Source organism: Schistocerca nitens, chromosome 5 (genome assembly GCF_023898315.1).
Source record: "Schistocerca nitens isolate TAMUIC-IGC-003100 chromosome 5, iqSchNite1.1, whole genome shotgun sequence".
Lineage (NCBI taxonomy): Eukaryota > Metazoa > Arthropoda > Insecta > Orthoptera > Acrididae > Schistocerca > Schistocerca nitens.
Genome location: NC_064618.1, coordinates 659,048,409 through 659,170,304, shown reverse-complemented (window position 1 = coordinate 659,170,304; position 121,896 = coordinate 659,048,409). Strand labels below are relative to the sequence as shown.

Genomic DNA, 121,896 nt, shown 5'->3' with positions numbered 1-121,896 from the left:
TCGTCATCACCAGTCTCTGCGCCAGTGTCATGGATTACATTCCGAACCTCTCCGTGGTGTCTGATGGAGTGAGGGCATCTAGCAGTGTCGATTATTCGTCCGTCGTATATCAACGTTAAGTTCGGCGGACACCTTGGTGCTCTTGGTGACAGGCAGGCTATGTGCCGGCACTGATTTCCCCCCCTCCCTCCCCTCATCCGCAACAACACAAACCCAACACTACACTGTACAAAAGGTCATCATAGCCACACACGTAACACTTCATAACAGATTGGAAGAACGTAATAGCAAACCATCTCCACTAGGACTTTGCCATGATCGGCGGTTCCGGATTCCTGCATCTGCTCCCCTATGCTTTGGCTTGAGTATGGGGCTATTTATTATTATTATTATTGTTGTTGCCGTTGTTGCAGTGTCGGCCACTGTGAGAGACAGCTCCAACACAAACAAGGAAGGAAAGGCATTGCGATGGCCGGTGGAAGGGATCCAAAATCAACTGTACATTAAACTTTCTAATTAATAGGACACTTTATTTCTAAAAAGAAAGAAAACCATAACTTAACTTCTTATCAGCTGGCTTGATGTTCTTATGTGCCTCCTACGTGCATTTACATTGACACAGTATTACCACTCTCAGAACGCAGGCTAAGTATGGTATTCCTTTCACTCAGTACTGATGCTCTCGAAGACTGTGACCGTACTGGGGCTGACCAGCGATGGGCTCCTGGTTAAGCCAGCATTGACAGGGGGCGCTGAACTCTTGTCTTCCTTGAGGCGTAGCGCTGCCCGCTCTTTCCATTGTTATTATTATACTCTTATACATAGCTGCAATGCATCGTGTACTTGTTATTATGAATGGGATTTAAATTCAACCGTTAAACGGCCGCTTTCGTTGGTACACATAACTCTGGCCCTATTAAGCAACCTCTTCCACTTCTTTGACATGCATATCTGTCGACGAATCACTTTAGAAGACATTTTATTGTATCAGTGTCCTGTATGACAAGCAAAGTGACCTCCTTGTTTTTGCAGTCCGGACCCTTGTAAATACTTATCAAACTGCGACCTTTCTCCCCTCTTCCCAAACTGGCGGGCGTGAACGCTTAAGTGACTTCTCTCGGCCCTCAGAAGGCTACACTATCATACGGTGTGGAGGCGTAATTTTGGAAGCGAAAGAGGTGCCTTTCTTGAAGATGAGAGCGGCTGACATATTGGTGTTAACAGACGTGGCCATCAGCGCAAAGTTATACGGTGCCTTAAGTGAATCTGCTGCGCTTTAGGTAGGTGTACGGTAATCCTTTCGCCAGGTTGTGCCTCGTGTTTCACGTAAGTCGGTGCCATTCATCGAACTGGTGATGGTACACTGGTAGGTGCTGACGATCCTGGCTATCAGCTTCCAGTACTAGTACGCTGCTTGCGAATTGCTGCATGTCTGTGGTAGTGGCTGGTCAGTCGATAGATAGTGAGGAGGCGTGTTGTTGTGTTGCAGGCAAGGCGGTGCCGTTCGTGGAGCTGACGGTGGCGCACGCGTCGGTGCTGACCATCCTGGCCATCAGCTTCGAGCGCTACTACGCCATCTGTGAGCCGCTGCGGGCCGGCTACGTGTGCACCAAGGCGCGCGCGCTGCTCATCTGCCTGCTCGCCTGGGCGCTCGCCGCCCTCCTCACCAGGTCAGCACACAAGCTTTCTACATCTATGTAGTAATCTCTGTGACATTCTTGCAGTGTATTTCGCGAGCGAGCTTCTAGTAGGAAATGCTAAACAACTCTCCTTGAGGTGTAGTGCATGTCTTCGTAGTTGATTCTTCTAGTAGTGTCTGCAAACATTTCGCTCCACTGAAAATATGTCATCTATTGCTTCTGGAACGTTACGGTGCTATATAACTGCTTATGTTGCTTCCTGAAACGTGTGTTACCCTTCAAACTCTTAGCCTTTTATTCGAGAGGACTCAAGACTTTGAGCTGCCGTCGTTTTAGCAAACGGTAGAATCGCAAAATGACTGAAGGCCAATGCTGCTATGGCTCTTCAATAAATACAAAGCCTGTACCTCATCCTATTTTTCTTCGCTTTTATCCGTCGTCAGCTTTTCAACTGATTTGAATCCTACTGTATGATAACTTGTTCGTCTCTTCCACTAGAGCGTGCGTTCTGTTTTACGTGCTCTTTCTCTTCACACATACTTTTCCACTACTCCTTATTCCATTGACAATTTAACTGTTGTCGGATCCAGAATAAATCGTTCTTAATTTTTAGCGGCCTCAAGGAATTAAACTGCCACGAATTTTCGACCAAGTACTCCCTGTTTATTGTCAAGGGGAACGACACCTGATAGTCCAGCTGTTGGCTGTGACATTACTGGGTTCCGTGGTATACCTATATATATCATCTCATCAAAAGTATACCAACACCTACTGGTGGACATTAATTTGGGGTGCATACAAGCTCCGCCTTTATTACAACTTGGACTCTGCTGGAACCACTTCCAGTGGGGTGTCTGAATGTCTGTGGAGGAATGCAGCCCATGCCACACCAAGACCCGAAACCATAGAATATAGTGATGATGGACGTAGGGGTCTTGATCTAAGTAGACGTTATAAATCAAAAATGCTTTGTATTGGGTTCAGGTTAGGACTATGGCCAGGACAGTCAATTTTAGGAATGTTATTGTCTACAAATCATTGCCTCACAGATGCTGCATTATAACAGGGTGAATTATGTTGATACAATCATCGTCTCCAGACTGTTCTACTGTACGCAGTACAATATGCTTTGAAACGTGTTCATATCCTTCCGAGTTTATCCATTTCTCAAGCGCAATAAGTAGACATCACCCTAAACACGGAGAACGATAACACGGTTTCCTCCGTACCTATCTGCTGATGGCAAGTAATGTTCTCCAGTCATTCGCCAAATCATTAACCTTCCACCGGATTGCTAGGTGGGATAGCGCGATGCATCACTACAAATCATTACTTTCCAGTCCTCTAATGGCCAGTGACGACGCTCTTTACACCACCTATAACATCGCATACGATTGACTACAAAAATACACTCCTGGAAATGGAAAAAAGAACACATTGACACCGGTGTGTCAGACCCACCATACTTGCTCCGGACACTGCGAGAGGGCTGTACAAGCAATGATCACACGCACGGCACAGCGGACACACCAGGAACCGCGGTGTTGGCCGTCGAATGGCGCTAGCTGCGCAGCATTTGTGCACCGCCGCCGTCAGTGTCAGCCAGTTTGCCGTGGCATACGGAGCTCCATCGCAGTCTTTAACACTGGTACCATGCCGCGACAGCGTGGACGTGAACCGTATGTGCAGTTGACGGACTTTGAGCGAGGGCGTATAGTGGGCATGCGGGAGGCCGGGTGGACGTACCGCCGAATTGCTCAACACGTGGGGCGTGAGGTCTCCACAGTACATCGATGTTGTCGCCAGTGGTCGGCGGAAGGTGCACGTGCCCGTCGACCTGGGACCGGACCGCAGCGACGCACGGATGCACGCCAAGACCGTAGGATCCTACGCAGTGCCGTAGGGGACCGCACTGCCACTTCCCAGCAAATTAGGGACACTGTTGCTCCTGGGGTATCGGCGAGGACCATTCGCAACCGTCTCCATGAAGCTGGGCTACGGTCCCGCACACCGTTAGGCCGTCTTCCGCTCACGCCCCAACATCGTGCAGCCCGCCTCCAGTGGTGTCGCGACAGGCGTGAATGGAGGGACGAATGGAGACGTGTCGTCTTCAGCGATGAGAGTCGCTTCTGCCTTGGTGCCAATGATGGTCGTATGCGTGTTTGGCGCCGTGCAGGTGAGCGCCACAATCAGGACTGCATACGACCGAGGCACACAGGGCCAACACCCGGCATCATGGTGTGGGGAGCGATCTCCTACACTGGCCGTACACCACTGGTGATCGTTGAGGGGACACTGAATAGTGCACGATACATCCAAACCGTCATCGAACCCATCGTTCTACCATTCCTAGACCGGCAAGGGAACTTGCTGTTCCATCAGGACAATGCACGTCCGCATGTATCCCGTGCCACCCAACGTGCTCTAGAAGGTGTAAGTCAACTACCCTGGCCAGCAAGATCTCCGGATCTGTCCCCCATTGAGCATGTTTGGGACTGGATGAAGCGTCGTCTCACGCGGTCTGCACGTCCAGCACGAACGCTGGTCCAACTGAGGCGCCAGGTGGAAATGGCATGGCAAGCCGTTCCACAGGACTACATCCAGCATCTCTACGATCGTCTCCATGGGAGAATAGCAGCCTGCATTGCTGCGAAAGGTGGATATACACTGTACTAGTGCCGACATTGTGCATGCTCTGTTGCCTGTGTCTATGTGCCTGTGGTTCTGTCAGTGTGATCATGTGATGTATCTGACCCCAGGAATGTGTCAATAAAGTTTCCCCTTCCTGGGACAATGAATTCACGGTGTTCTTATTTCAATTTCCAGGAGTGTATGTGGCCTATGGAGAGTTCTTTGACCGGCGTACCCAGTTCCTTTTAACTCTCTAAGCACAATCACCGTGCTAAGTGGATTGCTATTAGAACTTTGGGAACCACGAGTGATTCCTATTTCCGCAGATTTCATGCGATTTTTTACAGCTACCCTCCGCAATGTCCTACAGTTCCTATCAGGTCGTAGACGAGGTCTGCCTGTAGTTGCAGTTGCTCCATCGCAAAGCCGCTTTACAGTCACACCACCAACAGTCGATTCATGCAGCTTTAAAAGAGCTGAAATAACCCAAACGATTTGTTACTAAAGTGACAATAGCCCTAAACGATTTGTTACTCAAGTGCTTGTTTGAAGTCACTGAGCTCTCCTGAGGGCCCATTTCTGCTGTTGCTGCTTCTATACTGAATGGTTCAAATGGCTCTGAGCACTATGGGACTCAACTGCTGAGGTCATTAGTCCCCTAGAACTTAGAACTAGTTAAACCTAACTAACCTAAGGACATCACACACATCCATGCCCGAGGCAGGATTCGAACCTGCGACCGTAGCGGTCTCGCGGTTCCAGACTGCAGCGCCAGAACCGCGCGGCCACTTCGGCCGGCTTCTATACTGACAACACAATAGTCGCCGCTCCTTTTTAAACTCGTAAATTCACCTCTGCTGACATACAGTTGTCAATTCCACTTTACATAGGAGTGTCCGCATACTTTTGACCGTATAGTGTATGGATATACGTTGATTGGAAGTTCGATGCGCCTGCTTCAACCATGGGATAGCTGGATCCCAAGCCGAGCTGATAAGGGTGTTTTCAGTGATTTTTATTTCAGTGGCTTCCTTAATTGCATTGTCGCAAAACCCATTACTGTGAGCCACGAGAGAAGTTTCGTCAAATTTGATCAGGTGAGTATTTCATAGCCCATGCTCAATTAAAGCAGCGTAGGCGATAAACTTCTTATGCTCATTCCTGCTTTGAGGCAATATGATTAAAGAAGCTCTTGAAACAAAAATCACTGAATACAGTCTAATAGAGACGTCAGCTTACAGGTTCAAGCTTGTGTCGCTGAAGCGCACATCAAACACTGAGTCAACATATGTCCAGATAGGGCGATACGGTGGCCTCCAGTGACGAGGCTAGAGAAAATTAGGGCATACCAGCACCACACCAGCACTCATTCCATTTCACAATGTTCAGGCAGTGCTTGGTCGAAACTTCGTGGCACTTTAATCGCTTGACGCGGCTGGTAATGAGAAAACATTTTATTGAATGTAACCGCCGCAAGATTTTATATTACATATCTGCACGTGAAGGAAAGATGGTGCAGTATCATACGTCTGGGCATGCTGAACGTAAAGACGGCTAGTTTGTCGATTTCACTAGTCTTCTTCCTATATAAACGAACGAGAAGACGGTTCCACGATTTGCCTTGGTACCTCTTCTGACACCACCACTTCCAGAAGGCCAGCTTCGCCCTAAGGATAAGATACACAACACCACGAAGCACCTGGAGGTATGCGCACGTGCTCTTATGGTGCCCATCTGTAACTGCGAAGAACGCTCACGGCCTTGCCCTGGCAAAGGTTCAACGCGGCTACGGATTCCTAACAAAGAACATCACATCTTCCGAACGCACAGAGATGAACTTGACGGCGAGAGACATCGGCGCTTCTCATCTCCACCGTGGGACAAATTTCTTTGTGAAATAATGACTTCGAACAAACAGTCCGCAAGTTCCCCAGCGAAAGGGTGGACGCAGTACGTCGTCAGACAAGCTGTACACTCGCAAAGGCAAGGCCAACAGCGCCAAACAAGTCTACAGATGAGCGCAGTGGCCTACGTGCACTACACAATGATGAAGGCAATTTGGTTCTTCCTGCAGAGGTCAACGCAGCCGTAATTGTGGAACATTCGGGCTGTGATACGAATATCTGTAAAATACTGTCAAAATACTTGACAGTAGCTCCCACGCGACCCAAAATCGAGAATAAAAATAATAAAAAATCATTTGAGCTTCTTAAGCACTCGTCGCTGGAGGAAAGTGTGTCAAAGATGTTCTGCCTCAGACACCTAAAGATTACTTTAGACACAGCCTAGATGCTAGAGATTTCTATCGATAAATGATGATACGTCCGTTATTTTGTCCCTGGACGCGGAATATCTCAGCAAAATTCTCACTAACACACAGTTCACTATGAAAGTGTATCAAGACGACACCTTCCTCTTCATCGACGCCCTCGTCCACCACAGAAGAAATAGATGCTTTGGCCACAGAATATATATGAACGCCGATCTGTACGTGCACGTCATTAGCCATCATTATCCGGCACAGAAGCGCACTGCGGTAAAAATGTTGGCACGTGGTGCAAAAATGATATCAGATGTCGATAACATACCCATGAGCTCAGCCACCTACAAGAGGTCAACAGCAACGCCGGTTACGACAATCACCAAATAAATAAAGTTGCTTCTAGCAAGAAACAAAACAAGACCAACGACGAGGAGCAGGAAAATAGTTCGCTGTTTTCACATTCTGTGAGTCCGTGTTGTGTAAGATCAGCTGTTTTCTGAAGAGACACAAACTGAAATCGTTGTTAACGCCTCCATCAAAACTCCTCCAATTACTAAGACCAGTTAAAGATGCGGCACGTCTCAGAACAAATTCGATCTACAAAATACCTGGCGAGCGCGGTCTTCCTAAGATCTAACAAACAGTGCGCACTACAAGACAACACAGTAGAGAGCATTAAAGGTTTTATTGTCTGCGCTACCCAGAAAAATCCCCTTTAGCTGAGCATACGCTAGAAGATGGTCACCGGAACAAATCTGAAGAAACCTTTGTCGTGGCTCACACTAACGGCTCCTCGTACAGTGTAATTACGGACACCATTGGAATAAGAAGCACTGAAAACGCTCCTAGTAGAGACATCGACCTGCATCTCAGCACCGGCACGAATCCAGCTATCGCTGGTTTGAAGCGGGAGCATTTAACATCGAGTCAACGAATGCGATTTAGGGCGGTGCCGTTAGCACCAGTGACGTCACACCAGCAACGAGAGTAGGAGTATATAAGAGGTTATCAGCAGCCGACCGGCAGTAATACCACTTGACAATGGGCAGGAAGTGCTTGGTTGAAAACTGATGGCACTGTAACCGCTTGACGACGCTGGAAGCCGGAGAACATTTTAGACAGTGTTACTGCTAGATACTACATTATCCTCTGGTGCTGTATCATATTCTCGACTAACCACTTTTTCCATCCAACGTTCTCGCCACTACATACCTCCGTGCTTAATTTTTAAAGTGTTCCTGTTTCTTCTGCTCTATATTTTTCTGTTGCGTACTTTTCGCTTACTTGCTATTTCAATCTCCAGACATACAGTTTGAAACACTACTCACAGCTCCACGTTAGTGGCAAAGAGCCGTATTTAAACTCAATTAAACTCAATCTTTGTGTTACCACATACGATAGGGCTGGGTGATACGTAGGCGAAGGCACGGAAGCAAAATTAGGATTCAACATCGCGTTGATGAAGTACTTATGGATGTAGTAGAAGCTGTGATTGAACATAGTTTGCGAAAAACCTATATGTTTACTCACAACGAATGTTGTAAGGATGAGCACCGTTCTGAAGCATGGACAATTATATAACGGCAGCCAGATCACATTTCTTTACGCCGTAGTAGTGGCCACTATTGGACTAAACCAACCAGCCACCTCCCAAACGATTATCTTTCTCAACCTCACACCTCGTATTGCAAATTTACTGGGTACGGCAATGGATACTGCTACTGAGTGAATTGTGTGTTCCGACTGTCACTGGATGATACTTCAACACAGACACTCAACGTTTCTTCTACAATCATATTATTATCGGAACACTCTACCTTTATCTCTGTGAACATATGATAAGCACAAACTTTACCATATTCTCCAAAGTTGAAAAGTGAATAATACTACAAAAGAAATCAAAATTATAAAACAGGACCGCTATCTCAGACCTGCAAGCGTACTCGTGGTATTCGGCGACAGCTGTGGGTAGTCTACTTATTGTTTATGTAACTCATATATGTGACCAATAATTTCTGAAATTAACCTTAAATGCAAGTTTCGAAAAGGAATACATCTTTCGCTTCTACATCTAAATATGCTATTTATGCTTTCTGCCTCGCTTGAAAATTCTGAACGTCTTTTGTGACTAGTTCTCTGCACAAAACATTTTTAATAGAAGAGATAAAGCAAATATGCATAGCTAATATTGCTCCACTGCAATACAATACTTAAATACTTGACCGACAGATTTTCTTAGTGTGCTTTCTCCTGGAAGCTACAATTATGCCAACTCACAAGGCGCGATTACTTTGTTAGCTTATTCGCAGCATGTACTCTCAATACAGGCTCACTTTTGGTCATGATGAAAACATTTGTTAAAATATGTAGATCCAAAATGGAAATTTTTCTACTTAATTTGCAAAACTTCCACAAGATCAAGTACTGTAGAAATTTGCAATAGATTTTACACAAATTAGTTCTCATTTGTAGTTCTTGATTTACTACGGTAATACGTCATGAATTATGCAACATCCGAAACGAGCTTTTCCTTTGGTTGCAAGATATGGAGGACACAGCGAGTCATAATAATTAATAAATAGGTATGCTTGTCATCATGTTACTTCACTTGGTTAGAATTTATTAGTGAATAGTTGGTACTACAAAAACTTCCTTGGTCAACTGATAGCAACAAAGGAAACCAAACAGCTATTGAAGAGTGTGTTTGCAGTTTCTTTGAAATGCTTTTCTAGACACTAAACTTATTGGATTCATGTTTCTAAAGATGTTTATTGTTGAATTATGGAAAACATTTCTTGGCAGAAAATTAGGACCAAGTGTTGATATCACGAGCCTAATTTAAAAAGCGGTCATAGTTTAAAGGTTATCACAAATACTACAGTACTGCACCCAAACGAAATACAGATTGAAGTCGCAATTAAGCGATTGTCGAGAATAAAAGAGCATTCGTCCTGCAATAATAAAATGGGAAATCATTCCATATGTTTTTTTATTTCTTCATAAAGAAAGTGGTGTTTCTAGTCTAACTGCAGATGGAGCAATATTAGATATCCATATTTGATACTAGGACGATTAAATTTGTCAAGAAGACGAAATATTTTCACTATTTGTAGGCTGTGTTCGAATAAATTCACTAGTTCCATGGTATTTAGTTGAGTTCGGTAGTATACGTCTTCAGAACGATAGCCACTTGTGGATACCTCTCTCCATGTGTACACTTGGAACTGTGAAGATCGTTCAGGATGCTATTGCACTAGATGCCTGTTAATTGAGTTGTTTATTGACACTGACCTAGAAAGCCGTCTCACTTATTTAACTGAATGCTGAAGGAAGCCGAAAGGTTTAGCCGTAAGGTCGTATATAGAATATGCTATTGATTATTATAGAGATGGTAGAGGTTTCTAAACTCAGTAATCTGAGGTAGGGAACAAATGATAGTAAATGAGTGGTTAGTGTTTAACGTCCCGTCGACAACGAGGTCATTAGAGACGGAGCGCAAGCTCGGGTTAGGGAAGGATTGGGAAGGAAATCGGCCGTGCCCTTTCAAAGGAACCATCCCGGCATTTGCCTGAAACAATTTAGGGAAATCGCGGAAAACCTAAATCAGGATGGCCGGAGACGGGATTGAACCGTCGTCCTCCCGAATGCGAGTCCAGTGTGCTAACCACTGCGCCACCTCGCTCGGTAGTAAATGAGTGATTAGTTTCTCGTTGATTAGAAAAAAATTTACGCTTTATACCATAAGTTTAAACACATATGAAGTGTTAAAAGTGGCGACCGCGCATCTCACTGCTCGCAAAATAGTAACATTTTACATTCTCTCGGAGGTACCTGTTGTCTGATGTAGAATGAGCTAGGCAGCTAACACCCCACCAACCAGTTGCTCTTCGTTTCCAACCGGGTTTTCAGACATCAGGTATCTGATGTGACCCAACAGCAAGAAATTTACCGTTGCCACTTAATGTATCAAGGTGTTTTGAAATATAAATAACAACACAAAATAACCAGTCATCAAATTTTAAGTCTCTGATTTAAGACTCGTTTCTAAAGTCGTGCTCCACTGTCTGGCGGCAGTTGCTATGTTTAGCTGAGGTGCGCTGCTCTTTTCCAGTCTGCGTCAAAATATCTGTAGTCCTGCGTAAATTCGTTGCGTACTTTCTTCGAGGGTACTACATTTGAGCTTAACACGTTCTATGTTCACAAGACCAGTGCAGCTGATCCAAATTCTGGAACTGCCATATAATGCCATGACGTATGTAATTTAAACTAGAAATTTTTTGCCTGGTTACTTTATATTTTTATTTGTATTTTAAACAGTCACGGAAATACCATTCAAACACGTGTATATGTGAAGATTGTATTGTGTTTCCAAAATTTGCGCCATCAATGACGTGTCCCTCATTCATTAGTGATTTAAGACCTCGTTCCACCTGAAATAATAGATCCTGACATAGATTCATTACCTGAAATACTCATTTCAGTATCGTGTCGTCGGTATCATGTCGACTTTGTACAGAGTATTACAAACCCTTAGGATGCAAATTACACAGCTTATACAGGAGACTAATCTGAGTATTTTGAGTGATCTTAGGGACCAATGGAGTGTTTCTGTCAGGCGATACGATGTTTCAATGGCGTAACACATGTGAATAACTTGTTTGTAATTTGCTTATGTTGAGTAACAAACAGACGCCTACCATATCAGTACTGGTGACGTTGTCTCTAAAAACAATACATTGAAATAATCAGCAACCAGCTGCATGAAAGAAATTTAATATCTTAACCGGTTTCGGGTATTTGGTGTCTTTCTTCGGAATCTATAGTCTTCTGAAGAAGGACACTAAGTGCCCGAAACCGTTTAAGAAATTAAATTTGTTTTATGCAACGTGCTGCTGATAATTCCGGTATACACAACTACAGTTGCTGAGGATGGATAAAATGGCGGTGGTGCTTACAGTTCGCGACTACTTGTTGAAGATGAAAAATGTTTATTTAATGAGTGGTACAGCAGGCTTTAGTGCTCAGAAAACCGAACAAATGTACTGGGAAAGGTTACGCAGCAATCGTCATGCGAGTTGGCCGTGGTTCTGTAAAAAAGTATTTTCGCTCCGAAGAATCTGAGGCGGTGGTGCTGGTTTGTACAGGAAAAGATTAGCCGGTAGCCACTCATCAACTAGCTCGCACTACTCGAAGGGTATAGAGTGGAGAGTATTGGTGGATTACCAGCGGCGTCACAATGCACGCATTTCGACAGGTAATCACGTTTAACACTTTCTATGAGCTTAATTTGTTGCTGCTATCAGTAAAATGATCATGTCAGTGAAATACTACATAACCATTTCCAACCACCACTTCCTTGTTTCGAAGAAGTCAGTTTAGGATCCTCAACCGTGTATCTCATTTTGATCCTAGAGATTTCGAACTTCATGTTTGTTTCGGATCTACTCTGATCTGTTACACGTCCAGTTAGTCTAATAAAAACATACGGCAGGCTGTGAGACAGATGACGTTCCTATGTTAACAGTTTTATATGCGTCTGCAGAGGAGGAGGCGGTATAGTACCGGAACTTATGAAGTATCCGTAGCAGGCATCATAGTGGGATATCTTGTTCAAACACAGCCTTAATATCTCGTCTTCTTCACACTCGTTTATTAACGGTTGTGAAAGCTATCAATCTGTCACTGACGTAATATGTAAGTGAGCGGACCTTAAGTGTTCAGTCATATGCGATCGTGAAAATCATGAGTCGTACAATGTGTCGGCAGTGTACCATGCCGCAATTTTCAGGATTCGCTGCATATGAGTGAAAGTTTTTAGGCGAATTTCACTGACAAAATCCTCAAGTTATCAACCGCGTGACCGCGTCGTCTTGAACCAACGTTGTGTCGTCTTGAACCAACGTTTGAACGAGACTCATATTCATTATCATCTGACGAAAGACTGTTCGATGCGCAAGGTTACGGAATTCTTACATCAGTTTAGACCTAGTCAGGCAGACACTCTGGCTGAACGTGCACATTAACTTGTAGTAATCCACGTTTCCAAAGAAAACTACACTGTGAATCTATTTGTGCCGTAAGCTTCTAAAAGATATCGCATTATAAGGAATCTTGTTTTATTCGGGCGTAACATGAAATCTACCACTCAAAAAATAAAAATAAAAACTAATAAAACAGTTAGAGGAAAGACAGGAGAGCAGGTAATGAAACCTTACCTCTTTATTTTCACTTTCATACCTCAAATTCTACGCTTTCTGTTCAAACGATACATTAAAGTGGCTGTTGTGGCTTTGATTTCTCTACTCTAGCTTCCTCAGTCATTAACTGACCTCCTGTTAGAGAGTTCTGAAAGAAATGGAAGACAAAGGTCACGTAACTGCTATCTTTGGGTTACATTTCAAGTTCGCCACATATTTACGCAAACAGATTTTTCTTTTGAGCTCTTGGGGATGAGCGGACTCAGCTTCAAACTTTCCCATTACAGACGAAATGACAGTGGTCAGCAGGAAGAGGAACACAGTACCTCCATGTCAGCACATCCATGTCAGGAGCTACAGAAGGCCGGCCGCGGTGGTCTCGCGGTTCTAGGCGCGCAGTCCGGAACCGTGCGACTGCTACGGTCGCAGGTTCGAATCCTGCCTCGGGCATGGCTGTGTGTGATGTCCTTAGGTTAGTTAGGTTTAAGTAGTTCTAAGTTCTAGGGGACTGATGACCACAGCAGTTGAGTCCCATAGTGCTCAGAGCCATTTGAACCATTTTGAGCTACAGAAGCTTATCACTCAACCAAGGACGCAACAGCATTCTTTGCGGCAAATACTTCCAGATGCAACATGCAGCGTGTTTGCATTGCGCCAATTCGGCGAATCACCCCAGTATCAGGCTGAGACATCATATACGTTTCGGAAAACATACCGATAACTGTCTCAGGGTCATCGTTCCAGATCCTTCTCATTATTTTAAAACGAACGGAAAATTGGCTTTGCCGCCTTTACGTGGGTACCTTTGTTCTTCTCCTTACAAGGTGATGCATTGCTACTGGCTGCAATTGCACTGGCAATTGGCGATGGCATGCGAGAGTTGGATGGCCATGTATCATTACGTGTACATGCGACATATCTTCCGAAAGACGGGAGCCGAATTTCGGAAACCGGTTTTCACTGTCGTGTTTACAAGTTGAAGTCTGAAGCGGATTTGCTGGCCCATTTAAATATGGCGTATAGAAAACAGTTGCTCCAATTTCTGTTTGGTCAGCACAGTGGCTGTTTCTCTTCACTTAATTATTGGAGGTAGACAGGTTCACGCTCAATCTAATATTTCTGCTTCTCTTTCACTACAGAATACATCAATCCATCCATATTATCCTATTGTTTCGAGAATCACACGTAACGTGACAACTCAAGCATATTTTTAAAAAAAATGGTTATCCATATAACCGGTAGAGAAAATCGATTGTGGAAGTGGAAAACCAGCAGCTAGAAACGATTTCCAGACTCGATATGGGTGTGTTTACATGACCAACAAGAAACGGTGTTTATGAAATCCGGTTTTGGAGGGGGGGGGGGGGCTTATGGGCGCTGACCGTCGATCCGGTTTTGGAAGCCCCATGTAAACATAGTATGTGATAGACGGTAATGTTATGTGTGCGAAGACGTGGATTGCTGTGTGTGAAGTCGCAGCACACTGTGGACATGGGCTGGCGTGTAATGCCTCCTGGTCCGATTGTTAGGCTTTCAGCTAAGAACAAAAACACTGAATGACCTACGATCAGTAGCTGAAGTACGTCACAAAAGGCCGTGTTCCATACAAGCACGAAATCTGTCTTAGTCTCCAAAGAATTGTATGGGTGGGTCCAAAGATCAGATTTCCGAGCTTAAATTATTCGTCTCACCAAGTTAATTTTTCGCTAGCAACTATCGTTGCTACTACTTAACGCTCTGTTTTCTCACGAAAGACAACATACACAGGTACAAGAATGTCCTTTTATGAAAGAATTTCTACGTCAATTTGACTATCGTATAGTATGCCTGCACACGTGTTGCATTTTGTCAGGTCCCTTCGACAGTTTCTACTACTGTCTATTACAAAATATTTGAACAGGTGAACATCCGCAACTGAGGAACGTATTCATAGTATGAAATTCGTCTTCATTTGCCAGTAATTTCGTTAGTTTAACTCATGACTGATTTCGAAGCCTAAGGCTTCATATTCAGGTGACACCAAATAATTACAGGAACATAAATGTGTGGTGGTCGGGCCAATCAGTCATGGGGGATCACACCCACGTCGAACAAAGACGCAAGAGCGTAGGATTGGCAACTACAGCGCACGCCTGAACAGCAAGATGCGGAGGTGACTAGTGCGGAAGGGCCAGAAGCCAGCTGACCGCGGTCATGGGAGATCTCACCCACGTCAGATACACGCTTATGAGCGTAGGTGTTGGTCTTATGCTCCCATGAGTTTGCTTCACGTGGGTGTGATGCCCGAAGACTGACTGGCCAGACCGCCACACACTTACGTTTCCAGAATTATTTGCTGGCACCTGAATATGAAACGTTGAGCTTGGAAACCGGTCTTGGATAAGGGGATTTTGATTCTACGAAAATTGTCTATTATGTATAGAGCAACAAACAGCCGCGGTGGTGTCCTTTGCACCAGCTCCTACAAAGGCGCTTCAGACAACATATGCAGTGATATCTGCAATGTTATTGTCAGGTTGTTCGCCTCCGTCGACGTCCCCTTTCACGACTCCAGGTGGCACGTGGACCCATGAAAAATACACATTACAACCTATTCCATAAACGTATTAAATGCGAATATGTAAGGCAGTCAGATGCAGAAGGGACTGCCGACAAAGAAAATTTGTGCCAGACAGGGACTCGAAACCGGATTTCCCTCTTATCGCAAGCGGCCGCCCTATCTTTTTTTTCCTTTTTTTTTTCTTCGTTGGTCTCATTTATTACGTTATAGTTGGTTTTAATCGTTCGCGGCGGATATCCCATGAGGCTTGTTCAAGTTCATCGCTGATCCATTAACTCAGTTTTTTTATTACAGAGGGCAGTTAACCCTCTGACCAAACATGCTCAGCCACCGTGCCAGCGACCAATAGGCTATTCGAGCTCGACTCATAGCCAGATGTAAACTTCCATATGTCATCAGCCACGTGTCTACATGCTGTACTCGTACAGCCATTATGTATCTTCCCGTGCAGGCGAGAAATTTTACTTGAATGTCGCTTGCTCGATGTTGATGATTAAATTCGATATTGCAGTGTCTGTGTTGTTAAGAAGTACGATGACGTGTCCTTCTGGACATGTTTTGGTGGTAAGTTCATATAGGACTAAACTGCTGAGGTCATCAGTTCCTAGGCTTACACACTACTCAATCCAACTTAAACTAGCTTACGCTGAGGACAACACACACTCACTGACGCCCGAGGGAGGAGTCGAGCCTCCGACGGGGAGAGCCGCGCGAACCGGATAAGGCGCCCAAGACCGCTTGGCTACCCCGCGCGGCTTCTGTTCATGCATGCATGTCGAAGCAACAGGCACTGTGGCGACTACAGCCTTTATGAAATACATGAAACGTATTCACAACCATGAGCTGTATAATGCATGCATGCCCAAACGAACATTGCATCGTACTTCTTAACAACAAAGGCACTCCACTATCGTATTTACCCACTTATACCAGAGAGCGAGTATTAATTAAAATGTCCTGCCTTGTGAAAATTGCATAATGTGTACGTGTGCAGGTTTCGATGCATGAACGACGAAATACAGAAATTTGGGTCTGGCCGTGAGAAATTTACGGATAGCCCAAGCAGTTGCCGGCCGCTGTGGCCGAGCGGTTCTAGGCGCTTCATTCTGGAACCGCACTGCTGTTACGGTCGCAGGTTCGAATCCTGCCTCGGGCATGGATGTGTGTGATGTCCTTATGTTAGTTAGGTTCACGTAGCTCTAAGTCTAGGGGACTGATGACTTCTGATGTTAAGTCCCATAGTGCTTAGGGCCATTTGAACCCAAGCAGTTAAGGTGACCGCTCGCGTACCCGATTCGGCTAAAATTTTCGCTGCCGTCATTCCATTATACATCTGATGGTTGTCCGTGTTCACAACTGTATATACATTTCTTGTATTTCATCGTGGCTGCAGTCACCGCAGTGCCTTTTCGTTCGGAGGAAGGAAAATTGCGTCGTATTTTTTAACAGGAACTGTAGTATCGTCCCGTGCTATTGTCAGGCGGGATGCCTCTCTCTGCTTCCCCTTCTGCGACTCGAGGTGGCATGTGGTACCCTCAGAAAGACACATTACAAGCGTTTCCATAAACTGTTTCACTTTCTTCCTCTGCTTTTATAGAGGGTACGAACTGTACGGTCGCAAATGACTGAACACCGGAGGATCGTCGATATTATGTGCAAACGCGCTTGCGATCGAGGGCAGTCGAACTGTAGTTGTTGGTGGTTGTCTGTTCCCGGTGGGCAGCCCAATGCTGGTGATCGCGAAGGTCGAATACCACGAGTACGCGGACGGGTCAGAGTTCGCGGCGTGCCTGAGCGAGGCGGCGACTGCCTGGCCGCGGCTGTTCTTCGCTGCGAGCGCGGCGCTGTTCTTCGCGCTGCCCCTGCTGCTGCTGCTGGTGCTGTACGGCCGCATCGCGCGCCACCTCGTGGCCGCCACCGCCCCCGCCGGCAGCGCCGCCCCCGCCGAGCCTGGCCCGGCGCGCGCGCGCCGACAGGTGGCGCTCATGCTGGCCACCGTCGTGCTCTCCTTCTTCCTCTGCCTGCTGCCCTTCCGCGCCTTCGCCCTCTGGGTCATCTTCGCGAGCGACGAGGCCGTCGCCGGGCTCGGCCCCGAAGCTTACTTCAACCTGCTCTACTTCTGCCGCACCATGCATTACGTCAACTCGGCGATGAACCCCATCCTGTACAACCTGATGTCGTCCAAGTTCCGCGCGGGGTTCGCGCGGCTGTGCGGCCTGGGGCGGCGGCGGCGGCTGGCGCTGCTGAGTCGCGGGTCGGGAGGCGCGCGCAACGGCACGCTGCGCACCACCACCTCCAGCTGCACGTCGCGCTCCAGCGGGCGGCGGCCGCTGCGCTCCTCGCCGGACCTGCTGGGCTGGCGCTCCTCTTCCTCTTCGCGGACGTCGCTGCCGCCGTCGCTGTCCCGCGCCCTCGCGCCCAGGGGCAGCGACGCCAGCGAATCCTCCGCCGTGACGTCACTCTGCGAGTCGAGCCCTCCGCGCCGCCAGCGGCCGGCCAACGGCAGCAGTCCGCCGCGCAAGTCCAGCGCCGCCGAGTCGCGGGCCGACGCCTTCAGGAGGAACGCTATGATGAGGTCTACGCTGCTCACCCTCGATGTGGCCGACATAGACGCTATCGACGAGGCGCCCGAGAGTTGCGTTTGAGACTGATGAAGTGCTCCAGCTCTCAGAAGGCTTCTACGCATGAATACCAAAGAAAGTGTAGCAAGAACTTCTCCCGGCACTAGGGACACGCAAAATCCTTGAGCCAAGGGAAAATCTGTGCAAAAACATTCCGTTTCCGAACTTCTACTTAAGACACAATGAACATAATGACTTAAGCTGCTACTAAGTAATGATTTAAATCAATTGAAAAGTTGAAAATGTGTGCCGAACCAGTATTCGAACCCGGCTTCTTCTTACTAGGCAGATGCGCTGACCACAGTGCCATCCGGACATGTCTGAAAGAAAAGATACTATATACGTAATGTGTCCGCATGGCACAGTAGCCAGCAAATTTGCCTATTAGGCATGAGACCAGGGTTCGAATACGGTGGGGCACGAATTTTCAACTTTCCGCATTGATTTAAATGAATCCCCTCTAGCATCTAATGTTATTAATTCCTTTCCGTCGTGATTCATAGTAGCTGCAGGATCAAAATGGTGTTCTTTCGGACATGTCTGAAGGACAGACCCCACATATACTCTACACAAGGAGCTCACCTGAGAGTGCGAGACTCTAAGAGTATTTATGTGGCATTTTATCGTTGCACATATACTGTAAACACAAAAACATTATTTGTTTAAAAGGAAATATTGTCTTCAAATACCAAAGAGAGTAAATGAAAATGAGTGCCCTAAGCTTTAACCTTATGTAAGCCTAGATTTAGAACTTTCGTCGTTTCTCCAAATCGCACAAGACGAATGCCACAATTGCTTCTTTGGTCCACTCTTGTCCAATTTACGCTTCAGATTGGTCCCTGACGGTCTCTTCTTCAACATTATTTACTCTCCCAATCTTACACCAGAGATGTACGAGACAGTTTAAAGAAATGAAACAGTTGTCCGCAAATCAGGTACGCAAAGGGACAAGTATTTTTCTGTAACTTTTCTATCCTATGTATTTCTAAGCTGTTAAGTTTAGTACTACTTTTTTTTTCTTTTTTAACACAACTTCCTAATTTTTTACATGTCATGTAGAGAACTCAAAAGAAAAATTTATGATATACGCAGTGGTTTAATTTTAAGCAATACTTTTCGTGAAAAGAGCCCGATAATGTTTGAAACAGACAGGATAGGATTGTAAGCATAGAGCAGGTTTTGCTACGTTACGATACGGTTTGCAGCAGTTAGTGAAATGCTACTACGGTGTTTGTCTTTCTCCTTACCAGGTTTTTCTGTGAATTGTTTCATCATATATAATTAATTGTGTATTTCACTATGTTAAAGTTTCATTTAGTCTTTAAATTGATTGTTCAGTTAAAATTACTTTAATATCCCGATAGGTACTGTACTATAGTAGATAGTACACCACACCAATTGTCGCCTCGCCTACTACCAGTTGAAAACTGCTGAGCTTCTTCTAAAGGTTCCGTAAACATTTAAAGTTAAATACTAAGGGAGCTTTGTTTGAATAACCATAGGTTTATACTACCAGAAACTAGTACAATACTTTTTTCAGAGGTTTCGAGTGTGGTGGTATGACAACTTGACATAAGTATTTGATGTAACATTTTCTAGGATGTCACACGTTTCCGACAAAAATTAAGGTCACGGAAGTGTGTTGACAGCGGTCAACCGACCTTGACACGCCGATGATAATAAAAATCAATAAAGTACTTCTCTTTCTCCTCCTCAGTCATGTGTTTCAGTGAGACCATTATACACCAAGAAGACGGTTTCGTGTTACATAACTTGTGGCTTAGTGACTCTAAAAGTACTCGATATGATTACATTGAAAAAAAAAAAAACGGCAAGTAGGCACCTTCATAAAGTCTACCTGAAAGAGAAGTTTAGGAGTTGGTTTCCATTGTACGTCACGATGTGATCATTCACAAATGAAAAAGAACGTTAGACAAACGCTAACGGCATCAAGAAAAGACATCACGACGCACACCGTACCAGGAAAAGGACATTCGTATAAACTAAAGAAGTTTCTGATCAGCAGCGAACTCACAGCTGGACGTTCGACTCTCCATTTGAATGATGCTACAATTGCCATCGTCGACAGTACGTTAAACCCTAATCTTCCGCTTTGATATCTGTTCTATTTGCAATATTCCACAACATAAAAAATCCGGGAAACAGCGTGCACTTCCTCCAGTATGTCGTTGCGGATTATAATTCAGTATCGGCTGGGACAGACGAACATATTCTAATTTCTGAAACTCACCTCTCACATGGATAAACACAAAGTTCTTTACTCTTTCAAACTGCCTCTAATTATTTAAATATAGTTTTATTTAGTTTCTAATAATATTTTAAATAAAATAAAATATTCAACTTTCTATTACCTGTATGCTGTACTCCACCGTGTAATTCGATTTTCAGGAAATTTTTTAATGTTTAAAGTATGGATATTACAGCTTAAATGTTGATGTACACAGCTATCATTCTTTCAATAGCATTGCTTATAATAGATAGAAAAATGAACTTCAGTGCTGAAATGTGGAACTGTGTTAGTACTTAGACAACGCTGAATAACTCTTAGTAAAATCTCAGTCATACAATGTTTTACATGTGACATTTAAACCCGTTAAAATAAATTACATGAAAATCTTATGCGTATGACCAAATATTGCACACTATTCCATGAAATAATATTTTATTGATTAGAAACTGTCATTTACTTGAAGTATTACAACACTAATTCTTGCTGGAGGATGATAAAACAACTCATATTCACTGGAGCGTTTTTCATGCGGACACAAATTCTTGTATGCAGAATCATATGTCCCGTGTCAACGTCACATTTATATAGGAATCCGTGCACGAAACACACACAAAGTAAATGTGAAAACCACGTTTCTTTGTTTTATTTCAGTGGCGCATTAAGTTACTTACAATCGTAATTTACGAAAAGACTCGGTTTTGTATCAGGGCAAAACAGTGCCACTAGTCTACAGCAAGCCACAGGCAATAGTTCGCTTGACTGCTCTGCACAAGCAGCTTAACGAGACTCATCCAGGAAATTACTTCATAGGTCCCTACTGTTTCACTGAAAATGATTTACTGTGTTTCATTCTGGAATAAGTTCCCTATGTCTAAATACACATTTTCTTTTGGACAAGATACGATTATTTTTGTTGTTTGTCTTTAGAGAAATCAGGAAGTTCGTATGGCCCACTTCTATAAGAATTATCTTTCAGAAACATTTTACGTAGAGCTGTAGTGTATTGATTAAAACTTCTTAACACACAGATACGTGTACAGTAAATGGCAGTAATCAACATCGGTGGTCGCCAAGTTGGATATTTCTGCAAACCAAAGGACCCTTGTGTTAATGGAATTAAAATTTCCATTAAGTGACTAAATAATTCAAAAAATTATGTAAAACTTTCTGGTATTAAATAAGCTTTCAAATGTTGTTACATTCGTAGTACGTTACGCCTAGAGAGATGTTCTTGTTTTCAATTGTTGGAATAATGTCTTTTTCCATTCAAGTCTTGCCACAGAATTCAGTATATGTTTTTAAATTAGCTCACATTGTACGTAAATTCTTACAGTATGTTAGTCGATAAAGTGGCCCTGAACTACAATTGTTACGAAAAACAAATTGTTGCCTTAATGTGTTTATTTATAGCGGAAGTGGAGTGTAGGACTCCTATGTTTTAAATCGATTAAATGTTATTATTCGTCACTCTTGAGAAAGATACTAGTTTCGGAAACTAGAAAACATAAATATACGAGCTTTTACTAATTTTGAATGAACTCGCATCCCAAAATGCAGTTAAAACGTACAAATTCAGGTTTTTGTTTATCCCTTGATGCAGAACATACTAGTATGAAATTTTGTTCCATTCTTGAAACTTTTCGGAATAAAAAACATTATATACATCAATTTTTGTAGATGTGTACTCTCATCGCTGATTGGATGTTATCTTGTTATGTGTACAAATCTGTCTTTTGTTAGGTAGTTAATAATTCATTACTTATTTTACTATTACGTAGCATTACGATGTAAGGAAATTAACAAATCTGATTGTTACTGCCAAACTGAATGTATGCTTCCATGAGCAGCCAATGTAAAGACTGCAATGTACTCAGGCAAAGCCTTATAAATATATACGTATTTTTTATGTACTGATATACAGCTTTAAGGACTTAGACCGCTATTTTGGTACGCTTTGTATGTAGAATACAATCGATAGAATAAATTGTGATAAAAATACTGTGTCTGAATTATGATATCTTGGACCCAATGTCCTTGACCTCCAGCTGGAATCCTGTTCTAGGCACTATGCAGTACAATGTCGCTGCTTCATGTACTTTAGCTGTTAAACGTCAGACGGATAAGTAACTAGTTCTTTCGTAGGTCAGTTCATTATTTCTCGAAACGGCCATCTTAATATCCATCCCTATCTCCTCTCTTCTCCCAAAGTGTAATCGTGTGTATAGTTTGTAGTGGATGCTATTTAAATACTACAGAAGATGAAGAAAACAATGCTTGCAGCTCTTAGATTAAGTTTTGATGCAGGATTTTAACCCCGAAATCTCAACAGTCACCCTACTAACCCATTTGAAAGTACAGCTTAGAAACGAAGGGATAGTGAGAATAACGAGAAAATATTCGTTGTTCACATACTCATTCCAATATTTTTTTATGTTTATGAGGCTATATTTATTTAATTCATCAGTGAATTACATAAAATTGTTTCAGTCACAGCGTGTTGTTAAAATGCTTGCATCAACACCACGAGCCTTAAAACAGAGCAGAAAAGTTGTGGCGTGAGTCGTAGCGTTGTCAAAAACTGAACAATTCGGATGTACCTGACGATTTACAATCAGAGCAAATCCATACGCTGTGACGATCGGTTCTAGAGTTATTCTACCTTTTGACGACGAAGAGCAATATTCATGTAGCAATAATTCTGGATGGTGGAAACACAATATAGGGGCATATTTATTGTAGACAGAGGATGATTGCTGATTGCAACAAACTCTCACCACAACGAAAGCGAAATGTGACCGACTAACTGCCGTCAACAGTGAACAGCGGCTGCAGCGAAACGGACGATTTGGCAACCCTGAAATTAGCACGTTACGTTAGGAGTCAATAAACATGAGTGGTGCCATCTTGACGAAAGGAACTCTGCCATTGACCGTGATATCGATGTTTAGTCGAGATGCCGACGTGGACCAGTGAAGACTGCTGCCGTTCGTCTTTCACAAAAACAACGATAGCTACGTGGCCGCGCAACGTGTATTTCGTGCTCATTACAAACTCGCTCGTCATGCCCAGTCCCGCCGGTACGTGCTATCAAAGTGTTTGTACTGAACTTTGAGGAAACGAGTGATGCGGTGCGAAAGAGGGGTTGAAGTGCAAAACTCGTGTGCACATCAGAGACTTTTGTAAATGTGGAAGAAGCTTTCGGCCGAAGTCCCAGGACTTCTGGCGCTGCAACTTGACATACCAAGATCCCAGTGTACGGCGAATATTGCGTAAGGTGCTGAAAAATTCCCATACATAATTTAGATAGTGCTAAAACTGATTGCGGTCGACCGCTCAAAGAGAGTAAACATTTGCTGGTGATTGTTGGAACTCCTGAAGTACAACCCAGCCATATTCGACAATATGATCATGAGCGTTGAGTTCAATTTTCACGCTTCATGAAACGCCACTTCATAGTCAGAAAGTGACAGTGTGGTGCGATATATCATCGTTTGGAGCCATAGGACCCCTTTCCTTTTTCATTTTTAAGGCAATCGCAGCAACACTGTTATTGTGGATTCGAAACGTTATGTTCACATGTTGAAATATTTCCTAGTTTCGCAGGTGACAGCTTGCTTACTTCCCTGCAACTGCAGACACATTCTTCCAAGAAGACGGGGCAACATGCCTTGCCATGTGGCATTCCATTTACGCGCTGCAGAATATTTCTGGACATATCATCTCCAAGAAACGGGAAATTTCCTGACCTCCAAGAAACCCTGACCTTTCAGGGTGTGGGTCTTTTCCTTTGGGTTCATTTGATATCTCAGATATTCCGGTGGACCTGCCATACACCATCCAGAAACTGAAGTATCAAATTCCAGGGGAAGCTAATCGAATTACAATACCTTTCCCATACCTTGTGATGTCCAACTGCCGTGAAAGACTTAAGGTGTTTGTGTAGGAAAATGGTGGACACCTACTTGATGTCTGCAAGCGAAGCAAATTCATGTTGTGTTTCTTTTCCATCGCTGTGAATAAGTTTGTATCGCTGCTGGAGGTTTCAAAATCGCCCGTATCACCCACGCATCTGTTACTTTCAGTCCATTTAGTAAGGCTTAAAGCATTTGAAGACATAAGTTATCTACGTACCGACCGTATAACCCACTAGAGTGTACATGTACCACGGCAGTAATCCCTCTCCTGTCCACTCCCAGATAAAGCGAGAGAAAATGATTGCCTGTGTGCCCCTGTACGAGCCTTGTACTGCCTTAATCTGTCTTACACAAATTACGTCAAACCTTTATACGAGGGTTTCTATTACACTGTTGTACTGGTAAGTAGTAGTCTCCGGGAAGTTCAGGGTGTTTCACGTACGACGTGCTGGGTCCGTCGTCGATTGGAAACCAGTACCGGGGAGGCAAGCTTCGTTCGCCTCATAGGATGCGGCCTGTTTTGCGGACTTTGGCAGCTGACTATGGCTATTAGCCGAGATAAAATAGTTAGGACCGGTCTTGGAGAGCAATCCGAGAAATACGTTGCGTCATTTAATACCTCACAATAATCTGTCCTCAGCATATGGTCATAAAACTACACGATCTCATACTGCAATACCATGACATGGCTGCCAAAATTATCACCGAATCCCACCATGTTTCACTCTTTAGTAGTAAACGGTCAGAAGGCCGCGCTGGATTAGCCGAGTGGTCTGAGGCGCTGCGGGTATGGACTGTGCGGCTGGTTCCGGCGGAGGTTCGAGTCCTCCCTCGGGCATGGGTGTGTGTGTTTGTCCTTAGGATAATTTAGGTTAAGTAGTGTGTAAGCTTAGGGACTGATGACCTTAGCAGTTAAGTCCCATAAGATTTCACACGCATTTGAACATTTTTGCGGGCAGAAGTTGGAAACAGTATGCAACAAGACTCATCCAACCAGATGACATTCTTCCATTGTTCCATAGTCAAGGTACTATGGGTTATACATCACGTTTCCGTTATGGGCATTTGCGTGAATGATGTATGGTTTTGGAATTACAGATCGCCCTAAAATTCCTAATTTATGGAGCTCTCTTTGTGTTGGTTTGGTGCTGACAGGGTTTATGAGTCCTGCAGCTGCCGTCTTCTCATTTTCGTCAGTTGCTCTTCAATACAGAACCTATCTGGCACAAAATGTTTCAGGTGTGGACGAACGGAACATGTAGAGAGACAGTGTAGCGAGCCTCATGGTGATGTGAATGAAGTAAGAGGAAGTCATACTTTTAGAAGTAGAGGACCGGGGAAGAAAATGTTGTTTAATGCCAATGGGTACCCCAGGTCTACCTGCGGTCATTCCCAGATGATGGAACACTACGAAATCGTGTGCAGAGGTTGATTGTGCGACAAGAGGAATAGTAGGAAAAAACGGTTACAGGATATTATAGGACACAGGGGCGCATGTGTTGGTCGCCAATAGTGATCAGGTTAAATGTAAACAATGGAACCAACCACGGTGCAGATGCGTAGAGTGGGGATAAAAATGTCATACTATTAGGACTGGTGACCATAGACTTTTGCCTGGATTCAGTTCAATTTGAACAATGTGCAGAGATTGTGCCACACATAAGGGAAAGCTATGACATGATTCTAGGAATAGATTTCTCATATCGGCATTGTGCTTTAGTTGATCTTCGGCAACATAGAATGGAACTTGACGGGAAAATGTTTCAATTAGATGAAGCCACTGTCAGTGTAGTGATGTTACGAGGGGAGCCTGTCACGAAAGACGAACTGCGAACTGATTAAACTGCGCAAAATCACATTAAGATTTAATTCGCACAATTGTGTACCTAAGGGTATTGAGAAAATGCTCTGGGTAAGTGCTGAGTCTCGCTTGACGGAAGGATTTTTGTGTGTGTGTTGCAACCATTAGAAGAGATTGAAGTATTAAATCAGGAGGACTGCTTCTTTAAAACATGTATTGTAGACGAACAAGAAATAATGGGGGAAAAGAAGGTACCCGTTTTTATAGATAATTTAAGCCAGAGGACATACGATTTACAAAGGGAGTTGTTAATCGCTAATAATAATATCCTGGAGGAAGAAGAATGGGACACGATGTGTGCGAGCCACGGACATTCACCCGATGCCACTGAAACTGCATTACGAGAAACATTGAAGCTCCTATAGGGAAGCAGTAGGGAACGGATGGAAAAATATCTATTGGAATTTAAGTATTTATTTTTTCTAAAAGGACCATTACTAGTACATTACACACCACCGCATACCAACAGGAAATGAATCACCAGTCTACCTTCAAACCATACGGAATACGTAGGTATTTACAGCCAGTTTTGGAGGAATTCATCGATCAATAGCTGAAAGACGGAATAACTGAAGAAAGTAATAGTGCATGGTGAGCAGGAATTGTTGTTGTACCATACAAAATTAATGGATGGAACAAAAAATATAGGTTTTGTTGTGAATACAGACATCTACATGCGAAGACCATAATGGACGCCTACCCCTTGCCAAACATCACAGAAACCTTGGATCATTTAGGCAACGCAAATATTTCTAAACAATGGTCTGAAAGCTGGTTATTACCAGATAGAGGTTGCACCGCATGATCGACAAAAAACAGCGTTTTTGGCATCCTGGAGACAGCACTAATTCAGAAGAATGCCATTCGAATTAAAAAAAGTACGTGCAGCGTTTGAGAGATTAGTGAGCAGAGTACTCAGAGGTTTAAAATCACGACAATGTTTATGGTATCTCGAAGACATAATCGTCTATAGGAGTTATATGCGACAGCATATGCAGGATTAAGGGAAGTATTTCTAAGCTAAAAGTATCGAAGTTAACACTGAGCACAGACAAGTGTAATTTTGTGATGGAAGATGTAGCATACTTAAATCATGTCATAAAAAATGGTGTTAAGACGGACTCAAGATTAATAAGAGCCTCATGTGAATTTCCCGTGCTGGAATCTGCAAACGAGTTGCAATCGTTTGTACGAGTCACAAACTATTACCGAAGGTTCTTAGAAGGATTTGAGGATATAGTCAAACCGTTGACACAATTGTTAAAAAGTTTGAGTGGTCAGACGAGTGCAAGCATGCTTTTGAGGAGCTAAAAGAAGTCCGATATTGATATTTCCGGATTTTAATAGAGAAATTGTTTTATCCCGTGATCCATCAAACATGCACTTAGTTGTGTGTTGACACAAAAGGCAGAAGGCGCAAAATATCCAGTAGCTCATGCATCAAGACAATTAAATCCTGCAGAAAGGAATTATTCCACAATGGAGAAAGAGATGTTAAGCCTTACTAATGGAATTACATACTTCAAATGTTATCCGTACGGCAAAAAGTTTACAGTAATAAGAGATCACGCGGCATTAAAATTGTTGTTGGGGTTAAAGGATGCTTCTAGCCGTTTGACGCTATGGCAGTGAGACTAAATGAATTTGATTTCGAAGTCACGCATAAACTTAGGAAGGAGCGCGGTAATGCGGTTGGCTGAAGTATTGGTGGGTAAAGAGCCTGAGGAACGCGAAACTGCGCATAGAGTGGATGGTGAATGTAAGCAGTATTTTAAGCAGTCACCGTTTTGCAGGCAGGGTGGCTTCCTATTCAGAGAAACCAAGTTGGGATCGCGGGTAGTGGAACCAGTGAAGCTAAGGAATAGAGTGCTGCAAGAAGCTCATGATCGCATGTTAGTGGGTCATGGAGGGTGCAGACCTACCAACAGAAGACTAGCAGGTAGGTACTGGTGGAGTAATAGGCAGACGGACATAAACCAGTATGTGAGCGGAACTACATACAGTGTGCACAGAAGGCAGCTCTGTGTCGAACAAGAGTAGCATTGCAAATTTTACCTGAAGCATTAGCACCATTCGAATTTCTGAAGATCAATTACTTTTAAAGATACATAGAAATGGTCGTGATGACAAACCAGCAGGCCGCAACAGTGGCCCAATCACTTGTGAATTATTGGATACTGAAGTTTGGAGTGCCTGAAACAATAGAACAGGCCATGGAACGATATTTTTGTCAGATAAATTCAGGTAATTTTGTAAGTTACTGAATCTGTAGAAGTTAAGAACAAGTCCTCTCCATCCACAAGCCCACGGAGGAACCGAGAGAGTTCATAAGATAATGGGGATGATGCTTGGATACTACGTTGACTTACATCTATTTGAAGTATGTCGCCTCCGCCTACAGCTCAAAACAGCATACGAATACAGGAGAATCGTTACATGAAGTAATATATGGTCGTAAAATGCCATCAACGTTCGACGTATTGAAAACGAAGAAAGGGAAGACTGGAGAGTCTTAGGAATTTTTTAGAGTTATTAGGAAAATTTGGAACAGGGCAAATACACGAGCACTGAATAAACAGGTAGAGGCAGTGGGCTGTATGGGGAGAATGCGCAGAATAATGCTGATCAGTGGGCGATGCTGTCAACTTCGTATATGCCGAAGGGCAAGACAAAGAAGTTTTTTGCAATGTATGAGGGGCCGTGCCAAGTGGTAGAGACTACGTCGCCAATAAATATCAAGATTTTACTGCTGATGATAACGACAACTATGCATGTAGGGTGGGTGAAACCTTTACAAGGGAGTCCTGAAGTTATTCCAGCGAAAGGAGATGCGGATCAGAAGGGAGAGTGAGGAGAAAGATATTGGAGGATAAATAAGAGATTGTGAATGAAACGGTAACGAGGAACCCGTATGAAGTAAGGCCTAGGAGATATTCATTTAATACTTTTTTAGGTTAGGTATAGATTTAGTGTAATTAGTACAAGCAGCTGCGGAGCAGCAATGAATTTAAGGGAGAGGTAGCTATAGATATTCCTGCTCATAAGGGAGGTGCAGAGAAGACAATATGATGCGGTTCATAGCGGGACTACTGATCTTCGTCGGGGTGGAAGCGTTATGGAACCATCACCTGGACAGAGGGGGCGGGGGGGTTGCTTTTCGCCAAGCAGGAAGTGATGACCTGTTAACGCTGGGTGATACAGGTGGTATTCAATGCTTGGGATGTTCGTAATGAGGTGAGGAGATTGGAGGAAGCATCAGACAAATTCCGTCAGGGAATGGAAAGGCACGAATTCTCAAAGGAGGTGTCACATGTGTGAGAGAGTACATGGAGCGTACGACAGATTAAAGATCGAGATAACTAAGGTACTAGAGATTATTCCATATACGCAAAGGAAGAAGGGTTGGACCGACACGGGAGGTCGGCTTATGAAAACAATATTTGGCACTGCTGATGAGGAAGGCATTTGAAGGATGAACAACGGTGCAGAAGAGGTTAAGTAGTGTACAAAAGGGAACAAAGTCGTGAGAGATTGCCACACTACCAGACTACAAGTTTAGAGAAGGACGTATTGGCTTCAAATGGCTCTGAGCACTATGGGACTTAACATCTATGGTCATCAGTCCCCTAGAACTTAGAACTACTTAAACCTAACTAACCTAAGCACATCACACAACACCCAGACATCACGAGGCAGAGAAAATCCCTGACCCCGCCGGGAATCGAACCCGGGAACCCGGGCGTGGGAAGCGAGAACGCTACCGCACGACCATGAGATGCGGGCAAGGACGTATTGGTTCAAATGGCTCTGAGCACTATGGGACTTAACATCTGAGGTCATCAGTCCCCTAGAACTTAGACTTAAACCTAACTAACCTAAGGACATCACACACATCCATGACCGATGCAGGATTCGAACCTGCGGCCGTAGCAGTCACGCGGTTCCAGACTGAAGAGCCGGCCGGTGTGGCCGTGCGGGTCTAGGCGCTTCAGTCTGGAACCGCGTAACCGCTACGGTCGCAGGTTCGAATCCTGCCTCGGGCATGGATGTGTGTGATGTCCTTAGGTTAGGTAGGTTTAAGTAGTTCTAAGTTCTAGGGGACTGATGACCACAGATGTTAAATCCCATAGTGCTCAGAGCCATTAGCCGGACTGAAGCGCCTAGAACCGCTCAGCCACCGCGGCCGGCGAAGGACGTATTGAATAACACACGACTTTACAACTGACTGGATAAGTAATGCGGTATGTCCGTGTTGCAGTTAATCAGAATATTAGGCAACTACAAATCGAAGTGTTAGATAGGGAAGTTGTAATAACGAGATGTTGGCACTCGGTATAAGGTAGTGTCTGGTAGCCACAAGGGTAAGTAACAGAACTATAGGAGGCTATGCAGTAGGCCGTAAGAGGCCAGAGCTGTATACAGGAAAATGCAGAAGGAACCACAGCAGGAACTGACGGGAATCTAAAATTGGCGGTATCCTTTCTGGGACTCGAACCCTGGTTCTCATGGATAGAAAGCCCAATTACACCCCCCCCCCCCTCACACAATTAAACCACCAGAGGCGCTTCAAATAGATAGGAAAATAAAAATGGCTGTACCCTTTCCGGGACTCGAACCCTTATTCTACTGGATGGAAAGCCCAAGTGCCCCACAATACATGGAAACTGTCGAGATGCAGGTGAGGAAGGTTAGGTTAGTGTACATTATTTAGTTTGGTCGGGAAGCTGACGCCACATCGATACTAATTACGTTATTAATCACAAAGATTGGGAATAATTACACAACTATATGCATAGTGCTACACAAGGACAGCATAAAAACGCAATACAACTCCAAAACAGATGATACCATACAACTAGCGTTATCATGCTTGGAAAAAATTTCCTAATACCACTCGAAACTAGTGACAGACGCAGTCAAACTCTACTCTACACCTACAAGCTGGTGGGAAAAAGGCTGGGTTGTAAGGTACTACCTTTATTCTTTTTGGTGGGTAAAGTCCATTTCATTTTAGTTTTGTGAGCAAAATCGGTATTGTTTTTATGTTCGACGGCAGTCCCGTCTGATTATTTGGTGACGTCCAGCGAGGTGTACCGCCGCCGATCACAAATGTATAACTGAGACATGCCCACCCTGCGTAAAATCAGGAAAAAAAAACTTCAACTATTCCGATGCAAGAACTACCGATCACCGCACAATGTCCTCGTTATTTCTAAACCGTAATTGGAGTAAAGAAAAAGGGGGAATTCTAACTCCAAAGGAAAAAAATCTATATTAAGCAAATTCTCCCAGCTTCTTGAACAAATTACACGACCTGAGAGCGTCTCTCGCGTTCAGTGACCGTAAATAAACTGTCATGCGTGTGTTTATTACAAATATTTCAGACAATCTATCTCGCCATTGGCACACATGTTCGAAAAAGAAAACTCACTCATTTTACGTTTGGCAACAAGAAGCTATAATTCAAGAGAACGTAGCTGTTTTGTACACAACGACAGGGCCCCTTTTACCAGTGCGATGTTATATGGTTCAAATGGCTCTTCACTATGGGACTTAACATCTGAGGTCATCAGTCCCCTAGAACTTAGAACTACTTAAAGCTAACTAACGTAAGGACATCACACACATCCATGCCCGAGGCAAGATTCGAACCTGCGACCGTAGCGGTCGCGCGGTTCGAGACTGAAGCGCCTCCGGCCGGCGCGATGTTATATCAGACTAGCGTTTATGAAACAAATCGTGAGAGCCTGTCTCGTCCTGTGCAGGTGGGAGATTGAAATTTCGTCAAAAGATATCGCCAAAATAAAACAAAAATAAACAATAGAACCCTTGTCAAGAATCATTCTACGGTGCCCTAGCCATCTCTTCTACCTGCCAGGTAGCAAATAATTGATATCAGTCTGATAGGCTACTTAATTAAACTGATCCTGAGAGTCACTTTGCACAGTGAATAATTGTTTTTGTCAGCAGATGGATTACACTCACCAGCTAGGACAAATGGGAATCCATGGAGGGAACACGATGTTCCTTTCGTGGAAAACTATTGAGAAATAACATTTACAGCTGACCTCAGAGCGATTCTGCAGCACACAACACACATTTCGCATAAGAACTGCGCTGTCGAAACACGATCATACCGCCTGTGTTACCGTCACCATGCATAAAAAGCGGTCTCGAGTTTACAGGCACACACACGAGTCGCTGATCGTGCTACGCTTTCAGGTAGAAATGCTGTCTGCGATTTGGAATCAAATCTATCCGTTCTACCACGTATAAAAATTATATCTTGTAGAGACGTCTTTTAATAGTTACAGCCACTGGTGAATCATATTTGTGCCGCTCTCGTATCTCGACACTAGTCACTTTTTTTTTAACCTATCTGCTAAAGATCCCATACACCAAGAACTCCAGTGCTGTTTTTAGACACTCCCTCTGCAATTTGTAACTGCTCCTAAGACTCTGCCCCGCATTCCCTGCAGCTTAGTCCATGTGATCGTCTCAATTTAAGTCTGACCTGCTCAGTTAATGCAACAGGAGGGCGTTTTGATTCTTCGGTGGAAATGGGAACATGGTGTCACAGCCCTGCAAACCGCGTACAGTGTGTAAGGCCAGCGTCAAACGTACCTTTCCCCTGAAACACGAGGTGGTAGAAGAGAAAATACCAGCAGTAACGGTGGTGTTCCTTGTTGGGAAAATTAGGAAGACTACACATTATACATGGCATGGAGGAAGGACGAAGATTTTGAGACATCTGCAAATTACATACAGGTAGTCCGAAGAAGATCTGTGTCTCTCAGGGTGCATTCATTTCTGTCACCAAAACATATGTGGCGATCCTATTAAATGTACAGGTATTGGTTCACTGGAGCAGGTTTTTCGTGATCGAAGTCGCTTCCACAGGCCGTTGTAAAGTTTAATCACCTGTATTGTATGATAACCATATCCAACAGACTATCAATCACATGAGAGGGTTCCTGTATTGTTCCTTCGTAAGCAGTACAATACACGTTTTTTTCGTTTGTAACACACCCAATCAATGTACACCGCCATACACTTTGTTTTTCTATCATGACTTAGAGATATGTATCAGCTGCTGCTAAACCGACATTAACACATTTCGTTCCTCTGGCTCTCACAGAAAACTAAACATCGCATTTCATAAACTATACAGCTACCACAACAGAGGTTGATAGAAATAAAACACAGAGGCTATGTTTCGCATTGACAAAAATGTGGAAGACATCTCAACATATGGAAACTGGAAGAGTTTGTGGTATACTAGAGCGCTTCCAACAACTATTCGAAGATGATTATCTGTACAGTTAATCTCATCTTCCCATCGAAAGGGTAATGGATGTCTTGGTGCTCCGTTTCGAAAAGCATTGTTCCTTCATTTTGCAGTCATGTACATGATTACTGTTCCTTTGTTGACCATCACCAGAGGGTGCGGTTCACAGCATACATGAGGTAGCAAAAATAAAATTAATTTCTGTTGTCTTATTGGTGAAAAAAAATAAAAAAATAAAAGAAACACATGTGATGGGTATCACAGCATATGGAAATACGACGCATCTGGAACAATGAGGAACACTTCCAAACAGCTGTTAAGGTGATGACCACGGCACTTAATCTCGTGTTGCACACCAACAAGTAGCAAGTATTCAGTATTCCATCAAGGTTCCCTCCATATCAGCAGAGTGGTGTAAGTCAATCATTATGCGGTAATCAACAGCGAACCGAGTGGATGGTCGGGATTGGAAAGACGCTGTTTAAATGGAGCGATGTACTGTATTATACACTGCAGTTAACGGCGTGATCAGTTTTAGCAATTTTACCCAGACGTTGGAGAGTGCAATATCCACCACATTCTGCAACCTGTGTAGAAACAGAGTGAGCTGACTTAATGCTATAGGAGCATGTTTTGACCACTCGGTGGACATGTCCGAAAGAACAGACACCATATCCATGTAAGTACATAGTGCTGGCAATACCGGCCATGACCTTCTTCTTCTGTGCGGATGCACACATACTCCCCGAACTCTTACGGGACTTGGTAAGAATGTCTTCCACGAGTAATGAGTGTGTTGGGGTGGGACACTACGAATATAGTGTGTAGACATACAAGGGGAGAATGTGGGTCTCGTGGGGGGGGGGGGGGGGGGGCGTGCGCGGGATAGGCCCTGCAGCGGCGTTATTGTCTGTGCCCTCGTTGGCTCAGATGGCTGCCGGCACGGTAGGTAGCTCAGCGTGTTCGGCCAGAGAGCCGGTTGGCCTCTGTAATAAAAAACTGAGTGGAAGGATCAACCACCGAACTTGAACAGGATGTCTTGCGACGTCCACAACGACCGAACACAACGCACAACGATCAACACTGAACAAAATGCAAAAAAAAAAAAAAATGATGGCTGGAGCGTTTGCCAGGTAAGCAGGCGATTCCGGGTTCGAGTCCCGGTCGGGGCACACATTTTCGCCTGTCCCCGTTGATATATATCAACGCCCGTCAGCAGCTGGTGGTATTAATATAATTCTAATTTCAACAAATGTGAGTCGCAGTGTACATCGCCTGTATATGAATGATTCTAATTATACAGTGGTCATATTTTTAGAGACAGAAAAAGCATATGATTATGTGTTGACTGATAAGCGCTTAATCAAACTGCAAGACCTGACAACCTTACCTGACTATCGTTACGTATCATTGGCAGCTTTTTCCAACACCAGCAGACAATGGTCCTCATCAATGGGCAACGCTCGAGTGTTGGGAGCCTACAGGAAGGCCTTCCACAGGGCTAAGTTTTATCCCCAACTCTTTTCATCGCTTATGTTAACGACTTACATATCCTGCCCCAGGTCGTCTTAGCTCAGTTTGTGAGTGACACAGCCTTATTCACTAGTAGCCTGCAGATTACTGCAGCAGTGGGGAGACTAATGTGTCACCTCACACTGACAGAACACTAGGCATCAGCTAATCACATTTGTCTTAACGCCGACAAAACTAAAGATGTCCTCTTCATTCGCAAACGCCCTGTCCTTCACCATCGAGAACTTGCATGGATAAGCGAAGTAAAATACTTGGGAGTCACCCTGGATAGCAATATACTTTTCAAAGGTCATTCCACAACAAGAGGATTCAACTGTTATACCTTCTACAGCAATTATACCCATTCTTGAGCGGTTGCCAGATGAATGTTCGAACGAAGCTTCGGCTATATCGAGCGACGGTTTTACTTGCACTTCGTTATGGCTGCTCTACTTGGGGAACCACCAGCCCCTCCAACCTTTATCCCCTATAAATCATTCAAAACTGATGCTTCCGCCTCATCTTAGGAGCTCCAAGATGAGCCCGGACTGCCGACCTTCACGCGGAACTGAACATCCCAAGCATCTCCGATCACATCACATATGCATTGCAGAAACTCCTTCATAGGATCCCTGAACCAGGCCCACTAACGGCACGTGGAATATACTGGCTCCATCGCTCCACAATGGTAGCACCGTGTGCGGGTACCTTATGCAATCATCAAGGCCCCCCAGTAACTGGATTCAACGATACCCAAAACCGTTAGTGGACCACGGGCTACGAGCCCTCACCCCTGCTTACATCTGAATAAAACTTGAATAAATCCCTGTACCAAGCCATCCCAGAAGTACACCCTTAATGGAAGATAATACTTCGACTCAGCTTACACACACACACACACACACACACACACACACACACACACACACACACACACACTCGCGCGCGCCCGCACACAAGATAGGTTATCAAGACTTAAGGAGTTTTAATGTGGTACCGTAGTAGGAGCACGGGCGATGGGACACAGCATCTCCGAGGTAACGATTAAGTGGACATTTTCCCGTACGATCATTTCACAACAGTACCATGAATATCAGGAATCCGGTAAAACTTCAAATCTCCGACATCGCTGCGGCCAGAAAAAGATCCTGCAAGAACGGGATCAACGACGACTGAAGAGAATCGTTCAACATGACAGAAGTGCAACCCGTCATCAAATTGCTACAGATTACAATACTGCGCCATCAATAAGTGTCAACGTGCGAACCATTCGACGAAACATCTTCAATATGGGCCTTCGGAGCCGAAAGCCCACTCGTGTACCATTGATGGCTGCAAGACACAAAGCTTTACATCTCGTCTGGGTCCGCCAACGTCAATAGTGCACTGTTGATGACAAGAAACAAGTTGCGCAGTCGAACGAGTCTTATTTCAAATTGTGATGGACGTGCACGTGTATGAAAACAACCTCATAAATCGATCGACCCTACACGTCAACAGTGGACCGTTCAAGCGGGTGGAGGCTCAGTAATGGTGTAGGGCACGTGCAACTGGAACGAAATGGGACCCTACATAGGCATCCTCTCCGATCACCTGAGTCCATTCATTCCCATTGTGCATTCCGACGGCCTTGGGCAGTTCCAGCAGGACTGTGTCACACCCCACACGTCCATAATTACTTCACAGTGTCTCCGTAAACATTCTCCTTAGTTTAAACACTGCCGCTGGCCACCAGACTCCACAGACATGAACATGACTGAGCACATCTGGGATGACTTGCAACGGGCTGTTCAGAAGAGATCTGCACCCCCTCGTACTATTACGGATTTATAGAGAGCACCGCAGGATTCATGGTGGCAATTCCCTCCAGAACTACTTCAGACTTTAGTTGAGTCCATGTCACGTCGTGTTGTTGCATTTCAGCATGCTCGCGGGGGAAGGGGGCGGGGGCGAGTCCCCACACGATATTAGGCAGGTGTATCAGTTTCTTTGGCTCTTCAGTGTAAATTACGAGGGGATTTCAAAATGTATTATTATGACAATCCAAGTAACTTGTATTGACTGCTGCTCTACACTTCAAAGTGCAAAGATACTTGACACCATTTTCCAGCGCAGTCACCAAGTCCCTGTAAACAAGTGTCGGAACATACATCAAGGAAAGCATTTGTAGACTAAGAGAAAGCTTTTGACAGTTTTTACTGCAAAACTGTCTTTGAAAGTCTAAAGGTAATCGAAAGGCTGTTTGCAACTTCTGCAGACACCGGACGGCAGTTATGAGAGTCGAGGGCCATGAAAAGGAAGCAGTGACTGAGAAGGGAGTGATACATGGTTGTAGCCTATCCCCCACGTTATTCATTCTGTATATTGAGCAAGCAATAAAGGAAACAAAAGAAAAAAATTTCCATAAGGAATTAAAGTTCAGAGAGAAAAAAAACCAAACTTTGAGGTTTGCCAATGACATTGTAATTCTGTCATGGAAAGCAAACGACTGGGAAGAGCAGCTGAAGGGAAGGGACAGTGTCTTGAAAGGTGGATATAAGACGAACGTCAAAAAACGTAAAACGAGGATAATGGAATATAGTGGAACAAAATGAGATGATACTCAGGGAATTAAATTGGGACCTAAAAATGTAGCGTGGCAATGGCATGAAAAGGTTTTCTGAAGGAGAAAAATTTGTTGACACCGAATATAGCTTGATGGGTTAGGATGTCTTTTCTGCAAAGTATTTGTATAGAGTATAGCCATGTATGGAAGTGGGACTTGGACGATAAACAAGAAGAGAATAGAAGCTTTTGAAATGTGGAGGTACAGACACATGCTGAAGATCAGATGGGTAGATCACATAACTAATGAGAAGGTACTGAATAGAACTGGGGAGAAAATAAATTTGTGGCACAACCTGACTAAAAGAAGGAATCGATTGATATTCTGAGACATCAGGGGATCATCAACTTAGTATTGGAGGGAAGTGTTGGCGGTAAAAAGCGTACAGTGAGAGCAGGAAATCCATACAGTAAGCAGTTTCAGAAGTATGTAAGTTGCAGTAGTTATTCGGAGATGAAGAGGCTTGCACTGGATAGAGTGGTACAGAGAAGTGCATCAAACCAGTCTTCGGACTGAAAGCCAAAACAACAACGAGGTGTGTTACTTTTCTAGCTATATGGACAATTAATTTTGTACATTGTTGTACTTGTTTTGTAAACCTATTACCTTGTAAGCTTGGTTCTATCCAATGTAGATCCGAAGACAGTAACGCAATCATACCGAAACCAGTTATCGAATTAAAGACTTTACAGCCGATCTTGGATTTTTGCAGTTTTTCTTCTGAGATTATTACAGGCATTTGTAAATATTTCAGGTTCTACTCACTTAAGTGCTGTATAATACATTAAACTTATTTTGGAATATACTGTTGATTCGTCAGGTACAGAATTTTATGAGTAGTAAAGTGCTATATATTTTTAGAACTAGTCATATAATATGGGCGCGTATAAGCAATACTTCGCCGGTCGTCCACCATATTGTACGTTCATACAGAATAAGGTATCTTACCATGGAACATGTGATACTTCCAAATGAACTGAGTTTCTTTAATGTCTCAACAGTTTCATCTATCTTGATAATAGTCCAGTAAAATGATGATTCTTAGAAGTAAGTAATGGAGAAGTTTTTTTTACAAGCTTTCTGTGTGTTTCGGAGGAGTGCTGAAATCGAATTTTTAAAGTGCTACCAAAATTTCGGCCTGGAAGTGGGCCAAAAATGGAAAAAAACACGAGAATTGAGACTTGTTTCGGTCTTCCGTTTATAACACGGAAACGATGCGATTTCCGGCAAAGTTGACTAATTAGGATAATAAAGTGCATAAAATTTCCCACAAAATAGCTTCTCATCTCTGTTTTTGTCAAACCAATCGTATTGTGTGTAGCGTATATTGAAGTGAACTTAATTTCAGGCGACACCACGAAAACCCAACTCCTCGTCTCTTAGTATGCTATGATGTTCACTCAAACGGCAAAATGAAAGCTTTCACCACTCCTGCAATTAAAATGCGTTCAAATAACATACGTAAGTGACATAATGATTATGCATCAATTTGCATTTGGTAAGAATAAAAATAATCATTGTTTCACCCTCTTCCCGCTTCGTGTACCACTGCCCCCCCCCCTCCCACCCTCCGTGTTTACTTCCTGCATCAGCAAAAAATGGTTCAAATGGCTCTGAGCACTATGGGACTTAAATTCTGAGGTCATCAGTCCCCTGGAACTTAGAACTACTTAAACCTAACTAACCTAAGGACATCACACACATCCATGCCCGAGGCAGGATTCGAACCTGCGACCGTAGCTGTCGCGCGGTTCCAGACTGTAGCGCCTAGAACCGCTCGGACACTCCGGCCGACCTGCATCAGCAAAATGAGAATATATATAGGTATGTCACAGCTAAGTAAGATAATAGGTCACTGATATCAGTTCAAACCAGATAACGGGCAAATAATTGGAGATGAAACCAATGCACAGTGTTTTTTACTGTAATGAGGTAATGAGATTTCACAGTGGGATTTTATGATAACGTCAATGTGGAATATGGTTTACCTTCGTATGTTTTGTGGTACATTAGATCCTCTCCATTACATGGGAACTATTGTTTCCATCAAGAGTTCCAGTACTGTCGAAGACAAATTGCAATGACACGTTATGATTCAAATTCCTATCCCTTCGTGATCAATGTTGACATCTCAAAACGTACTACTTCTCTGTAGGAAGCACTGTATCCTAAAGCGGACAGTCCATCAACTGTCTTCTGATAGCCATACGTTTTATAGGTGAATTTGGCTGGGACAGCTTATAATGGTAATAAGAAAGATTTGGATCTGACAGCTTCTGTGTGCTACGGCCATACTTTTGGTCTTCTATTTATTCAACTTTTCGCGCTTCTTCTTCATCACCTTTCGATTAATGAAATTTTGGACAGTATCAGGGATGAAGACCTCGTTCAAATCTAATATAACCTAACCTAACCTAACACCTTCTGCAAGTACAGGGCTATTACAAATGATTGAAGCGATTTCATAAATTCACTGTAGCTCCATTCATTGACGTATGGTCACGACACACTACAGATACGTAGAAAAACTCATAAAGTTTTGTTCGGCTGAAGCCGCACTTCAGGTTTCTGCCGCCAGAGCGCTCGAGAGCGCAGTGAGACAAAATGGCGACAGGAGCCGAGAAAGCGTATGTCGTGCTTGAAATGCACTCACATCAGTCAGTCATAACAGTGCAACGACACTTCAGGACGAAGTTCAACAAAGATCCACCAACTGCTAACTCCATTCGGCGATGGTATGCGCAGTTTAAAGCTTCTGGATGCCTCTGTAAGGGGAAATCAACGGGTCGGCCTGCAGTGAGCGAAGAAACGGTTGAACGCGTGCAGGCAAGTTTCACGCGTAGCCTGCGGAATTCGACGAATAAAGCAAGCAGGGAGCTATTTTCATCTTTCAACAGGATGGTGCTCCACCGCACTTCCATCATGATGTTCAGCATTTCTTAAACAGGAGATTGGAAAACCGATGGATCGGTCGTGGTGGAGATCATGATCAGCAATTCATGTCATGGCCTCCACGCTCTCCCGACTTAACCCCATGCGATTTCTTTCTGTGGTGTTATGTGAAATATTCAGTGTTTAAACCTCCTCTACCAAGAAACGTGCCAGAACTGCGAGCTCGCATCAACGATGCTTTCGAACTCATTGATGGGGACATGCTGCGCCGAGTGTGGGAGGAACTTGATTATCGGCTTGATGTCTGCCGAATCACTGAAGGGGCACATATCGAACATTTGTGAATGCCTATAAAAACTTTTTGAGTTTTTGTATGTGTGTGTAAAGCATTGTGAAAATATATCAAAAAATATAGTTATTGTAGAGCTGTGAAATCGCTTCAATCATTTGTAATAACCCTGTATGTCTGCTGCTGTTTCAACCACCAATCGACACTCTTCCCCTGGAGATTACCTTTCTGACTGATACCAGCTATCCAAGAATATTGTACCCAGTGTACTGAAACAAAGAAACATTTGAATTTTTCACAGATGAGGCAGTCACTATGTCACTTCATAGTTCAACAGCTGAGCTTTCACAGTCTTGACATCAGGATGGTAGTCACCGTGGATCTGGTCTAATAACTGCTTAGGGAAAATTACAATCCTCGTCATTTTCACTGAGGTAATTGAAAATTTGCTGCATATCACCGTCAATTTCTGCTGTATGTAGACGTCGCTGAATTCTTTTTTACCTGCTTTGAACTCGGATGCAGAACCTTTATGTGTTTGATGAGCTATTGAGCGTCTGTTGCAACCAGTTCAGGAACTGGCCCAATCCGACGTATTTTTAAGCTTCCTTATTCACTGTTTTGTCTCTCAACAAGTTTTAGAACAGTCGCTCGCAGCCCCAACTTACGTAAACAATACGTTAGTTTCCGTCGATCGGCTCGGAGCTTGTTTCGTTGAGCCACAAGTACTGGTGTAATAGCCGACCCGCACAAAAACTGGATTTCAAATCAAAATCAGGTTGAGCACATAGAGTTCTTTTAGTCTGCAACCAGATGCCACCCTCTAAGCCTCCGCAGCCATTAATTTTTCGTTAGTGTACCTTCTTCGACATGGTTCATGAACCTGGACAATGTTTTTACCATTCCAAGGGTCACCTATCCCATCCGTACTCTCTTACTTGTTTCAAGAACATTCTTCAAGCCCGTTTTTGGCCTAATTCAAAAAACTTTTCTCCCATCACCCAGTACAGCATCACACAGAACACAATTCATTATGTACGACTATTTTATACATTTAAACTGATTTTACCGACCGCAGATATGCTCTGAGCAACCATCCGAGGGCGAACTCGTAAACAACTATCGGTGCAGGAGATCAACACGAAGGACCGGCCTTCCCACTGTCAGGTCGTTGGCATCTCACAAACAATCGTATCCCTCCACTCCAATAATATCGTTATACTGCTGGAGGGTGGAAGTCGGCAACGGACGTGCAACAAAGAACAGGAAAGGCACGATGGGGTAGCTCCTGAAATAGGCCCATTTCCTCAGCTTTGAAATCACGCTAACTTCAACGCGCGCTACACCCCATACAGCTGGTCTGAAAAAACCTTCGCAAAGTCCTATTTTATGAGAAAGTTTATAGCCTTTAGTTTCATAAACAGCCAACTTTGCAGAAAACTGCGTCGTTTCGGTGTTATAAACGAAAAAAAAAAAAAAAGGAAGTTCATTTCTGAGGTTTTTTTTCAATTTTTGATCGATTTTTGGGCCGAAATTTTGATGGGACTTTGTAAACTCGAAAAGCTTGTCAAAAAACTTCTACATAACTCTCCGCTGTTTGGTCTTTTTGTGCACCATTTGATTGGACTATAATGGACATTTGTATTAGTTTCACATAGCTTCTATTTCAAAATGTAACTGGTTTTTGATAAGACTTCTGCTAAGTCTGATATCACTTGTTGATTGCTGACATCTAATTGAGTAACGATGTAACACTTAGGCTATTAAATACAGTATTCACGTGATTTTCTCGATTGCAATACTTTTAAATTTCAATCGAATATTTGTTCCTAGGTAAAATAATCCTTAATTTTCTGGAGACATTTTGTAATTTAAGAGAAAGATAGGGGAACATAAAAAGCGAATGGCATCATTTAATAACGGCGTGAGAAAATAAATTAAACTCCTACTACAGAGCTGACCAGAGACGAAAGTCTGGAAAGTATACCGAGGTACTCCACTCTCCTCTGCTATTTTCCTGTTCTCGAAGCGTCAGTGACACTAATATTATCACAAGTAATCGTAATAAAATTATTCAAGCTAGTATTACTAGATTTTAGTAGTACTAGTTGCTGTAGATAAATCAAAGTAGTGATAGTAGTAACAGCGACTTCTTACACTTATAAAAGTTATTATTGGCTACTGCAGTAGTAGTAGCAGTAGTAGTAGTAGTAGTGGTGGTGGTAGCATATGCTATTAAACAGTGCTAATGGCAGTAGGTATAGATATAACTGTAAAACTAGTCAAGACAATTTGAAATAACAGTAGCTTACGGCTCATTGGCTCGTTTTCCGTCGCAGTGAAGGAACACCAGCCGGAGAGTGGAGAAGGTGTCACACGTAAACTACGTGTAGAGAAGCGCATAGGTAATTATCTAAATATTTAGTGCAATAGTGATGTAAGTAAATAAAGATAAGAAAAAGTAGAACTGTAAACACTGTAAACATAATTCAAGAGACTAGGAGAAAAGAAAGAAAATGATTATCATGAAGATTCACAGGAATGTAATTCTCTATATGGTGGTCCATTACTGTCATTAAGAAAGTGAGGTATGACAAAGAAGTAGATAAATAAATACCGCGCTGAATCAAACAGAATCAGTGTCGTTCTGCACATCAACCTTAGCTCATTGGCACCTACTGGCAGCAAGTTGTAGGGTAGCGGACAGGGCGAGACGATATTGCATCAAAGTGCCAGCCACTGAATACGTTAGCGGCCTCACTGTGGGAGGACACACGTCCAGTATGTAAAGTAGGCCGCCGTGCTTGTTTTAAAGCACTGTGCTCATAAATATGCATGTCCTTGCCAAGAGGCATCAAACCAGAGTCTCAGTAGGCGCATTCAGAGAAACGCCAGACAGCGTCTTACATTGCTTTTGACAGAACGAAAGCCTTGCATGAGGTGAGTAGGCGAGCTGTGTTTGTTTTCTCAGAGGAACGGAAACCAGTAGGTGTTGATCACACCCACTCCCTTGATGTGGACAATAGTATTGACGTGTGGTATATCGTTAACTGAAGTATTCTCATCGTCTGTCGTAATGAGGAAGCAAAATGTGAAGCAAAGGTAGCATCCGGGATTCCTGAAAATGGTTTGGTAGAGCCCTTGCTGTTCACCATATACAGGGTGTTTCACAGTTCATGTTACACTCTTGTAGAGGTTGTAGAGGGGACTTAGTAGGTCAAGTTTTACACAGGAATCCATGTTTGGAAACATCATCCAATGACGCTAGAGAGCGTAGAAGTTACAGGCGCCGGGGCCAGTAATTGTATGTATAGAGGGTGAGTCACGTAAGACGTAACACCCCTTTTATTTCGTGGACGGTTACACATAACGAAACGTGACTGTTCAATCTTCAGAAATAAAGTGGTCCTACACGCTGCAAAAAACAACTATTGTATCAGATATCTAACTGTTAGAAGGAATATTTGACCAATCTTTTCCTGTACGCGCCTGTGTGCTTCTTAGAGCTAAAATCCTTGCTATCGTAAAACTGTTCCTACCTACACTGCTCATATATCTTATGGGATACATTCGTTGAATTAAGCATTTTATTAAAAATACTTTGGCGATAACCTGTACCCCGAAAAATAAATATTCTTATTAATGAAACATGGTTTCATGCTCTAAGTAAGAGCGTAACGACAGTGTTACCACCTACGTGCAAAACACGCTGTCGGCATATTTGACATTGCAATGCACTTTCGTACTAACAATTTACTAACAACGATTTGGTTCTAGGCACTTCAGTCTGGAACCACGCGACCGCTACGGTCGCAGGTTCGAATCCTGCCTCGGGCATGGATGTGTGTGATGTCCTTAGGTTAGTTAGGTTTAAGTCGTTCTAAGTTCTAGGGGACTGATGACCTCACATGTTAAGTCCCATAGTGCTCAGAGCCATTTGAACCATTTTTTGAACGATTTGGTGATCACCCAAATCACATAACAAATTTTGTTCTCCAAAAAAATAAATTTATCTTTTACTTAAGCACGCGTTCAAACTGTTGACCATGTATTGAAACCCACATTTGTAATCGCCGTTCTAAAGAACGATGAACAGATGTAATTACAGTGGATGATATGGTAGAGCATGCACTCGCGTAGAGCATGCACTGGCGTAGTTCGGGCTTCGTCATAGACTGCATCTTTGAGTGCTCCCCGAAGAAATAAATCAAGAGGAGTCAAACTGAGCGTCCTCGCGGGCTATTTGACAATAGAATTTCTCCCTATTTAAAGTCCAGATAAGTTCTCATTCAGTATTTGCGTTTCAACATGGGACGAATGAGCTGGACTACCGTCGCGTTGTAGCCACATTCACTGTCGAATATCCAGTGATGTCTCTTCTAGAAGAACCGGCAGAATGTTCGTCAGAAAGTGTGCTTATGAATGTCCATTTAGAGCCCATGAGATGAAGTACGGTCCCACAATATAATTTCCTATGATGCCCCACCATATGTTTTCGCTCCAAGGCCGTTGATATTGCACCAGACGAAACCAGTGTAAATTTTTGGCTGCCCAGTAGTGCATGTTATGCAACTTTACGTTAGCATAGTTTGTAAACGTTGCTTCATCGGTAAAGAGCACACGTTGGAAACACGTAGGGGACGTTTCTTAGATGTTGAAGGGCAATCCGAGAAAACTAGTACATGTGTTTCCCAGTAAGAGGTATCAGAACAGCTTTCACTGGTAAACTTAGATTTGTTCGTTTCCAGTACAGGGACCCTTATCTCAGATTGATACATTTATCCTTCTCCAAAATACTAGAAAGTTTGTAACATCTTCACAGAGTCACCCTATAGCAAATGGCAACGGGCGGTGGGCACCCAGGATGTATCAGGAGACCTATCTCCGCCGACAACAACCATAGTATTCAATGTTTGCAGCAGTGTTTCGCCGTTTGTCTGAGACAGTGTCGTTTCAGGAATCAGGAGATATCGAAGGACGTACCCAAAATGTTCGGACACCAGACTCGGAGGAAACTGTGATCAACACTGCCCAAGGCGACCGCCGAATCACTACAAGGCAGTCGGTCCGCCAGTATAGGGTGAGCCAGACGACCGTGTGGAACATTCTCCATGACAATTTTTACTACCCTTATCACTTACAGCGTGTGCAGAGCTTACTAGCGACAGACTTTCCACATCTGGAGCAGTTTTATCATTGGTTTCTTCACCAGGCAACCACGATTCCGAGATTCGTATCATCCATCCTATTCAAATATGAGGCACTTTTACGCGGAGTGGAATCTTCAACTTTCATAACAGTCATCTGTGGGATAGTACGCAGAGCCCCCATGATATCGTGACCGCGAATCATCAGCATCGGTGCAGTGGGAATGTGTGGGCTGGAATAGTTGGCCTAACAGGCCGGATCTATTGGCGTTTCTTTCGGATAACTTTGCCTCCCTTGCTGGAAGAATTGCCACTGGCTTACCCTGTACTGGTGGACCAACTGCCTTATAGTGACTAGGCGGTCGCCTTGGGCAGTGTTGGTCACACATAGCCAGCAACATGATGGTCCTCCAGCCCACTTCACCGTTAACGTCCCGACGCATCTCAATCATGTCTTCCCTGATCGATGGATCGGACGAGAGGGTCCAGTTGCATGCCTGCTCGTTCACTGTATCTGGACCCGTGAGATTTCTCGTTATGAGGCCATCTCAAAAGTATCGTGTATGCAGAGCTCTTCCAGATGTGGAGACACTGGAGAAGCGTATTCATGTTTCCTTTGACAATGTTCGGATGCAGCCTGGCAGATGTGAACGAGTGAGCAGAACATATTACGGCGTGTAGACGCATGCTTTGAGACACATGGAAACCATTTTCAACACTTACTGTGATTGTGACTTCATTGTACAGTGCGTATTAGACCGCCGTCTCTCTAACAGTGTATGATTAAATAAATGGTCTCTAGCATTGAAACCAAGCATTCTCGGACATAGGTTCACTAGACCTTTTTTGTTCCGTATCCTCTCATCGATCAACCCGTAAAGTTTGTATACGGAGGAAACAAATCACCTTCTTTATATATAGTTGTTGTTGTTGTTGTGGTCTTCAGTCCTGAGACTGGTTTTATGCAGCTCCCCATGCTACTCTATCCTGTGCAAGCTTCTTCATCTCCCAGTACCTACTGCAACCTACATCTTTCTTAATCTGCTTAGTGTATTCATCTCTTGGTCTCCCTCTACGATTTTTACCCTCCACGCTGCCCTCCAATACTAAATTGGTGATCCCTTGATGCCTCAGAACATGTCCTACCAACCGATCCCGTCTTCTGGTCAAGTTGTGCCACAAACTTCTCTTCTCCCCAATCCTATTCAGTACTTCCTCATTAGTTATGTGATCTACCCATCTAATCTTCAGCATTCTTCTGTAGCACAACATTTCGAAAGCTTCTATTCTCTTCTTGTCCAAACTATTTATCGTCCATGTTTCACTTCCATACATGGCTACACTCCATTCAAATACTTTCAGAAATGACTTCCTGACACTTAAATCTATACTCGATTTTAACAAATTTCTCTTCTTCAGAAACGCTTTCCTTGCCATTGCCAGTCTACATTTTATATTCTCTCTACTTCGACCATCATCAGTTATTTTGCTCCCCAAATAGCAAAACTCCTTTACTACTTTGAGTGTCTCATTTCCTAATCTAATTCCCTCAGCATCACCCGACTTAATTCGACTACATTTCATTATCCTCGTTTTGCTTTTGTTGATGTTCATCTTATATCCTCCTTTCAAGACACTGTCCATTCCATTCAACTGCTTTTCCAAGGCCTTTGCTGTCTCTGACAGAATTACAATGTCATCGGCGAACCTCAAAGTTTTTATTTCTTCTCCATGGATTTTAATACCTACTCCGAATTTTTCTTTTGTTTCCTTTACTGCATGCTCAATATACAGATTGAATAACATCGGGGAGAGGCTACAACCCTGTGTTACTCTTTTCCCAACCACTGCTTCCCTTTCATGTCCCTCGACTCTTATAACTGCCATCTGGTTTCTGTACAAATTGTAAATAGCCTTTCGCTCCTTGTATTTTACCCCTGCCACCTTTAGAATTTGAAAGAGAGTATTCCAGTCAACATTGTCAAAAGCTTTCTCTAAGTCAACAAATGCTAGAAACGTAGGTTTGCCTTTCCTTAATCTTTCTTGTAAGATAAGTCGTAAGGTCAGTATTGCCTCACGTGTTCCATTGTTTCTACGGAATCCAAACTGATCTTCCCCGAGGTCGGCTTATACCAGTTTTTCCATTCGTCTGTAAAGAATTCGTGTTAGTATTTTGCAGCTGTGACTTATTAAACTGATAGTTCGATAATTTTCACATCTGTCAACACCTGCTTTCTTTGGGATTGGAATTATTATATACTTCTTGAAGTCTGAGGGTATTTCGCCTGTTTCATACATCTTGCTCACCAGATGGTAGAGTTTTGTCATGACTGGCTCTCCCAAGGCCGTCAGTAGTTCCAATGGAATGTTGTCTACTCCGGGGGCCTTGTTTCGACTCAGGTCTTTCAGTGCTCTGTCAAACTCTTCACGCAGTATCGTATCTCCCATTTCATCTTCATCTACATCCTCTTCCATTTCCATAATATTGTCCTCAAGTACATCGCCCTTGTATAGACCCTCTATATATAGTATGTTTTAAAAAGTACTCCCTAGTTTTAGCGTGTCCTAGAAACTGTACAAAGTGACATATACTATTCTAGTTTGTGGTGTTTGAGTCGTCAACTCTCCAAGTTCGGCTCCCCTGTAGTTGGCAGGTGTGCTTGACCTTGAGACTGCACCAGTGCTGTTTCTTTCCTCTGTTGCCTCAGTTCAGTCCAGGCGTGCGTGCAGTGCAGTGCAGAGCAACTCTCTTTTCTGATGAGGCTATATTGCATGTCAGTAGAACAGTTAGTTGTCATAACTGCAGACGTTGGAGGGCAGAGCATCCACTTGAAGCTATTCAGCATCAACGTGACTGTCCCAAAGCTAATGTTTGGTGCGGTTTGATGGAAGACCGTGCGATTGGTCCTTTCATTTTTGTAGAAAAAACAATAAATGGGGACGTTTCCTGTGAAATGTTTATAGAGTACCTCTTTCCCCAACTGGAAGATATTGAGCCGGAAAAGAGCTTGTTTTTTTTTTCCAACAAGATAGAGCCCCATTTCATTACAGTAACCACATGCGTGCGGCTCTTGACACTCGCTTCCCAGGAACGTGGACAGGCAGGACTGGCCCAATACCTTGGCCACCACGAAGCCCAGACTTAACCCAACTCGACTTTTTCTTTTGGTGCCATAGAAAAAATGTTGTGTACAGTGAAAAGATCAGAGGCATCAATGATTTAAGGGAAAGAATCGTCGCAGCTGTTGGGACAGTTGCACCTGAAATGTTGGTGGATAGAGTGGAATATCATCTCGACATATGCAGGGCAACAAATGGTGTAGCGTCGTTGGATGTCGTTTCCCGATATGGTTTCCTAAGTAAATCTTGATCTACCACGCCTCTTTGCAGCCTCTAGAAGTGTGTAACATGATTTGCAAACATCCTGTATGTAAACAGCATGGAGATAACTTATGCAACTCTCCAAACTCGTCATCAGATGATGAATATTTGTACTATGTGGTGACTTCATTATAAACGTATTACAAAATTTAGAAGGTTTGCCCATGATCAGTACACAATTATAAGATTAGCAGATAAATATAGACATAAATCAACGTAATATAATGGTGGAAAAGATGAAAAGTTACGTTAGCGGACGATGCAATCGACTATTAGTAAATAGGATCAGTCAAATCATACAAGTACCTAGGAGATACTATTCGGCGCGATTTGGACGAAACGACTCAGTAAATACAGCCGTGGGAAACCATACGAACTTACAAGAGTCCACTCTGCAAAACGAATCAAGAAATTTACTACTATCACGAAAATGCATTGCCTGACATTAAAAGGGCCGCTCCTAGTAGCAGATGAGGAAACAAAATGAAACTTTATGGATTGAGCGGGTACGTGTTGTTTCTTCAGTGATAACAAAACCGAGTCAAATTTACAAATTACTTGGCAGTATGACCTTACTTATATCAGTGTGAAGTTGCACCCCCCCGCCTTGCCTGAATGCATGGTCTGATTCGATTGAAGAGGGTGGTGTCATAAGGCCATGGTATCCTCTCCTGAGGCAAAAAACGGTTCAAATGGCTCTGAGCACTATGGGACTTATCTGAGGTCATCAGTGCCCTAGAACTTAGAAATACCTAAACCTAACTAACCTAAGGACATCACACACATCCGTGCCCAAGGCAGGATTCGAACCTGCGACCGTAGCGGTCGCGCGGTTCCAGAACCACTCGGCCACACCGGCCGACCTCCTGAGGCAAGCAGGCCCATAGCTGATTTAAAAGGTCCTTGATATTCTCGATACTAGCACTGGAACGGAGTTTAGTCCAAGCTGGTTTCACACGTGGACAGGTTTGGAGATTTCGACGGGGACGATATTACCTTAACATAGCGCAAACAGTCGAATAGACACGAACAATACGTGGACGAGCATTGTCCTGGAAAAAATGGTAACATGGTATTGTCGAGTGGAGCGTAACACATGAGAATGAAGGATGTCTGTGACGCACGATATCTTCAGTCAACACCAGCCGTGATTTGAAGTCATGCCCGATGGCTCCCCTCACTCTGACTCCAGGAGTAACACTGCTGTCCTTCTCCAAAACATTTGAAAACAGAACTTGTCCCCAGGTTTCTACCGATCTCGTGGACGATGGTCATCCGCGGTAATTTAGAAGCGTGATTAACGCTGAACTCAATGCGACGCCATTCATAAAGCAGTCCATGTTCCTCGGTCACTGTAGCATGCAGAGTGTCCGTTACATGTGGTCGGATGACAGGCGCAGATGTGAAGAGGTTACGAAGAGAATACCGCGATCCTCTCTTACTGCCCTTACGTTCCCACGCAGTCCAATATGGAAACAATGTCACATCCGAATGCCACACCAATCTGTATACTGTACGACTGAACCATCCGGTCAAATGTATACCCACAGCGAGGCCCCTTTCAAACTCTGTCAGTTGCCGGTAACGCTGTCTCGCATGACACTGTTCACCCCCGTTACACCTGGTAACAACACTAAACACGAACAACATTAATGCACTCTGGTGACCATTCTACCTGTAACAGAGAACTGCATCTTGGGTAACATACATATTCGCCGATGGAACGTACGTGCACCAAGTTACAAGAACAAGTAACACCAGACTTAACATACGGAGGCATGGAATTTTCATTGAGAAATAAAACTAAATATCTTTTACTCCGCCTGTAGCTAAACTGTAAAAATAATGAGGTACACGATTTTAGCAGCTTCTCACGCTTACATAAATCTTCTTCGTGAAATGCTTCTCCATAACACAATAAAAATTTGTAGTTTTTTGCTGGTCATGTCTACAAAATTTTCGAACTAGAGATACAGAAAGTACTGCAGATTTGTTAGTAACCTTTTAAATTAATTTCATTGGAAGGGAAAATCAAGATAAGATATGCCATACTCGTCACTACATCATGGTTCACAATAATCAAAAACATTATCTGGTACGGTTCTCCCTGCCATTACCTCTACTCAGTGATTCTGTGCAAGAAACACATCAACAGTAGTCTTTCAAACAATTCGCCGAATCTATTGTTTACGTTTATCTATAAATAGAAATTTCTTTGCTTGAATAGGCAATTTCATGCATGCCATATGAGAAAAGGGATAAATTTGTTTTTGACCAAACACAGTAATTCTTCCTTTCTGACCAACAATGCTTGAATGACGTTATAGCACCTTTGGTGTGATTTTTATTTGCTTTCTACCAAATTACAGGAAAAATACTTTTCACTGTTTGTGCTTATGTGTGTGTGTGTGTGTGTGTGTGTGTGTGTGCGTGTTATGTTCTCCATGGTTGCAGATGCCAAACTCTAAAATAATGCGAACTTCCAGTATGTTGAAGTAGCTGCAATTTTTTACTTTTTATTCATTCGATTCGAAAATTTGCGAATGTGTTACGATGATTTGAAAATGGGTCTCGGCCCGAAACTAGTCATCGAATGAACAAAAAGTAAAAATTTGCAACTTGGACTGGTTCTTCGTTCTACTGTCTGAAATAATAACTCCTATACTGCAAGGTACAGAATGATACAGAAGTCACAAGATGTGTTAAAAAGGTAAAAAAATATTCAGTTTATGAATACTTTACTTATTAGCTGAAACTCTCTATATACAGACATTAAAATCAGTTTTTCATGTTATTAGAAAGAAACAAAATTTAAAAAAATAACAGTGAAAATGCTGCAACTTCGGCGAAACATACCTGGGTAAAAACTGTATTTCTACAAGGCAGATGCTATCCAAAAACAAATTTCTTGGTTCAAAACACATACGTAAAAACAGAACTTAATCACTAATATTAGACTAGCAGGTTTTATTAGTAATTTTTTTTTAAGTTAAGGCATTACCAGCTGGAAGTATAGAACCTTTGTAACGTTTGTGTATTATTTTATTGCACCCACGATCGCTTACATTGATAAAAAAATTCGCACTACGGGTTTTGACAAATAATTACCATCTCCAAATGTACTGAATCCCCAAAAAGCTTCATACAGACAAACAAATACAATCAAGCTCTTCGAATATCATTAACTCATTTGATTTCGATGAATTTACGTATGGTCACATGATAAAAAACGGAAATTACAATCAAATCTTGCGTTGTCATATATGGAGATGAAGATAGAAGGGATGGAAGGGGGGGGGGGGGGGGAGCTACGAGATGGAAGATATTAGAAGCGGGAGGATAACAGCGTACCCTGTAACTTCTTCGACGAAATAAAACTGGTATTTTTAAGAAATGGTGTCAAGTGAGAAAATTAAAGTTAAAAGAAAATTATCTTTTTTTTTAGCGTGAAAGATTAAAAACGTATCTCATACGCTTCATATGGAATATAAAGCCAACTTTCTAACACTAACAGGTGTGTAACTAAATGACTAACAGAACCATGCTGAAACGCATTTAATAGAAACATGTAGTATTAATGTAGAAAATAAGCACGCGAAGACCATTACTAAAAGGAATTAAAAACTTTGTACCTATGATAAAACGAGTGCAATCCGATGTAAGTGACAACCGTTCAAATGAAATTATTATAAAATATAATGATATTAGGATAACAATGCAGTCTATTGAGCCGTTCGGTAGGGTTGTCGCCGTGGCGGTGTTTACTTTCGTGTTTCCAGTGGTGCGCAATAGGTGCGGTGAGCTCACCTCGTCCCACATCGTCGCTGCCTCCATCAGCTACCACTCCTCTTCAAGTGTCTTGTACGTTTCATGGGAGGATCAGACTACTGACCACAGAAAGCCAGAACTTACTTAGCTTGCTGTTATCCTCCCACTCCCTTCGAACCGCCATCTCTTCTCTTCCCTATCCATAAATAACAACACAAAACCTTACTGTAATTTCAGTCTTACATCATGTGACGAGACGCACATTCCCTGAAATTTTAAATGAGTTTATGATGTTCAAAGAGGGTAACTGTGTTTCTTTGTCTGTAAGAAGCTTTTTGTGGATTAAGTACGTCTGGAGATGGCAACAATTAATTACCGAAGCCGGTAGTATGAATATTTCTATATACATCTAAACTACCGGTGAAGTAATAAATTATTGTACAAAATCTCATTCACGCTAATGTGTTTAAAAATTACCATGTCTGGTATGCAACTGATCCAGAGCCGGGTAGAATGCTTATTAAAATGCGAAGCAGTGTCTGTGATATATCAAGTCAAATATGGAGATTTTAGATAGAATAAAGCAACAATTTATTATAAAGTAACGGTACAGGAGCACATACAATTTCGCTTTTACGTAGGTCTAATCTCTTATTAAACTGAAGGCTCAGAGACCATTATGTGCGATATTCATTCGAATGAGATCAGACAACGTACTGGGGGTTATGGTAGAAATATACCACAAATAAATCATTTCTGTATTTTAGATATGGTCATTAAAGTTTCAACTAAACTTTGAACGACCTAACTCAATTTCATGTCAAAATAATACCGCAACGGCAAAGCTGAGTGCTTCACTACGACTCTGTCATAAAGTAGCCAGGACAAAAAATACGAGGCTGAAATGAAAAACGACAAGTTTACTCTCTCACTTGTTTCAGCAAACACATTCTGCCTCAGTCTACAGCGTAGCGAATTATAGGCATAAAATATCATAGATTGTGGAAGTATTTTCAGTAAACATTAAACAGTTATCCACTTTTCTATCGAGTGACTCTTTTGAGTATAAAATTTGACAGTTTAAAGGCTGCAGAGTGGAATTAAAAATTGGAATTCCTGTGTCAATAACTCTGTACTGGAATGAGTTGGGCGAAAAAAACCGGTGGAAGTCATCGAAAACAATAATCATTTTTAAGATTACAGCAACAGTGGGTACAAGTTAATGAAGTGATCGTCGTAAGCACTCAAATAAAGTTCATAAGAAGCTTCATGTAGTTGCAAGTATCCCTTAGTAAATGAATTATGTTAATACACATTTCCAGAGGGTCTGCATGTACCGATAAAAGTAATGTTTGGTTATCAGCTGCGCAGCTACTAGCGCCGTCGTTTCTCGCCTCCGTTTTTATGTGAATCTAACGCTGATTCGATCATAGCAGGAGTGGTACGGGCCACTCATTCCAGGTTCGGAGACCAACGAGTTCGGAGCCCTGGCTATCTCAGATACCTTCGAATAATTATGGGAGTGACAGTGATCAATGTGTTACAACTATTTACTATTAAAAACAGTCTTGATCACGATTTATTATTAAGGTGACCGGTTTCGACCACTACTGTGGTCATCTTCAGACCATTGAGTGGAACCTCTTTCTGCTGGAGAATCACTATTATGATTCTCCAGCAGAAAGAGGTTCCTACTCAATGGTCTGAAGATGACCACAGTAGTGGTCGAAACCGGTCACCTTAATAAAAAAATCGTGATCAAGACTGTTTTTAATAGTAAATATCAGATACCTTCCTTCAACTCAACATTTCCGTTTCGTTCATCGGAAGTGGTGTCACCCGCTTCTGGCGCACGGCATCCACACGTCGTGGAACTCGCTTGCGACTATTGTGGATTGGAGGATATTTTTAATTTTTGTAATGATTTTTCTGTTACTGAGCTTTCTGTAGACTTTGGTCAAAATAGGGTGTCTCCACAAAAAATCACTCACCAGCTATGTCACACTTCAATACTCTGCTCTCACGTTTGCCAGAAACTTAATTAATGTAGCCTATGTGCGTTCTATACGAGTAAGCCGCTTTCAGCGGTGACCCAAGTTATCACGCAGCTGCAGAAATACTACACAACCTGTTGACGAACTGATTTGCTGCTTACACTTTAATCCTGTGATTAGCCCCTGTCAACGTCGTAAACAAGCCGATTTTGTGCTATCACAATACACCAAAAATACAACGCTATATTTAGCAAATTCGTACTCTAATTCATTTAGATGCCTACACAAAACCAAAATGTCTGGACTGTTTCATTAGTCACACGCACAGACAATTACGTAATCATTATTAAGTTGTTGCAGCATATTATCTATTAATAATAAATCGTAAATGGGAGACATCCATTACTTTTTCTACGTGAAGTAACTCACAGCACAGTGCGTAACTATATACAGGTTCAGGTTTCAAATCTACACTTCCTTCAAAGCAACAGCAATAAGACCAAAGTGTAACACACAATACGGATCATTACTAAACACAGGTTCAGGTTCTAAATGTACACTTCTTTCAAGATTATATTAATAAGGCCAAAGTTAGGTTCTCGAGTTTCAAACAGTACATGCTCAGCAAACTGATATCTAAGTCGATTTTTCTACTGTCAACTGCGCGAGAAAAGAAAACAGCGATCAATGCTCTGTGACTTTACACGTGGACACGACACACGTCACAATGGTTCAAAAATGGTTCAAATGGCTCTGAGCACTATGGGACTTAACATCTGAGATCACCAGTCCCCTAGAACGTAGAACTACTTAGACCTAACTAACCTAAGGACATCACACACATCCATGCCCGAGGCAGGATTCGAACCTGCGAACGTAGCGGTCGCGCGGTTCCAGACTGAATCGCCTAGTACCGCTCGGCCACACCGGCCGGCTCACGTGAGAATGTTCACAAGAGAAATACACATATAGCTTAACTTTGATTGTTAGTGTCGAGAAAACGATAACGTTATTGCTTATCTGTGTTCCTAAGAATTCATGCTGTTCTCTACCTTCGTTTATGTCTTAGTTAAAATAAAGACGTCACAACGACGCTATTCAGTGAGCGCTATAACTTTAATTTGTTTACCTCCTGTATTGAGGATCCGGTGATGATTTGCAGTCCCCTGTTTTACTCTTTGATAGCAGACGTGACACACATCTTGTATTCAACCAAGCAGCATACCCACTGCTTAACTAATTATTTTACAAAATATTTAAATTTCAGCTTGAAGAAGTTCATCTTATTTAAATACTTTCCTGTAAGTTCATAATAAACTGTGCAAGATTCCTGGTTGTGTGGATAAATTATTGGGCGTGAACTAAGTCACAGAATTAACAGCCATTCCGTAGCCCATTGTCATATTTTGGGCAAGGCTACGAACTTTACGAAATCAAAAATCTGCACACAAACTGTAACTTACCTTGACAAAACTTGCTGGTTTGTAAGATATGATACTTTTATCTTGGTACGATTTTTTCTGCCGTACGTATGCTTTCATTGCACTTGAGACTGTAATTATGATCTGATGTTGTAAGTAATTTCTTTCCTAATTACAACATAGCTGCCACAGTATGTCACAAGAACACAAACAGAAATTGCTTTTCTATTCTGTTCCCGCATCAGCCTATTAATCGCAAATGATATACAGTTCGAAACCGGAAATAACTAAGGAATACCTTACCTCGTACGGACTGGTGGAAGCTTTTTTGCCAAATTACAGCATGGCAGACTATGCACATGACAAGAATCACGTTGATGTTCCATGCTCTGACATCAGAGATGTAGTGACACAGTCTAACACAGAAATCGCGACACTTCGTCCAGTTTTTGTTACAGCGATAGCAGCGCCCCAAGCGGCCAGCAAGCAACACTTCTAAATACGATATCGGATGAGTGCGAATAATAACGTTTATATTGATTTGTAACATAGTTTTTACAATATGGAGTCTATGTACCTTCCAAGGAAGGTACATCAAAGTTTGTCTTTCAGCAGTTGCCCAGTCAACGAAGACCAAAGAAGGTGGAATAGTGGAAAAATTCGTGTTCGCGCATATTTTTGTACATTGGCAGGAGGGAGTCCCATTAAAAACTTAATAAAATTCCTGATCAGTGAGGTGCGAGCGTGGGAATCGACAGGCATTTAAAGGTCATTTTTAATGTTATTCTTGAATAACTCTAAAACCACTGCTTCTAGAGAAAACGCTTCCCAGTACAAAATTATATTACATTGGATTTTCTACAAAAAAAAAGACCTTATTCAATTTTCTCTATAACTAATAGTTTTCGTTTTTTAGGGGGCGGAAAAACCATAGAGTTTAAAAATATTGCTTCAATGATACAAAATTAAAGTTTATTGTTAAATGAATTGGGTCAAGATCAAATACTAAATGTTTCTACCACATCTAAGTGCAGTAGAGCCGAGTTAAGGAACAAACTTTGTTTTGAGGATGTAACAGAGAGAAGGGGATGGAGGGTAGGAGCGTGAAGGTAGGTACGTCGAGAATAGAATTTCACTTCAGACAAAGCATTCGCTGTCTCAAGGATCGAACAAATGAATTTACACAACGTCTCCCACAAAATACCAAACAGACACGACGAAACAGGCCTAATTAACGCTTTAAACCAACACAGATTAAAAAACTCATAAAATCCATGCCACCTAAGCGCACCAAGAATGAATGGTCCATTCTCATCAGTCTGCCTGTAAAATAATAGGTTCTTAAGATTATTTTAAAAAAGTAATGAAGAAATCATCGTCAACCTTTCTCCACTTTATTCACTAATTCTTGGACAATATCGTCTGATTTCTGCGCTGTCAGTCATCAGTAAGCCCCCATTCGAGGAGTTAAAATTCCTCGGTCCAAAATTAGACGTCCTGCAGTCTACAAATCTTACCTGATACCAAAAACTAACTTTTGTTCAATCTTTTTTTTTTATCTGAAAAGATAATAAAGCAGCGTGATTTTGAAACAAAGATGTTCTTTTATAGTGTGTTTTTGGTCACATTCTTTGCAGTAACTAATGAACAAATTAATATAAAATATACCCGGACATACCCAAGGAGTAATTCGACCAAGTTTAAGAAAGGTATCTTTATTAGTGTGCCCGCAATCCATTTCGTCAGCTTTAAATAAAGTGCCAAAAATTATGACGTGGCTGTTCACGACAAGATTGTACCATTTTCCATGCGAACAAATTTGTTTTGTCGACTGTACCTACTCCCTACCAACTTTTCGCCAGTTTGCGAAAATTTAATTTGACGCGTTAGCGATTGGCACCTGCGTTTACTCAGTAAATCTGTGCTGGTAATTTATATCACCTACATATTTGAACAGAAAGCCAGTTCCGAGCAAAATATTCGTTCAGAGATGTTACACCGCAAGAATTCAGTGTACTTAAGTGAATCTATCAACGATTACCTTGAAAATAGCTTCAGTTTTAATTAGTCTACTGTAACATTCAGTAACCACCACAATCTCTACGTTGGTATCTAAGAACACAACCATATCATTCATACTCACACGACCGAAAAATGACTGAGAGACACTAATCATGTCACTTCCTGAGTCGACCAGTGTACTGTCACATCAGCGACAACTACGTTAGTACAAGGCTGTGCCTTCACAACGCACTCTTTCTTTAACTCTGCCTCATCCAATAAATAATTCGATATTTCCTTGAAACTGTGTATTTACAATGTATTAATGCATACGTCGCTTCGAGACTCAACTTCGTTACCTTTACCAAAAATGTTGTAAGCTGCACGAAATTCTGGCTGGTGTGTGGTTACACAGTGGCGGATACTGATAAACCTCAAGAATGGGGCGCTAAAGATGCCTTGAGCTACCTTTACTTTTACCGTAATAAAAAAAATAATCAAGTCACATGGAACGTTTAAGAAAGTTTTATTTAAACTGATTATACATATATACAAGACAATGCCATCTTATGATATAAAAAGTTACTGCTTTGGTTCTCTTCCTTAAATGATGAATTCTTTGCGCCTATTCTTCCTGGCAAATTGGTTAATTTCATCGTCAGTAGGATAATCAATGTCAGGGTGAAAGTTCAACAGAGGTAAGCCATTAAGTCGATCCTCCTTCATTGTCGATGTCAGCCATGTCTTTGTACGCCGAAATGTTGAAAAACCTCTTTCTGCTTTAGCAATAGATCCATGTAGACAAGCAAATATTTTACACAGCGTGTGCAAAGTAGGATAGTCAGATCTAGGACAACCATATAACACTTGCATAACAGAATCACGATCATTAAGGGCGTTTATGCTCGTTTGCTTGTATTGAAGAATATCTCCCATTAGCCTCTTTTTAATCACAAAGAGGGATTCTTCTTAGAAGAACAGTAGTTCAGTTAAGCACTGATTCAATTTATGTGCCTAACCATTACCGTCATGTTTCAGTAGTTGTGAGGGCAAAAGTACTTTGAATTTTAAATGATAAATATTTTCTTCAGCAAAACGTTCTCTCATACCTGTCGTAACATGGTCAAGTGTTGGAATAAAATACATCAGTCTTAATATCTCTGTTTCTGAATATAAACTAGCTTCCTATTCGGCTAATAGTCGGTATTTATAACGCTACGTATCGAAGGTTATCTCTACAAGAAAACAGTGGAATATTCGCGACTTTTCTCGAACAATTGTCAGACAGAATAACGTATCGAGATCACTAGAATGGGCGCGAATTTTCTCGTGGGTATGTGTTAACTATCAATGTGCCAGACAGAAACGTATAAAATACGATGACGAGGACGCTCGTGCTACATAGGAAAGTACTACTCGATTCTGTCGAGTCGACTGGCGAAAGACACGAACGAATAGCATGCGCACTAACTGTTGGGGGCGGTGCAGGTGGCAATGCGGGCGGCCTAGCAAGGGGCGGGTGCGTTCCCCCCATATGTATCCGGCACTGACTTTAAATTTATCAGTTGCTGAATCTTGTGGTAACAACCTGATGTCCAACCCGGTCTGCCCAAAGTAATCTATCGGTTGAATTTCCCACTCCTCTCTACGGAGAAAATTAGAATACAAATAATGGACAACAAATTACTCTTCATCATCACCAATGACTTACTGTTAATCCAATGCCGGCTGTCAGCAGTGTATAAACTATTATTAAAATCACTTTCATCAGACCCCAGTGTGCCACTCACTGTGTCCTTAACGGCATTCACTGCAGCACACTGCTGTTCAGCAAATAATTTTTAAGCGCATACAAGACGCGCCGCGTGCCAACCTCTGTTTCCGCCTGGACGAGTTCCTCTCCCTGTCCGCTATTGACAAAAGCGAGTAACATCGAAACTACTTCAGCCCGGCCCACACATAAATTGACACTGCCCACGCTGTATGTTGCCGACACTTATTATCGACCCTGAGTGTTCAGCTGTAGTGATGCCAAGCCGATATGACCACCCTTCTTACAAGCTTCCAGGTCAAACAAAAAAATTTAAATTAACATCTGAAGATGCAACTCTATGCATCTCCCTGTTTCTAATATTATACTCGTGCTGCCTCCAGCCTTTCCACAACTCTTTTCTCCCAACCGATGCCTCTATATTGTAGACTCCAATTTCTACACTGAAGCGCCAAAGAACTGGTATCGGTATGCGTATACAAATACAAAGAAATGTAAGCAGGCAGAATAAGGCGCTGCGGTTGGTAACGCCTACATGAGACAAGTGTCTGCCGCACTTGTTAGATCGCTTACTGCTGCTACAATGGCAGATTATCAAGCTTTAAGCTCATTCTGGAAACATCCCCCAGGCTGTGGCTAAGCCATGTCTCCGCTATATCCTTTCTTTCAGGAGTGCTTGTTCTGCAAGGTTCGCAGGAGAACTTCTGTAAAGTTTGGAAGGTAGGAGGCGAGATACTGGCAGAAGTAAAGCTGTGAGTACCGGGCGTGAGTCGTGCTTCGGTAGCTCAGATGGTAGAGCACTTGCCCGCGAAAGGCAAAGGTCCCGAGTTCGAGTCTCGGTCGGGCACACAGTTTTAATCTGCCAGGAAGTTTCAAGCTTTAAGTGACTTTGGAAGTGGTGTTATACTCGGCGCACTAGCGCTATGACACAGTATCTCCGAGGTAGCGATGAGGTGGGGATTTTCCCGTACGACCATTTCACGAGTGTACCGTGAATATCAGGAATCCGGTAAAACATCAAATCTCCAACATCGAAGCGGCCGGAAAAAGGCCCTGTAAGAACAGGAGCAACGACGACTAGAGAGAATCGTTCAACGTGAGGGAAGTACAACCTAATTTGCTGCAGATTTCAGTACTGGGCCATCAACAAGTGTCGGCGTGCGGACCATTCAACGAAACATCACCGATATGGGCTTTCGGAGCCCAAGGCCCACACGTGTACCATTGATGACTGCACGACACAAAGCTTTACGCCTCGCCTGCATCCATTCATGTTCATTGTGCATTACAACGAATTTGGGCAATTCCAGCAGAACAATGCGACACCACACACGTCCAAAATTGCTGGAAAAGTGGCTCCAGGAACTGAGATTAAACACTTCCGCTGACCACCAAACTCCCCAGAAATGAACATTAATGAGCATATCTAGGATGCCTTGCAACGTGCTGTTAGGAAGAGTTCTCCACCTCCTCGTACTCTTACGGATTTATGGACAGCCCTGTTGGATTCGTAGTGTCAATTCCCTTTAGCACTGCTTCGGACATTATTCGAGTCCACGTCCCGTCGTGTTGCGGCATTTCTGAGTGCTCGCGGGTGCCCTGTACGATATCTACATCTACATCTACATTTATACTCCGCAAGCCACACAACGGTGTGTGGCGGAGGGCACTTTACGTGCCACTGTCATTATCTCCCTTTCCTGTTCCAGTCGCGTATGGTACGCGGGAAGACCGACTGTCTGAAATCCTCCGTGCGCACTCGAATCTCTCTAATTTTACATTCGTGATCTCCTCGGGAGGTATAAGTAGGGGGTAGCAATATATTCGATACCTCATCCAAAACGCAACCTCTCGAAACCTGGACAGCAAGCTACACCGCTATGCGGAGCGCCTCTCTTGCAAGGCCTGCCACTTGAGTTTGCTAAACATCTCCGTAACGCTATCACGGTTACCAAATAACCCTGTGATGAAACGCGCCGCTCTTCTTTGGATCTTCTCTATCTCCTCCGTCAACCCGATCTGGTACGGATCCCACACTGTTGAGCAATACTCAAGTATAGGTCGAACGAGTGTTTTGTAAGCCACCTCCTTTGTTGATGGACTACATTTTCTAAGGACTCTCCCAATGAATCTCAACCTGGTACCCGCCTTACCAACAATTAATTTTATATGATCATTCCACTTCAAATCGTTCCGCACGCATACTCCCAGATATTTTACAGAAGTAACTGCTACCAGTGTTTCTTCCGCTATCATATAATCATACAATAAAGGATCCTTCTTTCTATGTATTCGCAATACATTACATTTGTCTATGTTAAGGGTCAGTTGCCACTCCCGGCACCAAGTGCCTATCCGCTGCAGATCTTCCTGCATTTCGCTACAATTTTCTAATGCTGCAAATTCTCTGTATACTACAGCATTGTCCGCGAAAAGCCGCATGGAACTTCCGACACTATCTACTAGGTCATTTATATATATTGTGAAAAGCAATGGTCCCATAACACTCCCCTGTGGCACGCCAGAGGTTATTTTAACTTCTGTAGATGTCTCTCCATTGATAACAACATGCTGTGTTCTGTTTGCTAAAAACTCTTCAGTCCAGCCACACAACTGGGTAGGTGTACCAGTGTACCAGTTCTTTGGCTCTTCAGTGTATATTACGACTTTCATTACACCTTCTCGTAATTCCATTTCCGGTCTTACTCTCATCATACCGAGTCCTCTCTTCATTGACGACAGTGGGTATAAAATCTAGTTTCCCTGATGCTGCCTCTGCTGATTGTCATTCTACTACCCACTGCCCCTTGCCTATTGTTATCTTCTCTATCCCCGTTCAGCCGATTTGCGTAACTATGGGAATTATGCTGAAAATTATTTACATACTTCTAGAAAGGCTCCCAATTTGCGTTCAGCACTTCCTGCCAGCTCATTCTGTCGGATTGTTCCTGTAATTTCTTAGATTACCATTTCCCTATTGTGTTAAAACGTAGTATCGTCCGTTCTTCCCACATACTCCAGGAAACTATCCATTATTTCCGTGCATCTATGGACCAAATCCCACTACTAATAGTCTGAGAGGCCGCTATTTATAGTGGAAATCTTCGTAAGCGTACCCAACAGTTTGTCTAAATGCACTAGTTTTTGCAGTTCAGAGTTGCAAAACTGGCGCAGAGTAATTATATATTTACTATAACACAGACAGTTCCGAAGGCTTATTGCAGTTGCATTTACTTCCTTCCACCCCCAACTCAGTGATTATTGAGCAAGAGCGCCTTAAATGTAGAGTAATCACAAAACGCTACTGTGACGTAATTCACCCACATCAGTGCGTCGCCACCGAGCTGCCGCTAAACAAATTTAATTTTTGCCTCGTCAGAGATGCCCTCGATAAAAAAAACTCTTTGCACGATACTAAAAATTCTAACTCATGGTACTTGTTTTTTTCCACTACAATGTTTTAATTTTTGGCGCGCCATGACATGAGTAGCCTCTACCCTTCCTCAGTCTTTACAACTTTACTTAGCATGGTGTTAATTGCTGAAAATCCTCCTGCTCTAATCTCGCCTCCTTAATCACAGCAGTGTGCAGACTGCTCGTCTCTGGTTTCACTTCATGCAGCTCTGCTCCAACTTCTGTGTGACATTGAACCATTTGGACTGTCGGACTTCGATTTCAGTTCAGACTCTGCGCCTTTGTCCTATTATCGCACTCAGTCCACACAACATCTAGCTTCCCCTCCAAATCATTCTCCTCTGCATTAATTCAGTCTGCCAATTTCTTTTCCACATCGCAAACTTGCGACCTAATCGCCTCTGATTTACTGTTGACTTCAACATTTTTGGTTTTTATTTTATCTACTCCCTTGATTTGTATCTTTAATTTCTCATTTCGTCACTTTATTTCATATAATGTTCTCTGTTTTTGTATATCTAATAACATATACTGCTGAAAACTACGTGCTCCAAACAGCCCAGTCCCTTCTATCTTGACTTTCCATTTTGCTACCTATTTCAACGGACACACATTCACTCGGCGATTCGTTCATCCTGTCAACCATGGCTAGCAAGTTACAACTACTAAGTTAGTACAACTGCGAATGCTGCTCACACTTAACTCTTACCTGTGACTGCTAGTGGTGTGGGGGCACTGGGTGTGTGCATTGGAACCTGGACTGCCGGCCGCGGTGGCCGTACGGTTCTGGCGCTGCAGTCCGGAACCGCGAGGCTGCTACGGTCGCAGGTTCGAATCCTACCTCGGGCATGGGTGTGTCTGATGTCTTTAGGTTAGTTAGGTTTAAGTAGTTCTAAGTTCTAGGGCACTTATGACCTAAGATGTTGAGTCCCATAGTGTTCAGAGCCATTTGAACCATTTTTTTGAACCTGGACTCTCGTCATGTGGACTGCTGCTGAATATTGGCCACAGGCTATTATTGCGTAGCACAGTGCGACACACTGGAGACGGACCTTCGAGGTATAGTCTGCTCCGCGCTGGACCGGCGTCATGGCGACAGTCGCATGGCCGTTGCTGTGACAGGCTGCACCACGGGTGAAATAAGTTGCGTTGCCGTGAAGACCTCACTGCTGTCGTACCAGTAAGGGATACGTCGTCCGCGACGAAAACTAACGAGCTCACAACTCTTAACTCCACACTGCCTAGCAAACTAAGTCTTGGCTGAACCCCAAAACGCAGAACTTGTGTGGAGACTGAATGGAGCTTCCTGTTATCTGTTATGAGGATGACAGATTCTTTGCCTGGTACTGATTACTTTTTAAAATAAAAATAAAATAATGAAATGGCCTCCGATGTATTAATCAGATGAATAATTATGTTAGGCTGATCGTCGGTGGATTCAATCTAACTAATGTACCATAGATGCAGCTGTTTAATTTTAACAAATAAAATGTACTGTTCATTAAATTATCACAATAATACGTAGGTTGGCGATAAGCTACACCCCGATTAAGTGATCTGAGATTAGCTCGAGCCCCCCATATAGTGGTGAGCAAACACACTACACAAAATAAATAGATAAAATAGCTGGAAAACACAGTCAGCGTTCACAGCTAAAATTAACTGAAGATAAACTCACATTAACACAAATAAGTAGAAGTCTAAGTGACACATGATCCATTGATACTATGTGCTGATCAGCAACAGAAACTATTCAAAGTCCCCACTGCCAGCCTGAGTTAAAATTCAGACACAGTGCTACTATTTTCAAGTCCAAACCATCTTAAGCAAAAAAAAAAAAAATCTAACCTCAACCGTGTGCTCGAGAAAGATGGCAACGCCACTTTTATGCACTCGGCTCTTCTCTCCACGAAAACATCTCGCATCTATCTCACTTATTGACTAAGTTATCACCCGCCCCTTAAACAACTTTTTATATATAAAAGTTATTAACCATATAGCGACAGGTTGCAAATCCCGAGACATAAATAACAAGGTGGGGTAAAAATATACCCCATGTATTTCTAAATTATCTGTTACTGGCGGAATTAAAGCTGTGAGGACGGGGCGTGAGGCGTGCTTGGGTAGCTCAGTTGGTAGAGCAATTGCCCGTGAAAGGCAAAGGTCCCGAGTTGGAGTCTCTGTCCGGCACACAGTTTTAATCTGCCAGGAAGTTTCATCGTCCACTTGTTTTTGAGATATTTTCTGGCTGTACTAATAACCTTGGAATATCGTTCCCAAAATGTGTCAAAATCAGTTCCATGTTTTTGTGAAGCTCTTCGGGTAGATTTTTTGTCGTGAGTCTGTCTTTCATTTCTGCTTCAACCAGCCCAAAAACTATCGACTTGAGAAAATTACTTCGGCTGTTTGTGCCGCCATTCCTCTTATACAAGGCGTAGGCGTTTATTCCTGAGCGTCTAAAAGCCCATAAATGTATCGCATTGGCCAGCACCTGGTTCTTTGTGTAGTGGTCTTTTTGTGGCATACTAAATCTAATACATCGACTCCTCCTTTGCTATGACTGTAGAAGGATACTATGTTCGATTTCATTGCCCTCTCATCTATTTTACCTACGACATGAATCGCTGACTAATAATGTTTTATTTTTCTTTGGCACGTATGACTCCTACGTTTTTTCTCTACTGTAAATGAATACAGGGGAAGAAACTGGCCGGTTATTGGTTTGAAGCAGGGATTGCGGAATTTATGGTTTGTTATTGCGTAAGGAGCCAAACATTGTCAACTTTTTGTCTTCCAGTTTGTTGACTACTTCACAAGAAGAAAACAGTTGTCCATCGTAATGTTGCCGTTGGTTCAACATATAGGTTCACACAATTTCACTACAGAATATGTAGGAATTGAAACACATTGATCCCTATCTCTTTCCCCAAATATGGAATGCCCCCATAAAAGTAATACGTGTTCGTGTCACATAATAAAATTATCTTTAGCTCATATTTGTCCAGCTTATTTGGCAGATAATTCTGAATGGGCATCTGCTTGGGAAACTAAAGAGTATCTCCTCAGTGGTTAGGAGAGCAGAGGGAGTGACACGATAAATCACGTAATGCAATGACTGTGTCTACCGTTCTCCTTTGCAATCTAGTATGTTGACCATAAGATCTTAGACTATTGGTCAAAAAATCGAATCGGTTTTTCGTCCTAAGTCGTGGGAAAATAGGGTCCCTTATACTACATGCCACCCATCAGTACGATTGACATGAGCATTTTTTAGAGCTCCACTCACTAAAAGTATACCAATTAATGCTTTTATTTCGTTTCAGTTGGTACCTCGAATATACCATAGCTGCGATGTGAATTTTTACATTGAATGAGCATTTTTTTTTGTTTGTGTACGTAATTGTTAGTGAAACCTTGTCATTGGTAAACAACTGCTCAAATAATTTCAGGGAAAACGTTTCGTTTGTTGCCTCGTCCGGTGCACCAGGCGCTTGCACCACTGTGTTCTTCGCTGGTAGTCTCCACGCTTCTTTATGGAAGAGGTTTGTGCTCCAACAGTACCCTTTTCTGCCACATAAAAATGGTTCAAATGGCTCTGAGCACTATGGGAATTAACATCTGAGGTCATCAGTCCCCTTGAACGTAGAACTAATTAAACCTAACTAACCTATGGACATCACACACATCCATGCCCGAGGCAGGATTCGAACCTCCGACCGTAGCAGTCGCACGGTTCCGGACTGAAGCACCTAGAACCGCTCGGCCACCACGGCCCGCTCTGCCACATAAAATTTCCCTTACTTGGCGATAACCTTCATCTGATGAATCAACCTCAAATGGCGTTGCATCGAAATCGTCATCCTCCGTGTCGTCTGTAATGTGACCGCCTTTAGGTTCGCTCACATCTTCGCCTGAGTCACTGTATATACGTTTTCAGCCTCTTCACGCTGAAATTCTTTTATTATTTCCTCTGGAATGTTTAATATTTTGTCAGAAGATATTTTCTACGTCTGCAAAAGAATCTATTACCTATTTTGTAAACTATCAGTTTAATGTAAATAACAAGGCAGGGCGATTTTTTTACCCCGACAGATAATTTTCACAATTTACCTGTTAAAGGATGATGGAGAATAAAGCCTGAGGGACTATAGTGAGCAACAAGAGTGAATGGAAACGTAAACAATGACTCCCGCCCGAAAAGCCAGCAGTCCCAACATAGAAAGAAAAAATATTGAATCGGGTAATTTTTGACCCCACATTCTTATTTTAGGGTTAAATACCTTAAAGCGACATTAGATGCACTCTGAAATTCTAACAAACCTTGAAATATTACACTACATTCTACTAGCGGAAGTTAGCGCAAAAATCGGTATTGAACAACTGATTGTTTTAGCAGCAGTACTGAAAATAGTTTATGATCCCTGTGAAGTCAACTATCACAAAAAACATGAACAAGTCAACATTTGGCCGCTCTTCCTACTGTCTAATTAATGTAGCTGTAATGGTTTATGAATAAAAACAGTTTATGTCTACAAACAGCATAGTGAACACATTATTGTGGCCAAGATAGACACGAAGCCCATGCCTACTGCAGTAGTACAAGTTTATATGCCAACTAGCTCTGCAGATGATGAAGATATTGATGAAATGTATGATGAGATAAAAGAAATTATTCAGGTAGTGAAGGGAGACGAAAATTTAATAGTCATGGATGACTGGAATTCGAGAGTAGGAAAAGGGAGAGAAGGAAACATAGTAGGTGAATATGGATTGGGGGGAAGAAATGAAAGAGGAAGCCGTCTGGTAGAATTTTGCACAGTGCATAACTTAATCATTGCTAACACTTGGTTGAAGAATCATAAGAGAAGGTTGTATACATGGAAGAATCCTGGAGATACTAGAAGGTATCAGATAGATTATATAATGGTAAGACAGAGATTTCGGAACCAGGTTTTAAATTGTAAGACATTTCCAGGGGCAGATGTGGACTCTGACGACAATCTTTTCGTTATGAACTGTAGACTAAAACTGAAGAAACTGCAAAAAGGTGAGAATTGAAGGAGATGGGACCTGGAGAAACTGAAGGAACCAGAGGTTGTACAGAGTTTCAGGGAGTGCATAAGGGAACAATTCACAGGAATGGGGGAAAGAAGTACAGTAGAAGAAGACTGGACAGCTCTGAGGGATGAAGGAGTGAAGGCAGCAGAGGATCAAGTAGGTAGAAAGACGAGGGCTAGTAGAAATACCTGGGTAACATAAGAAATATTGAATTTAATTGATGAAAGGAGAAAGTATAAAAATGCAGTAAATGAAGCAGGCAAAAAGGACTACAAAAGTGAGTTCGACAGGAAGTGCAAAATGGCTAAACAGGGATGGTTAGAGGACAAATGTAAGGATGTAGAGGCTTATATAACTAGGGGTAAGATAGATACTGCCTACAGGAAAATTAAAGAGGCCTTTGGAGAGAAGAGAACCACTTGTATGAATATCAAGAGCTCAGCTGGAAACCCAGTTCTAAGCAAAAAAGGGAAAGCAGAAAGGTGGAAGGTGTATATAGAGGGCCTATACAAGGGCGATGTACTTGAGGACAATATTATGGAAATGGAAGAGGATGTAGCTGAAGATGAAATGGGAGATACGATACTGTGTGAAGAGTTTGACAGAGCACTGAAAGACCTGAGTCGAAACTAGGCCCCGGGAGTAGACAACATTCAATTAGAACTACTGACGGCCCTGGGGGAGCCAGTCCTGACAAATCTCTACCATCTGATGAGCAAGATGTATGAGACAGGCGAAATACCCTCAGACTTCAAGAAGAATATAATAATTCCAATCTCGAAGATAGCAGTTGGTGACAGATGTGAAAATTATCGAACTATCGGTTTAATAAGTCACAGCTACAAAATACTAACACGAATTCTTTACAGACGAATGAAAAAACTGGTAGAAGCCGACCTCGGGGAAGATCAGTTTGGATTCCGTAGAAATGTTGGAACACGTGAGGCAATACTGACCTTACGACTTATCGTAGAAGAAAGATTAAGGTAAGGCAAACCTACGTTTCTAGCATTTGTAGATTTAGAGAAAGCTGTTGACAATGTTGACAGGAATACTCTCTTTCAAATTCTAAAGGTGGCAGGGGTAAAATACATGGAGCGAAAGGCTATTTACAATTTGTACAGAAACCAGATGGCAGTTATAAGAGTCGAGGGGCATGAAAGGGAAGCAGTAGTTGGGAAGGGAGTGAGACAGGGTTGTAGCCTCTCCCCGATGATATTCAATCTGTATATTGAGCAAGCAGTGAAGGAAACAAAAGAAAAATTCGGAATAGGTATTAAAATCAATAGAGAAGAAATAAAAACTTTGAGGTTCGCCGATGACATTGTAATTCTGTCAGAGACAGCAAAGGACGTGGAAGAGGAGTTGAACGGAATGGACAGTGTCTTGAAAGGAGGATATAAGATGAACATCAACAAAAGCAAAACGAGGATAATGGAATGTAGTCGAATTAAGTCGGGTGATGCTGAGGGAATTAGATTAGGAAATGAGACACTTAAAGTAGTAAAGGAGTTTTGCTATTTGGGGAGCAAAATAACTGATGATGGTTGAAGTAGAGAAAATATAAAATGTAGACTGGTAATGGCAAGGAAAGCGTTTCTGAAGAAAAGAAATTTGTTAATATTGGGTATAGATGTAAGTGTCAGGAAGTCGTTTCTGAAAGTATTTGTATGGAGTGTAGCCATGTATGGAAGTGAAACATGGACGATAAATAGTTTGGACAAGAAGAGAATAGAAGCTTTCGGAATGTGGTGCTACAGAAGAATGCTGAAGATTAGATGGGTAGATCACATAACTAATTTGGAGGAATTGAATAGAATTGGGGAGAAGAGGAGGTTGTGGCACAACTTGACAAGAAGAAGGGACCGGTTGGTAGGACATGCTCTGAGGCATCAAGGGGTCACAAATTTAGTATTGGAGGGCAGTGTGGAGGGTAAAAATCGTGGAGGGAGACCAAGAGATGAATACACTAAGCAGATTCAGAAGGATGTAGGTTGCAGTATGTGCTGGGAGATGAAGAAGCTTGCACAGGATGGAGTAGGATGGAGAGGTGCATCAAACCAGTCTCAGGACTGAAGACAACAACAACAGCAGATGATAATGTACCGCAAGAAGTGTTGTGTGTGGTAGAAAAAAGTGACGAATAGTTACAAATAATGCATTGTTTTGTGAGCGGAAGTGTAACATGCGTTAGCAATACAAACGATGTGTTTATGATTACCGTTAGCATGTCTAATTTTGGAATGGACTATGTCGGTCTACCAAAGGACTTGAAAATGGCGAATATAGATGTTTTGAATGAAGAAGATGTTGGGAAGTCATGTGACAACCAGAGTCGGATATAAACTGTTAGTGCATATGCATTACGAAAGTGAAGCACTTCCAAGGAAGTGAACGACAAACGATTGATGCTCTAATACCACGATTTTTAGTTTTGTTTAACCCAACCGATCCTGTCCTAGCGGCGCCTTTTGCTAAACATCATACACTCACAGGTAGCAATGCTTCATTCTATAGTAAACTTTAAGTGTACCCAAGCTCTCCAACAGTTGATGTAGGAATTTAATTACCTGAAATTGGCAGAAGGAATAGTAGAACATAGTGCTCTATCTGTATCTACATATATACTCCGCAAGCCACAATATGGCGAGTAGCGCGGTGGCGAGGGGTGGGGGGGGGGGGGGGTGTACCCTGTATCACAACTAGTCATTTCCTTTTTTCCTTTTCTGTTCCACATGCAAACAGAGCGAAACAAAAACGACTACCTGTGTGCCTCTGTACAAACCCTAATCTCCCAAATCTTATCTTTGTGAACCTTAAGCGAAATGTACGTTCGTTACAACAGAATCGCTCTGCCGCCAGTCGCAAATGCCTATTATCCAAATTTTCCCAGTAGCGTTCCTCAAAATGAATGTGACCTTCTCTCCAGTCATTCCGATTTGAGTTCCGAAACCACCTCTGTAATATTTATATGGTGTTGAAACCTGCCGGTTACAAATCTAGCAACCTGCCTCTTAACTGATTCAGTGTCTTCCTTTAATCTGACCTGGTGTGGATCCCAAAGACTTAAGCAACACTCAACAATAAGTCACACTAGTACGTGATCTCCTTTACAGATGAACAACACTGTCCTAAAATTCTCCTAATAAACTGAGGGCGACCATTTGTTTTCCCTACTACATGCTCATTCAGTTTCATATTGCTTTGAAACGTTACGCCTAGACATTTATCTGATGTGACTACGTCAAGCAGTACACTACTGTTGCTGTACTCGTAGATTATGGGTTTGTTATACCTACTCATCTGCTTTTCTCTACATTTAAGAGCTAACTGCCATTCATCGCACCAGTTACAAATTATGTAGAGGTCATCTTATATCCTCCTACAGTGAGTCAACAACGACACCTCCCCATACACTCCAGCATCCTCGGAAAACAGCCACAGACTGCTGCTTACCTTGTCCACCAGACCATTTATGTATACAGAAAATAACAGTAGTCATATCAGGCTTCCTTGGGGCACTCCTGACAATACCCACGTCTCTGATGAACACTCACTGTTGAGGACAACAAACTGGGTTCTGTTCATAGTCTACGAGGGGAAATGTCATAACTGTCTCGAATAAATTATCAGATGGTATTAATAAGTAGAGATTATGTTGTGAATACAGATACCTGAATACCAGTACCATTACTGATGCATATCCCATCCCCCAATATTACAGTGACATGGGACAGTTTGGGTCAATACAGATACTTTTCAACAATGGTATCTATGAAGTGCACATCACCAGCTAGAAGTAGCTCCAGAAGATAGATCGAAAACTGCCTTGAGGACACCGTCACACCACTACCAATACCGCAGAATGCCATTTGCACTTGAAAATCCGCCAGATTGTATGGCGTTCTTCACAGACTGAACCCTAAAATATTTATAGTATACTTAGATGGCATTGTATTTTCGAGAGATACGGAAGAAAACATCAAGCGTTTGGAAGAAGCATTTAAGAGACTAGGGTTAGCACACTGACACAGCTTGTAAAAATGCCATTTTGCACAGCCAAAAGTTAAATACCTTGGCCATGTAATTAGTGCAGAACATGTAAAAACTGAACCCTGATTAATTTTGCAGTCCGTGACTTCACAACACCACAAACAACTCAACAGCTTCAGTCATTCCTACGCCTATGCAATCATTATAGGAAATTCATTAAAGAATTTACAAGAATTGGGAACCAGTGAACCAATTCAAATGGACAACAGACTGCCAAACACCATTAGAGATGTTGAAAAAACTACTGACATCAGATATAGTACCGCCATTTCCAGACTTCCAAAAAGAATTCATCCTTTCATGTGATGCTAGTAATAGTGCTCTGGGATGCATTCTCAGACAAAATTTTGTTGAATGAAGGACATACTGTGGCTTAAATATAAACAGAAGCTTCCGTTGACATTGTCACAGTCAATGAATTTTTTCTGGGTTTTTGACTGCATTGTCAATACGTAAAACTACCGACGTTTCGGTCACTGTTGCACGTGACCGAAACGTCTGTAGTTTTACATATTGACAATGCGGTAAAAGACCCAGAAAATTTTTATGGGCTATACTGTGGCTTATGCATGTAGACAATCAACAAGGCAGAATGGAATTATTTCACAACAGGAAAGGAGACGTTAGCAGTGTTTCACGGAATTATATGTTTTACCTGTTACGTGTATGCACAAAAGTTCAGGATAGTAGCAGCCCAGATATAACTAAAATGGTTCTTACGATTAAAGGATCCTCCTAGTAGATTAACGAGATGTGCACTCAAACTGAGTGAATTCGATTATGAACTAGTTCATAAACTAGCAAGGAATCGTACACATGCAGATACATGGAGCAGAAATATCGGAGTACTGTAAACAATTGGTAATAGTATAGCAGAATTGCAGAAGGATCAAACAAGTGACATACAGTGTCAGGCAGTCACAGTTCGTGATGCATGACGGCTTTCTCTTTAGATCAAAAAAATTGCAGACCATGCGTGGTAGTTCCAGCAGCATTCAGAGACGAAGGTCTGCAAACGGGTGCATGGTCTTGTGTTGGCAGGTCATGGTGGTCGCAGAACTATAGGTAGGAGAATGGCTGAGAAATACTAGTGGAATAATAGGAAATGTGATGTGGAAAAGTACATAAAAATTGTATACCCTGTGCCAAGGAGCTGATTTAGCCACCCAAAGGTCCCACTGCAAAGATTCCCAGAAGCAAACAAACTATTCTAAATGTCTCGTCTGGACATCTTAGGACCATTTAGGGGAGCCTCTGCGGAGAATAACTACATATTAAAAATAATATCTCGCTTTCCCCAATACACCGAAATTGTAGCAATCCAAGACCAACAACCTAATTCATCAGCAAAAGACTTAGTAAATAATTGGATCCTTAAGTCTAGAGTACCAGATGCCATAATAACAGATGACGATGCAAATTTCATACGAGATCTAACGAAGCAGTTGCTTCGCATTCACAAGTTAAGAAAAATTCCTTTCCATTCACAAGCCAATGCATGAACAGAAAGGGCTCACAGGATGATTTCCCAAATGTTAAGATACTACGTCAATAGCCAACATGATAATTGTAACACACACTTAACATTCACAATTTCGAAGTACAGCTCTAAGGTTCGTACCAGTACCAGTGTCTCATCATACAAGACTGCATGTGGCAGAAAAAACTATTTCCTTCTGACGTGAGGAAAGCCAAGCTTAGAGCTAGGAGCAAGTTGGTAGTAGAATTTGCAAAATGTTTACAGAAATTTGGTAAAGACCAAAATTAGCCAAGACAAAAGCTTTAGAACGTCAGGAGGAACAGAGGGGGCAACTAATAGGGTAATTAGCATAATACAGAGTTGGCCAGTGGGTATTATTAAGCGAGCAGTGTACACCGAAAGCCCAAACCAAAAAGCACAACAGCCCACATCAAGTCAGTGAAATGACATCACTGGAAAATATTAAGTTACAACTAACAACAAAAACGTGTAATTCGTATAAGCAGGATAGAACCACTTAAGGGAGCTGTCAATGGTTTACCACAAATTCCATTAGTTACACCAGTTTTAGAAAAGGCGTCCAAAATCGCTAGGAAACAGGTTTCTAATGACGATCAAGAGATACACAGTATGCCTTACGTGCGCAGATCACGCAATAGAAGCTACGATCAGAATTTTCTATTGTTTTTGAGTTCGCTGTACATTCGTTATCTTTAAGCGCTGCTATATATTTGTTGATGTATCATGTATATAGAGTTCAAATGTTTGTATCCGAAGGGTATAGCAAATTTTTTATGTGTACACACGTTTTTGGAAAAGGGAAGGAACTGACGAAACTTTCTTTCCTCATAGGTTACGTACTATTGTGGATGTACAGGGATGTCCTGACGACACTTAACTTGGTCAAGGAAAGAGTACCGAGTACAGTTGGGAACCAGCTCCTCCATTCTGGAATACTTACCGTCAGACAGTCGGATGTGCCATTAATTAGTCATTGGCGAACAGTAAGATTAACCTTCGTCGGCAGGAAATATGAAATGATGTGCAAAGGTTGTCGGAGGTATTCACGGAATTATTTGGGGAAGCGCAGAGAGAGAAAGTTTTGGAGGAAATATAAAACGAATATAGCGAGCTAAGACTTGTGTGCTAGAAATTGAGAGCACAACTAAACCATCTGATAGAAACAGTAACACAGGGGTTAATCAGGAGGAGAAGAGGATGGGTACGACACCAGTGTTTTACCATTCACCCTTATCTCATCAATGGGGAACGATGAACAAGTCGATCCAAACACAAATGCAACAACTTTTTCTTATCTCCGAACGAAAAGAAGCTTATATCCTCATCAGTAGAATTTATACGAGAAAGCATCACGATTTGTGGTGCCAGAGCGATTCAGACAAACGCACGGGAATGTAAGGTCGAGTTCTTATTAGGGAAACGTTTAAGAGTGTCAAATATAAGTGCTAGCCCTACAACCACATGTCCAGAAAGCGTAATCACATTGGATTTATTCAGTTTTCACACGGGAGATTATTGCTGTAAACTGTTATCAAAATGGAAAACTCATTGCCATGTCCAAAGTAGAACAATAGAATTGGTATATTAACAAATGGTGCAACCTGTGATATAGCAGAAGCACAATTTAGTCATCCAGCTACTGTCACAGGTACGACCACGATCCGCTACCCACAACCTGCAGTAAGCTTTATTGGCCAGAAAAACCGTTGATGCGTTACTCACACAAAACATAACATTACTCAGCAACACTTTACGACCCCACATCACTCATTAGATGAGATAGTAACGTCACAGGACGAATTTCCAGGATATTCTGCGCTATAAAGATAAACAACAGTATAACAACAAGACAGCATTTGCATCTACTAGTGCAGCCATGGTTCTACTAACGGTTTGTGTCTTCTACTTTTGCTTGAGGCGTGAAACCAGTCATCCACCTGAATCACCTATCCCTGAAATACTTGCTGAGTGGCTAAAAGGTAGCAAATAGGAATAAAAAAGTGAACTGTGCAGTAAGGTTGTAAACATCTTTTTGAAGGTAAGGACTGGAGAGAGAAAATATCGGATTGAGAATAGACCAAAAAACTTTGTGGATAAGATTTTCAAAAGTTTAAATAACATAAAACTGTACAGTGTGTAGTTACTTGTGCAGCTTCCATTTCAAGAGATTGCTTCAGAGGCAAACGAAGAAAAATTCGGAAAGGATTTTTTACAGACGAAGGGAATGTTGCACAGATGAAATGCATTATGAGCAAATGTAAAATTTTCTCAAAGTCCTCTCCAGCCAGCACCAGTCCAAAGCAAGCCAGGCTGGCGCCTTGTGTCCCAATCAAAAAGACATACAGACATAAAGCCGAACAAATCCGGAAGATATTGCCTCACCTCAGACGAGCGAGAGGCCACAGCTGTAAACTCAGTAACATTACCTCAGCAAGGAGAAGACATAATATCGTTCTTACAGTACAGCTTGATTTCGCAAGAGAGAGTAAAAGTTTCGCAACAACGCGATGTGACTTATCAGTCACAACGTTCGCGCCGTGTCTTCTGAGCCAGTTTTTCACACGGAGCATGGTGGAGAACAGTGTGGCTTCACAAATAAAATGGAATGAGCATACATCGTCCGCATACTAAAGTATTTTAGTTGATGAGGCAATAGTTGATTCCAGAGGCACGGTGTGCGCAGTATGTAGTAAAGGATTGAGAACTGCCCTCTTGTGGGAGGACAGTTCGTAGAATCCGAGGAACGACCGTTTTACCTGGAACCTGATAAATGCCTTTCTTTTCGAAATCATATAATCTATTCGATTAACTATTTTTCCGAGGCATCTACAGCTCTTAGTTCGTGGAGAAAAAAATCTATGTTTGAGATGCCATACGCACCTTTCATATCCAGGAACATATTTGTGGTTTTCTCATTATTCCAGGAGGTTGTCAAGATATCTTTTGACAAAAGAGAGTGATGTCAGTTGCACCATTTACAATTGCAAACCTAAACTGAGAAGAAGCCAAGAGGTTGAGATATGCCAGCCATCACTCAAATCTTTGTTAAACAAATGGTTCCAGTATTTTTCCAATACAACGGCGGTACGAAGTGGGCTGAGAATTCTCTTTGCCCCTTCTCTGGACTGGATAGTTATGTGTATTCTCCAATCTTCGTCGAGATCTGTAGAGCTCTAAAGATCATAAAGGGAAGAGTGGTGCATTTGACGGCAGGTTGCTTGTTATAATGTAATAGATGTTATCGATGCCTGTTGATGTATCTGTGGCTGAATCAACTGGAATCTTCAATTCCTCCAAATAGTAGGGTGGGCGGCCGGAGTGGCCGTGCGGTTCTGGGCGCTGCAGTCTGGAACCGAGCGACCACTACGGTCGCAGGTTCGAATCCTGCCTCGGGCATGGATGTATGTGATGTCCTTAGGTTAGTTAGGTTTAATTAGTTCTAAGTTCTAGGCGACTCATGACCTCAGCAGTTAAGTCGCATAGTGCTCAGAGCCAGTAGGGTGGGCAACAAAACCAGTACTTCCTCTAGCTCCACCCACCCTTGTCGCCTCAGGATGTAACCGCTTTGTGACGACGTTGAGTGCACACTAGTTTCCTTCTGGAAACACAATTCTCAGGTTAGCTGCCTGATAACATTTTGCAAGTCCCACAGTACTTCGTCGACACAACAGTCGCATATAATGAGATGCTGGTAGTTAGAGTCCTCACTGCTGCATGAAACTATAATTACACCCTGTTTTTTCTGTTTGCAGTCCCGTTATCCTGGTGGCGGAGTACGGCACGGAGGAGTACTTCGACGGCTCGATGGTGCCCGTGTGTTTCTCCATGGTGGACTCGTTCTGGCCGGCCTTCTTCTTCCTGGCGACCATCGCCGTCTTCTTCCTGGTTCCGCTCATCATCCTGGTGGTACTGTATGGCGTCATCGCGCGGCACCTCATGGCCAACCCGCGCATCATGTCCGTGCATCAGCAGCTGCACTACAGGTACCGCAAGCAGGTATGATGTCCGCCAGTTGCTGCAAACCATACTCTTTCTCTCTCCCCCTCCCTCTCTCTCTCCCTCTCTCCCTCCCTCTCTCTTTCTCTCTCTCTCTCTCTCTCTCTCTCTCTCTCTCTCTCTCTCACACACACACACACACACACAAGCGCACGCTCGCACATGTACACACATACAACAGTACGATATTATTTTTGTGGCCATCTAGATGCATACTCGAAAAGCCACTGTGTAGTGCACAGCGGAAGCTAAATCTCACTAATTAAGCCACTTCCTGTTCTATTCCATTTGTGTATTGGGCCGTGCAAGTGTGATAGTCCAAAGAAGATAGATGTTGAAAAGTGTAAATATACAAGAACTATCAGTTTAATAATCAGAACCACAAAAAAGACACGGATATTTTATAAATGAAAGGAAAGACTGGTAGAAACTGACCTCGAGGGAAATCAGTTCGGATTCCGGGAAACTGTAGGAAGACGAAGAAGGCTAATACCGATCCTACGACCTACGCTCGAACCGGAATTTTATAGCATGAGTAGATATCTAGGAAGAATTGGACGATAAAGGCTGGAGAGCGTTTTTTGAAATTTTGTAGATAATAGGGGAAAAAATACAGAAAGAGAAAGATTATATACAGCTTGTACAGAAACAATTCTGCAGTTGTAAGAGCTGAAGGGCAGGACAGGGAGGCAGCAGCCGAGAAGGATGGGAGGCAGGACTGCAGTGTACCCCAACGCTTTCCTACCTGTATACTGACAAATTGCTGTTGAAAACTAAGGATAATTTAAAGAACTTAAACTTCAATGAAAAATTAAAACCTTGAGAATTGACGATGATATTGTGCTTACGTTAGAAAAGACGAAGGACGTAAAAGAGCAGTTGAACGAAATGGATGGTGCAATGAGAAGAGTTTATAAGATCAGTAGTAATAAAAGTAAAACAAGGGTAACCGAACGTCGTCGTGTAAGATTAATCAGTGCTTAAGGAACCAAATTCCAAATGCGATGTCACTCCTAAAAGTAACTGATGAAATCTGCTGTTGTTGCACCAGACTGTGGCGATAGCCGAAGTAGAAAGCATATAAAATGCAAACTGTCAATATGAAAAAAATGGTTAAAATGGATCTGAGCACTATGGGACTTAACATGTGAGGTCATCAGTCCCCTAGACTTTCAACTACTTAAACCTAACTAACCTAAAGACATCGCACACATCCATGGCCGAGGCAGGATTCGAACCTGCTACCATAGAAGCAGCGCAGTTCCGGGCTGAAGCACCTAGAACCGCTCGGCCACAGCGGCCGGCAACGCTGGGTGTCACGGTGCCGACCTCCAACGCTGGGACGTCAAAACTAAGGGTGAAATGTGGGTATGAGGGGCTGTGACGACCTTTTCATCGCGTGACAAGTCCACGATAGCGTTGAGCAGAATTGTGATGAAATTTGGTGTCAATGTGACGTTATTAATCGATCTTACGACTTATATGAACTTCTTAGCTGTCGTTGTTTCGCATATGTCGACACTTTGCTGTTTGAAGTGTCGGCGAGTATCACAGTAACATAGCAGGGCGTCACACGTTTGCACAATTGCAGAAGAAGATTGTAAGTACCTTTGTGCCAAAATTTCGAACTTCTACTTCACAGTGTGAGACAATTACGGAATTTCGAAAAAATGACCCTTTTTTTTCTCCTGTAATTGTGCCATGTGACGTGCTTGAGATACGCATCACTGATATGTAATTGACTCCTCTTGCGTTATTTGTCTTTCTCGCCGGCATTATATTACATTTCTCTACATTGAAAGAGGGCTACCACTCACTACAGCAAGTTGAATTTATGTTCCTGACCTTCCGCTTTTCCTTACGATTGTCGAACGAAGATATTTTTCTCATACAACAACATCGTTAACGAACAATTTTAATGTGCTGCTGAGCGTATCTGTTAATCTGTTTGTGGATATTGAGAACTTTAGTGATCAATTACGCTTCCTTGCTGCGCTTTCGATGTTACTTTTGTTTCTGTTTAACGACTGCCGTCATGTGTAACGTTTTAGATTCTATCACTAAAACAATTTCAGTGCCAAAAGTATTTCAATATTTTTGTTACTAGACCAACATATGATACATAGCCAAACTCCTTTCGGAAATCTAAGTGGTTGGGAATATCCGTGTTCGCCTCCATCTGCTGTTTGCAACATAACGTGTTTGAACAAGACAAGATGAAAGCGTGCCGATTGATTTAAAAAGTAATTCTTTCCTCCATGAACGTTATTATATCCGAGCTTGTAATATGCTCTGTAATCCTGCCAAGTGGACGTTAGTTATATTGGTGTACAATTCTTTGCCGGCCGCGGTGGTCTAGCGGTTCTAGGCGCTCAGTCCGGAGCCGCGCGACTACTACGGTCGCATGTTCGAATCCTGCCTCGGGCATGGATGTGTGTGATGTCCTTAGGTTAGTTAGGTTTAAGTAGTTCTAAGTTCTAGGGGACTCATGACCTCAGCAGTTGAGTCCCATAGTGCTCAGAGCCATTTGAACCATTTTGAACCATTTTTTGTACAATTCTTTGCATCCGTTCTATAACCGTGTTTGTAAATAAGAGTGGCGGGCGCTCTTTTTCAGTCACACCGGGACTTATTATAGATGCTATAAATTTAAATTAATAGTGAACTGTCATTTCCAACTAAAAATGCCGAACTACTCTAACTTTTTTTCCAATTACCTGTCTTAACTAATAATATCCTCCCAATAAATTCCAATTGTTACGCGCCCCACATCAGCTTTCTGTGATATAGCTGAAAAGAATACGAATAGAGCTCTCCAAAAGCCTGGGCTATATGCCATCCTGCCTTATTGACTAGTTTGTAGATGGAAAAAGTTTCCCTTAGAACTTCGGCGGTTAATGGCGAGCAGCATACTTAAAACCACTGGGTATCCGCCGGTGTCGAATTACTTCCTGCTGGTTGTGGAGACTAATCCAGTGCACGTCAAGTAGAAAACGCAGTTTTTTTTCCAATATTTGCATAAAGTTCGCTCATACGAATCAGCAGCTCGCCTTTCGAAGCTGAAACTTCCACTGTTTTCACAATCTCCCGTAACAAACGGTGACAGGTGCCCTTGTTTCAGCAGCAACAGTCTTGCGTAAGGAGACTAGCGACTCGTTCGAAAGCAGAAGATGGACAGAGAGCTCCCAACGTCCTCGAGGAATGGCAATCACAACACTAGCAGAAACGTTCAAAATGGTTTATCCATTGTAGCCTCCGCCTCATGCATCACAACAAGAAATTTCAAGAGTCATCGCTGTTAATAAGGTGAAGGCTAATGAGCTTTTTCGTTGACTGCGGAAGTCAATTAGAAAGGCTGTTGTGTTACTATGTCCCACTACGTCACCAAAGGCGACATCACAGTGAGCAAGATATATCGTTATTCAGTTTTGTTTGCGAATCTTCACACCGCGGAACTATTGCCATTCGATACATAGACTGAGCATGGTATAAAAATAATTTTTCTTTTACCTGAGAATTTTATTTCCACAAATCACCTCTTTATCATGACAAGCGCAGTAATTAACAGTAGAATTGGGCCTAGGTTTCTTCTCGTTAGGTGTCTATCCACGTATAACTTCTTTCGATTTAATAAGAAGTTACTTAACGAACTATCGCCAAAAGCTGCCTGTGAATATTTCGATGAAATATATTGCAATATCATTGGTACTCAATTCGCGTTGAATGTGGCTCTAGCGTTTATGGGTGTTTAGAGGGCCCACAAATGAGGTGTTCGCTTATAGCTTAAGCACATCGGAAAATCATTAACTTCATCAAATCTCAATGCAGCGATGGATCTGTTTTTTATTAATTTTTTTATTTGTGGTAAGCTTTTATGGGACCAAACTGCTGAGGTCATCGGTACCTAGACCTACACACTAACGTAATCTAACTTCAGCTAACTTACGGTCAGGATAACACACACACCGGTATCCGAGTGAGGACTCGAATCTCCGACGGGGGATCCGCGCGAACGGTGACAAGACGCCCAAGACCGCGCGGCTGCCCCGCGCGGCATGCATCTTAACAAGGTCAGCTGACAGGGATAGTTCTCTGAATTAAACAGTTGGTCAAAATACATTACATTTTACTTTTGAATACATTACGGGAACAGCAGTGATCAATGTCTTATAAATAATTACTATTAAAAACAGTCTTGATCACGATTTATTTAACAAGATGACCGGTTTCGACCACTACTGTGGTCATCTTCAGACCTATAAGTTGTATACAAAGCTCTAATTAGAGGGCTACATACATTAAACAAAATACATAAAGTTATAAAGCTATAAAACGTTGAATTACCATTGCAACGGCGTCTAACTTCACCATAGCAACCAGTGGTTCCAAATGGTTCACTGACAGGCCTTGAGAGGGCAACCCATGTACTGCCAAACCGAAGTTCATTTTCCTACATAATTAAATATTTTTAACGCTTCTTAATTGACAATAGCTGTTTAATAAGCTAAGTTTAGTGTGTATTTATTTCTAATTCTTGACAATGTTCTTTTAACTAAGAAATTTTAAATTGTAATTCGACTTATAACTCATTGGTTAATAATGACATCATGCAGTCAGAAGTGGGTGGAGCCTCCATTATATATAGTAAGACGTGCACTGGTTTCTCCAGTAGTGATTCTCCAACAGAAAGAGGTTCCTACTCAATGGTAATTCAACGTTTTATAGCTTTATAACTTTATGTATTTTGTTTAATGTATGTAGCCCTCTAATTAGAGCTTTGTATACAACTTATAGGTCTGAAGATGACCACAGTAGTGGTCGAAACCGGTCATCTTGTTAAATAAATCGTGATCAAGACTGTTTTTAATAGTAATTATTCATTACATTTATTGTACTCCCGAAACGCAACCGCACTCTGCTGTTCGGACATGTTGTCTGGATTGCTACGAATTTTCAGTCCATTGTTATCACACTCCCGCTTCACATCTAATAATCAGGTTTCTAACTTCCTTAAATCGAAGTCCGCAAGTGTTCAAATGATTCTGAGTTTAGCGATCGTCGGATATTTTCTGTCCACTGACTGTCGAAAATTTAGAACCAGAATTCTGTCAAGTACCATATCCTAGAAGAGTTTCACTAACTGCTCTTACAAATATTGTACCATTGCAGACTGGTAAGAGACTCACAGGGACACTCGTTGGCATTTGACGTCTGTTTTAGGAAAAGACCGACCCCAGAATGCTCTTTCGCTGACTATCCATAAACACGATGACAGTGTTTCCGAACTATCGAAATTATATTTTGTGTTGCCATTTGAAAGGTTTCCGTTTACAAGTGAGCTACGAGTATATATGCCTTCTGCAATTATTAATTCTCCCACAATCTTTTAAATACTAAAAATGGTCAACGAGCAGAAACAATGACCCAATATAGCGTTTACCCTATCGTTGCCGGTGTTATTTCTGCAGTTGTAGGCTGTAGATACGGGGTACATATTTATGCTGCTAACACAGACATGCAGGTAGCCAAAGACGACCAGGACAAATTAACCACTTGTACGAGTAATATTCATTATCTACAGTCTTTTGCAAAAAAATGGAAATTTGTGGTAAGTTCTATGGGCCCAAACTGCAGAGGTCATCGGTCCCTAGGTTTACACACTACTTAATTTAACTTAAACTAAATTAAACTAACTAACTTACGCTAAGGACAACACACTCATCCATGCCCAAGAGAGGGCTCGAACCTCCAACGTGGGCCGTCTTTTGCGTCTGTAATAAAACTCCAATGTAGGCCTATACCACGCGCGTTTCTCATTATTTCAAAGCATCCTCAGTGGCAGCTATTTATTTACCAATATAACAGTTCTCAAAAACATGTTCAAATGTGTGTTAAATCCTATGGGACTTAACTGCTAAGGGCATCAGTCCCTAAGCTTACACACCACTTAACCTAAATTATCCTAAGGACAAACACACACACCCATGCCCGAGGGAGGACTCGAACCTCCGCCGGGACCAGCCGCACAGTCCATGACTGCAGCGCCCCAGACCAATCGGCTAATCCCGCGCGGCAACAGTTCTCATGTTTTACGTAACTACTATTAGACAGTACCAAATTACAATCATTACTTAAGAATTTTTTCTTCCTACTATTCTTCCACACACAATTTCTCGGTTTTTGGAGTACTGCTCTTCACTGTCACTGGATATATTTATGTTTTCGCGTTGTGTGTATGCACGTACATCTCGTGTAGTTCATGTCGTTGCGAGACATCAACTTCTTCTGTTGGACTTACAATGTCTTGTCTCACTCAATAATGTCCTAAGACCTGACATATTGCTTCTATTAACTGAGATCGTGACGCAATCGTCAATGGCACTCTTCCAAGGTTCAGCGTGTCTTCCGCGTCTCTCCTCTCGGATCTCTGCGCACGCCGACTAACAAAGAGGTGCGGAAGGATACAATTTGTCCAAATGGGGGCGTGAGCTAATAGCGGCGACCTCTCTCTGGATATTACCAAGGGAAAAAGGGCGATGCGAAATTAAAGAATGACAATTGGATATGGGCGAAATAAGTACTGTGTAGAATGCCGGTGAATTCGAGCGTTAGCCGAGATAATTATCGAATGAGATGATTTTAGTCGGTTTGGAAATCACAATTCATATTCTACAGTGATTTCTCGTTCGCTTTCCCTCCTCCGAATTACCAAGAATTAATAGAAACTGCTTCTGTTTGTACTGGAAATTCAGAGCGCTCTGGGGCCTAGGTGCGTTTGCCGCTTGAAGATAAAACACTGAGATTCTATACTTCTCCACTAAACTGAGATCTTTTAAGATGTCCTTGTCCCAGCCCAGATCGCGAGCTCTTGAGGTCAGGTTTAGGCTCTCAGTTCTATTAAAATTCTAAATTTGGAATGCCAACTTTTCGATTATTTAAAACGCGCGAAGCAGATGGAGCTATAAACTGCTAATAAAACGTTTCGCTTGTTTACATCTGCTAAGTCGCACGATTCACAGTTCATGTTAGAATCAGTCACAACTTTATTACACGAAGTATCTTATAAAACATATGTTCACAGAACTAAACTACATTTTTACTATGTTATTATCTGCTTTGCGCGCAGAAGCGCGATATTTCAATTCAGTCTTATAGGGCGCACAACGATGATCTTAAACAGCGCGGGATGCAACGCGAGCCACACCGTTCAACCCCTTGTGAAAGACTGATTAGACAGCCCTAATTACTTCGCTTCGTAGCGCACATTTTGTGGGAGCCGAAGATACACGTAATGCTTCGGCTGAATATCGTTATTCTAATGTTAATAAAAATTTTTGTAAGAGTGAGATATGAAACAATTGAATTAAAAACTGCCATTTAAAATTTATTCAGCGCAGTAGACAATTGAATGAGAATTATACTTCATCAAATGTTTATAAATGAATCTTAGAGTTTGGTGTGGTGGCTCCAAAGTCGTTAGGCAATCAGACTATCCTGCTACTAAACTAGCGCAATTTCTCAGGCAGTTTGGTACTCACTGTACCATGTGTTGTCTGCCTCTCGCTCCACTTTCAACGTGATACCTCAGCTGCTGCAATCTCCACCAAACTATGAAATGAGTCTTGGGATGGAATATTATGTTTCCAAAGACAGAAATGTCACAATACACTGAGGTGAAAAAGATATTAGTCATGGGATAGCGAAATGCATATATATTGATGGCGGTAGTTTCTCATACATAACGGCAGTGCATTAGCGGAGCTGTCATTTGTACTCAGGTGGTTCACGTGAAAAGGATTTCGACGATATTGTAGCCGCACAACGGGAAATGATAGAGTTTGAATGCGGGATGGTAGATGGAGCTAGATGCCTGGGACATTCAGTTCCAGAAATCGTTAGGGAATTCAATATTCCACGATATACAGTACCAAGAGCGTGCCAAGAATACCAAATATCAGGCACCACCTCTGACCACGGACAACGCAGTGGCCGATGGCCTCCACTTAACGACCGAGAGAAGCGGCATTTACGTAGAGTTGTCAGTGCTAACCATAGAGTAAATATCTCTGGAGTGAGCATTGAGTTCTGCGCATGTTGTCAACATTAAACCAGGGTTGTCACGAGTTTTCGGGACTTCGCTGTGCGTGTGTGCTTTCCGCAGAGTTTAAAGTTTATAATATCAAGAGTTTTTGTTGTGTTTTCACCGTTTGTTGATAGTGTAATAGCGATGGTGAATTACTGTTGTTGCTACGGATGCAAAGAAAACTATCTGAAAGGAGGGATAGTAACTTTTCAGGTTACTATGTTCAAAAATTTCGAGACGCATTATAATTAAGGCTTGATTCCGTAGATCTATTTTTTTACGATTTTATGACTATATAATAGATATTACGTCTCGTACAAAAGCTTACAAACAATCGCTTCCTCTCGCAAATTTCCTAGTGGAACACGAAAGGGAATGGTTAGTTGTTTCAGCAAATACTATCCTCCATGCGTTTATCAGTGACTTGTCGATTATGTATATAGATTTGAAAGATAGGAGACAGATATATTCAATAGAGTGGGAGTCTGTAATTGTCTTCGTACAATACGTGTGTCCAAACCTTTTTGTTTACTATAAAGTTACAGTAGGATACCATGTTAAGTGTGTCTAGGACATGGAGAATGATTATGTGTGATTTATATTTTAGTTTCCCGAAGGATGAACAACGAGTAAAGATGTGGCTCCAGAAAATGAGGAGGAGTAATTTTGTCCCCACAAAATATTCCGAAGTATGTTCAAATCACTTTGAAGAGGAATGTTTAGACAAAAGAAAAATTTGGACGTGTGTGGCTGACGGTAGATGCTGTACCAACTATTTTTAATTTTCCACAGCACCTACTACTAATTTCTGCATTCAGCTTAAATACATTTTCTGCACAAATCAAATAAAAAACACAATAGTGTAGCTAATCAAAGTACACATTCATCTTCTTTGGTGTATTTTGCCTTCAATTTATTTTCTTCACCATTTGATTAAGAAGCGTAAAATATTATTAAACATATCCCCAAACTCTTTCAGTTGTGTCACTTTCCACTTCCCTTAATGGTGTTATATGGGCTGACTGTTACATGACTAACTGTATTTGCTTTACATTACATTTATTCTCCGATCGTCTTTTTTTTCCCCTTCATACTCAGTCTACTATTTATTTAATAAACCAGGAGCAAGTACGTAAAATGCGTTAAACAAACACTTCAAAGTGTCACCAGTAAGAAAAATTGTGGTTTAGGTCGCAAAAACGAGAAAATAAATACGCAGAAATAGCAGAAAAAAGGACAAATTAGCAGGGATATAATCGCTAATGTATGGCAAATTCGGTGTTTTTCGGACACTTTGTAAAAGTACTAGCGTACTGTCTAGTCGTTTTGCAAGACTATCACTGCAGAAATGTACGTCAGGCTCAGTAATACTATAAAGTGCCGTATCATACCGAAAACTACCAAAAATCGAGTGCATCTGAACTGTGACACCTATCGCAAAGAAGCAGAATTCAATATCACTTGCCCTTAAAAGTTACGTAGCTGGTTTATTCCCGGTATCAAATGGATACTGTTAAAATGTCTGCGCAACATATATAAATAATCCACGACACGTACGAAAAGAATCCGTCTGTACTAGGGATGTAGTGACATTCGAAATATACAGGGTGCTATACGAACAAACACACGACGTCCCGAGAACACGTGACCAGGCCGGAAATGTATGTTGACAACACAAAATCTGTTCTGCGCATGTGAATGCTCACTCCAGAGATATTTACTCTATGGTGCTAACAGACTGCGTGAAATAATCGCAAAAATCAGTGGGAGATGAACGACGAAAGTATCTGTTAGGACAGTGCGGCGAAAGCTGGCGTTAATGGACGATGGCACCAGATGACCGACGCGAGTGCCTTTACTAACAGCAAGACACCGCCTGCAGCTCCTCTCCTGGGCTCGTCATCATGTCGGATGAACCCTTGTCTACTAGAACACCGTGGCCTGGTCAGGTAAGTCTCGATATCAGCTGGTAAGAGCTGATGATAGAGTTCGAGTGTGGCGGAGACCCCGTGAAGCATTTGACCCAAGTTGTCAACGAGGTACTGTGCAAGCTGGTGGCGATTCCATAATGGTGAGAAGTGTGTTTACACGGAATGGACTGGTCCCTCTGGTCTAACTGAATGGGTCATTGACGGGAAATTATTATGTTCGGATTTTCAGCCACTCATTGAACGTCAGGTTACGAAATATCGATGGACATTTTATGGATGGCAAAGCGGCTTGTGACCGGACCACAGCTGTTCGCGATTGAGCTGAAGAACATTCTGGACAATTTGGGCGAATGATTTGGCCATGCATATCGTCAGACCTGAATCCCATCGAACATTCATGCGAAATAAGTGAGAGGCAACACTTTCGCGATTATGGCCGCTATGCAGACAGCGTGGCTGTATATATTTCCTGGGAACATCCAGCGACTTGTTGAGTCCATGACACCTCTAGCTGTTGCCCTACGCAGGGCAAAAGAATGTCCGACACGATATTAGAAGGTTTCTAACGACCTTTGTACGTCATTGTATATAGCGCCAAATGTAGGACTCACTTATTAGGCGACCACGATATTATTGCACTCGTGGGTGAGAGCGCTTTGGTCGGCTTACCGCGTCAGCGCTTAATCGGGGTTGCGGAGGGAAGGAAGGACGGTACCACTACAGTTACTTAACGAAAACTGCACTGACCTTAATGATAAGTTACGAAGTGAATGCTCCGGCACACAAGGAATAGACGCCAACTTTAATTTGCTGTAGTCCCTTCACTGGAATCTGTTGCAGTTTCATCTGCTGTGTCAATTTCGATATCACCGTTGTCGTCATTTGCTGCATAATCATCTTCTGTCTCCAAACCAACATTAATTATTCTTTTCTCTATTGCTTCTTCATTAAACCATCTCTGTGCCAGTATTCATTTTCAATTCCATTTGAGTGTACAAGCTTTTAACCAATCCTGTTGGGTAACCTTGGATAAAGAGTATTTGGCCGTTTGTTTTAGAGCATGTAAATTAATGGTAGAAGCCCTTTTTGCTGCATTTTTTTATTTCATTGTATTCCACATTACGTATGTAGAGGCCATATCACAGTAGTATGGTGTAAGCATAGAACAGAACACCGCTTATTCTTTAAAACGTCATATTCTTTAAAGATAGACTTTGGCTTATTCTAACCCCAATTTATAAAATCTCATTTATTTTTAAGTTTGGTTTAAAACTGATTTTGTTCTGAATGAGCCATTCAGCTATATCCTTCTTTCGAGTTGCAGCAGTTGGAGCTTTATTTGTTTGAACAGTATGATACAGTGCGTAATCAAGAACAACAATAATGCAAGCTGCGATGTTAGAAATCGGTTTCTCTTCTAAGGGTTAGTGAACCACATTCAAATCATCGTGGTAATCTTGGGATTTAGATTCCGAATCGTAAATTAATTTTGCTCCTTCTATGGGTCACATCGTACCTCCAGCATGTGCAACAATAGCTCCTGGGCCTGCACTGCTATTAGTTATTTGCACCCGGAATTTACTTATTCTGCCAACGCTTTTTGGTGTTATAATGCATACACATCTACGTTTCGCCCGTTAAATCCACTACTCAATTTGGCAACTTTTCGTTATTTCAGATAGCTCTCAGGTACTTCACACGCTTTGTACAATGTAGGAAAGCTGTGTTAGTCCTCTTTATTTTTTCATATTCTGAAACGAGCTCCCGTCCCTTCGAGAATTTTCCGAATGTCTCCTTTCCCCTTGAAAATACAAGGAGCTTTCTCATCATTGTAATTTCCTTCTTCTGCTTTATCGAAGTCTCCTAGAGAAACTTCTTTTTTAGAACGCCTTTGTTATCTAGATGTTTTAACTTCTTCCCCAGTTTCTTCCGCATTTTATAAGTTTTTAAACCGAATTTTGCTGTTCTTTCTGACTTGCCTACCATTTCAGCCGCTCACAAGATTGCTTTCAGTAGAAATATCATTACCCGATTCTGCCTTTTATCTTCCTGGAAAAATTTTTCTGTTTTTTAATATAAGCTCCTTTTCACCGGAATGTGTCAATTGCCGCGACATATTCCTCTGTTTTCCAGTATTATCGATATTCAAAATTACAGGTAACACCGCTTTGCACTATAGACGATATTGTTGAAGGAAACACTGAGTACAACTGACCTGGAAGCATTAATGCGTTTTGCTTAGTCGCCGCTGTACTTGTTTACTTTAATGTCACCGCTTGATTTCGAGACTGGCCATGGATGGCCAAGGGCGATAATACAGTTGTTGGGTAGTAGCAGAGTAGACAACGGCTGGAGCGTGTGGAGTGGGACGGAGTCAGAGAACACAATTGCGTTGCCGCAAAGTAGATTGAGGTGAAGTCATGGGGTACGTCCTAATATCATGTCGGACCACCTTTCTCTCGGCGCAGTGCAGCAGTTCGCCATGGCATGGACTCAACAAGTCGTTTGAAGCCCCAGCAGAAGTATTCAGCTATGCTGCCTCTATAACCGACCGTAACTGCGAAATTGGTTTCGGTGCAGGATGGTGTGCACGAATTAACCTGTCGATTATGTCCTATGAATGTACAACTGTACTCATGTCGGGCGATCTGGGTGGCCAAATCATTCGCTCGATTTGTCCAGAAAATTCTTCAAGCCAATCAAAAGCAATTGTGGCGCGGTGACCAGTTTGGGAATATGAAGTACACCAATAGATGCAAATGTTTTCCAAGTAGCCGGATACAACCATTTCCAGTCCATAATCGGTTCAGTTGGATTAGAAGACCCAGTCCATTACACGTATACACAGCCCCCATAGTTACGGAGCGACCACCACCCTGCATGTTGCCTTGTTGACAACTTGTGTCAATGGCTTCGCGTGGTCTGCGCCATACTCGAGTCCTACCATCAGCTCTTACCAACTGACATTAGGACTTACCAAGCCACGGTCTTCCAGCCGACTAGGATCCAACCGATATGGTGACAAAATCAGGAGAGGCGCTGCAGATGATGTCGTGCTGTCAGCAAAGGCACTACTATCAGTCGTCTGCTGCCGTACCGTATTAACGCCAAATTTTTCTGCACTGCCCTAGCAGATATGTTCGTCGTACGCTCCACATTGTTTTCTGCGATTATTTCACTCAGTGTTGCTTGTCTGATAGCACTGACTTCACCAACGCCTCTGCCCTGCGTCTTGAAATGGAGGTCGTCGGCCACTGCGTGAGTAGTAACGCCTGAAGTTTGGCATTCTCGGCACTCTCTTCACACTGTAGATATTGGAATATTGAATTCCCTAACGATTTCCGAAACTGAATGTCCCATGTGTCTAGCCCCGACTACTATTCCCCTTCAGAGTCTGTTAATTCCCTTCGAGGTGCCATAATCGCGTTGGAAACCTTTTCACATGTATCAGTTGAGTGCAAATGACAGGTCCACCTATGCATTGCCCTTAAAATACCTTGTGTACACGATACTACCGCCATCTGAATATGTGCAAATGGCTATCCCAGTACTTTTGTCATCTCAGCACATGCTCCATGCTTCTGCACAAAATGCATCACGCACTCTTCTTCTTACCTTCACACTATTGTGACAAAAGTCACAGCTTTTGTGGCCCGGCATTCGAGACACCAACCCAGCATTTACTACAGTGCTGTTCTGAGGCACCAAGGGATCAGCAATTTAGTATTGGAGGGAAGCGTGGAGGGTAAAAATCGTAGAGGGAGAGCAAGAGATGAATACACTAAACAGATTCAGAAGGTTGTAGGTTGTAGTAAGTACTGGGGGATGAAGAAGCTTGCACAGGATAGAGTAGCATGGAGAGCTGCATCAAACCAGTCTCAGGACTGAAGACCACAACAACAACCACTCTCATGTCTACTATAACCACCGTTGTCTCAGCATTTTTATTCTTATATTGTCTCGGAATATCTTTTCAGCAAGAAAAAGACGCTTCAGTCTGGAACCGCGTGACCGCTACGGTTGCAGGTTCGAATCCTGCCTCGGGCATGGTTGTGTGTGATGTCCTCAGGTTAGTTGGGTTTAAGTAGTTCTAAGTTCTAGAGGACTGATGACCACAGATGTTAAGTCCCATAGTGCTCAGACCCAGCCAGCAAGGACCTCATATACGTGGCACTCAAGCCAAGAAGCAGCTGCCGAAGGACACAAATAATCTGAAGGCGGTGTCACTCGCTTGCTGCAGGTGGTGCTGATGCTGGGCACGGTGGTGGCGGCGTTCTTCGTGTGTCTGCTGCCGTTCCGCGCCTTCACCGTCTGGATCATCGCCGCGCCGCCGGAGACGGTGGTCTCGATCGGCTACGAGAACCACTACGGGCTGCTGTGCCTGTGCCGCGTGATGCACTACCTCAACTCGGCTGTGAACCCCATCCTGTACAACCTGATGTCGTCCAAGTTCCGCGACGGCTTCTCGCGGCTGTGCTGCCGCTGCGGCTGGGCCGGTGGTCCGCTGGGCCGGCGAGGCACCGGCCTGTCCTCCAGCGCGACCGCCACCACTGTACGCTCCTCGGCGGGTGACTCGCTCTGGAGGCGGCCGGGCCGCGCCTCCTCCAGCTCCAGCCGTAGCCGCAGGGCCGAGCGCCGCCTGCTGCACCACATCGCCAGGGAGTGCTCCGTCTCCGTCCACAACGGCGTCTGCGCCGTCAAGGCCGGCCGTGCCAAGGACGTCTCTTACCTGTGACTGCCGCTACCTGCTGAGTCGCCCCAGTCACTGCTCCCTTCCCAGCGGCCCAAGGGATAGGCCGCAGTCGAGGTGTCTGCCACGCAATGAATGCATCCTCGTATATTGGGGACACCGCAACTCCAACGGTTATTTTGATCTCGGAACACTAAGCGTTATTGCGCTGCCAAAGGTATCTCCCACCCAAAGACGGTCTCTCACCTTGAGAGAGACACATAAAGTTGACCGGTGTCAACCCATCTTCAGCTCATTGCCTGTGCGAATTCCTGTCAATGTCCTGAGAAAGCCTCATCCATTTCATGAGCCTACTCGTATCTTAGGGATGCCGCAACTACTGTCTGCGTCACTCCAACAACTCTTTTCTTCTAGGAACACTAAGCGTTACTATGATGCCAAAAGCGTCTCCCATCCAAAGACAGTTTTATTACTCGAGGGAGACACATGGAGTTGACCAGTGATACCCAACCTCAGATCACTGTCTGTGCGAATTCCAGTCAATGCCCTGAGAGAGCCTCAACTGTTGCGTAAACTGCCCACCCCTCATTTTCTGCACCCATACTTTGTGAATCTCTATGAAGCCTGTGGCAGACGGCTTTTTTTCTTATCGTACCGTATACCAAGTTTTGTTCCCGTTTGATACACAAATTAAAGGCGGGAAGAAATATTGACTGTTTGTACGCTTCTTTGCGAGCTTTTACTTCTCTGTGATATTTATAGGTTTCCCCGCGTATCGGTGTTTCTATGATATTTCGTGAGAACAGCCGAATGTCGGAAACTTGCTGCCACGACGTTGAGGCACATATTCCTCTGACCGAGTTCATAGGAGAAAGGCATGTACTAGTCTTGTTTGCCAGCTTTGGACTGCCTTAACAGACATGACATATTAATGGTCTAAGAACTTTTAGCATCCTTCTTGATAATGGCATAAAAGCTGAACTCTAGATACTACAGAAGATGTAGTAATACACAGTCAAATGGCGGTTTATTCTTTCAAAAAGTATTGCGTGTTTATGGCTCAACACCATCGAACTCTTCAGAAGACTCAGGTATTGACATCTGGCACTTGTTCCGAAATTTCGAGGATTAGTATAATTTCCCTAATTTTGTCTTCGTGATCTCTACAGGAACATATACGGAAGGGACTAAAGAGTATTTATAGTTTACGCTCCGATAGAAGTCCCTTGAAGTTTTCTAAGCAGATGGCCGCGACATAAGCTTCGTTTTTCTTCCAGCATCTGACAGTTAAGATTTTCCAACGTCACTGTTACACTCCCTCGCTAGTCAAATAAGACTATTACCATTCGAGCCTCTCATCTTTATAACCTTGATTCCGTGCACCTCAGCACTACTAAATCATGCGTCGTACAGCTGTTTGTGTGCAGTCTGTTTGGTAGACAAACTGCTGTTTCAAGAGTCAGCAGTAGCCTGCCATTTGTCTTGCCTTCAGCTGACTATGTTCGACCAACTTCGTATTTCTATAAATATGTTGGTCGCTAACATTTGTACAGCATGACTGACTCGAATTGGATTCATCTTGCAGTCTGCATATATCACGCCCTTATGTTTCGTTAAGTCCACAACTTTGAACTTCTCTACACGAAGACCCAGACGCCAGTCTTTGTACCATACTGATATTTTTTCACGACATAGCTGCATACTGCTGGATTTTTTAACGAATAGAACCTCAATTTAGACAACTGGTTCGTATGCGAAAAGCGTGACACTGCAATTAACTCCATCGGTTACTCATTAATATTTAGTTTGAACAGCAACAGTTCTACTGCATTTCGCCGGGGCACGCCAAATATTATTTCGGTGTCTGTAGATGAGTCACTATCCAAGATAATATATTGTGTCTTGTCTATCATGAAATGTTAGATACAATCGCAAACTGTGCTGAATATCCACCGGAAATAGTATCACACAGAATTTGTCCCAAAGTCCGACGTGAATGTTTGTGATACAATCGCACTAACCTTCATAAACAAAAAGCCACCTCTGGCGGCATTCATTGAATGAACCTGAAGAATTACAGATTGCACAACCGTCGTTATTCACGGTTTCTGTACATTCCCTGCACAAAGGAAGATAACCAGGTTAAAATATAATTAACTTTCTCATTTCACCCACTGTTTTACACCTAGCACTCTACGAGTTACGATGTTAGGAAGTGGTCAGAATCGAAACACGTTGTCACTAATAGCGCCTTCTCTCTGGTTGTGAAGAAGATAAAAACTCCTCCAGTGTTCCTAGTAACCTCAGACTATTGACTTTGCTAATCACAATGTTTGTTCAGTAGTAGACGTTAGTATCTCCCTGTTTTTTGGCATCATCCAGTCTCTTCTTCTTGATCAACAATGTTCTGAACTGATATAAAAACCTACTCATCCTCATAAGCACAAATCCGCTGTTCTGGTCATTGATTCTGTGTAAGTAAACAATTATGAAAGAGGTAATCATTTGTTAAAGAAGTTTAAGAATGTAAGTTATCTGTACCACGAAGATAACCTGCCTAGAATATCATCAAAGGTTTTCGATAACTCCCTGGTTTACTATGTTCACTCGCTATTAATTCAGAACAGTAGGCACAGCATTGATACACGGTAGCTGCGGGAAGCCAAAAGGCTGCTGTTGCGACCCACTTTCCTACTTCCGTTTCGTTAATTGAGTGTTAAATAGCGAACAGTACTTTGAATGCCTCAACTTCGCTGTTCAAGGTTCCAGTAAAAGCAACAAGATCAGGGAATGCAACTGGCATCGGCTACGAGAATGTCAGTATAATGGTAGGATTTGAATGATTGGATGAGGTAATTAATATTCTCCAGACGATCAACACAACAGGTATCTGTTTCACATATCAGTGCGCTATGAAACTGAGGCCTCACGTTACTTTATTAGGATAGATTTGGGCAAAATTCATCATGTAACCGTAAAAAGCTATAACTGATACCAAAAATGTGCTGTTACCGATTTGCGGCGCAAACTGAAAAGTTTTTTTCGCAATATTTTTTGACATTTGTCACGTGATTTTTAAGCTTTGGTGTCCGTCTAGTATTCAATACAAGAATACGTCCTGTGAGCCAAATACTCATTTCCACTATTTACTATTTACCTGCGTCTACCGAAACGGCATCTCGCAACTGAGAGACGCTTAGCAGATTACTTTACTCCCTCCCGCGACTCAGTCGTTGCTCCCAACGTTCTTCCATCTCTCTGTAGAGTCTGTTCTCCAACTTAGTTTGTTTTTTCTGCCAATACGTTTCGTCCAGCGCTGTCAGAATCTCTCCAGACTATTTTCTTTCTTCAAAAAAGCGAATAGGTGAACGAAGCTAGCTCATTTTCCTTCAGATGTAAACGTCCAAGTACGCAACGAAATCAAATTCTTAAATGTCAAAAGCTGGAGATGCCGTTTGTTTTTGATTCACATACAGGATTCAGATCCTACTGTCATTTATCGCTTGCTACGACCAATGTTCCTGTAGTTTGTTCCACATCATCACTGTTTTATGGAGGCATCTTTTTGATCTTCAAAACATTAGCTTTAACAGCCTTGTTATGTTTTTCACGACTAAGATGTTTATGTAGAATATCTATTCATACTTTGTTTCCTTGTTTAGACTTTGTACACATCATTGGCACAGAGTTTACATGAACTGGCGAGATATGCCAGTTTTTTGCTCTCTGTTAATGTATTTTATTGTGAGATTATCATTCACAGCTCTCTGTTTCCTATTGGTGTACACCATATGGATTTATCCAACAATCTGATCTCAATTTATACAAATAATTTTTATCTTAAATAAGTACACAAAATAAATAAATATCTGGTAATAATAATGAAAAATAATAAAAAAGAATTCTCGCTAAGTTTATGACGTGTGTAATGACTTTTCAGATTTTCTTGGAACTGTGACTTTCTTTTATGCCTTCGGTTCACCGGCAATCAAACGTTTATTTATTTATTTATTTATTAAATTATGTTTATAATTTGGAGTCTCACTAGATAACACCTTCGCAATTCCGACGGAATAATCTAGCATACTCTCTGAATTAACGGGTGTCCCAGAGTAAAAGCTCGTAGCTCACAGAAATATAGTTTGACCGTTGAATAACAAAAGCATTTTTACGTCTTTATGAGGTTAAATGATTCTGTTCATTTCATATACTTACCAAAGATTGTAGTACTATTAGTTTTATTTTGTTTTATACACTGATATGTCTTCCCACCGCACCATCAATACTTTTTAGTCAGAATGACTACCTCAAGTTTTTCAAAAATGAATCCACAGATAGTATACATAATGTTTCATCTGAAGGCAGACGGTAAATTATTTTTAAAACATTTCCCGTCCAGGCTGTTAGATATATTACGTAGTGACAAATAGCATAGTTGTTTCTTCAGAATACAATTAAAATAGTTCCTCGGTTGCTATGAAGTATATTTTATCTGTGATATAGCTTGAAAATGGTACAAGGTGATGGCTCAGAAACACTTCTTGACTGGTAGGTACATTTCTCTAACAATGTTTTGTTTTATATCAGTCCCTTTATCACTCTATTGCAACTTTTCACTCTAAGTGCCCAGTAATCTATGCAACACACTACACGCTATAACCAGTATGGCCCACATTGACTATTCCTGCTGGTTTCACTCTTCCCTCTGTTTGCTCCCACTCACCAGCAAAAGGCATATGAAATTTTCTGTATGTGTGGACACATGCCGATAACTCCGCTCTTCGGATAAAAATATTATATCCCTCCTTCGCTATACTCCGTTTTGTGAGTCATTTGTTTACTTAATTTTTAAAAATATTCTCTATTCCCAGATTCCTATGACCCCTCCGTTTCTCTTGTCACATTTTACCACTACCCACGCTCTACTCATCTAGTTTGACGTTTTCGAGACGTAGAGCTTAAGAAATTTCTTATCGTGTCAACAGTTTGACACCAGTTTATGTTATATATTGCTGAAACCTTTCCAAACTTTCCTAATCTGCAACTGTCACCTTTGTCTAATTTTTAATTCTTCCTTCATCCAAATTCTATAATTTTACGCCGAGAAGACGCACTTTCTCTGCTGTAGATCCTGCATATTAGACTGTCTAGGTATCAGTGTCGCTGACGTTGTGTCTGACTTATTTCTTTTTTAAAACTGTTCGTTTATCAGAGTTTTGAGACGAGTGTACCTTCATATACACATAACAAATTTTCCTAACCTATACTTTTCCGTCATTACGACAGTGGCGTATTCGAACTGCAGCATTGGAACCTACACATTTGTGAGCTGTTCTGATTCTCTTGTAGTGCAAATTTAATTCTGTTTTATGACTAGCTTATGTTACTCCAGTGAAAATGTAGGACTCGTAAAATGTCAGACTGATCGTCCGATACTTCCTGCATTTAATTCTACATTTTACTTCGGAGTCAGAGTGTAATAATTATTTTGTGAAAGTCCGATGATTCGTCTATGGTCCCAGAGTTTAGACGCCTCACTGAATAACTGTGTTATTTTGGAAATTTTCTTTTGGTCATATTAACTAAATAATATGCAGCGTGTAGCGTGTGTAACTGTACTTAACTCACCCAGAATTACGTATTCGAAATAAGTATCTTTTCAGATATCTCAGATATTGGTCCATACCGACATGTTTTACACAATCGTTTCAGTGATGTGCGAATTTTTGGATCATTAAATCATTCTTCTCTCGTAACAAGATGTTCTGATTGATCTGAGTCGTATCGTAACCTAGACAGGCAATAACTTACCGAGTGAAAATTTCACTTCAGTATACGATATGCAGGAGACAATTTGGGAACCAGTATCTGTGCAAATGTTTATATTACTATCCCGCTATTTTTCCAAAACTATTTGACATGGTTCAAGGCCATTATGATTGAAATGATTACGAACTATTCGCTATTTCACCGATTATCGGTAAGTTACAATACAAAATGTATATTGTCCTCTCATACCATCTTTTTGTAATATGTTGTTATCGGGAGATTAGTGAAGTATAATATATTTAGCTGCACAGCTAAACCCTGACATATCCTCCTCTTTTAAATACCACATGCATGTGATAAATAAAACTTACATATCTGTGTGCTGATTTCATGTCGCTTATGTCATAAAGAAAAAAATTTAAGTGGCGTTATGTTTGGCTAAAAAAAAGAGTAATCGCTATTTTGTACGTTCGTATTGCTGATTATGAAACAATATTTTGTATGGTGGTGTTATGTGAATGATAATAAATATCATACGACTGTCAATGAGTACTTTCTTTCTCCTGTTCATACGGTACCAAAGTCCATTAATTCCTGTATAGAGCAAGTTTTCATGGATTGACAATTAAAACAAATGTATTTCTAAATTATAACCTATCTTTAATCGCGTCCAGTTAGCTTGATGTGCTTTCCTCTGGACAGAGTAAGGGCTGCACTTAATCCTCCGTGAGACCTTCGATAGGGGCCCTCAACCATGACATGGCGTTTCTCAAAGGTTGACAGAGAACGCTCCTGTAGATATGCAGGACACGTAGATACACAGGACAGGTACGGATATGTCTTGATCAAATAAGCACCCGTGTATCACCTGAGGAAGATCGGGTTTTGGTGATCGGTGAAGCAACAATATGTATGACGGAAACAGTTTTGGAAAAAAACTACTCCAAATGATAATCGGCAACAGGAATGCACCCTCACCTTAGACAGCACACACACAGGCCTTCGGATTCTGGTGAGAGTGTACCAAGATTGAAAGAGTCGGAGCCATCTGGAAACATTTTAAGACAACGCAGTAGTCAGTGTAACTAGGTCTAATTTTCGAGCTAAGAAGCGTCACTATTTTGGAACAGTCAACATACAAAGTCTACTTGAGACAAGGAAATTGAAACTAACCCTAAATTAAATGGAAAAACAGAAAATTCTGATACTTGTGTTACGTTAGACACAATATGTAGATTCAAACACCATCGACCGAGAGAATTACAGAGTATTTAAAGGGAAACCTGAGCAAAGAATCGGAGCAAATCTACAGCAGCTTGGAAAAGCATTCTGTGCTCACAAAAACAAATAACTGACTTCATAAAATAATTCAGCTCCCCTTCTGACACCTCTGATCTTCAGCTTACGTGTTATTCTTTTTGAAAGACATCCCAGGATAAAGAAAACTTGGCTCACTCTACGAGAAGATCTTGGTGAATTCAACTGGACAACGTCGCAATGTCGAGACGGAATATTGTGGAAGTTACGAATAGAGAAGTGAGAAAGGAGCCAATTTTCACTAAGGTAACATCTTGCCTGCGAAAAAAATGGACTTCTTCCATCAAATAAGAGAAAAAACTGTCTCGGAAGAACATTATATAAGTACACCTACTGCGAAAAACTAAAGCAAAACAAAGCTAATTTTCAAAAGCTTTTGCAGCAAAGAGAAACAGAGTCCTGGCTGGATATCCAAAAAAATAGCACTTACAGCAAAAGACGTATGGTCGACTAAAGAGCAATAGCGTATAAAACATACTATACTTACAAAATAGGACATAAACCGATTTGCACCTCATTACTAACAACAGGTTACGGTACAATAAAAAGGTGGGCAATTTCAGATACCTTTGTGAGATACTCCAGTTGAAAACTAATGAAAAGGAATTCAGTGACAGCGGTAAAGACAAGATGGCCGCTACTTTTGTGGGACTCATGTACTGTACAAGAAAAAGGTAGTCTCAAGAAAAGCTGAACTCAGAGATTATAATACATTGATCAAAACCGAATATCTGTATGCAGGTGAATTCCACAGAATGACAGAAAGGCTGGGCTGAGAGCCAAGAAGTTTGAAAGCAAGATCCGTTGCAAATAATGGGTCCTAGGATATTAGACGGACAGTAAAGACATCGATGAGGAGAACAGATAGAGGTATAATGAACGGAAAATTAGGAAATAGGGGAAATATGATTGAAGTTCTGTGGACATCGTTTCAGCAGGGATGCAACCATACTAACGAAGCAGATTTTTAAAGTATTGGACAACTGACCTAATCGCTGACAAATGGTTCAAGGGAATATAGAAGGACCTCAAGAAAACTGAAGTGAATCAGGGGGACATCTCTAACCTATCAAAGTACGGACCCTGATCAACAAATTTTACTAGCTTTCACAATGAGCAAAAGAAGAGGAGTGGCTGGAGAGGAGAGAGGACACAGACTGCCACAGAAAGAATGCAATGCTTTTGTGTTGCAAAAAAGGGTGACATAAATGCCTCGTAGTTACTTGACGTGATCCCTTAGGGACCTCGCGAGACACAAAACAGACAACCCTGTCGTCAATAGACGCCAACCACTGTGGCCGAGCGGTTCTAGGCGCTTCATGCCGGAACCGCGCTGCTGCTACGATCGCAAGTTAGAATCCTGCCTCGGGCATGGATTTGTGTCATGGTCTTTGGTTAGTTAGGTTTAAGTAGCTCTAAGTCTAGAGGACTGCTGACCTCAAATGTTAATTCCCATTGTGCTTAGAGCCATTTGAACCTTTAACAGACAAACAATAACTGTTCCTTGTAAAGATTATTTCATTTTTTCTTTGTTCCTTTCCTATATTGCCTCTTGGAAAGTTGTGAGTAGACTCTTTCCAATAATTTCGACTATATACTGCTGTCTGAATATAAGGTTGGTCTAAAAGTGACAAAACAGACTACTAATTTAACAATGATTTCTGGAACAAACTGAAAAAAAGTTGTACAGCTCAATGAGATGATCACTTCCATATACAAAGATTTTGGCACAAAGACAATAACAACTATTTTTATACAATGAGACGTCCTTGATAACAAACATAACTCAAAATTGTTTTGTTACATTTACTTTCGAAATAACCGCTTCTTTATCATTTACATATTGTAAACCTTCCACTCCCATTCGCTAACGACAATAGCGTCTAACAATGTACCTAACAGTTCAAAATAAGGAATCACTTTTAAAATATACAACTAAACGAAGGGGGTAAGTATAAAACAAATAACCCAAAATGATAAATTTTCCCACTCTTACAAGATGACAATTATTGAACCATATGAAATAAAATCGTCATAACTTCCGAACGGTTTGCGATAAGACGTTCAAACTGCATGATTGGCAGCGAGCATGATGGGAATTAGTATGCGCATGCATGGTTTGGTTTAGCGACGAAGCCCACATTCATTTGAATGGATTCGTGAATAAGCAAAATTGGTGCATTTGGAGGGCTGACAATCCGCATTTCCAATCGAGAAGTCTCTTCACTCTCAACGGGTTACTGTGTGGTGTGCAATGTCCAGTCACAGAATAGTAGGGGCGATATTCCTTGATGGCCCGCTGACTACCGGACGGTACGTGAAGGTTTTGGGCGATGATATCATTCCCATTATCCAAAGTGACCCCGATTTCGCCAAGACGTTGTTCATGCAAGACGGCGCTCGACTTCATCGAAGCAGAGGGTGTTTGATGTCTTGGAGGAGCACTTCGGGACCACATCCTGCCACTGGGGCACTCAGAGGCCACTCGCATGGGTCTTGATTGACGACCATATTATCAGGTCTGAATACACGCGCCTCCTCTTTGTGGGGCTATGTTAAAAACCGGGTGTATAGCAATAACCGCAAAATCGTTGCTGAGCCGAAAACAAACATTCACGAGGTCATCAACGGCATCGATGCTCCGACACTTCGACGGGTCATGCAGAATTTTGCTATTCGTCTGCGCCACATCATCGCCAATGACTGCAGGTATATGGAACATGTCATAACCTAAATCCGAATATCTGTAATAGCGTTTATATGTTGAATGAAGTATGTGCACGCCGTAGTTAGTACAAATTTACATTTTCTCATATAGTTCAATAATTGTCACCCTGTATGTGAAAATCAAAGAAAGAAATTAAAACGAAATAATGACCGAAAGAGCTAAAGTGATATTTTAGTCCCAGTAGGTACAAATAATACGGCTACCAACAGGAAAGTACGACAAACTTTTTAAGCAAAATGCTTATAAAAGTAAATTTACTAGATGTGAATGGGGCATTACTCGCTGAATGTAAATTGTCGCAGGTTGACTTAACAATTATCTCTTTCTTTCTTTCTTTCCTTCTAGTTCGCAAAATGCAGTTACATCATACAAAATGAATTTGAAATGGTAGTAGCAATGCTGTTAAAAACTAAAATATATATCTCCATATTAACAATGTGTTTATTAACCCAGAATGTAAGTTGATAAATCATAGATACAAACTAACAATTTTCTTAATCCAGAACTATTTCTATTGCAAGAATTAATTATCAAATTGGATACCGAAAATCGTATCCCATAAAGCATTTTAGGAATTAGGTCTTTACTTATTTTATTATCGATTGCACGGCAAAATATTTCTTTTATCTAAACTTCCTTGCAAGAACAAGTGAAATCATTTATGCTTGACTTTCATTTTACACCTGCATCTCTATAGGAAACAGTTTACAGTCATTGTTCTGGTAACAGCTGTTTAGTCTACATAGAAAGATAGGACAAGAGATGAAGTTCTACACAACAGATAACCGTTAACACATTCAGATCGGGACGCTCAGTGTATTTCCCAAAACCAAATTTTTCTAAGATACTCAGTCTTACAATTAACGACGCAGTTGTTACATTTCTGCCACATTTCTTGTAGACCACACACCAGCGGCTCCAAGACAATGCGACAGCACACATGGATACTGGACGTCCATTCCGTCATGTCATATAGTCATTCAACACCCATATCGTACTTATCCGTTAGTGGCGTAAATAACGCCCTGACCACAGCATGCCGCCGCAGCGATTTCACATTTACTTATCCAGTTGCTGTTGTTGCAAGAGACAGCACGGCAATGTTGGCCAAGGCTACCTTCAGTTTCATTCCCTTCCCGTCTTTCAGTGAAATGTTAACTAGCGCTACGGTAGGTTTTAGCCTATTGTCACTTAAAAAGAAGACGGAGAAACAGAATAGTTACATGGCAAACCTGTACTTCTCTTAGAACGGAACGTTGCGGACGTTTCACATCTTAATTTAAAATATCTGCAGTGATTAAAAGTAATTATTTCTGTTTTCCAACATAAATATTTGATTGAAAAGTTGGTCGACTCAACGATTTGGTGCAGCACAAGAACACGATCGACAGGGAATCTATTTAGTGTAGACAAATTATGGATATCACTATCAGGTAAGTGAAATGAGAACGTAACTTCAATACATCAATAGACCATAATATTTTATACGCAGCACACCATAAATGATTGATTAAGCCTTAGAAATCCGAGAAATAAAAAATATATACCTTAAGAATTTGAAAAATATTCTTTTTATTTATTTAGGTTTGTTATTTTACCGAGTTTATTTCCATGACACTGGTCGTTCTTCCGCTAATCGCTCAGTGCCTGTTTCCCTAGTCTTGATTAGAACTATGTCAATAAATTACGAAAACAAGAAAACTGGATGAATGATCTGAACTATACGCTGTGGTTGTGTCGAAGATGCTTTGCGGTATGTGGAAACTGTGAAGACTACCAACGTTCACGGGAGTGTGTGTAGTACTAGAGTATAATAAATACACTCTCCTTTCTTTTCGTAAAATTTACCTTTTGTTGAGAATTATTATAATAATAATAATAATTATTATTATTAGCACTATTCCATATTGTCTTCTCTGTTCTACAACCTCTTTCTCCGCAGTCGCAGTTATACGAGTTATGTGTAGATTAATGCTGTCTTTTGCGACTGTAATAAAAGTTTTGTATAAACGATAGTCGCAAAACACAGCATTAACATATAAAGGTTTGCCAGAAATAGTTTGAAAAGCTTGCAAGGATGTTGCAGTGTATGCTGCGCTGAGAAATAATTGTTGTTGTTGTTGTGGTCTTCAGTCCTGAGACTGGTTTGATGCAGCTCTCCATGCTACTCTATCCTGTGCAAGCTTCTTCATCTCCCAGTACCTACTGCAACCTACATCCTTCTGAATCTGCGTAGTGTATTGATCTCTTGGTCTCCCTCTACGATTTTTACCCTCCACGCTGCCCTCCAATGCTAAATTTGTGATCCCTTGATGCCTCAATACATGTCCTACCAACCGATCCCTTCTTCTTGTCAAGTTGTGCCACAAACTTCTCTTCTCCCCAATCCTATTCAATACCTCCTCATTAGTTACGTGATCTACCCACCTTATCTTCAGCATTCTTCTGTAGCACCACATTTCGAAAGCTTCTATTCTCTTCTTGTCCACACTAGTTATCGTCCATGTTTCACTTCCATACATGGCTACACTCCATACAAATACTTTCAGAAACGTCTTCCTGACACTTAAATCTATACTCGATGTTAACAAATTTCTCTTCTTCACAAACGATTTCCTTGCCATTGCCAGTCTACATTTTATATCCTCTCTACTTCGACCATCATCAGTTATTTTACTCCCTAAATAGCAAAACTCCTTTACTACTTTAAGTGTCTCATTTCCTAATCTAATCCCCTCAGCATCACCCGATTTAATTTGACCACATTCCATTATCCTCGTTTTGCTTTTGTTGATGTTCATCTTATATCCTCCTTTCAAGACACTGTCCATTCCGTTTAACTGCTCTTGCAAGTCTTTTGCTGTCTCTGACAGAATTACAATGTCATCGGCGAACCTCAAAGTTTTTACTTCTTCTCCATGAATTTTAATACCTACTCCGAATTTTTCTTTTGTTTCCTTTACTGCTTGCTCAATATACAGATTGAATAACATCGGGGAGAGGCTACAACCCTGTCTCACTCCTTTCCCAACCACTGCTTCCCTTTCATTCCCCTCGACTCTTATAACTGCCATCTGGTTTCTGTACAAATTGTAAATAGCCTTTCGCTCCCTGTATTTTACCCCTGCCACTTTCAGAATTTGAAAGAGAGTATTCCAGTTAACGTTGTCAAAAGCTTTCTCTAAGTCTACAAATGCTAGAAACGTAGGTTTGCCTTTTCTTAATCTTTCTTCTAAGATAAGTCGTAAGGTTAGTATTGCCTCACGTGTTCCAACATTTCTACGGAATCCAAACTGATCTTCCCCGAGGTCCGCTTCTACCAGTTTTTCCATTCGTCTGTAAAGAATTCGCGTTAGTATTTTACAGCTGTGACTTATTAAACTGATAGTTCGGTAATTTTCACATCTGTCAACACCTGATTTCTTTGGGATTGGAATTATTATATTCTTCTTGAAGTCTGTGGGTATTTCGCCTGTCTCATACATCTTGCTCACCAGATGGTAGAGTTTTGTCATGACTGGTTCTCCCAAGGCCATCAGTAGTTCTAATGGAATGTTGTCTACTCCTGGGGCCTTGTTTCGACTCAGGTCTTTCAGTGCTCTGTCAAACTCTTCACGCAGTATCTTATCTCCCATTTCATCTTCATCTACATCCTCTTCCATTTCCATAATATTGTCCTCAAGTACATCGCCCTTGTATAAACCCTCTATATAGTCCTTCCACCTTTCTGCCTTCCCTTCTTTGCTTAGAACTGGGTTGCCATCTGAGCTCTTGATATTCATACAAGTGGTTCTCTTCTCTCCAAAGGTCTCTTTAATTTTCCTGTAAGCAGTATCTATCTTACCCCTAGTGAGACAAGCCTCTACATCCTTACATTTGTCCTCTAGCCATCCCTGCTTAGCCATTTTGCACTTTCTGTCGATCTCATTTTTGAGACGTTTGTATTCTCTTTTGCCTGCTTCATTTACTGCATTTTTATATTTTCTCCTTTCATCAATTAAATTCAATATTTCTTCTGTTACCCAAGGATTTCTATTAGCCCTCGTCTTTTTACCTACTTGATCCTCTGCTGCCTTCACTACTTCATCCCTCAGAGCTACCCATTCTTCTTCTACTGTATTTCTTTCCCCCATTCCTGTCAATTGTTCCCTTATGCTCTCCCTGAAACTCTCTACAACCTTTGGTTCTTTCAGTTTATCTAGGTCCCATCTCCTTAAATTCCCACCTTTTTGCAGTTTCTTCAGTTTCAATCTGCAGTTCATAACCAATAGATTGTGGTCAGAATCCACATCTGCCCCTGGAAATGTCTTACAATTTAAAACCTGGTTCCTAAATCTCTGTCTTACCATTATATAATCTATCTGATACCTATTAGTATCTCCAGGATTCTTCCAGGTATACAACCTTCTTTTATGATTCTTGAACCAAGTGTTAGCTATGATTAAGTTATGCTCTGTGCAAAATTCTACAAGGCGGCTTCCTCTTTCATTTCTTCCCCCCAATCCATATTCACCTACTATGTTTCCTTCTCTCCCTTTTCCTACTGACGAATTCCAGTCACCCATGACTATTAAATTTTCGTCTCCCTTCACTACCTGAATAATTTCTTTTATCTCGTCATACATTTCATCAATTTCTTCATCATCTGCAGAGCTAATTGGCATATAAACTTGTACTACTGTAGTAGGCATGGGCTTTGTGTCTATCTTGGCCACAATAATGCGTTCACTATGCTGTTTGTAGTAGCTAACCCGCACTCCTATTTTTTTATTCATTATTAAACCTACTCCTGCATTACCCCTATTTGATTTTGTATTTATAACCCTGTAATCACCTGACCAAAAGTCTTGTTCCTCCTGCCACCGAACTTCACTAATTCCCACTATATCTAACTTTAACCTATCCATTTCCCTTTTTAAATTTTCTAACCTACCTGCCCGATTAAGGGATCTGACATTCCACGCTCCGATCCGTAGAATGCCAGTTTTCTTTCTCCTGATAACGACGTCCTCTTGAGTAGTCCCCGCCCGGAGATCCGAATGGGGGACTATTTTACCTCCGGAATATTTTACCCAAGAGGACGCCATCATCATTTAATCATACAGTAAAGCTGCATGTCCTCGGGAAAAATTACGGCTGTAGTTTCCCCTTGCTTTCAGCCGTTCGCAGTACCAGCACAGCAAGGCCGTTTTGGTTAATGTTACAAGGCCAGATCAGTCAATCATCCAGACTGTTGCCCCTGCAACTACTGAAAAGGCTGCTGCCCCTCTTCAGGAACCACATGTTTGTCTGGCCTCTCAACAGATACCCCTCCGTTGTGGTTGCACCTACGGTACGGCCATCTGTATCGCTGAGGCACGCAAGCCTCCCCACCAACGGCAAGGTCCATGGTTCATGGGGGAAGGAGAAATAATTGTTAAGATAAAACTTGAGAAATAATTGTTAAGATAAAAATTCTATACGTTGTGGCGTTTCCGAGGTAATGAGCATTGAAGTTAGCCAATCACGCCGTTTAGCGTGCAAATTGAAGCGCTCAGACTGTGTCGCCAAACGTGTTCTTCGTTTGGTATCCTACGACAGAAAAAGAGGATGATACAAAAAGTGGACAAGGAACGGTAGTAAATACCGAATCCGAGCCAAAGGCTGGACAGTCTCATCTACTCTACGCCTGAATTTGCGAGCTCATCTGTCTGACTGGCTCATTTCAATGATAATTATCTGGGAAACGGCGCAGTGTGTCGAATATTTTACTTACCAATTATTTCTCAGCACAACCTACGCTGCGAAACCCTTAAATACTTTTCAGAATGTTTCTGACCATCCTGTATAACTTGTTTGTACTGTCGTTGAATAAAGATTCTGAAACTGATCTTATTATATAATTTTGTGACTGTATTTATCGCTTCTACGAATTTTAAAGATGTACAGGAGCACGTGGGTGTTGCACTGATTTTAGGATAAGAGGTTCTGGACTTCTGTTATATTAAGGAATAAAACAGAAAGTGATACGAACTCTCATTTACATTCGCTGAGGAGTAATTCGAAAGGTGTAATATCACAACGCTACAGAAGCGGATCGTTCACCAAAATACCTCATAAGCTGTTATAATTAAAGCGCAACACACTCGTTCTTTTAATCCCGTCCCTAGACAGTCTGTTCTGTCCTGATGTAACGTTTCTCTGATACTATCTGATAGGGAGAGTCTATTTCAAAGAATGACTGACTGAGATCGCAGATAAGGGACATAAGTACACTTCAGTCACATACGAAATAAATACATTTAAGTCAGACCTACAAACAGATAAAATATCTGCAAATATTATTTCACAAGAGCTGCTGTAACAATGAATAAATCTGGGCTATTGTTTGCTATTAAATATAGGTATGTGGATAGGTAGTTTAGCCTTGTTATACTAAAACGTCGTTCATAAAACTAGCAGATTTTAAGCTTACTGGCTTGTTATTTGATAGCAGTTCAGATTTGTTAAATATGGGACGTCCTTAGAGGGAAATTTTAGTTGTTAAAAATGCAATCAACAAATAAGTAAATGATCCCTGAGTGGAATAAAGTTAATGGTTCAAATGGATCAGAACACTATGGGACTTAACATCTGAGATCATCAGTCCCCTAGAACTTAGAACTACTTAAAGCTAACTAACTTAAGAACATCACACACATCCGTGCCAGAAGGAGGATTCGAACCTGCGACCGTAGCGGTCGCGCGGTTCCAGACTGAAGCGCCTAGAACCGCTCCGCCACAGCGGCCGGCTAAAGTTAATGACGGCACTGACAAATAAGTAATGACCTGCCTTGAAATGACCCAATTAGAAGCAGCTTTGACTTTAAGTCGTTGTTAACTGACTATAAATGCCTCTATTGTTTCTTTAATAATGTGAGTTCACATCATCAATAGAACAAAATTGTTCAGTCGTTATCTGTACTGTCTTAAAAATATCGTTAGTGAAATTATATCCGTTAGATCAACACGCTTTGTTAAGTGATAGCTACGTAAAGCTCTGACGTTGAAATTTCCCTTAACAGAACATAGTCACTTTAAGCTGAAGTGGTACTGAAGGAGAACTGTTAAAAGATAAATTCAAAATTGGCTTGAGCCTGTGTAACACACGTTGCTGATATTTGTCTGTGGGAGTTTATTTGCACTGACCTCCGCAGCAATGAAGTATCGGTTGACAGTCGCTAGTGTGATTGCAGATATGTGCGTTCGGCAGTTTTCTACCTGAGACGACTGATGCGTGATCTCTAGTGCCGACGCTCCGTTGTCTCACCGATCGCCAGTCCGTCAAAATACACCACAGATAAAACGTCATTGGTCCAAGAACAGAAAGAGATATGGGCAGTCAAGTTAATTTACTACCAAGAACGCAAATTTCCAAAAACAACATTGGACGACCGGCCGAGCGCCAACCACGAGGCGCAGTCCGCCCGTATATTTCTCACATCACCAATATTAAACCGTTCAGAAGATCGGCCTTCTCACAGGTTTCGATGCAGTTTTGAGCATACCAAACCAGACCAAAGACAGTCCACTGCCCCAAACGAGAACAATACGTTTCGCTCATGAAAGTCAGCTTAACTGGTAATTGTAACAAAACATAGTTCTCCATCGCTTCTCAACTGTCCCTTATTAAAATAAATCATAGATTAATTTTCCTAACGGGTCGAAGCTCCTAAAATTAAAATGAAACTACATACACACATGGCATTAACAGCACACAGTAAATAACAATATTGATGCTATGTAGTACATTAGACTGCATCCATTCATACAAAATCATTACAATACAAGACAAGCAACGTTGACAAAGGAAAGAGAAAAAAGCACAAAACAAGAAAAAATGCCTACTGACTTCATTTATGTTTTACAGAACGCTAAATGATTAGTTGTAGTAGATGTAACTATTGGGACAAGGGTATTCTGCCCCAAAGTAGCGTGATCCAAGATGGCGGCGATGACGTCATCCAAAAAAAGGCGGCCGTGACGTCATCTGATGACGTCATCCAAGATGGGGCCTTTTGGTGGGAAGTTTGAATTTTGGCAGGAAGATGGGTCAATTGGGCTACCTCCACTAACATAAACCCACCCACAGAAAATTCTGGAAAGTTCAGATTCCGTCAGGATAAAGCAGCCTCTGCTAATGTAAGAAAAATGGCGGGAAAGAAAGGGCAGTTGGGCTAGTTCCACTAACCTAAGTCACCCGATCGCCACCTCATCCTAGGAAATGGCTGGGAGAGGACTCAATAAAAATAATTGGTCCATGACATCTCACAACCAAAAGAGAAATTAGCAAATCAGGAATTGTCTGGCAACTGCGGTAATGCAAAAGTCTTTTTGATGTATGCATAAATGAAAGATGGCACAAACTGGCAATAGACAACGATTTTAAAGGACTGCAGACTTTAGAAAATAGTTGGAAAATGGACATGTTGAAGGAGATCGAAAGATTCATTCATGGCCAAATGTAGAAAAACGAGGTCCTAAATGAAATGACAGAGTTTACGCCTCCACATTTCTTCAATAGTTTCAATTCAGTACTGTTAATGTAGAAAATACATTGCATTGAGATTATATACTGAAGAGCCAAAGAAGCCGATACACCTATCTGATATCGAGTAGGCCTCCCGGCGAGCACGCAGAAATACCGCAACATGACGTGGTCTGGAGCTGTGCTGGAGGGAATTTACACCATGATTCCTGCAGAACAGTCCATAAATGCGTAAGAATACCAGGGGGTGGAGATGTTTTCTGAGCAGCACGTTGCAAGGCATCCCAGATGTGCTCAATAATGTTCATGTCTGGGGAGTTTGGCGGCCAGCGGAAGTGTTTAAACTCAGAAGAGTACTCCTGCAGCCACTCCGTAGCAATTCTGGACGTGTGGAGTTTCGCATTGTCCTGCTGCAATTTGCCAAGTCCATCGGAAAGTATAACGGACATGAATGGATTCGGGTTATCAGCCAGGATACGTACGTACGTGTTACCTCTCAGAATCGCATCTAGACGTACCAGGGGTCACACATCACTCCAACTGCCCACGTCCCAAGCCATTACAGAACCTCCACCAGTTTGAACAGTCCCCTGTTGACATGAGATAGTCTCCAAACCTGTACCCATCCAACCGCTCGTTACAATTTGAAACGAGACTCGTCCGACCAGGCAAGATGTTTCCAGTCATCAACAATATCGGTGTTGACGGGCCCAGGCAAGTCGTAAAGCTATGTGTCATGCAGTCATCAAGGGTATAGGAATGGGTCTTCGCTCCGAAAGCCCAAATCGATGGTGTTTCGTTGAATGGTTAGCACGCAGACACTTGTTGATGGCCCAGCACTGAAATCTGCACCAATTTGAAGAAGGGTTGCACTTCTGTCACGTTGAACGATTCTCATCGGTCGTCGTTGATCCAGTTCTTGTAGGATCTTGTTCTGGCCGCAGCGATGTCGGAGATTTGATCTATCACCGGATACCTGATATTCGGGGTACACTCGTGAAATAGTCGTACGGGAAAATTCCCACTTCATCGTTACTTCGGAGATACTGTGTTCCATCGCTAGTGCGCCGACTGTAACACCACGTTCAAACTCACTTATATCTTGATAACCCACCATTATAGCAGCAGTAACCGATCTAAAAACTTCACCAGACACTTGCTGCCTTATATGGGCGTTGCCGAACGCAATGCTGTATTCTGTCTGTTTACATATCTGCGTATTTGATTACGCATGCCTATAACAGTTTCTCTGGTGCTTCAGTGTAGATACACTCCTGGAAATTGAAATAAGAACACCGTGAATTCATTGTCCCAGGAAGGGGAAACTTTATTGACACATTCCTGGGGTCAGATACATCACATGATCACACTGACAGAACCACAGGCACATAGACACAGGCAACAGAGCATGCACAATGTCGGCACTAGTACAGTGTATATCCACCTTTTGCAGCAATGCAGGCTGCTATTCTCCCATGGAGACGATCGTAGAGATGCTGGATGTAGTCCTGTGGAACGGCTTGCCATGCCATTTCCACCTGGCGCCTCAGTTGGATCAGCGTTCGTGCTGGACGTGCAGACCGCGTGAGACGACGTTTCATCCAGTCCCAAACATGCTCAATGGGGGACAGATCCGGAGATCTTGCTGGCCAGGGTAGTTGACTTACACCTTCTAGAGCACGTTGGGTGGCACGGGATACATGCGGACGTGCATTGTCCTGTTGGAACAGCAAGTTCCCTTGCCGGTCTAGGAATGGTAGAACGATGGGTTCGATGACGGTTTGGATGTACCGTGCACTATTCAGTGTCCCCTCGACGATCACCAGTGGTGTACGGCCAGTGTAGGAGATCGCTCCCCACACCATGATGCCGGGTGTTGGCCCTGTGTGCCTCGGTCGTATGCAGTCCTGATTGTGGCACTCACCTGCACGGCGCCAAACACGCATACGACCATCATTGGCACCAAGGCAGAAGCGACCCTCATCGCTGAAGACGACACGTCTCCATTCGTCCCTCCATTCACGCCTGTCGCGACACCACTGGAGGCGGGCTGCACGATGTTGGGGCGTGAGCGGAAGACGGCCTAGCGGTGTGCGGGACCGTAGCCCAGCTTCATGGAGACGGTTGCGAATGGTCCTCGCCGATACCCCAGGAGCAACAGTGTCCCTAATTTGCTGGGAAGTGGCGGTGCGGTCCCCTACGACACTGCGTAGGATCCTATGGTCTTGGCGTGCATCCGTGCGTCGCTGCGGTCCGGTCCCAGGTCGACGGGCACGTGCACCTTCCGCTGACCACTGGCGACAACATCGATGTACTGTGGAGACCTCACGCCCCACGTGTTGATCAATTCGGCGGTACGTCCACCCGGCCTCCCGCATGCCCACTATACGCGCTCGCTCAAAGTCCGTCAACTGCACATACGGTTCACGTCCACGCTGTCGCGGCATGTTACCAGTGTTAAAGACTGCGATGGAGCTCCGTATGCCACGGCAAACTGGCTGACACTGACGGCGGCGGTGCACAAATGCTGCGCAGCTAGCGCCATTCGACGGCCAACACCGGGGTTCCTGGTGTGTCCGCTGTGCCGTGCGTGTGATCATTGCTTGTACAGCCCTCTCGCAGTGTCCGGAGCAAGTATGGTGGGTCTGACACACCGGTGTCAATGTGTTCTTTTTTCCATTTCCAGGAGTGTATATGAGTCTGGGTCCCAGAAATATTTCCATAAATCTTAAAATTAAATTTTTACACCATAAATTTGAGACTGTCGCACAGTTTGTAATATATTTCGCCAGCCAGCATCAGTGGTGCGACAGTAAGACATGCAAAAGACATTGCAACACCAGGATCGCCATATCGGTACTCAAATCGAAATAACCTGTTCTCTGCACTGTTGACTTGATTTTGATGTGTTCCAAGTTATTTTTAGGAGTTTGTGAACAATGGCTAACTAATTCAGAAGAGTCATATATAACAGAAATACAGGTACATCGAAACGTCATAAAGCGGTTGCCACGTCACAAGAACAAAGTGAGTTTTTATTTAAAAAATATTCATGTGAATTGCAGACAAACACTCACTGTGACTGTGCCTCTTATTAGGTTATTTTTTTCTCTTTCGCCACAGGACAACGGCAACACGTACGATGACCATAGATATCCAGGTGGACTTGTATTAAGTGTTTCTTGTGTTGCCACTATAGTCTGATGATGAAGTCCAAAATCGGAAAAAGTTGCTGATTAAATAATGTGTAGTCAACAAATCTTGTGGCTGATAGAGCAATTTTTAAAATCTGTTCATATTAAAAATATGGTATTGCTTCCTGGGAATATTTCGTAATTATGGCTGAGATGCGTGGACCAAGACAGGAGAGGACAGAAGCAACCTAAGAATAATTCACTGAAATTTCCAATCCACGGAAATGTGATTCAGAACGTAGACGGATAAGAAGTAATCGTAAACTGTAGACACTAATAAGAGACTAAGGTATAGTTTTATTTATCAGTTAACAAAACATATGTGGTTAGACGTCTAGAGAAAGTGAGAGATGAGAAAATATGTAAAAGAGTGGTGAAAAGAAAATTGTATCATATGAGAAAGAACGAACGACTAAGAAGTGCATAGAAGCAGAATGATGAGAAGGCAGCAGTGCTAAGCAAAAAGGAGATAGCATGGGAGTCCAAGGCAGAACACCTTTGTTTACAGTCAACAACTCTGGCTACTAGATGTGGAACGCAGAGATATACAGAGATTTGGAAACTGATTTGCAAACTCTGTATGATGCTATATGATCGTATCTCTTTTTTAAACATTCTTGTTATAATTTTGTATGAGCCATCATTTGCAAGAAAACTTCTGATTGCTTAGTGTCATGTCAATGTTGATGACTCAGTGCGATTTAATTTAATTTCAAATACTGTCAACGTCTTGATTTCGTATATGAAAAGTGTAATCTTAACCACAAAGGTTTTGATTTCAGTCAGCTTCAAGTCCTATAGTTTTAGTTTTTTAAATATTTACATTATTAGTTTATTTAACACGTACTATTCCAGATCCAGTAGCAATTTGAAGTTGAAACCTATGTTCTTGAAATTACGTGTTCCAGGTACGACGTCAAGTTTGTTTTGGCATTTAACTTTAGATTACTGTCCATCGATCCTGAGTTGTGGTAGAAAAAAATGCAGTGTAGTATTGTAAATTGAATATTTTAAGTAAAATTGAATATTTTAAGGAAAATGTTCTCATTCACAAAAAAGTTAATACTGAAGGTGGTTTTTACAAAAAAAAAAAAAAAGGGCTGAGTTACAGGAAGTAACGACTACATTAGTTGGGAGAATATTGTTTTAAAAGATGTAGGATGGAAGAGTTTGGTAGAAGGACATGTAAGTAACTTTTTCGTATGAGTGAGGGAAAACAGGAGGGACAGGGGAGTGTTCTGTTACAGCTGGAAAGATGGGTAGATATCTGCCTGCAGAAGAGGCGGTTAAATTTTCTTTGGAATATGATGTAGAGAGTTTGTACGTTTAAGTTTGGAGGTATGCGTTGGTATATACAAATGTGACAGAATGCTAGAGGTGATAATCACCGATGAACCGATATGGAGGCTACTGTGGTTTGCGGGAAATTTGGGCGGATGGTAGAGGGATCCGGAAGGGCTGGCAGAATTCATGGTGCGTCATGATTTGCAGGGGTTGGCAACATTGTGCTGATATGGAATTCTAGGCGACATTAGCGTAAGAGAGAATTTGTTGGATTAAGAATTTGTAGCAGTGGAGTATGGTGGTAGGATGCAGTCCCCATATTTGGCTGATTCTCAATAATTTTATTCTGTTATGCAATATTTTTTTCCATAGTGGGTGGGTGCAGTTTCCATTGTCGTCGAGTGTTAGTATAATGTACTTTAATATGTAAGTTAAGTGGGTAAAACGTTTGTAAGATGTGACGGAGAAAGCTACAGGTGGTTCGTCCTAAGATCTTGAAAGAATGATCTCGAGGAGCGACTAGTTGTACCAACTGAGACTGATTGAGATAGAGAACACAAATATAAAGTTCGTGATTTCCAAGAATTTGGAATTTTACCCGCTTTTTCTTAAAAAAAGGATGGGAGTCTAGGGTTTAACGTACCGTCGACAAAGAGGTCATCAAAGACGGGCCACGAACTTAGATTACGGAACAATAGCAAAGGAAACTGGGCGTGCCCATTCGAAGGTTTTACGGAGAGTACTCTAGTGCATTGGCTCCTTACTTAGCTTGCATTTATCGCGAATCTCTTGCCCAACGTACAGTCCCGAGCGACTGGAAAAAAGCGCAGGTGACGCCTGTATATAAGAAGGGTGGATGGACAGATCCTCAAACTTACAGACCAATATCCTTAACATCGGTTTGTTGCAGGATTCTCGAACACATTCTCAGTTCGAATATAATGAATTTCCTTGAGACAGAGAAGTTGCTGTCCATGCATCAGTACGGTTTTAGAGAGAATCGCTACTGTGAATCCCAACTCGCCCTTTTTTCACATGATATCTTGCGAACCATGGATGAAGGGTATCAGACGGATGCCATATTCCTTGACTTCCGGAAAGCGTTTGACTCGGTGCCCCACTCCAGACTCCTAACTAAGGTACGAGCATATGGGATTGGGTCCCAAATATGTGAGTGGCTCGAAGACTTCTTAAGTAATAGAACCCAGTACGTCGTCCTCGATGGTGAGTGTTCATCGGAGGTGAGAGTATCATCTGGATTGCCCCAGGGAAGTGTGGTGGGTCCGCTGTTGTTTTCTAACTACATAAATGATCTTTTGGATAGGGTGGATAGCAATGTGCAGCTGTTTGCTGATGATGCTGTGGTGTACGAGAAGGTGTCGTCGTTGAGTGACTGTAGGAGGATACAAGATGACTTGGACAGGATTTGTGATTGGCGTAAAGAATGGCAGCTAACTCTAAAAATAGATAAATGTAAATTAATGTAGATGAATAGCAAAAAGAATCCTGTAATGTTTGAATACTCCATTAGTAATGTAGCGCTTGACACAGGCACGTCAATTAAATATTTGGGCGTAACATTGCAGAGCGATATGAAGTGGGAAAAGCATGTAATGGCAGTTGTGGGGAATGCGGATAGTCGTCTTCGGTTCATTGGTAAAATTTTGGGAAGATGTCGTTCATCTGTAAAGGAGACTGCTTATAAAACAGTAGTACGACCTATTCTTGAGTACTGCTCGAGCGTTTGGGATCTCTATCAGGTCGGATTGAGGGAGTACATAGAAGCAATTCAGAGGCGGGCTGCTAGATCTGTTACTGGTAGGTTTGATCATCACGCGAGTGTTACAGAAATGCTTCAGGAACTCGGGTGGGAGTCTCTAGAGGAAAGGAAGCGTTATTTTCGTGAATCTCTACTGAGGAAATTTAGAGAACCAGCATTTGAGGCTGACTGCAGTACAGTTTTACTGCTGCCAACTTACATTTCCCAGAAAGACCACAAAGATAAGATAAGAGAGATTAGGGCTCGTACAGAGGCATATAGGCAGTCATTTTTCCCTCGTTGTGTTTGGGAGTGGAACAGGGAGAGAAGATGCTAGTTGTGGTACGAGGTACCCTACGTCACGCACCGTATGGTGGATTGCAGATTATGTATGTAGATGTAGATGTAGAAAGTAACCATCTCGGAATTTCCTTGTAGCTATTTATGAAAATCACAGAAAACTTAAATCAGGATGGCCGGATGCGGATTTGAACCGTCACCTACAGCATGCGAATAAAATGACAATAAACACCTTAGCAGCAGCAAATAAACGGTTATGAGTATTTCCCCTTATCGCAATCGCCGGTTATCTGCTCCAGGCAGTTATTTCAGTAACTGACAATATTGCACAACATTTGTTTACCGAAGCGCACACTTCTGTATCGCGTTATCTGACCAAGGCTATATGAATTCATTGACACTACGGTACTTCCATGAAAATAACTGATTACTTTCATAGAGATAAAATACTGGATCCCAGTATTCGTACCTTAGTGAGAAAGACGTGTCTTAACAGTGGAGTAATAGTACTAAAACACAAGTCTCGCAGAGGATTACAATTTACGAGGGTGGTTTGAAAAGTTCTCGAAACGGAATAGAAAAAAAATTACTTACCTCACTGAAACTTTTTTTTGTTTTCTAAAGTAACCTCCTTGTAGATTAATGCACTTGGTCCAACGATGTTCCAGTGCCATGATCCCATCTCGAAAATGAGCAGGGTAGCAAAATAGTTGTCAAATCCGGCTATCAATTCTTCGTTTGAAGTGATTCTTCATCCACCAAGAAAAAATTTTCAGTTTTGGGAATAGATGGGAGTCTGATGGAGCCATATCAGCTGAATAAGGCGTGCGTGACAACAATTCATACTTTAGTTCGTGTAATTTTGCCCTGGCGACGGCACATGTTTTTGATCCAGCGTCAAGTGTCGCGGCACCCATCTTGCAGATAATTTTTTCATTCCCAATTCTTCAGTTAAAATGTGATATACCCTTTCAGATGAATCTGGCAAGCGTGAGAAATTTCAAGCACTTTCAATCGGCGATCCTCCATGACCATTTTGTGCACTTTTGCAATGATTTCTGGAGTAGTGACACATCTTGGCCGACAAGTGCGTGGATCATCGTCTAAGCTCTCCCGACCAAGTTTAAATTCATTTGTCCACTTGGCAACAGCTGAATATGAAGGGGCAGAGTCCCCAGTGTATTCTGGAAATCGGCATGAATTTCCTTTGCTTTCATACCTTTCTTTACGAGATACTTAATCACTGCTCGAATCTCGATTTTTTCCATCTTCGCAAATCACTACGCGGGAACAACAACAGAGCCACTTCACTACCACAGCTGTCTTCCAAGAGCACTGACGTGGCACGTGCTTACAGGCAACAACTTGTTAAGCTAGCCTAACCTCTCGTGGTGATTCCGAGAACTTTTCAAACTACCCTCGAACAGTCTGTTAAGTAAGAGTGTGGACGACATTACACATAGATCACATAGATGGTAGGAGATATCGCCTTAATTCTTTCACAACCCAACAAAGGGAACTTTTGCCTTTGTGCACTGCCAATAAAGCATTAGATTACCTCGAGTTCTTGACTGAGAAACACAAGAAGAGACATGAGTGCGGTTTATGGGTCGCGTTTATCGTCATGTTTTATGCCGACTGCCAAATGTTGGTTTAGCGACAAAAATGAAGACTCGATACTGCGGAAGATCCGCAGTCTTTGCAGTGACTGGAAAAGGGAGATAGGTGTGCAGGTATTGGATTGGCCCTCACAGTCAGTTGAGGATCAGGTGAGTGGATACATTATTAATTGTAATTTCATTTTTGTTTTGTTCATATACGATGTATGCATATGTTTTACTTTGTTGTCAAATACATTTTGCTACTGATTAACCCGACCACGAACTTAGTTAACAGACTGTACTTGGAATTAACCTACGTACTACAGAGATATACTGACGAAATAATATTAAAAATAAATTTTTGCTCTCCGACCACAATATTTTACAAAAATTAAGCAATTTTTGAAACTTCAATTACAACTTTTATACCATGATCAGATAGTTTTTCTCAGATGACGAATCTTACAAAAGAATAAACTACGCTCTCTCCACAAGATTTTTAACATCACTTCCAGTAACTGGGCCGCCTTTTACTCATACTCTCAAACGCATCTCTTTAAAATTTCCTTTTTGATAGTACAGTGACAGTTACTCGTATACTTTCAAAACTGACTTTCCACCACAGTTTTGAGAACAAAACTGTACATCAAGTACCGATGTACCCTTTTTAGGAACATGCACCAACTTTACTTTCGACGTTTGTGTACATTTGATGTTAGTCTGTTTCGAATGTTACACATGTTTACATATGATAAGTGCTGTATTGGCAGAAGAGCCAACACCGTGTTGCTAGAGGAGGCCGAAATGCACGCGTTTAATTACACGCAGACTGACGTGAGGTCTGGAACAGTTAAGGGAATTAATAGTAGCAAATAAAGTACGTAGTTGATGTAATACTTAACTTGAATCCATAATTGGAGAACATCGCCCTTGACGGTACATGTTTTATAATTTCAATATTAACTGGTAATGGCGCCTTGCTAGGTCGTAGCAAATGACGTAGCTGAAGGCTATGCTAACTATCGTCTCGGCAAATGAGAGCGTATTTGTCATTGTAGCATCGCTAGCAAAGTCGGCTGTACAACTGGGGCGAGTGCTAGGACGTCTCTCTAGACCTGCCGTGTGGTGGCGCTCGGTCTGCAATCACTGACAGTGGCGACACGCGGGTCCGACGTATACTAATGGACCGCGGCCGATGTAAAGACTACCACATAGCAAGTGTGGTGTCTGGCGGTGACACCACAATAAGTTGTGTGATAAAGGTCCGTACACCTGTGATTCGATGTTCATTTTGTGAGCAGGAAGATACAACTTTCATGTATGGCTGCGTAAACAGAAATGCAATCGAGGCAGCATGGTTGCAAGAACGCGTTTGGACACAGAAGACTGTAATTGTATTGGTCTTTGACTTCACTTTCTTACTAATTTTCTGTCACTACTTTGCAGCGGTGGCAATACTGCACTCGCAACGCACATATTATTCATGCAAACACATCTGTAACAAAATACATTATGATAGTTGCTGTTATCTAAGAATGTAATGCTGCATCCCATTCAATTATTACCTGGTCAAAAGTAGTTTATCTTCCAACGTTAGGTATCATTGCAATATTTTAACTACATTTTGATAAATTTGTATTTACAGAAATACAGAAATAGCACACCTACCCAGTTGATTTCCTCTGCGAGTTTGTTTCTAAATAAAATTTTCTTCATTGTTACGTAAGCGAATAGTCTTCAACCTACATATTGATTCAAAACATGAGTTATTAATATGCAGTACCTTGAATGGAAACGAGATTCAGTTTATTTTTGACCCTTTTTTGCTACGATTAAAGATCTATGCAAGTAAACCTATCTCGTAAGTCGTGACGTCTGAAGACGGCGAGACATGCTGCCGTCTTAGCCTTCGCTGATTAGACTAAAGTGGTATGGTGCCCTTCTTGATTTATGGAAATGTACAGAAAAATAATTACTGATCTCATTATACGATAAATGGCTTGAATGGAACTGCTTATCCGGAAAGTAGAAATAAATTTGGAGCAATATAAGAAGAAATGTCAAGATAGTACTGATATTTTCAGTTAACTCATGTCCACTATTTTCAGTCATATTTCATTGCATATCCCGATATATAGGGCGACTAAAAAAACCTTTACAAACTGACATGTCACGTGAGACATACAACAGGGATCAGTAGTCATATAGGAACCGGGGGTCGCAAACGCCACGAGAGGGCGCTACGGTCAGACAGGGCGTTTCTGTACAAACACGGGCGGAGAGCATGGAGATCGTCACCATTCACGGCACGGGAGCGTTGGGAGTAACATTGCCAGCTACCCGTTGCGCGATATGGCTGAGATGCATTTGATTTAAGGCGCCGCCAACTGCAGTGGACGAGAAGCCGTACGATTGTAACGGGCGAAATATCCCGATAGAAAGTTGCCGTACCACACATTATTCGCCGAACTGTATCGCCGATTGTGCGAAACCGGTTCGTTCCATGTGCACAAGCCAGATGCTGGCTGCCAACGAACAACATGGACAGTTGCGGCGGAAGAAAGTGTTCTCGAAAGAGTGCAGCGTACGCCGTCAACAAGTACACGCCGTGTTCCGCGCCAGCCCTACGCCTAGCGCATTGTATACGACGAAGGACTGCATCCGTTTCATTTCCAAGGCGTCCAGGCATTACAACCGGGGTTTCT

At 42.2% G+C, this 121,896-nt stretch overlaps 1 protein-coding gene across 1 annotated transcript; it reads left to right on the top strand.

The window, feature by feature from the left end:
* The first annotated feature begins 1,428 nt into the window (after window positions 1-1,428).
* LOC126260644 (uncharacterized) lies at window positions 1,429-92,778 on the top strand. Its single transcript, XM_049957981.1, has 6 exons — window positions 1,429-1,447; window positions 1,490-1,670; window positions 17,015-17,930; window positions 22,651-22,718; window positions 77,786-78,029; window positions 92,284-92,778. Exons 1-6 carry the CDS (start codon window positions 1,429-1,431, stop codon window positions 92,776-92,778), a joined length of 1,923 nt encoding a protein of 640 aa, XP_049813938.1.
* The last annotated feature ends 29,118 nt before the right edge of the window (window positions 92,779-121,896 follow it).

What these genes read in the sequence shown, in the direction of transcription:
- LOC126260644 (XM_049957981.1), top strand. An exon ending in ACGAGGCGCCCGAGAGTTGC is followed by an intron (nt 17,931 to 22,650) that starts GTTTGAGACTGA and finishes AAATTGTTTCAG; the next exon opens with TCACAGCGTGTTGTTAAAAT. An exon ending in ACTACAGGTACCGCAAGCAG is followed by an intron (nt 78,030 to 92,283) that starts GTATGATGTCCG and finishes CGCTTGCTGCAG; the next exon opens with GTGGTGCTGATGCTGGGCAC.